The sequence below is a fragment of the Mesoplodon densirostris genome, chromosome 16 (genome assembly GCF_025265405.1).
Source record: "Mesoplodon densirostris isolate mMesDen1 chromosome 16, mMesDen1 primary haplotype, whole genome shotgun sequence".
Classification (NCBI taxonomy): domain Eukaryota; kingdom Metazoa; phylum Chordata; class Mammalia; order Artiodactyla; family Ziphiidae; genus Mesoplodon; species Mesoplodon densirostris.
The window spans coordinates 36,919,601-37,057,244 of record NC_082676.1 but is presented as its reverse complement, the minus strand read 5'-3'; the positions used below and the strand labels follow the sequence as shown (position 1 = coordinate 37,057,244).

General features: G+C 54.8%; 6 protein-coding genes across 10 annotated transcripts in view; 5 read left to right on the top strand and 1 right to left on the bottom strand.

Annotated features, from left to right (window-relative positions):
• Nucleotides 1-9,136, bottom strand: part of SSC4D (scavenger receptor cysteine rich family member with 4 domains) — a 9,175-nt gene extending 39 nt beyond the window's left edge. The window contains exons 1-10 of the mRNA XM_060078089.1: nt 8,971-9,136; nt 7,504-7,539; nt 6,927-7,232; nt 5,887-5,964; nt 4,788-5,102; nt 3,640-3,717; nt 2,993-3,067; nt 2,567-2,878; nt 1,609-1,677; nt 1-979 (exon numbers count right to left, since the gene is read on the bottom strand). The exon at nt 1-979 is cut by the window's left edge and continues 39 nt beyond it. Coding sequence (XP_059934072.1) covers nt 663-979; nt 1,609-1,677; nt 2,567-2,878; nt 2,993-3,067; nt 3,640-3,717; nt 4,788-5,102; nt 5,887-5,964; nt 6,927-7,232; nt 7,504-7,539; nt 8,971-9,136 — 1,752 coding nt within the window. The 3' untranslated portion in view covers nt 1-662. The remainder of the gene's footprint in view (nt 980-1,608; nt 1,678-2,566; nt 2,879-2,992; nt 3,068-3,639; nt 3,718-4,787; nt 5,103-5,886; nt 5,965-6,926; nt 7,233-7,503; nt 7,540-8,970) is intronic.
• A 16,036-nt stretch (nt 9,137-25,172) lies between these two features.
• Nucleotides 25,173-32,188, top strand: ZP3 (zona pellucida glycoprotein 3). The gene is made up of 8 exons (XM_060078371.1): nt 25,173-25,481; nt 27,385-27,503; nt 28,208-28,311; nt 28,389-28,566; nt 28,662-28,779; nt 31,282-31,373; nt 31,507-31,634; nt 31,971-32,188. The coding sequence occupies exons 1-8, from the start codon at nt 25,173-25,175 to the stop codon at nt 32,186-32,188; spliced, it is 1,266 nt and encodes a 421-aa protein (XP_059934354.1).
• A 10,312-nt stretch (nt 32,189-42,500) lies between these two features.
• On the top strand, nt 42,501-76,900 carry DTX2 (deltex E3 ubiquitin ligase 2). 4 transcript variants are annotated; one of them, XM_060078375.1, is made up of 11 exons: nt 42,501-42,635; nt 43,931-43,986; nt 55,406-55,762; nt 57,646-58,282; nt 64,636-64,736; nt 69,643-69,783; nt 72,175-72,248; nt 73,382-73,540; nt 74,229-74,390; nt 75,622-75,711; nt 76,362-76,900. In XM_060078375.1, the coding sequence occupies exons 3-11, from the start codon at nt 55,495-55,497 to the stop codon at nt 76,587-76,589; spliced, it is 1,860 nt and encodes a 619-aa protein (XP_059934358.1). In that variant the 5' UTR covers nt 42,501-42,635; nt 43,931-43,986; nt 55,406-55,494; the 3' UTR covers nt 76,590-76,900. The 4 variants fall into 4 exon arrangements, with proteins under 4 accessions (XP_059934358.1, XP_059934357.1, XP_059934356.1 ...); XM_060078374.1 differs by having other exon boundaries at nt 43,900-43,986; XM_060078373.1 differs by lacking the exon at nt 43,931-43,986.
• Nucleotides 76,901-80,007: 3,107 nt separating this feature from the next.
• UPK3B (uroplakin 3B) lies at nt 80,008-83,737 on the top strand. Its single transcript, XM_060078377.1, has 6 exons — nt 80,008-80,089; nt 80,240-80,389; nt 80,660-80,897; nt 82,126-82,205; nt 82,995-83,124; nt 83,578-83,737. The coding sequence occupies exons 1-6, from the start codon at nt 80,008-80,010 to the stop codon at nt 83,735-83,737; spliced, it is 840 nt and encodes a 279-aa protein (XP_059934360.1).
• A 13,214-nt stretch (nt 83,738-96,951) lies between these two features.
• LOC132476937 (uroplakin-3b-like protein 1) lies at nt 96,952-101,881 on the top strand. The gene is given in 7 exon segments (XM_060079199.1): nt 96,952-97,028; nt 97,729-97,853; nt 99,346-99,507; nt 99,677-99,896; nt 100,468-100,544; nt 100,836-100,956; nt 101,818-101,881. Coding segments are annotated over 7 exon segments (846 nt in total).
• A 17,204-nt stretch (nt 101,882-119,085) lies between these two features.
• Nucleotides 119,086-137,644, top strand: part of RASA4B (RAS p21 protein activator 4B) — a 24,239-nt gene continuing 5,680 nt past the window's right edge. For both annotated transcript variants that reach the window (XM_060120365.1, XM_060120364.1), the window contains exons 1-16: nt 119,086-119,150; nt 125,604-125,660; nt 126,953-127,066; nt 127,562-127,623; nt 128,998-129,127; nt 131,021-131,102; nt 131,688-131,819; nt 132,041-132,132; nt 133,436-133,553; nt 133,805-133,955; nt 134,272-134,336; nt 134,653-134,765; nt 135,014-135,206; nt 135,435-135,572; nt 136,164-136,308; nt 136,508-136,677. In XM_060120365.1, coding sequence (XP_059976348.1) covers nt 119,086-119,150; nt 125,604-125,660; nt 126,953-127,066; nt 127,562-127,623; nt 128,998-129,127; nt 131,021-131,102; nt 131,688-131,819; nt 132,041-132,132; nt 133,436-133,553; nt 133,805-133,955; nt 134,272-134,336; nt 134,653-134,765; nt 135,014-135,206; nt 135,435-135,572; nt 136,164-136,308; nt 136,508-136,677 — 1,827 coding nt within the window. The remainder of the gene's footprint in view (nt 119,151-125,603; nt 125,661-126,952; nt 127,067-127,561; nt 127,624-128,997; nt 129,128-131,020; nt 131,103-131,687; nt 131,820-132,040; nt 132,133-133,435; nt 133,554-133,804; nt 133,956-134,271; nt 134,337-134,652; nt 134,766-135,013; nt 135,207-135,434; nt 135,573-136,163; nt 136,309-136,507; nt 136,678-137,644) is intronic.

The following is a 137,644-nucleotide window of genomic DNA, read 5'->3' as shown; positions in this document are numbered from 1 at the left end:
ACAGGCCCCCAGGGTTCTTTGCTTCTGCAAAGTGGAGGCTCTGTGGTGGGAGCAGCATAAGTCGAATTGCTGGTTCCAGCTGCAGGGAGGGGCCACTGTCCCCGCTTTGGCCCCTCCAGTCCCCTTGTCCAGCCAAGCACCATCTGAGTCCAGGCCCTCACAGAGCAGGCCAGGGCAACGACCCAGGTTCTTCTGCAGCCCCAGGCCAGTCTAAGGTAAGAGATGTAGGCCTCTCCTGCCTTCCCCTCTTCTTGAGGATCCCAAGATGGGTGGGGGGAAAGGAGATACCCCATTTACAGAGAGCACCTGAACCTCCTGGACCAGGGTTAAGGAAGGCTGGGTTAAGGGTATTGTAACAGGAGTCCCATCAAAGAGGAAAGTTAGGAGTTCTTCCCTTCCCACCATTTTCTGTTTTAGCTGAGCAGAAAGTAGGAGTTTTCATTGAACTGGGCCCACAGTAGGTGATGACGGGTGGGGTCACACACTAAGTTGATGGGATAGAGCCAGGCTCCCTCAGGCAGGACTACACCACCTGAGCAGGCTCTCTCCCAGGCAAGGGGAGGGAAGGGCAGAGTGAACTGCAGTTGTCACAGGAGGAGGACTTCCTGAAGGAAGAGGCCACAGTAGGCTCCCAGAAGAGGTGGTCTGCAGAGTGGGCTGGGTCACGATGGCTGGCACAGGACACTGGCATCCTCACTGTGGTCACAGTTGTGGGCATCCCAGCGGATGTGAGAGCAGAGCAGCAGGGCACTCTCGTCCCCACGGCACTTGACATTGTCCAGGAGGATAGGGCCTCGGCCTGGGCCAAAGTGGGCCTCACCAGGGGCTGCCAGGGCCTGGCCACAGCCCAGCTGGTGACACAGGACGCCGGCTGCCCGCATGTCCCAAGCATCATCGCAAACGGTGCCCCACTGCTGCCCTAGGAAGAGCTCTACACGGCCCTCGCATCGGTGGGCTCCGTTGGCCAGACGTAAGTGCCCTGTGGGGAGACAAGGTCTGGGGCTGGAAGGGGCTGGCCCAGGCCAGGCCACTCCCAAGCTAGGCCAGGTAAGGGGTAGTTAGAGGAGGCAAAGGGTGGTGGTTTGGGACACAGCACTGCCCTGGGAACCACTGGACGAAGGCAGATAAATGAGATTAAAATAAGATGGGCATCAGTCCAGACTGCAACTCAAGATCAGAAGAACGTGTACAAGCCTTTGTGGGGCGTTCTTTGCATGCTGGGAGCTTCATGTCTGCTCTCTCCTTAGTTCTCTGTTCACAGTCCCAATACCTCAGACGCAGGGCTGCTCTCTATCATCATCATCTCCCCTCCTCCCTGGACTCCCCAGACTAAAGTCTGAATTCTTTCATTGCTCTCCTGAGGACAGGAGCCCATCTCTTTATTTTGGTCCCAACTCTAGAAATCTCTAGATGACTCTAGCTTAAAACCCACCTCCCTCTTTCTGGACATCATGCCTCTATTAATGAGGCCTGAGACTCTCGCAAAAGGACAAAGGCTCCAGGACCTGGTGCAAATCTGCTGTGTAACCCGGGCTGTGACCTCCTTCCAAATCTGGTCCTTCGTATCCTGATGCCTCCACTTCACTCTTAGGGATGGTGGACACCTACCGTCCCTGGGCCGAGGAGTGGGCACCTGGGTGGTCTCAGCACCATCCTGCTGGACTAGCTCCTCTGGGCCTGGCTCAGCAAGGACAAAGAAACAGGCGGCTGTCACATTGGGGAATAAGTCCCTTGAGGCCAGGTCACCTCTTACCCTCCAAGGGAGGACTGATTTAGGGTCAGAAAGGACTTCATAGGTCCCCGCTCCTTGGTACAGAAACGTGGGTTGTGCTTCTTTCACCCTGGGGCCCAAAGCAGAACCCTTTGTGGCCAAGGCTACCAGGACACCAAACAAGGGCGAAAATACCAATTCCCAAAGCAATCAATAAAGAGACGCATTTTTAAATGTGTCAGACTCTGCAAACACCCCTTTTCCATTGACTCCCACCAAGGGTCAAACGCTTGCTTCCCGAAAGCTGATCAACTCTCCCTGCTAACTAGAGTTTTTCGGGTCCTTGATGCAGCAGAACAAAACCTCCCCAGCCACGTCTCTCCACACTTTACCACTGGACTTCGGCCTCTCAGCTCGGGCCCCGCCCCTCACTGCCGCAGAGGGCGCTCCCTTCCCGGCCCCGCTCATGCCGCGCAGCCGCAGAGCGCGCCGATGGTGGGCTCCGCCTCTGTCTGCGGAGCGTGAGTCCTCTCCCGGGGCGCTCACGCCGCAGTGCCTCGGCGAGCTCTGACGCTCGGCGAGCTCTGACGCTCGGCCCCGCCCATTTCCCAACAGCCCCCGCCCCTCCCGCGCCGCAGAGCGTGCCTGCGCGAGGCCCCGCCCACTCCCCAGAGCCTGCCTCATCCCGCCCGCGCCGCAGTACGCGCCTGCGCCGGCCCCGCCCATCTCACAGCAGGCCCCGCCCGTGTCGCAGTGAGTGCCTGCGCGCGGCCCCGCCCGCCCCGCCGCAATTCCTCAGGTGGCGCTCTTCCCCGCCCGTGCCGCCGTGCATACGTGGTCCTGCAGCGGCCTCACCTGAGCAGAGCGCGCCCGCATCCTCGTGGTGGCCGCAGTTGTGCTGGCCCCAGCCCAGGTGGAAGCAGTCGCTCAGGCGGGCCTCCGTGCCGGCGCAACCCACGTTGTCCAGCAGCACGGGGCCGCGGCCGTAGCCGAAGTGGCCGAGGCCCGTGGCACCCAGCGCCGGCCCGCAGCCCGCCTCGCGGCAGGCCACGCGCGCGTCCGCGAAGTCCCAGTCATCGTCGCACACGGTGCCCCAGCCCCCGGCGTATAGCACCTCCACGCGGCCGCGGCACGGGCTCGGGCCGCCCACCAGCCGCAGCCGCCCGCCTGCGGGGCGCACAGGCCCGCGGCCAGAGGGACTGGGCTGGGGCCAACGGCTCCCGGGCAGAGCCCCGGCCCCACCCTCTTCCACCCACAACGGAACCCCGGCCTGCCACTTACTTTTCTTCCCCGCCGCCCAGGCCGCTGTGGTGAACAGTGCCGGCTCCCTGGAAGGCAGGGCACCAACTCCTGTAGCTGCAGAGACAGGGTATCTAGAGCATTTGAAGGGGACAAAGAGGGCTTCTGGCCTGCAGCAGGGCACAGGGCGCGTCTACTGAGATGCCCCAACTCTTACCACACCTGCACCCCACTCAGCCTCAATCCTAGAGTCACCATGTTGTATGCTGTGGTGGGGTCCTCAGGAAGCTTGAAGGGAATAAACCAAATCCTACTTCCAGGCATTATCCTAATTTCAACCCAATGATAGGTCCAGCCCTAATTGCAAATGTACTTCTACCATTCATTCAAGTTATATCTCACTTCTCACAAGGCCTCTCAATTTCCAACCTCAGCCCCAACCCAAGTTTTATTTCAAGAGCTTTGAAGAAGTGCCTCCTCCCACCCTGCTGAACTTTTCAGAGCTCTGGATTTCACCCTTGCTCCATCTCCTCATCTGTTCTCTCACCCACCTCTTCACCATCTGGCCAAAAGCCTTGGCCTGCTAGCCCGGGCCCCGCCCCCTGGGTCCAGAACAGTATTCCCAATTCCCAGCCCTGCCCACCTACCATTGCCCCTACCATTCCAGCCTGGTGGGCTGGGCTCCTTACCCTCTGGCTCTGTGTGCCAGGCCCAGTCCGCTCTTGTGCCCAACTGTGGCAGTGCTGTGAGAGTCAGGTGCCCCAGGACTAGAGTAGGAGTCAGAGAAGGGAGTAGGGTCAGAGGCCAAGGTTCTGGTTCCTGGTCAGCCTTGGGCTCTCGGAGAGGATGGCAGGGTCTCTCTGGAGAAGACAACAGATTTTACTTTCAGAGCTGGGGGCTCAGTCCCAACTGGGGTCCAAGGAAGTCTGCCCCACTTTGCCAGTTCTTGTAATTTATTTGTGCTGCCTAGGTGTACACTTCATGGTTTATACAGGCTTTCACAGATGTGCTTTCATTTCTCTCCAGTGTTCCCAGAAGCCCAATGTGTGTCCAAGATGGGGAGATAAAGAAGGCCTTGCCCAACAGGGAGGGCCATGCACAGCCCTGAGGGGCTTCCAGAACAAAACTCACTATCCCCACTTACAGATAAAATAATAAGACTAGAAAGGGCAAGGGGCATACCCAAGATCATGCAGCAAGGTTAGCTGAGGCTTTGCCAGGGCTCACTCTGACTCATTGGGCCTCAGCTTTCCCATCTGTAAATTGGGGATTATGCCTCCTGGTTTGCTGTAAGGCATGGGCAAGCACTTTATATCTGGTAGAATGGAGTCCATTTGTGAAATGCCATTAACAGCCCTATTATTCCTAGTTCAGAAAACCTCTCAGTATGGGAGAGGGACCAGGTGAGAAGAACTACTATTATAAGAGAATCAGGATTACAGATGGCTAGGGAATTCTGGGGACATACCTGGGTTTCAATGAGAGAATTCTGGAGTATCTCTGGAGCGATCCTAGAGGACTATTACTTTACTCTGAAGTATTCCATAAAGAGTACTTAGAAAGTGGTGGAGTACATTTTTGGAGTACTGTTAGACAATTCTGGAGTATTGGTGAGGTAATACTGCAGTATTACATACCTGTGGAGTCTACTAGGATTTTCGGAGGCACTTCTAGAGTAGTACTGAGAAATTAAAACTAATTCGGGGGCCTTCTTGAAAGAGCTCAGGTTAACACCAAGACAGTCAACATCCCGCTCCCCTCCCAGGCCCCACTCCACCTCCTCCTGCTTCAGGACCCGGCCCCGCCCCGCCCCCGGCCCCGCCCCCGAAGTCCGTACCTGCGCAGAGTGCGCCGGCGTCCTCGTGGTGGCCGCAGTTGTGCACCCCCCAGCCTAGGCTCAGGCAGGCTGCCAGACGGGGCTCGCCTCCTTCACAGTGCACGTTGTCCAGCAGGATGTGCCCCGTGCCGTAGCCGAAGAAGGCGTTGGTGGTGGCTGCCAGGGCAGCCCCGCAGCCTAGCTGGCGGCAGACCACGGTGGCGTCCGGCAGCCCCCACTCATCGTCACACACGGTGCCCCACAGGCCACCGTGCAGGATCTCCACTCGGCCCTGACACGGGCCCGCGCCCCCCACCAGGCGCACGCTGCCCTCACCTGGTAATGGGGGTGGGGGGACAAGGAGCATCTCCCACATGGCTTTGCTGCCCATCCCAACCCAAAGTTCTTCCTTATTGCCCCAGGCCCTCCGCACACCCACAGTGCATGGTGTCCCAGGACCTAAAACCTAGGAGGAGCTGCTCACCCACTTACCCCCAAGGCACTGCTTCCTCAGAGTCTAGATTGGGGGTGCTTTGTGGGATCTGAGGACAGAACCCTATGACTGTGTCATTTCCTGCCTAAAAGCAACTCTCCCTGCCCTTGTCCATCCATGCTCTGCTAACCATCTAGGATGTGCTGATTCCTCATTTATAACACTACTGCAATGAAAGCCTTCTCATCTTTCCAGGTATAGCATCAACAAGTCTTCCTCCAGGAAACCCTCCCTGATTTCTGATGAATGGGATCCTCTTTCTCCTTCAGATTTTCTTGCCTTTTTATCTGTCTTTCTTTAAGGGAACTTTTCATTTTGTTGTTCTACATCATTATCAGCATTTCTGTGATTATCAGACTCTCCCATTAGATTAAGCTTCAGCCCCCACCTCCCTTATTTTCTCCAACCTTGTGCTGACTATTCTTATCATCCCACTAGAATGAATCTTCTTTCCCTGTCCAGATGGTGAGTGGCCTGAGGGGGTGCAGGGGCAGGGCGGGATGAAGGAATGACCAAACTCACCAATCAGTAATCCCTCACTTCCCACTGCCTAGGTAGGGATTGGGATATTCCTTCCTGGATCCCTCTCCTAAGACCCAGGTCGTCCCCCACATTGCCTTTACTTACCTTTTCCATTCTGGGGAGTTGTAGGGGGTGCCCTACTGGTTAACACTTTCCTTGTTGGGGTCTGTGTGGGCAAGAATTCTAGGAAAGAAGCAGGGTGGAAGGGAGGAGAATATGGAGTTTTCTGTTCTCCATCCTCACAAACTCAGGTATGTGAGGGGCAGGGCATGGACCCCTAAGGTACCTGCCCTCAGGGCCTCTGGCCACACAAAGGGTCAAAACTAGGAAATCTGGGGTATGAGAGGAGAAAGGGCCACCTAAGTCCTGAAAGCAGTAGCTTTAGAGGATTTCGTTTAGTTCTCAGTTCTTTTAGTTCTTAAAGCAGTATCACATCACTTGAGAACTTGTTAGAAATGCAAATTCTCGGGCTCCACCCCAGACCTGCAGGATCAGAAACTCTGGCATGGGGCCACTATCTGTGTTTTGTTTTTGTTTTTGTTTTTGTTTTTTTGCGGTAAGCGGGCCTCTCACTGTTGTGGCCTCTCCCATTGCGGAGCACAGGCTCCGGACGCACAGGCTCAGCGGCCAAGGCTCATGGGCCTAGCCGCTCTGCAGCATGTGGGATCTTCCCGAACCGGGACACGATACCGTGTCCCCTGCATCGGCAGGCAGACTCTCAACCACTGCGCCACCAGGGAAGCCCCACCATCTGTGTTTTAATGAGCCCTCCAGCTGATTTTCTTGAAAACCAGAACTACTGCTCTCAAGGTCAAAGCCTCTCAGAGATTTGTTGCAGCTCTACACCAAGCGGGCCTTACAGCCAGTGTTGACCCCAATTGTCTGGTTTTAAAAATGGGAAGGGGGCTCTGCTGGGATAATCAAGGCCCTCCATGGAAGCAGTAATGCTGGTTTTCAGCAGAGGTCACACAATGAGCCAGAGCACTGCTGGGGCCCAGGCTCTGACAGCCAGGCTGGGGCGCTTCCCCAGCACCATGCACTGCAGCTGCTTGCTTGGTCTTCTTCTTTGGAACATTCTTACTACTGGGAAGCCCTGCTGCCTGCCAGCCTGTCTGCCCTTCCGGATCAGAGACTGTCCTACTCACCGTCACACAGGACAGCCACGTCCTCGTAGTGAAAGCAGTTGTGGACGCCCCAGCCTCGGCTGCCACACTCGCTCAGCGCAGCTTCCTGCCCAAGGCACTCCACGTTGTCCAGCAGGATGGGGCCGCGGCCCTGGCCGAAGGTGAGGGGCCGCGGCACGGGCAGAGCCAGGCCGCAGCCCAGCTGACGACACACCACATTGGCGTCCACCACGTCCCAGTCGTCGTCGCAGACGCTGCCCCAGGAGCCGCCATGCAGGACCTCCAGGCGTCCCCGGCAGCGGCTCGGGCCCCCCACCAGCCTCAGCTCTGTGGAGAGGGTTAAGCTGGCACGGGGAGATCAGTGGGCCCAACCTCGAGGGTGCCTCCGCCTTGCCCTGAAGCTGTGGGGGCCTTGGGATCAGGCCCTCCTCGGACTTATTTCTCCCTTTCTGTAAAATGGGGAGACTAGAGCAATCCCTTTGGGGGCCTCTAGTATAATGGAGGGCTGGTTAGTCATTATTCCCTGGGTCTTCTGTCTGAGCATCTGAGTACCTCGGGAGCAGGGGGGAGGGCAGGGGGGAGGGGCAGGGGCACCTACCTGGAAAGGGCAGTGAGGTGGGCTGTAGGGCGCTGGCTGGAACAGAGTGAGGAAGAGCATTGGCCCCCCTCAGCCCCCTCCCTTGGCTGCTTGGCCCTGGGAACAGAGCCTCCCCTCCTCTCCCCATGGTCCTCACCATCATCCCCCTCCTCTTCACTACCCCTGCTTTTCCAAAGCCCCTGACTGCCCCAGTTGGTTTCCTTGCTTCATCCCTCGCCCATTGGTCCATGGGCCGCCCCAGAGAGATCCGCCTGAGACACAGATCAGCTCAGCTTATCCCACTCCACTGCTGAATTCCTCAAAGACCCCCCTTTTCCTGCAGGAGTCCCAGAACCTAAGATTTCTCTACACAGTCTTCTAGGATCTTCTGATCAGCTTCTCCTTACTTCTTCATCTCCCATCCGTCTTGTCTCCAGGTCTTTAACCCTGTAGACGCCTCTGCTAGCCCTGCTCATTACAGCCCTGCAGATCGAGTCCCCTCCTATGGGAAGCCTTCCTGGAGCTCTCAGCTAGAAGTGCTCTCCTTTTCCTCTCAATACCTGGGCACCATATACATACCCTTTTCCAGGCCTTCTGCCCAGTGATGCAGCCATGTCTGTCTCATCTTGGTCTCCCCCAGAGCCCCCTGCCCAGAGCCTGTTACTCCCCAGGTGCTCAGTAGCTCTGCCTTAAGTGTGTAAATTACCTTTGGGATTCATTCTGATTTCCCCCAAAGATTTACCTGTATAAGTCCTTCTGCTTCGGCTCTCACGTATGTATATGTCAGGCACTGTGCTCATTGCTTTATGTGGCCTGACTCACTTACTCATTAGGACAACTTATGAGGCAGCTTGGATTTTGCAGAAGGGGAAACTTCAGGTTTAGTGAAGTTAGGTAACTTGCTCAAGGCCATTCCGCAAATAAAAGGTAGAGCTGGAATTCTAACCCGGACAGCCACACTCTTCTTTATCATACAATCTGAGCACGTGGACTGAGAGGGAAACTGGCCTAGCATGGGAAATTGAACACCCATAACAGCCCCTCATTTGTGCACAGAGTTCTCAGACACATCCACATACCTTAGTTCAGAGAAAGAATCCTGAGGCATGTACTAGTGTACCCATTTTACAGATGAAGCAACTAAGAGTCAGTTTTTTCTTTCCTAAGTTAGGATAGTCCCTGGGCTGTTTGATTGCATCTGTTCCACCAGTTGGCTTTCCAACAGCCATTGGTGAGCCCATGCCCTTTCCCTCCTTGCCTGTTTCCAATATCCTAACTGCCCATACTCTGTGTACATTGAGCCCTCACCTTTAGCACTGAGCCTTCCACTCCCTCAACTCAGACCTTAGCTTTCATCAAACCTGGGCAAATGTCAGAGCTGGAGGGAATGTTGGAAACCACCTCCTTTGCAGGCCACCTCCCACCGTAATTTTACAACTGGGAAAACTCAGAGCCAGAAAGGGGAAATGGGGGAAGGGGAGCACTCACCCAGTGGCAAGAGGAGGAGGAAGGACAGGACAGGGTTGAGGGGGGAAGGGGCAACGTTCCTGTCTCCGGGCCTCCATCCCCTGCTCTTCTCATCAGGCTGGGGACCAACTTGCATCTCCGTGTCCTTATGCATCCAGCCAGTGGATGGCCTTTCCAAGGGTCCCATTAAGGGGTGGTGGAGAATTCACAGCTTGAACTTCTGGAATTAAAGGTTCCCCTTCACTTCTTCCAGCTGGAAGGGCCCAGGTAGAGCTTCAGTGAGGGGTGGGGGCGTGGCATTTCCACTTGGGTTTCGTATTCTGAGTGGAGGCAGCAGCTGGAGGATGAGGACAGAAACACAGATGGAAACTCCTCATGAGGGGTTAGGTCTGGCTGGAGCAGAGGGTGTATGAAAGCAAGGGGTGGGAGGGTTGTCTGATCCCAAACTGAGACAGGTCTGCCTGGCTGTGCCAAAGGCTCAGAGCTTTTCTTCCAGGGCAGCACATCCCAAAGCAGGGTGTTTGTGCCACTGGGGGCAACCCACATCATTCTGGGGGGAGATAGATGACATTTACTGTTTCATTTTCATTTATTTTTTCTTTTACACTGCCTTCTATTTATGGCAAAGGATTCTGGCTTTTCATTTATCTGGAACAACATAAAGTTTCCCTTTAAAGTTAATTTAATTTATTTAATTTTATTTTTTTGGCTGCACCGTAGCTTGCGGGATCTTAGTTCCCCGACCACGGATTGAACCCAGACCTGTGGCAGTGAAAGCGCTGAGTCCTAACCACTGGACCGCGAGGGAATTCCCTAAAGTTAATTGAAATTAGAAAAAAAAAAAAAAGTTAATTTAAAGAAAAAACATCAGGGACTTTCCTGGTGGTCCGTTGGGTAAGACCCTGCGCTCCCAATGCAGGGGACCCGGGTTCGATCCCTGGTCAAGGAACTAGATCCCGCATGCATGCCACAATGAAGATCCTGCGTGCCGCAACTAAGACACCGCACAGCTAAAATAAATTAAAATTTTTAAAAAATCAAGGAAATATGGTTCCCACGAGTCACAAATATGCAAAAATGGTATAGGACTGGGAGAGTAAATGCCATTTGGGATTTTTTTTTTAATTTTGGATTGAGGTTTACAAACCAAAAAGTGCATAAATCATAAGTGCAGAGCTCAGTAAACGTTCACACCATGTAACCAGCATCCCAGTGTGTGGACTATGATTGGATGGTTGGCGGCTAGTTTAGAAGATGGTTCTGTTTGGGATATACTGAGACCCAGGTTCCCGGGGGGACATGGGTACCCCTCTCAGTAGGAACACCCCCCCCCATCTTTCCCTGGCTTTGCTTCCATCCTGGCATACAAACAGTCTGCTTGGGAAGAGGATGAAAACCTATCTGGATGTGGACACAGGGTTTTCAATACTCCATTCATGGGGCCCAGTACAGCCCCCAGTGGAATAATCAGCTTTTGTCCTCTTGGGGACAGCTGGGAGATGGGAGTCGAGAGCTGTGAGGAGGGGGGAAGCATGGTCCAATCTTTGCTGAGGGGAATCCACTGTGACCTGGGCCTTCCCCTGCCTCCCAGGCCTTGGGGCCAGCCACCTCTCAGGCTGTTGGAACACTGGCCCCCCAGGTCAGGGAAGCCCCTGCTCTGTGAGTATGGGGACACACAGCTCCCAGGGAACCTGGGTGGGAATCCTGAAGTCCCCCCGCTCTATCCCCTGCCACCATGGCCCAGGAGTGAGGGAGGAGGACCCCTGATCCTGACCGCCACTGATCTCAAGTCCTGGCTGACCCTAGAGCTCTCAGTGGGCCTTGTGGAGCCTGCCTTATCTCTAGCTCCTAGCTTGGTCCCCAAAACTGTTCCTGCCTTACACCCTGGGAACCTTGGTCAAAATGAGGCTTAACCATTCCCTGCCCTCGTGGATTGTGGCTCCCTCCCTACCCTGTAGCTGTGCACCTATTGCCCTGAACTGTTTCTTCACTGTTCAGGGCAGGCAGCATACACAGTGGTTACAAGCATCCACTCCACCATCTACTTACTAACTGTGTGAGCTCATCTTGCCACGCCTCGCTGTCCTCATCTTTAAAATGGGGCTAGTAATACACTTACCTCTTACAGTTCTTGCTAGGATACATGAGCTAAAGTTTGTAAAAAGTTTAGCCCAAATCCTGGCCCACCGTAAGTGTGGTAGCTGTTATTATGATTACTGTCTCCCCGTTTAGACTGGGGACCCTCGAGAGCAGGGACCAGGGCTTACCCAACGGTAGCACCTGGCACAGGGTGGGTACTAAGGAGACTGGATGAAGGTTAGGGCTGCAGAATCACAGCACTGAAGCAGTCAGAAGGGGCCCCGGAGATCATTAAGGACAACTCCACATCTGTCCAGTGGAAAACTAGTCACACACACTCACACTCACACACACCAGCAAAAGGGAAGAATTCATACCTGGGGGAAGGTTCTAGGCTCTTTCTGTCCCTTCTTCTATAGTCAGTCCGAGGTCAAATCACTTTTTCTGCCTCCAGAAGTTTAGGACTGGGAAGGATCCCCCAGATGCAAATCAACACAGACCTTTCTTCTTTTCTTTCCAAAGCTGTGAGGTGAGCAGAGGCAAAGTCTCTTGTCCATGGAGCTGGCTGGTGGTCCCAGCCTGTCCCCACCCGACCTTAGGGTCAGAGGGAGGCAAAGGGAGAGTGAAGGTGGCTTGCAGTGTCTGGAGCAGCCCCCAGAAGGGGCACCGGGCAGAGGAGGAGCTCTGGGGTTGGGGGGCAGGCGTGGACTCTCAGGGCCAGGCAGCCCCTCCTCCCCCTTCCCCCACCCCAGGGTTCAGGTTTCAGAAAGGCCTGGATAGGCCTCCACCCCTTGGCACACTTAAAAATATAAACAGATTCCTGCCCCTACCACTTTTGCCCCAGAGATTCCGATCCAGCAGTTGAGGGATGGGATTCCCCCCAAAAGTGTGTTTTTGAAAATCTACTGAGGCTCAAACAAGTTTGGGGATCAGGGGTCTAACCCAAGCTGCTTATCGTGCAGATGGGAAAACTGAGGCCAAGAGAGGAAAATGGAGACACAGCCTGTACAACCTCGAAGGACTTAGTTCCCTGACTCTGGAGCCTGATTTTGCTTCCTACTTCTCAGAAAAAGAAAATTCTCTGATGGGAGGTCTACCATCACCTCGCTCCCAAACCTACACCCCCTCACATGTCCGCACTCAGCCCTCCTCTCCTCCCCGGGCCTGAGGAACTGCTCCCCCGCAGTCCAGACCCCATCTCCTTCTGCCTTCTCGGGGACCTCCCTCTCTCCACGTGTGGGTCTTCTCTCTCCCGTGTTCAGCTGCTCTTTCCCAACTGGATTCTTCCCATGGGGCTTCTAAGCAAACTGGTTTCTGTCATTTAAAGCAAACAACAGAAAACCCTTTCAACCTATGTCAGTTGGGTCTTCAGGGTAGAAATGGCCCAGCCCTAGTATCCCCACCATGCTTTTTTTTTTTTTTTTTGGCCGCGCTGCACGGCATGTGGGATCTTAGTTTCGTAACCAGGGATCGAACCCACACCCGCTGCAGTGGAAGTGGGGAGTCTTTACTGCTGGGCCATCAGGGAAGTCCCTCCCTACCATGCTTTGTCACTGGCTGGGGATGCCCTGGAATAGTGTGCCCTTGGCTCAAAGGCTGCAGTAGATCCCGAAGCTGCTACAAATGGAGGCTGTCAGCTGACTACATTCCTCACAACTCATCAGCTCCTTTCTCGAAGGGAGATCTGAGCAGACCATCTGCATGGCTGCCACTGGCCTCCACGCCCCACTCCGGCTGCTGCCCTACCCCTCTCCTCCCTATCACAGCCAAACTTCCCCAAAGAGCTGTCTGCTCACCCACTTTTATTTCCTTTCCTCTCACTCACTACTCAAATGGATCCAATCTGCTTTTGGTCCTTAGCATGTCACTGAGACAACCCTTCCTCAGGTCAATGGTGACCTGCACATCATGAGATTCAAGGGACAATTTTTTCATTCCTTGTTTTAGTTATAATATGAGCTCTGAAACTGTATTCATCAGTTTTTGCTGGGATAGAGTGCATAACAAACAACCCCCCAATTGCAATGGCTTACAACAAACATTTACTTTTCTCCCATGGTTCTGCATGTTGGCTCTGAAGGCTCTATTTCAGGCTGTGGGTTGGGTTCAGGTCGGCACTGTGTGTGCCTCATTCCAGGACCCAAGCTAAAGGAGCAGTGGTTACCTGGGGCATGCTCCTCCTGGAGATGACGGCAGAAACCCCAAAGACCAAGCAAGCACATTTAAAGCTTGTGCTGGGTCATGACACACATCCCATCTGCTCATGCATGTTCCATTGTCTACAGCAAGTCATATGGCCAAGCCTGTTATCTATCAATGAGGCAGGGGAAGTATGCCTCTCCCAAGAATGGCGAGGAGGAGAGAGTGAACATATGCTGAACAGTAGTATAACCTACCAGAAAATAACAGAGGCTTAAACAATATCCAAATTTATTTTTATCTCTCACCTATAAGTGCTGGCAGGAGATCTAGAGCTCACGATTGTGAAGGATCCAGATTCCTTCTTTCTTCTTCCTCTGCCACCCTCAACAGGGCTTCCTTCTCATGGTCCAAGATGGCTTCTCCATCCTCTGCCATCATGATTTTATTTCAGCCAATGTATCAGTCAGCTTGGCTGCTGTAACAAAATACCACAGACTGTGTGGCTCAAGCAATAGAAATTTATTTTCTCACAGTTCTGGAGGCTGGAAAGTCCAAGATCAAGATTCTGGCAAGGTTTGGTTCCTAGTGAGAGCCCTCTTTCTGGCTTGCAGACAGCTGCCTTCTCACTGTGTCCTCACATGGATCTCAGAGAGCTCTCTGGTATCTCTTCTTATAAGGACACTAATCCTATCAGATCAGGGCCCCACTCTTATGACCTCATTTAATCTTAACTCCTAAAGGCGCTATTTTCATATATTCTCACATTGGGGGTTAGGGCTCTAACATGAATTTTGGAGGGACACATTCAGTCCATAACAGCCAATGAAAAGAGAAAGAAAAGACACACGGAAGGCATGTTCCTTCCCTTAAGGGGCACAACCACATCCCTTCTGCTCTGTTATGGCTGGAACATCTTCTCATGGCCATAGCCCAGCTAAGAATTCTATTACTATGTAAGAAGGGACAGAAGGTACCAGGGAACAATTACAGTTTCTGCCATAGGCCTTGTGTTACTTGATATCTCAGAAATGTTGGGTTGGACTTCCCTGGTGGCACAGTGGTTAAGAATCCGCCTGCCAATGCAGGGGACATGGGTTCGAGCCCTGGTCTGGGAAGATCCCACATGCCGTGGAGCAACTAAGCCCGTGCACCACAACTGCTGAGCCTGCGCTCTAGAGCCCACGAGCCACAACTCCTGAGCCCACATGCCACAGTCACTGGGTGCACACATCACAACTACTGAAGCCCGCTTGCCTAGAGCCCGTGCTCTGCAGCAAGAGAAGCCACCGCAATGAGAAGCCTGTGCACCACAACAAAGAGTAGCCCCCGCTCGCTGCAACTAGAGAAAACCCGCGCGCAGCACTGAAGACCCAACGCAACCAAAAATAAAAAATAAATAAATTTTTTTTAAAAAAAGAAGGAAATGTTGGGGTTTTTTAAAATTGAAGTATAGTTGATTTACAATGTTGTGTTAGTTTCAGGTGTACAGAAAAGTGATTCAGATATATATATGAATATATATATATATATTTTTTTCAGATTCTTTTCCCATATAGGTTATTACAAAACATTGAGTAGAGTTCCCTCAAAAGTGTTTGATACTCTATCAGTTACAGTGTTTTGGGCTGCAAGTAATGGAAAACGCAAATCAAAATCACTCATAAAGAGGAGTTTTTAATCTCACTTAATAAGAAGTCCAGGGACTTCCCTTGTGGTCCAGTGGCTAGGACTCCACTTTCCCAATGCAGCGGGCCTGGGTTCGATCCCTGGTCAGGGAACTATATCCCACATGTGGCAACTAAGAGTTCGCATGCCACAACTGAAATATCCTGCACACTGCAGTGAAGATCCTGCGTGCCACAACTGAGACCCAGTGCAGCCAGATAAATAAATATTAAAAAAAAAAAAGTCCAGAGGTAAGGCCATTTCAGGATTGGTTAATTCAGTGGAGTGACATCATCAGGGACCCAGGTCTACTCTGCTATCTTCAGCAAGTTGGCTCCTTCTTTTGGCTGGTTTCCCTCATGACTCAACATGGTGGCCTCAATTCTGAGTAGCTCATGCATATGACAATGTTCAGAGCCAGAAAAGAGGAAACACCCCCACCTTGTGTCCTATTTTAAAGGCTAAGAAGACTTTCCCAGAAAACCCAGAAGAGAAATCCCCTCAAGTCTCAGTGGCCAGATCCAGTGACTTGCCCATTGCAAAGCATGACTGGCAAGTGGACCGGAGTCCTAGGCTCAGTCCTAGTCTTTTTCTCCATCCATTCTACCTCTCTAGGAGACTTTGAACAAGCTCTGGGTATACAATTTGTTGGTTTTGAGTATATTCACAGAGTTATACATCCATCATCATTACCTAATTCCAGAACATATTCACCATCCCCAACAAAACCTGTACCCATTAGCAGTCAATTCCTTTTCCCCCTCCCTCCAGCCCTTGGCAACCACTAATCTACTTTCTGTCCCTATGGATTTGCCCATTCTGGACATTTCCTATAAGTGGAATCCTACAATATGTGGCCTTTTGTGTCCTGCTCCTTTCACTTAGGATAGTTTTCAGAGTTCATCCATATTGTAGCATGTATCTGTACTTTATTCCTTTTTATAGCTCAGTAATATTCCACTGTATGGATATACCACCTATATGAATAGATATTGATATATTCCTATCTAGAATATATAAAGAACTCTCAAAACTCAACATTAAAAAAACCAAACACTCCAACTGGACAATGGGCAAGCCACGAAGAGACATTTCACCAGAGAGGATATACGGATGGCAATGAGCCAGTGAAAAAATGTTCAACATCACTAGCCATTAGGGAGATGAAACTTAAGCCCAGGATAAGCTATTGCCACACAACTATCAGAATGGCTAAAATAAAAATAGTGACAGCGCCAAATGCTAACAAGGATGTGGAGAAACTGGATCCCTCATACATTTCTGGTGGGAATATAAAATGATCCAGCCACTCTGGAAAATAGTTTAACAGTTTCTTTAAAAACTAAACAGGTGGACTTCCCTGGTGGCACCATGGCTTAGAATCCGCCTGCCAAGGCAGGGGACACGGGTTTGGGCCCTGGTCCAGGAAGATCCCACGTGCCATGGAACCACTAAGCCCGTGCGCCACGACTACTGAGCCCTTGTGTCCCAACTACTGAAGCCCTCACGCCTAGAGCCCGCAGACCACAACGAAGAGTAGCCCCCACTGGCCGCAACTAGAGAAAGCCCACATGGAGCAATGAAGACCCAATGCAGCCAAAACAAACAAACAGACAAACAAACAAAACTAAACAGGGAATTCCCTGGAGGTTCAGGGGTTAGGACTCCACACTTTCACTGCTGAGGGCGTGGGTTCAATCCCTGTTCTGGGAACTAAGATGCTGCAAGCCGTGTGGTGCGGCAAAAAAGCAAAAAAAAAGACAACAAACAAACACACAAAAAAACCCTAAACATACACTTACCATACAACCCAGCAATTATATTCCTGGGCATTTATTCCAGAGAAATGAAAACCTATGTCTGCACAAAAACCTACACAAGAATGTTCACAGCAGCTTTATTTGTAATAGCCTGAAATTGGAGACAATCAGAACGTCCTACATTAGGTAAAGGGTTAAACAAACCATAGTACAGTCACTCCATGGAAACTTCTCAGCAATAAAAAGGAACAAACTACTGATATATGCAAGAACTTCAGTGAATTTCAAGGGCATTATGCTGTGTGAAAAAAAAAGCTGATCTCAAAAGGTCACACACGCTATGATTCCATTTATATAATATCCTTGAAATGACAAAATTATAGAGGTGGAAAACAGATTAGTGATGCCTAGAGTTTAGGGACTGTGTAGGGGAGAGGAGTGGGTGTGAAGGAATAGCTCGAGAGAGATCTTTGTGATGACAGAATAGTTCTGTATCTTGATGGCCATGATGGTAACAGACATCTACACATATGATAAAATGACAGAACTATACACACACATCATATAAATGTCACATTCATGGCTTTGATATTGTACTACAGTTATGTTAGATGTAATCATCAGGGGAAACTGAGCTAAGGGTACACGGGACCTCCTTATACATTTCTTTGCAACTTCCTGTGAATCTATAATTAGTATTTCAAAATAAAACATTTTTTAAAAAGTCTTAGCTGACTTACAAAAGCAAAACAGACTAACATTGCAAAATAAAAGCAAAAAAATTTTAGTATTTCTTGAAATCATCAGCTTGGGGTATGAAAATGGATTCTGACAAGTGGTTTTCCCTGGTGTGAGAAACTGCAGGTGCCCAGGGGTTGATTCACTGTTTTATCTTCTCAAAGATCCTTTGGAAGCAGCCAGGCTTAGCTGGATAGTAGGAAAATCTGGTGTGCAGTGTGTGAGTGTAATCCCACTGGGTCCCCACATTCTGGAATGTCTTTCCCGAGTGGAGTAGCTTTTCTGCTCTTCAGCCCACTAGGAGGATGGTGACACCCAAAAGTTTTGAGGACTCCGTTTAGGTTAGTTATGAAAAGATATCCTAATGCACTTTTTTTTTTTTTTTTTGGTTGTGCTGTGCAGCTTGTGGGATCTTAGTTTCTTGACCAGAGATTGAACCCAGGCCCTCTGCAGTGAAAGCAGAGTCTTAACCACTGGACTGTCAGGGAATTCCCCTAATGCATTTCTAACAGTCCCCCCTATTCGCAGGAAGTCTGTCACACTAAATCTGACCAGTGCCCACATCACTATTCTTTCTTGGTGTGTGTGTTTTGTTTTGGGGTTTTTTTTCTTTCTTCTTTCTTTTCTTTTTTAAAAGTTTTTTTTTTGGAGTATAGTTGATTTACAATGTTGTATTCATTTCAGGTGTACAGAAAAGTGAATCAGTTACACATATACATGTATCCACTCTTTTTTTAGATTCTTTTCCCATTTAGGCCATTACACAGTATTGAGTAGAGTTCCCTGTGCTATACAGTAGGCCTTTATTAGTTATCTATATATTAGTTTATATATGGTAATGTATACATCCCACTCTCCCAATCCCAATCTCCCAGTTTATCCCTTCCCCCTCTTACCCCCTGGTAACCATAAATTTGTTTTCTACATCTGTGACTCTACTTCTGTTTTGTAAATAGGTTCATTTATACCCTTTTTTTAGATTCCACATATAAAAGTAATATCATATGATATTTGTCTCTCTCAGTCTGATTTACTTCACTCAGTATGTCAATCTCTAGGTCCATCCATGTTGCTGCAAATGGCATTATTTCGTTCTTTTTATGGCTGAGTAATATTCCATTATATATGTACCACATCTTCTTTATCCATTCCTCTGCTGATGGACATTTAGGTTGCTTTTGGTGTGTTTATCTAGGCAAGATGGCTGAAGTGGGAATCCATTGCAACCCATTGTTGGGAAAAGAAAGTCTCATTGTGAGATACATTTGCACCATGACAAAATGCAATTCCCACAGAACATGCAAAAGTGAAATTAGAGCATAGAAGAGAAGTGCCCAATATTTCCCCCTGGAGTCACTGAAACTTCATTCTTTGATCTTCCTGTAGACAATGGCAGGGAGCATGTTTGGGGAAGCACAGGTGTTGAGGGAGAGTTTGGTATGACCAGAACTGGGGACCATTATGTTTGTCCAGCACTTTCTTTCAGAAGCAGCCTAAGGCCTAAGGGCTGCCAAGGCAGAAGCCTCCCAAGGGATGTGCCTTGTATTGGGAAACCAATGGCCCAGAGGAAACTTCTGGCAGAAGCTGCCACATTCTGAGAATCACGCAGACCCTCTTGGACAAAAACTGCATTCTTTTTTTAATGAAATATTTTAAATTATTTTATTTTGACTTCCCTGGTGGTCCAGTAGCGTGTTCCCAATGCAGGGGGCCCGGTTTCGATTCCTGGTCAGGGAACTAGATCCCACATGATGCAACTAGAGATCCCACATGCTGTAACTAAGACCTGGCACAGCCAAATACATAAATAAATATTTTAGGGCTTCCCTGGTGGCGCAGTGCTTGAGAGTCCGCCTGCCGATGCAGGGGATATGGGTTCGTGCCCCGGTCCGGGAAGATCCCACATGCCGTGGAGCGGCTGGGCCCGTGAGCCATGGCCACTGAGCCTGCGCGTCCAGAGCCTGTGCTCCACAACGGGAGAGGCCACAAAAGTGAGAGGCCCACGTACCGCAAAGATGTCCTCTGCTTCTTATGAGAAAAAGCAGGCTGCAGAACAGTGTAGAATATGACCCTCATTTTAAGCACATTTTTAAAATAACCGTTTTCTTTTGGAATAACTTTAGTTTACAGAAAAATTGCCCAAATAGTACACAGAGTTCCTATAAATTCTTCACCTAGTTTTCCCCTAAGATTAACAAGAATCTTATACAACCACAATACATTTGTCAAAACTGAGAAATTAACATTGATACCTTAATATTAACCAGACTCCAGACTTTATTTGGATACTACCAGTTTTCCCACTAATGTCTTTTTTTCTGTTCCAGAATCCAATCCAGGATACCACATTGCATTTAGTAAGTGTATTTTTAAGTGATTTTATATGCAAATAAAAATTGTCTGGAAGGATTCACCACAAACTGTTAACAATAGAGGGAGTGGATTCCATTTTCCCTTTAGATACTTTTTTTTTTTTTGGCTGTGCCACACAGCTTGTGGGGCCTTAGTTCCCTGACCAGGGATTGAGCCTGGGCCCTGGCAGTGAGAGCGCAGAGTCCTAACCACTGGACTGCCAGGGAATTCCCGACAATTTACTTTTTAAGGTAATTTTTTTTTTTTTTTTTTTTTTTTTTTTTGCGGTACGCGGGCTTCTCACTGTTGTGGCCTCTCCCGTTGCGGAGCACAGGCTCAGCGGCCATGGCTCACAGGCCCAGCCGCTCCGCAGCATGTGGGATCTTCCCAGACCGGGGCACGAACCCGTGTCCCCTGCATCGGCAGGCAGACTCTCAACCACTGCGCCACCAGGGAAGCCCCTAAGGTAATTTTTAACACTCTGTAAGTAAAAGCCAGAAACATTGTACAAAATATTCGTTTTCCTTAGTTGTAATCAAAGTCATGGACTAAGTCAAGAGGGCTGTAAATTTTGTATACCAATTTGACATTTAATAATGAAATAGTGAAAAGTTTCCCAGAACTGCTTTCCTTTTATACCCCTAAATCTCTTTTCATCTCTTTCACTGCACAAAAAACGTGCCAAATCTCACCCCATCGTGGTCCCTCCAGCTAAAGTCTGGCCACAGAATTAATGTCATAGCTGTAGTGTCAGTGGCTTGTTTGTGGGTGCGTCTGGCACATTCCATCTGTCCCACAATTTTGGTTTCTTATTCTTAATCATACACCAGCTATTTTGTCTTCCCAGGGTGATAAGAAGAAAGTCCTATTTTTAAAGCACCTATTGAATATCTGATATGAATAGCTGGGGGAGAAGCATGTAAATCCTAACACTTGTTTGTATTAGAGTTATTTGGATGGGTATATCTCGCTGCCAACACACCCAACTGGTATTATTAACTTTTCTATAAAGCATCAGAGAGGCAGTTAGGGTTAGAGACAAAAGACCAGGAGCTAGAGTCTGATAGATCTGGGACTGAACTTTGTTTGGGTGTTCACTGGTACATCGTGACCTTGGGTACAACTTCTCTGAGTCCTAGTTTGCACATCTGTAAAATGTGGTCAGTGACACTTCCCTAGGTGGGTATAAGGATTAGGGTACTCAACCTAGTCCCTGTGTATTGTGAGTAAATGATGAATGGTAATTATTATTATTGTAGCTATTTTATCATTATTTATGAAAGTGCCCTAAAAAGTCACCTTTCTTTTACGATTTGTGCTTTTTTGTTGGGGGAGGGCATGGGGGTCATATTTAGCAAATACCCTTCACCTCACTCTGCCCTGGGAGGTTGTATTTCCTTCTAAAAGTTTTAAAGTTTTGTTCTTTCACATTCAGCTCTTTAATCTCTCTAGAATTCATTTTTATGTATGAAGTAGAAATCCAGGTTTTTTTCCCATATGGATAATACTTGTCACAGCTTCTCTTACTGAGTTGTCCATCTGTTCCTTCTGTCATGTATCATATTTCCACTTATGCAAGTGGCTGTTTTGGGGCTCTCTCGTCTATTCCACTGTATTTTTTTCTTGTCCTACCAGCACCCTGCTTTCACTACCATGGCTCTATAATATGTCTTAGTATCTGTTAGGGTGTGTCTCTCACATTGTTCTTTTTCTTCAAAAGTCTTGGTTTCCTTGGCCCTTAGCCCTTCCACATAAATTTTAGAATCATTTTGTCAAGTTCCACACACACACACACACACACTCACACACACACTCACACTCACACACACACACACAACCTGTTGAGATTTTGATAGAACTTATAAATTAATTTTGGGAGAATTGATATCTTTGAGGTTGCATTTCCCATCCATGAATATGGAATCTGTCTCTGTTTAGGTATTCTCTGATGACTTTCAGTAAAGTTTCATAAATTATTTCTCAAAGATCTTACACATCTTTTTGTTTTCTACCTAGTAACCTCATACTTTGTTTCAGCCATTGCTTTTGGAAACTGGTTAACAGCCTTCTTCTGAAAATGAATCCCTTTGTCCTCTCTTTCACTTGAATCTGACCTAGAAAGGGTTTATTTTTAACCTTTTATTTTGAAATCCTCTTTATCCTTTACCCAGATATAGAAAATATGAACATTTTGCTACATATGATTTTTCTATCTCTGTATGTATGTAATACGTATATACAAGTAATTTTGTGTATATGTACATATATACCCATACACATATACACACATATGTATACACATACATGTGTGTTACACACACACACATATTTACACATACATAACTTTTTTCTAAACCCTGGGTATCATATCCTCACATCAGGAGGCACGTGATGTCCTTTTATCCCACCAAAAAAATAATAATGTTTATTCAACTAATAGTTAGCTTTGACAATGTGGCTAAAGTGCTATTTGCCAGATTTATCCACTGTAAAGTAGCCACTTATTCCTTTGTAATTTTTTTTTTTGTGGTACGCGAGCCTCTCACTGTTGTGGCCTCTCCTGTTGTGGAGCACAGGCTCCGGACGCACAGGCTCAGCGGCCACGGCTCACGGGTCCAGCCGCTCCGTGGTATGTGGGATCCTCCCAGACCGGGGCATGAACCCCGTGTCCCCTGCATTGGCAGGCAGACTCTCAACCACTGCACCACCAGGGAAGCCCTGTAATTTTTAAAAAAATTTATTTACTTTATTTATTTATTTATTTTTGGCTGCGTTGGGTCTTTGTTGCTGCGTGTGGGCTTTCTCTAGTTGCGGCGAGCAGGGGCTACTCCTTGTTGCGGTGCACAGGCTTCTTGTTGTGGAGCATGGGCTGCAGGCATGCAGGCTTCAGTAGTTGTGGCACGCGGGTTCAGTAGTTGTGGCACGCGGACTCTAGAGTGAAGCTCAGCGGTTGTGGCGCATGGGCTTAGTTGCTTCGCGGCATGTGGGATCTTCCCGGACCAGGGCTCGAACCCGTGTCCCCTGCATTGGCAGGCAGATTCCCACACACTGCACCACCAGGGAAGCCTTTATTCCTTTGTAATTAATAAAGAATCCTTAAGGAGAAACTTCGAGACTATGTATTCTAACTTCCCTCAACTAGTTTTGTTTTGTTTTTATTGTTTTTATTGTGGTAAAATATCCATAACATAAAATTGACCATTTTAACCATTTTAAGTGTACAGTTCAATAGCATTCAGTATAGTTGTGTAACCATCACCACCATACATCTCCAGAGCTTCACCCCAGCTTTATCAATATATAATTGATATAAAACATTGTATAAGTTTAAGGTGTACAGCATGTTGATATGACTTTATACTGCAGACGGATTATAGGGTTAGCTAACATCTTCATCACAGCATCAGCTAATTCTTTTGGTTTATCATGGGATATATATATATATATTTAAAATTTTAATAGGTGATAGCGAACGTTTTAGAAGAGTTAACTTTGGCTGCGCCGTGTGGCTTGCAGGATTTTAGTTCCCCAACCAGGGATTGAACTCGAGGCCTTCAGCAGTAAAAAGGTGGAGTCCTAACCACTAGGCCACCAGGGAATTCCCTATCATAGGATATTGAATATAGTTCCCTGTGCTACACAGTAGGCCCTTGTTGTTTACCCTTTTTTTTTTTTTTGGTTGCGCTGTGCGCCTTGCGGGATCTTAGTCCTGATGGGTATATAATAGTTTGCATCTGCTAATCCCAAACTCCCAATCCATCCTTCCCCTACCCACTATCAGCTGACCTTTAACAGGCTCTAATGCTTCTTGTCCGAATCTATTAGTACTGTGATGATTGCAAATGGTTATTTTCTGAATCTATCTTCCTTCCACGATCATTTGCTGGCATTGTATTGTAAGGAAGTTTCCCTTTTATGGGACAAGTTTTCTCATTTGTGGGTTTTTATGTATGTGTTTAGCATCAGCATGGACACTCACAAATTCTTATTTTATTCAATGTGTAGTCCTTTCTGTCCTCATTCATTCTGATGTACAGTTGTTCCCAATTTGGCCAGTCCCCCCCACCCCATTAATTTAACTCCTGTGTTCTTTTAACACGTTCTCATCATTTTGAGAGCTTTTTAAAATTTTTATTTATTTATTTATTTTTGGCTGTGTTGGGTCTTCATTGCTGCACACGGGCTTTCTCTGGTTGCGGCAGGCGGGGGCTACCCTTCGCTGTGGTGCGAGGGCTTCTCATTGAGGTGACTTCTCTTGTTGCGGAGCACGGGCTCTAGGCATGCGGGCTTCAGTAGTTGTGGCGCACAGGCTCAGTAGCTGTGGCTCGTTGCGGGGGGCCTAGTTGCTCCGCGGCATGTGGGATCTTCCCAGACCAGGAATCGAATCCATGTCCCCTGAGTTGGCAGGCAGATCCTTAACCACTTTGTGGGCATTTTCTGGCATGACAAGATGTTCCAGATTCACCCTGTCTTTCCTGGCCCTAGCCCTGGAATCAGCCATTTCTCCCAGGAGAGCTGGGTCCTGCTTTTAAAGAGGAATAGTATTTAGAAACCACTATCGGGGCTTTCAAGAATTTTAAGGAAAATGCTCTGAGCTGGTGGCCCTGCTTTGGTGCATTCTGGCCACCAGGGGGAAGCACTTCTCAGAAAAATGTAAAAGACCCAGAATCCGGTCTGGGCTGGGTTCCTGGGGGCTAGACTGGCCATGCTCCCTGATGGAGGTGTCTCTAGTCCTCCTTCTGGACAAGGGGAACACACATGCTCACCACCACCCCGTGTGCGTCCAGACTCTCCCCCATCCTCACCCAGATTCCCACCAGCAGTACATGTCTCACCTCCGCCCCCCTCCAATTTCTGTCCTGTTTTTCCTGAAGCCCTCTAAGGGGGGTTAACTCCAAGGCAGAGAGGGAGAGGGGCTGACGGATGTGAGGCTTCAGGAAGGCTCATCCCCAGCCCACCACAAACAACCCACGGCTGTGGGTAACAAGTTCGGAGGGGCCCCTTCCCCTCTCCAGCTGGCTGTCCTTCAGGGGCCTCAGGCCACAGCTGGCTCCCTCCCTCTGGGCCTGCTGGGCAGGAAACCTAGGTGGGAGGGTTTCTGCTGCGGTAGGCCACCCAGGCGAACCTGGAGCCTGACCTCTCACCTGCTTCTCTCTGCTGGCTTCCTCCCTCCTCCCCCCTCCCCCCACCCGTGTGGATCAGGTCAGAGGAAGTTGTGCGGGCAGTTTCTCTCCTGCAGTGGAAGCGTGGGGTCCTAACCAGTGGACAGCCAGGGAAGTCCCAGAGTCTGCATTTCTAACAAACTCCCAGGTGATGCCGATGCTGCAGGACCAGCAGCCACTTTGAGCAGCAGAGGCCTAGCCCACTGGATTGGCTGGGGAAGGGAGGTAACTGGGAGCTCAGGTGTGAGTAACCATCATCCGGGCTATAAGATAGCGGGGTGGTGCCTGCCTAGGAGTTACCAGTGGGAGCGACTTCGTAGGCACCATGGGGCTGAGCTATAGGCTGTTTGTCTGCTTTCTGCTCTGGGGGAGTCTGGAGTTGTGCAACCCCCAGCCCATCTGGCATGATGAATCCCAACATCTCATGCCATCGAAGCTACCTGCCGTGATGGTGGAGTGTCAGGAGGACCATATGGTGGTTACTGTCAGCAAAGACCTCTTTGGCACCGGGAAGCTCATCAGGCCTGCAGACCTTACCCTGGGCCCTGACAGCTGTGAGCCGCTGTTCTCTATGGACACGGATACCGTGGTCAGGTTTGAGGTTGGGCTGCACGCCTGTGGCAACAGTGTGCAGGTGAGGCTTGGGCCCCCTCGGCAGCCCTGGCCTCAGTGGGATGACATGGGAGGGGGCCGGTGATGGGGAGTGTGGATGCCGAGCCGGTGTCAGGCGGGGCTGGGGTGAATTCCTTTCATTTGTTGGGTAGGGTGGGTGGAGCAGTTGAGGCCTGAAGCTGGGCCTCAGTGGTATGGGGATGCGGGAGAGTTCCTGCCTCTAGTTGCCTAAGCTGAGGAGGTGGGGTGCAGTCCAGAGATGGCAGTGCACTTTGGGCCAGACTGGGCACCCCCTCTCCGATTCCTGAGGATTTTTGAACCCCTGGAGGGCATCCAGGAGAGATGCAGCCAATGTAGGGGAGGAGGGTGTGATAGGATCCCCTGTGGGTAGCCCAGCACTTGTGAGGGGCCCTAGAAATTTGTATGGAAGAGATGAACTTTGACACCTCTGAAATCTCAGAAGTCATCACAGAAGAAAAAAACACCAGAATTTTGGCATCCCTCATCCATGTTTAATGGCTTTGAAGCCTTGAACTAAAAGTGATGTTGAGGGAGGGGGCAAAGGGCATCCTGTTCATCTGTGTTGAAGAGGCTCAAAGTGGGTCCCATAGGAGCGGTATCAAGTAGGGGGCGTGTACAGGAAGAGAGCTGAGTAATATTCGGGCCAGATGCCTCCCAAGGAGAGGGGGGAGGGGCAGAGCCTCAGACTAGAGGAGGGGCCTTTCAGCAAGGCAGGGCCAGACCGGGCCCAGCTGGTGCACGATTCCCTGGACCGACTTCTGCTCCCGCTCAGAGAGCCTGTCCTCCCCTCTGTCATGCCCCCCTGCCCACCTGGCCTTGGAGCACCATCAGCCCCCGGAGTCCTTCTCTGGGGCTCTGGTCTCAGTGTGGTGCCCAGGGCTATCCTTGAAGCCTTCTGGGCCTTGTTTCCCTGGGGAGAGCGTGGGGAGGCCGGAGCTGTAGGAGTTAAGGAATGATCCTAATTTAGTAACTCCCAGCCTTGGGGCATTAGAATCACCTGGGGAGTAGTTAAAACTCCTGATTCCCACAGCCCACCTTAAATCGGAATGGAGGTGGGGACAGACATCAGTAGCTTTAAGATCCCCAGCTGACTCCACCGTGGAGCACAGCCTGATGACACCTCTCCCCAGGACAGTGTTGCCCAGTCTCGCCAGATGAGAATCCTGCGGGGCCGGGGCGGCTTCCTGGGAACGCCACCTGTGCCGGTTCTTGGGGCCCACACTTGGTTTAGTGATGCTCTGCTGTCCTGAAATTCTTTCCTTTTGAACAGGGAGCCCCACGTTTTCACTTTGCACTGGGCCCCATGTATATGCAGCCGCTCCACCTGGGGCCCTCGCTGATAGACAGTTAGGATTCTCCCCTGAAGTTTGAGCGGGCGGAAGGCAGGGCCAGGCAGCCGTTCACTGGGGGGCTGGGGGTGGGGGGCGGGTACTGCAAATTGCCCCAGCAGCACCACCTGCTTGTGCTCTTCTGGCCTCAGGCAACCACTAAAAACCAGCTTCCCCTTCTGTGAAATGGGCTTGAGAATAAGTCAGAAGAGGGAGGGCGAGTTAGGTAGTAACTGCTGTAGCAGTGAGTTAAAATTCCTGGAAGTTTCTCGCCTCTTCCTGGAGGCTTTCTTGGCCTCTCCTGGAAAAGGAAGTGTGTGTGTGTGTTAGGGTGGGGTGAGGGCAGCAGTCTGAGAAGGGAGCACACACCCGATGTCTCTGGTCATGTCACCATTTTGGGGTGAAAAGAGGTGCGAAGGGGGTGCCTGTCCAGGCTCTCCCACGGGTCAGCGGCAGAGCAGGCTTTGAGCCCAGGGCCTGTGTTCTCTCCACCTCCAGCAGCCGGCCCTCCTGCCCCTGGCTGGGCACATCAGGGCAGGTGATGCTGGGAGAGTTAACCCCTCCCCTTTCCCTCAGGTGACCGACGACGCCCTGGTGTACAGCACCTTTCTGTTCCATAACCCCCGCCCTGTGGGAAACCTGTCCATCCTGAGGACTAACCGCGCGGAGGTCCCCATCGAGTGCCGCTACCCCAGGTCCGTGTGGGATGGGCCTGTTGCTGCCCCTGGCGCAGAGGTCCCTCCGCAAGCACGTCAGCCTCCTGGCAGGCCTCTAGCTGTGAGGAGGGCGAGGTGCTCGGGCTGTGGTCGCTGCCCCCAGTCCTGGTGGGAATGGAGGGCCTGCTCCCTCTGCTCTGAGCCTCTGAAATGGGTCTGGGCCACAGCTGCCTCTTGGTGGAAGCTGCGAGGCTGCCCGGCCACTGGCCCCTCAGAGTTCAGAAGTGGTCTTTCAATAGCGCAGGGGTGGGTTCCAGGCTCTGACTTTGGCCATCACAACCTGCTCTCTCCCTCTGGCTTTCCCGCAGTGGCTGAGCGAGGGTGGGGAGGTCCCAGCGTGAAGCATGTGCCTGTGAACTGGGGCATTGAGGTGGGAGGACAGGGCGACTGGTTTATAACTACAACACCTGGCCCTGTGCTGGGCCGAGTGCAAAGACCTTGAACCCTGCCCTCCCATCTGGGAGGGGAGAGGGTGTTGATACCACGAGGAAACAAGGGATGAGGCATGTGTGCAAGGGCTTCCCAGAACGAGATCCTGGAGAGGGGGGCCTCGGACAGTGGGCAGACACATCTGGGCAGAGCCGTACACACCCCAGAGGAGGGCAGTGTGTCACTAGTAGGGGCTGCAGCCCAGGGACCTGGAGCCCCGGGTCAGGTGTGGACAGCTGCTGTTCTCTTCCCAGGCAGGGCAACGTGAGCAGCTGGGCCATCCTGCCCACCTGGGTGCCCTTCAGGACCACGATGTTCTCGGAGGAGAAGATGGTTTTCTCTCTGCGCCTGATGGAGGGTGAGCAAGGAGAGCTGGGAGGGGGGCAGCCAGCAGGGGGCGCTCTGGCAGACCCTCACCCTGGCCTTTCCTTGCAGAGAACTGGAGCGCCGAGAAGACGACGCCCACCTTCCAGCTGGGAGACAGAGCCCACCTCCAGGCCCAAGTCCACACTGGCAGCCATGTGCCTCTGCGAGTGTTCGTGGACCACTGTGTGGCCACGCTGACACCGGACTGGAACACCTCCCCTTATCACACCATCGTGGACTTCCACGGGTAAGGCTGGGCTACCTCTCTAGGGAACACTTGTGCAACACGACCTGTGTCACCCTCCTCAATCTTTAACTGTGTTTCACTTGTTCTCTTTAAAGTTGTCTCGTGGACGGTCTCACCGATGCCTCCTCTGCTTTCAAAGCACCCAGACCCAGACCAGAGACCCTCCAGTTTACAGTGGATGTGTTCCACTTTGCTAATGACTCCAGAAACACGGTAATGGCTTAAGAGCCTGGAATAAGGCTGAACTCACAGGGTCAGGCTGACCAGGCTTACTAGCCGGTGTGGTCACTCACTAGCTGTCCCCTTAAGCAGTGATTTGATAGTTCTGCCCTATCCTAGTAAGTTGTCAAGTAGATAAAGCCATGGGCTCTAGTGAGATCTTTGGGAAGGCACAGGCCCTAAGAGACCGGTAGGAAATCCGTGAAGGATGGAGAAATTCAGGGATCCTGGAAACAGAACAAACTAGGAGAATAGGAACGCAGGAGACCTAGCTGACAGCTCACATCGGATGAGCACCAACAATGCAGCGTCTGATGACCAAGTCACTGACCTGGTCCCCACCAAGGTCAGCAGGGCCAGAACCCAGGTGGGTTGAGTAAAGGACTTAATAAGAGCAGGTGTCAGCCTTCCTGGAGGCTTTCTAGAAGGGCAAAGGAAGCAGGTTAGAACTTTTCATGCTAGGTAGCCTCTCGAACTTGATCATAGGCTAGACCTGTGACTTTTTGAAACCTGAGTGCATCAGTATCACCTGGAGAGCTTGTTGAAAGAGACCACTGGGCCCCCCACCCAGGGTTTGGTTCAGAAGGTTTGGAGTGGAGCCTGAAATCTGCATTCCTAATAAGTTTCCAGGTTCTGGTGATGCTGCTGCTCTGGGGTCCACCCTTTGAGAACCACTAAGCTAGGAAGCTCAACTTGACACTAAGGGTGGCAGAGGGGGGAGGGAGCTAAAATGTGGATCACTCCTGATGGCTGGGCAGGAAGCACAGTTAGGACTGGCCTCTAGCCAGAAAGTGCTGGTAGAATCTTACAAACGAAAATCAAGAAGTTTTTAAACAAGTTTCCTGAGATAGGATTGGGAGGATGTGAAATTTGGAATAGCTGGTCAGGAAGGATTAGTGACTAAAGCAAGGATTTTCAGCCGTGGCTCTGTACTAACCACCTAAGGATCATCAAAATACTGATACATCCCATCTGTTTTCATTTAACTGAGGTGGGGCCTGGCATCAACTTTACCAGTTTCTTAAAATCTTCAAAAGTAAAGCCAAAAGAATTTCACAGCAAACAGCTATGTACCTACCATCTAGGTTCTACCGTTAGTATCTCCCCATACCTAGCCACTAGTCTCTTTATTTAGAAATGCATCAGAAGCCATTTCAGCTCCCTGGCGCGTCTAACACGCAGCTAGGTTTACAAACCGCCACACCGGAGGCTCGCGTGGCTGGCGTGGAGGGTCGAGCGGGGTGAATGTTTAGGCTTTGCCGATGCTACCTCACCTCACCCGGAAGTTCTGTTCGGAGAACAGAAGTCATCTGCCACGGATGGTAGACAGACAGAAGGAAGGGCACAAGTGAAGCTACTGGGAGATGTCCTGGAGCTTTCTGATGGCAGGTCCTGGGGCGAATGGGGCTGGGGATAAAAGAAAACAGACTCGGGAAGGGTGACAGTGCCCAGATCGGTGACCCTGGGGGTCCTAGGGTAGAAGATCCTGGTTGGGGTAGGAAGTCGACCTCACAGGTGGTCCAGGGGTGAGGAAGGAGGGGATGAGGCTTCACACAGGTGGTGGCCATCAGCATGGGTGACTCTTGAGCCGGCATCTGCCTCTCCAGGGATGGGGTGGGGGTGACTAAGACCAGAGGACCATCCTGATCAATGGAAGGCAGTCTTGAGCTCTCGGAGGGCTCTCCCTCAAAGGTGGGCGGGTGGCTTGGCTGATAGCAGCTATGGCACAAGGGAGAAAGCTAACGAGGAACCACCCTGGGATCTGAGGCCCCAGTTAGCATCAGCAATATGTTCTGGGAAGAAGCTGAGGGTCAAAGCAGTTCCTTCCTGTAATAGGAACACTAAGGGACCCGGAAACCCTTCTTTGGTAAGGGGGCTGGGGTGTGTGTGCAGATAGAAGGTAGGCAGCCAGAAGTGCAACCTGGCTGGTTCAAGTTTCCGAAACGGTTACCCTGCAGGCACGCTTGGCCACTAGGTGGTGGCCAAGGTCTGTGGTTCTGCAGAAGGCTTTAGGAAAGGTGGTGGCACCTTGGTTTCTTTGCAGGACTTGGGGTGTGTGTGCATGTGTGTGTTGAGACCCTGAAGTAAGAAGGGGGACCTCTGACTGTGGGGACTTCTTCCAAAAGGATGCAGGCTGACCTGAGCTCTGGTTTTGTCAAAATTCCCCCCACTCCAGCTGGTCGGGTGGGATTTTGGCCCCTTTGGATTTGATTTCCTGTCTCTGAGGTTCTGACTTAATGGGTCCCGGGGCTTAGGCATGCTGAGTGATTGGAAAAGTATGGGAAAGACCAGAGGAATAAAGGTGATGGTTCCGATTTAGAATCCAATTTGTAACTTGCTCTGAAGTTTGAGGCGAGTTAACCTCTGAGCCTGCACTATCCCATCTCTAAAGTGGGCTTCCCCTCCCCCTCAAGGGTTAATGGTTATAGAAGAGCTGGCTTACTAGTCACTGCACTGCCTAGAACTCTACCTCGTAACAGCTGCTCTTATTTCCAGATATATATCACCTGCCACCTGAAGGTCACTCCGGTTGACCAAGTCCCGGACCAAATAAGCAAGGCCTGTTCCTTCAGCAAGTCCTCCAATAGGTGAGGAGACCAGATTGGACATAACCAGGGTAGCAAACTGGCCACGCTCCTGTTGATTCCCCCAAGGTACTACTATCAGCAAACCGCTTCCTGCAGACTGCATAGCCGTCTGACCCTTGTCTTTCCCTCTCAGATGGTCCCCGCTAGAAGGCCCTGTTGATATCTGTCGATGCTGTAACAAGGGGCACTGTGGCGTATCAGGCCGTTCCAGGGGGCTGCGCCACCTGGAGGGACAGTCTGTTCCCCGCAGTCGCAGGCATGGTAGGTCTCCAGAGGGCCCCAGGTCTATTGCCCTCCCCTCGGTCTAGGGCACCGGATGTCACTCTAGGGTGACACTTGTTCCCCATTTAAGGCTGCTTACCCCTAGGGGGATGCCATTTTGGGGCTAAGTGGGAGAGGCCCCAAGCCCTCACCCTGCTGTCGGCTGGGGCCATTCTGCAGTCATCTTGGAGTCATAACACATAATCAAGGGTGTGGGAGAATAATGCAGCTGTTAGAACTAAACCTACTGGTCTAGAACCCACTGAGCAACCCCAAACCCCTAACCTGACTCCTGTTGTAGGGACTAGGGTGACCCTTGAATGTCTTGTCTTTCAGTGACAGAAGAAGCAGATGTCACAGTGGGGCCACTGATCTTCCTGGGGAAGACTAGAGACCACGGTGTGGAAGGGTCCACCTCCTCTCCCCACTCGGTGATGCTGGGCTTAGGCCTGGCCACTGTGGTGTCCCTGACTCTGGCCACCATCGTCCTGGGTTTCACGGGGAGGCGTCGGGCTGCTTCCCACCCTGTGTGCCCTGTGTCTGCTTCCCAATAAAAGAAGAAAGTGACCTCTGGGGTGTGGCACAGTAACTAGATGGGGGTGAATTGGGAGGGGCTGTGTAGGGGCGGAGGGTGGACTGTAACAGCGTCGTGGGTTCAAGCAGTGAAATCGAAGTACCACTGTATCTTTAGCAAGTCTGTATATCAGAGAGGGTAGGGCTTCCTCAGACCAGGGCTTGTCTTCCCAGGGCAAGTATAATCCCACATCTCCAAGGAGGCCAAGATTGAGAGGTGTTGGGGGCTAAAGTAGGGTGGGCCCTGCCAGCCCCGCTTCTAGGGGGGCAGAGGGTCCTGGCTCTGGGCCCTGTGGATCTGATGCCAGGGCTGGGGGCAGGGAGGAAAGGACTTCTAGTCGCCTTCCCTAATGGCAGCAGGCACGAAGCCACATGTCCACGTGCTAGAAGCCCAAAGGCCAGAGGTGATGGTCTAGGGCAGTGGTCACCTGTGACCTGAAGTTGCTGTAGGGGAGCCCTTCTGGCGGGTGAATGTCATGGCCAAGTCACCAGCTGTGGGTGCTTCAGGGCTTCCTGTGACCGAGGGCAGCTGCCTCTCGGCCTCCCCCACTTTCATCCCCCAGAAGCTGCCGTGCTCCCCCAGGCCCTGGCCACAGCCTCTGGGAGTGCTCAGCAAGGGAATGGTGCCCCGGTGGTGCCCAGGAAGCTTGTGGCCCCTCTCCAGGGGAGGTGGCCGTGCTCCCGCTGTTGAGGGCTGTGACGTCCCCACCATTGGCTGGCCCTTAGCTCCCCAACCTCACCACCAGCTGCGACTCATTCTCACTGGGTGAAGATCTCCTTCACCGTGGAATCCCAGCTTTGCTAGTCACCTGCTGTGAGCCTGGGCATCCTTGGGGGCAAAACGGGGCTGGAACCTGTTGGGCAGGGCTGTTAGGTATAAACTGATTAGAGTCAAATGGCACTTAAATACATTCAGAGCAAGATCTGTGAGATTCTGGGCCTCAGAAGTACAGGAAGGCCTAGCATGGTTTTGTGAACACCATTGGGCATTACCTGGGGATTTGCGGGAAAGGCAGAGTTTGGGACCCCATCCCAGACCTAAGAGTCTGCATCTCAACAAAATCCCCAACTGATTAAGGTGTGTGAAGTACTCTGGGCCAGCAGAGTTCCATCAAGAAGGAATCCTGTCCCCCACTCCCATCAGGTGTGCTGTACGGGAGTCAAAGACTCGGGGGGTAGAAGGGGTGGGCTTCCTGGAGGTGGTGATCCTGGAGCAAATCCTCAAAGAACGAGCGGGTCCTAGCTGGGCAAAATGGGGGAGGTGGGTGTGGAGGGAGGAGAGGATGGTGAGAACCTGTGGCTGTAGGAATGGAGGGCCTGGATGTCCAGTAAGGGGGAGAGTGGAGAGGCTGGCCACATAGGGCTGATAACATGAAAAAGAGCCACTGAAGGGCTGAGTGCCATGGATGGGCCGTCCCTGTCAGGGAGATCGACCGAGCAGCAGAGTAAAACCTGGAGGCTGACAGAAAGCCAGCCTGGCTCCCTGCCACGGCCGGGCTGGCAGTTCACTTCATCTGTAAGATGAGACTGTGTGAAGACTGAGTAACAGAGCACTTGGTGGAATCCTGGGTCACACAGCAGGACTCCTGGGCCAGATGGCCTGTCTCACATCCCACCCAGCTCCACCCCTGCCCGAGCCCGTTTCCTCCTGCTAAGAATCATTCTGTCTCAGATGGGGGAGTTCTCGACTTCAGGATTATGGTGAGGATTCACGTGACACTTGGAATGCAGCGTGTGTTCAAAGCTGGTCTCCAAGCAAAGGCTACTCCCAGGACCCCCTGGGAGACGGTCCTCGCTGCGACCACCCACCTGTTACTTGCCCTCATGGGCCTGGGTGTTGCAACATCTTGGGAACTCATTTCTCATTCAACTTCTGCCATCCTCAGAGGAAGTGGCCGCGTCTGGTGTGGGGAGGAAGTGTGCCGAGAACGTAACCTCAAGTGTCAGCCCCAGCTAGTTCCAGGAGGTGGGTGCCCTCAGCTCGGGTGGAGAGGCCACCTCCAGCAGTAATGTCAGAGGACCCTGCCTTCCTGCCTCAAGGTGGAACTTCCGTGGGAAAGGGAGGAAGATGGCAGGCCCATTGCTCAGGCCGCCTCTTTCCCAGGCATTTGGGGAAAGTCCCTATTATATCCTGGGAAACTCTCGGTGAATCAACACTTTGAGTGTTTAAAACTGCACCCAGAGTCACATAGCACATCCTGTGGGCTCCAAGTGCACCTGTTCGCTCTCTTGGGAGACCCCACACTCCACCCTCCTGGACCAGGTTGCAGCTCCAGCCTATGGGTGTGCCCCCATGATAAAAAGTTTAAAAAATAAGACAACTTAATCTTAAAATTTTGCCTTCCTAATAGCCAGGGGTAAAAAGGGAGATATGAGGTATGTTAAAGAACAATGAAAAAAAAATCATGATCCCACAAATATAAAATTAAAACATGTCAGAGATCTTGTTTGAACTCATTCATTGAGGGAAACTGCAAGATGGAAAAAACTGGTTCAGAGGAGAATCCAAAAAACAGATTTACAAAGGTGATCAGGAATGCAGACATGAATTTGCTGATAGAGGCAAAAATGGCTTTCACAGACAGAAATCAATTGCATCTCTATGGGTAAGAGTTATCTGCATTACTATTGGTTTTGTAAAATACCTTAGTCAAAGACTAGGAAAGGCACAGATTCTTACAGAATCAGATACCTAGGTGTTCTCTAACACCCTTCCAGATTAACTTTTTGCCCATTTCAAGGTCTTTTACAATTTTTCCTGACAGGTGTGAGACTTATCAGGTATTTTTATCAATGGATTCTGAGCAGCTCCTAGGGGCTAATGGAAGTTTCCAGGAGGAGGTTGGATATCACCAGAAAGATAACACTGTGTCTCCCAAGGGACCACCTGCCCTCAGCCTTCAGGTTAGGACACCTTGCTTGTCCACACACCACAACTGATCCCTTCTCTTGAGCAACTCAAGATTCCAAATGAGTGTTAAAAATAAAGTTCAACTGAGTAAATTTAAAGATCTGATTGGCTTCATTCCACGATTCATGAGTTCGGCAGCATTCCATCTAGCAAATAGAAAGGGGCTCCAAAGAGCTGTACAAAGTGAAAGGCTTTTATAGGCAGAAGGTGGCGGGAAAAGGAAGTTTCTAGCAAAGAGTGGATTGTTTCAGGCAAAGTCACCTTCCTATGGGGGAGAGAAAGGGTCTATGGGGCGAATTACTTCACTAGTGCTGGCCAGGTAATTCCAGATTGACTGGTTAAAGGTCACTTTCCTGGGAGAGGCTGAAACTGCAATTAGGTAATAAGTCTTGGTTTGCTGACATGCGGCTTAGCACAACTGACTCCATTTTGGGCCTGATCTCCGGTGGCCTCGGACTTGCAGCGGCTTGAAGCAGGGTTTCAGTTCCTGGCCAGTGATTGAGGTCGGGTCATGGCAGTGAGAGCACCAAATCCTAGCCACTAGACCAGTGGTCAGTGACAAGGCCCTGGCCCGTCAGCTGTGTAGAAATGAATTTCCACATAAAGACAGAAAGTAGTGAAGCAAGTAAAGTGTTTATTAGGAGAAAAAAGTGTACACGTGGATAGACACACGGGTGAGGTCAGAGAGAGAGTCACACACTCGTGGCAGTTTGAATCACTCTTATGGGGCATTTCTTCCAGATTTCCTTTGACCAATCATGTTGCTTTACCTGGTTCTGAGTCCATATTTGGTATATCTCAGGGTCCTCCCCTGTGTGCGTGCGTATCTCTTAGCCAAGATGGATTCCAGCGAAAAGGTCTATGGGTAGTTGACATCACTTATTATGAGGTGGTGCCCCCTCCCTTTTTGACCTCCAAGGAGCCTTTCTGTGCATGTGTAGTCAGGGAGGTCTCCTTGACTTCAAGAATCAGGAATATGTCGTCTATTATCTCTTATCTGGTTAGGGCCCAGCCTCCTCCATCATCCTGCTTTTATGGAGTTTCTGTCCACAGGGGAGAAACTGTTCAGCTTGGGGCCCATCTATCTCCCGCCTCAGGCTTGTTGTCTTTTTTTTTTTTTTTTCTAACAGCAGAGTGCTAGAGCATTAATTTACAATAAGAACAATAACTGTGGGGTGGAGGCTAGAGGTCAAGTGGGATTGCTTAGATTTAAAACAAACTTCTCCAATGAACTAACTGTGAGTTCACATCAGTTATTTCAGACTGGCAGCAAGGGAACTAGCAAGAAGGACAAACCAGTTCATCAAATTTTCCTCCCAGAGACTGGGAATTATATAAGATGGTGCCTTCAGGTGAGACTGCTTCCCTCCTCAGGGCTGCAAAGCCACTGCGCTTTTGTTGGCTGTGTAGATCACACCTGGGTCCTGAGCGAGGCCATCGCCCAGAGATGCCAGGTGCTGTCAATTAATCAGAAATAATGAGCAAGGCAGCTGTGGCTTCTAATCAGACGAGCCCTCCAGAGTGTCAGATGGAGGCCCATTAGCTGAGGCACCAAGCAGCAAGATTCTGCCCTTCCAAGCAAAACATCAGAAAGTGCTCGAGCCCCTCAGCGGTGTCGCTTGGCTCTAATGTCTCGCCTTTTCCCAGGTTTAAGTTGATCTTTTCTTGCTCCAGGGTGAGGCAGGGGCTGGTTCCAAGTTTGGAACCTTTGGAAGCAGTAAACCCTGACACCTGGAGTGGAGTTGAAGAACTTTGTTTTTTAATCTAAGTTCCTTTGGCCACCACCACTCCGCCTTCTATGGCCACTTCTTTCCTGGGCCACATCATTCATTCTCAGTTGCTTGGGAGCCCTCAAGGCCTGTGGGTGGCACACATGCTAGCCTGTGAGACCTTAAAAAAAAAAAAAAAGTCTTCCTGGGACTTTCTTGGTGGCACAGTGGCTAGGACTCTGTGCTCCCAATACAGGGGGCCCGGGTTCAATCCCTGGTCAGGGAACTAGATCCCACATGCATGCCGCAACTAAGAGTTCACATGTCACAACTAAGGAACCTGCCTGCTGCAACTAAGACCCAGTGCAACCAAATAAATAAATATTTTTAAAAAAAGGGCTTCCCTGGTGGCGTAGTGGTTGAGAGTCCGCCTGCCGATGCAGGGGACATGGGTTGGTGCCCCGGTCCGGGAAGATCCCACATGCCGCGGAGTGGCTGGGCCCGTGAGCTATGGCCGCTGAGCCTGCGTATCTGGAGCCTGTGCTCCGCAACGGGAGAGGCCACAACAGTGAGAGGCCCGTGTACCGCAAAAAAAAAAAAAGTTCTCAGCACAAGAAAAATTTAAAAATAAAGTCTTCCCTGGGCTCCCCTGGTGGCGCAGTGGTTGAGAGTCCACCTGCCGATGCAGGGGACACGGGTTGGTGCCCCCATCCGGGAAGATCCCACATGCCGCGGAGCGGCTGGGCCCATGAGCCATGGCCGCTGAGCCGGCGCGTCTGGAGCCTGTGCTCCGCAACAGGAGAGGCCACAACAGTGAGAGGCCCGCATACTGCAAAAAAAAAAAAAAAAAAGTCTTCCCTTCTGGGCAGACGATTTAGGACAGAGCCTCTGCCTGGAATGTTTCAGCTCCCACAAGGCATACCTAACCTACTCTACTGTGTGTATGTGTTGGGGGGCATTCTCATATTTTTGTGATAGTAAAAATTAGCATGAATGCATACTAAATAAAATAAAAATCCTCAGCTCATCCCTTACCTTCTTGGAGCATCTTAGGTTTCCTCTCAGAAAATATCTATGCCTCCAAGCCTGTGTGTGCCTTTAAAACACACACATGTATCCCAGTACAGTTCACTGTAGCACTATTTACAATAGCCAGGACAGGGATGCAACCTAAATGTCCATTGATTGAGGAATGGATAAAGAAGATGTGGTACATATACACAATGGAATATTACTGAGCCGTAAAAAAGAATGAAATAATGCCATTTGCAGCAACATGGATGGACCTAGAGATTGTCATACTGAGTGAAGTAAGTCAGACAGAGAAAGACAATATCATACAATATCTCTTATATGTGGAATCTAAAAAAATGGTACAAATGGACTTATTTACAAAACACAGAGTCACAGATGTAGAAAACAAACTTATGGTTACCAAGGGGGAAGTGGGGGGAGGGATAAACCGGGAGATTGGGATTGGGAGAGTGGGATATATACACTACCATATATAAAATAGATAACTAATAAGGGACTACTGTATAGCACAGGGAACTCTACTCAATACTCGGTAATGATCTACATGGGAAAAGAATCTAAAAAAGTGGATATATGTATATATATAACTGATTCACTTTGCTGTACACCTGAAACTAACACAACATTGTAAATCAACTATAGTCGAATAAAAATTAAAATGCACACACACACACACACACACACGCACACACACACACAAAAGTGCCCATTCTACTCTAACCCTCTGCTCTGAAAGTTCCTCTTTTACTTAACAATAGATCTTGGCTACCAGTTCCATCAGCACCTGTGGGTCTTCCTCCTTCTTTCTACCTAGTGTTCCAGGGTTATTTAACCAGCCCCCGTTCTGCTATGTGTATTGGCTTAAAGTTCAGTTTGCAAGTGGCCAGTCCAGTTTCCCTCATTTCCAGCTTCCTGAGGGACATCCTGCTGCAGCCTCAGAACACAGCACACTCACTCTCTCCTGCCTAAAACTTCAAAGTCCCTGCCCCCCGTTCTCCCTCTCGCTGTTGTCCTATTTCGCTTCTTTTCACGACCGGAACTCTTTACTTTTCCCCAAATAAAAATAGTCTTTCTTTTCAGGTTATAAAAATGGAAACTATTCATTGGGACACAGTGAAATGCTACAGGAAAAGTACAAAGAAAGTGACTATCACCTGTTCCTCCCGACCTTTGAGTGTCACTGTGTTGGCTAGCGTCTTCCCAAGTGCACACAGCCACGGGCATCCTTACGTAAGTGGCATCATTCCACACGTGTGGATTTATCCTCTGCCAGCCCCTTCAATCTCCTCCTCCCATGTGTGGAACACAAAGATTGCTCTTGGAACAGCTGCCTATGCTTCCAGACTGCATTCCTAACCTCCATGGCCTCAGCTCCTGCCTCTCAGTGGAAGCCACTGTGCGGTCACTAATGGCCTTCCTGTCCCTAAGTCAGAAGTTTGGGACCTTTCTGGATGTCAGCTGGTTGACTGAAAAATGAGGGAGCCCAAGACTGGGAGGCAGGAGCCCTGGGTTCTGGGATGGGCTCCCCACCAGGGGACCAGCTGGTTGGCCCTCTCAGAGTGTCTGTCACCACTGAGCTCCCCCTTCGTGGAACCCTCCCCTTGGTTCTCTGCCATCATGCTCACCTGGTGTCCTCCAGTCCAGCCTGTTCCCCAGACACTTCTGCTTCTCATCTGTCCTTCAAAAGTCAGCATTCCTCAGCCCTGGACTGACCTTTGCGCCACTTCTGCAGTCTTCCCAGGTGATCTCAATTTCATCAGCTGTGACTCCAAAATTCCCATCTCTAGCCCAGATCTCTCCAGAGCCTCATACCTGGCTGTTTGACCCCTCCCCCTACCTCACACTCAATGCGTGAGGTTGACTGGCTGACCTCCCCACTTTTCTAGCATGCTCTACCTAATGGGAGGACACTCCCATGCACCCAGTTTTCCAGACCGTGTCCTACTTCCTGCCCCTGTGGAACTTCTCCGCCTCAGCCTTCCCCCTGGCCTCCCACACTGGTTCTCAAACTTGAGCCCCTGAGACTTCCCCAGAGCTCCAACAGTCTGGGTTTAGAGGTCCTCCCCCGTCTAGAGCCTAGGTTCCAGAACCTTCCCAGCCAGCCTCTCACCATGTTCTATCCATTTGAGTGTCTACGTGTGTGTGCAGTGGGGTTTTGGACAAACACTCCAGTGTTTCACTGAGGAAAAAGGAAACACTTAAGAAAATATCTTTTGGGTGTTGAAAGGCTTTTCTAACGCTTCAGACCATTTCATCTGCATCCCCACCTTTCCTGCAGTGAGGCCAGCCATATGGGGGTGCTCAAGTCTGGAGTCAGACACTACCTCGATATAAAGACCAGCTCTCAGGGCTTCCCTGGTGGTTCAGTGGTTAAGAATCCGCCTGCCAATGTGGGGAACACGGGTTTGAGCCCTGGTCCGGGAAGATCCCACATGCTGCAGAGCAATTAAGCCCGTGCACCACAACTACTGAGGCTGCGCTCTAGAGTCCATGGGCCACAACTACTGAGCCCTCGTGCCACAACTACTGAAGCCTGCACGCCTAGAGCCCATGCTCTGCAACAAGAGAAGCCACCGCAATGAGAAGCCTGAGCACCGCAATGAAGAATAGCCCCCGCTCGCCGCAACTAGAGAAAGCCCGTGTGCAGCAACGAAGACCCAATGCAGCCAAAAATAAATAAATAAATAAATTTATTTAAAAAAAAAAAACACCAGCTCTCAACTATGTGACCTTGGATACATTGCTTAAGCTCTGTGCCACAGTGTCCTCATCTTTTTATTTTTATTTTATTTATTTATTTTTTTTGGCTGTGCTGCATGGCATGTGGGATCTTAGTTCCCGGACCAGGGATCAAACCTGGGCCCCCTGCAGTGAAAGCTCAGAGTATTAACTACTGGACTTCCAGGGAAGTCCTCAGTGTCCTCATCTTTAAAATGGGAGTAATGAGGGAAGCACCTACTAGGTGATTTAGACATGTTGTTAATGATTATGGCTGAGAAAACTGAGGCTCTGAGAGAGGAAGGGAAGTGGTCCCATTCTAATCTGTAGCCACGGCAGGCATCTAGTATAAATCACAGGTAAAACGCTACCCTTCATTTCTCAATGGAGAGCTGGCTCTGGGCATAATTAGAAGAACCTGACTTTGATGCCTCCCCAGACTCAAAGCCTATGTCCTCTAAGTCAGCTCTGGGTGGTAAGGGGAGCTGACCCAGCTCTTGTACCCAGCCTAGGGTATAAGAAACTGGGCCTGCTGCAGTTGTTCCTTCTCTTCCTTCACTAGCTTTTGGTGGGTTACTCCCCTCTCTCCTCCTCTATAAAATGAAGTGTTTGAACTGAATGTTGGGGGAGGGCTCTTTCCCCATCTCCAGCAATCTGAATCTTCCTCATATCCCTGAAAAAGTATGAGTTTATGACATTAGATTATGTAAGGATATTCAACTAGAGTCCAAGATTCAGAGGACCCTGAATCCCCTGGAACTGTATGCAAAATGTATGTGTATACACATGTGTGAACACGTCTGAGCATTTTTCTGGGAATAGCTTTCTTTAGCTTTCTACAGGAGGTCTATGATCCCAAAAGATTAGTCACCAGTCTGGTTTAGGCCTCATCACCTTCGACCCGAATAACAACCTCCAGACTGGTCTTCCCACTCCTTTCTCTATCCTCCACCCGCCACAAGGGTATCCTTCTAAAATGCAATGCCTACCCTCATTCCCCTGCTTAATCTTCAGTTAACTCCAGTGGCCTAAATTTCTTGCATGACATATAGAGTCCATCATAATCTTACCCAGACATTTCCCCATATCCTGCCACACCCTAATCCATTTTCTCTGTCCTCACCCCATCCATGTACCCTCTCCCTTGGCCATACAGAACATTTCCCTGCTTCCTGAATGCGTCAGGCACTTTCACATCTCTCATCCTTTGCAAGGGATTCCCTGTATTCCATCTGGCAAACCCCTACACAAGCTTCAAAATCCAATTCAGATGTCGCCTCCTTTGTGATGTCTTCCTGACCTCCCCCCCAACCCCGCATTAGGCACCCCCTTCTATGCTCTCACTCCTTCATCACATTTATCCTACTAGATTGCAGGTGTGTGTTTTTTAAATTTAATTTTTATTATCTATCTATCTATCTATCTATCTATGGTTGCGTTGGGTCTTCGTTGCTGCACGCGGGCCTTCTCTAGTTGCGGTGAGCGGGGGCTACTCTTCATTGTGGTGCGCGGGCTTCTCATTGCGGTGGCTTCTCTTGCTGTGGAGCATGGGCTCTAGGCGTGCGGGCTTCAGTAGTTGTGGCACGCAGGCTCAGTAGCTGTGGCTCCCGGCCTCTGGAGCACAGGCTTAGTAGTTGTAGCGACGGCTTAGTTGCTCCGTGGCATGTGGGATCTTCCTGCACCGGGGCTCGTACCCGTGTCCCCTGCATTGGTAGGCGGATTCTTAACCACTGCGCCATCAGGGGAGTCCTGTAGTTGTGTGTTTAAGTGTCTGTCTCCCCAACTAGATACGAAGCTCTCTTGGGATACATACCCCCTAAACAGGTGCACGTCGAGTTCGGCCCCGCTACCTGCTGTTCCGCTGGAACTACGTTTCCCAGAAGGCCCAGCGTCCTGGGCATGCGCACTGGGACGCAAGGAAGCGACGCTGTTTCACTCTGGCTGCCTCTTCGTTAGACCTGGGAGGCAGAGCCGGAGCCGTTCCCAGGCCCAGCGGGGGCTGCAGCCTGAGCCCGGCGGTGTCTTCCGCCTGCCCCCTCGCCCTCCTCAGCCTCGGTGAGAGGGGCGGACAGGCCACCTGCTCGTTGCCAGGGCTGGGGTCCCGGGGACGCGGGGGAGACCGAGCCGATCTGGGACCGGAAGGGGGCGGGCGTGGGCGTGAGGGAACGTTGGGCCGGGCCGGAGAAGAGCCCCGGGGTGACGGGGGAGGGGGGGATTGTGGGGACCGGCCTTCGGGTAGATGTCCCGGAGGAGGGAGTTGGGGCAATCGAGAGACGCTGGGAGCTTAGGACCGGACCTGGTGGGAGGGTGAACGCCGGGGTGGAAGCCGAAGGGCTAGCAGGGGGAGGGGCGCAGACACAGAGTTTGGTCCGTCTGTGGGAGCGTACCCTTTCCCACAGGACTTGGAGGAGGCGGTGGTGATAATGTCACCGGCTGCCCTAGTTAGCGTTTGGGTTCCGCTGGGGTCTGCCTCCCGGTGGACGGCTCACTGGAGCCAGGGGCTGTACTTTAGGAGAGTTTGCCTCCTTAGTCTAACTCCTAACTCGCCTCATGTAGGGTCTGCCTTCCAGGAAGTGCCTATTTCCTGGGACCCTGGGTCACTTTCTTGGGGAGGGCATAATGTATATGCTGTGAAGAGGATTTAGGAGGCTTTTCCCGCCCCCTGAGACTACCCTTTCTCAGCCAGCTGCTGTCCCCCACACTGGTTCCTCTTCCCTAAGGGCCAGTAGCAGTGGAAATAGTTTGTGCAGAGACGCTTGGACCCTTAAGAAGCTCAAAATATTTCTGCATGCTATCCTAGCTCCTCTAGAGTTGTAGGAGGTGGTCTTTCGGGTAGCCAAAATCAGGCTTTACTTAAACCATCAGTATGACTATAACTAGGCTTCTTGTTCATTTGCCATTGGCCAAACTTTTTCCCTCTCTGGTGTGTTGATTTCCTGGATACCTACACTGCAGACTGGCTTACGAAGTCCTTTCAGGCCTTTCTGTGGAAGGGCTTAGTGTGTGTTTGTTTGTTTTGTGTTTTTTTGTTGTTGTTGTTGTTGTTTTTAGCCATCCCTTTGGTTATTGAGTGGGCAGAGGGAGACTACTGTACCTTCTGCTCTGCCCAGGCTGTTGGAAAATAAATCTGGTGGTTTCCAGTCCCCAGCCACAGCACACAGGCCGGACATCTGTGTATTCGTTTCCACTAACTGCTGTTTCTCAATTTAAAACCTGATCATCTTCTTCCTTGTTGGCAAAGGTGCCTTGGAATTTGTGTTGCTGAGTCAGCAAGCCTTTCAGATTTGCCCGGTTTTTGTTGTTTGCATTTTATATCAAGATGGGAACTCAAACAAGTCATTCCTCCTAAGGATCTGGTATCTCCATCAAGAAGGCACAGTTTGTGCCAGCTCTCCAGAGAGAAAAGGTGAGAGCCATGGGGACTTTACATTGCTGCCTTCCCAATCTGGTTTTCAGTAGAGAAAGTGGGCACTGGGGAGGGTGGAATTTGAGGTCCCCAGGATGAAAGTGAGCCCTGGGAGTTGATTGTTGATTTCCAACTGTCTCAGATAAATTCAGGTGGCTTCCTGCCAGCAGCTTCTCCTGTTTAACCAGTCTTAGAAGATGCTTTCCGCCTTCAGACGCGCTTTATGGGATGCAGGACACGAGCCACGGTTTCTGCATTTGAACTGGAAATTTTAGTTTCTTTTGTTACTTGAACCTTTACTGGGTGCCTCCTTTTTGTCAAGCCCCATGCTCAGTGCTGGGGGGTACAGTGACCAGGCGCAAAAGCTCTGTCTTCCAGGAGCTCATTGTCTGGTGGAAAAGATAAACAAACCATAGACAGTGACAAGGTGTTGTCAGGGTGATACATGTTGAGGAGTGGATAATCACAGGGCGGAGCCCAGCCCACCTTTGCCCAGGAGGGAAGGTCCAGAAGCCTCCAGAAGATGATAGCTATGGTTGTGAAGGAGTAGGACCCAGGAAGTAGGGGGCGGAGGCTGGCAGAGGAGTCAGTATACGCAAAGTCGTGAAGAAACCTGGCATGTCTGGGTCACTGTAAGCAGCTCAGTGTGGCTGAAGCGACAGCGTGTGGATGCGGGGCCGAGAAGCCTGGAAAGGTAGGCAGGGGGCTGAGCGGGGGCTTTTGTGGGTCATGCCAAGGCTCGGGAACAGAAGGATTTTAGTAGAATTCCAGGAAGGGCATTTTTTTTTTTTTTTTTTTTTGCCGTGCCGCGCGGCTTGTGGGATGTTAGTTCCCCGAACAGGGATTGAACCTGAGCTCCCTGCATTGGAAGCTTGGAGTCTTAACCACTGGACTACCAGGGAAGTCCTAGGATGGGCATTTTATGAGCCATGGCTAGAAATGAGCCAAATGAGCACCCTGGCTAGAAAGCGTGGAATGGATTAGATTATTCTCTTTGTGACTGTTTCTGTACACGACTGCCAGCTTCTGGCAGGGGGAGGTAGACAGGGGGGTTTGCCCTCTGGCTGCTCCGGGTCTTGTGAAAGAGAGAGAACTGTAGAGGACAGACAGAATGCCGTGGAAGTTGGTAAGAGGGGATTTTTCTTTCAAGTGGGCACATCCCAGCATCCTGGAGGTGTTTAAATGGGGCCTTGAAAGTGTGGGTCAGCTGAGGATGGGTGGCCAAGTGGGTGGGATTCCGGGTAAAGTCGAGGCACGGAGTTGGGGAAACTGGCGGTATATGGGGTAGCAGCGCATCACTTACGCTCTTTAGGAGGGTTGGGGAGGGGAAGGTGTAGATGGAAGAGGGCACTGAAGAGAGATGCGCTGGCAGCTCCTGTCGATAGGAAGGGACCAGACCGTGATGGGCGTTCAGCGTCAGCCCAGGGAATGTGAACATTATTTCTAGAGCTCTAGGGGAGGTGCGGAAGAGAGAGGATCAGAGCTGTATCGGGAAGCTCAACCTCGCACCTGTCTCTGGGGTGGACGAGGAGAGACAGGAGTTGGAGAAGCCAGTCGGCAGAGAGTGCTTGTCAAGGTGAGAGGCAGAAAGGTCCCAACCAGATGCTAGCAGTGGGGTCTGAGGAGGTGAGGAGAGGGCAAGCCAGGGCAGCCGCTGGGCTGTGGGGGTGAAGGCGGAGGAGGGCCAGCGCAGAGCCAGGGAATCCAGGAGGAGAGGGGCGTCAGCAAGGAAGGTGGGTTTGGCTTCAGCCCTGTTGAAGGTACCGAAGAGGCCGGCGGGAATGAGGCCACGGGTGAGGGAGGAGCGTCCCTCATTCATTGCACACATGCTTAGGAAGTTGTGTGCCTGGGCTTGTGCTTGGCACTTGGAGTACAGAGAATTAAACAGTCCCTTCTGTGTGTTTGTTTTAATTTTCACCTCAGGTAAACAGAGAACTAGATTAATACACACTGATCGCCGTTCACGCCCGGCTTGCTTTCACTTGTTTCCGAAGTTATTTTTAATGTGTCGTAAGTTCCTGCATTTCAGCCATCCACAACAAAAGCCAGGATCTTGAAACAAAATACACATCCAATCATTTGATCTTTCTTCCCATTCCCATCCCGAGATAACCATTATCCCCTCACTTTCATTTTTATGTAGTTTGATGGTACCTGTGTATTCCTAAGGCACTTTAAAAAATATCGCTACAGTTTGTCCATAGTATTGCATGTCATCTGGTTCATTTATCTTGAATATTGAATAATATTCCATGGTGTAGACAAATCACAGTTTATGCGTCTGATCTTCCGTTGATGGGTACCTGCTCGTTTCCAGTTTTGCTGTCATGTGTGGACTGCTCTGAACATTTCTGTACACGTTTCCTGTTGCACATATGCAAGAGGTTTTCTTGGGTATGAGCTGAGGGGTGGTATTTTGCTGGGTCATAGGGTGAATAAATGTCCAACTTTCGCAGTTATTACTAGACTTTTTCTGAAGTGGTTGTAGGAGTTTTCACTCCACCAGCAGCAGAATGTAGGCCTTCCCCTTGCTCCACGCTCTTGCCAACACTTGGTATAGGCTGACTTTTTTTTATTTCTGCCAGTGGAATGGGTATAAAATGGGATCTTTGGGATCTGATTTCTGTGTCCCTGAGCCCTGATGTCGAAAACATCTCTTCATAAGTTTATTGGCATGTGTGTTTCCTGTCAATTATATGTTCACTCTTTTGCAATTTTTCTGTGGGGTTCCAGGCGCTTTAAAAAGAAAATTGACTTGTAAGAGTTCTTTATATATCCTTGATATTAATCCTTCGTGCTTATTTTTTTTTTTTTTTTTTTCTTTTTGCGGTATGTGGGCCTCTCACTGTTGTGGCCTCTCCCGTTGCGGAGCACAGGCTCCGGATGCGCAGGCCCAGCGGCCATGGCTCACGGGCCCAGTCGCTCCGCGGCATATGGGATCCTCCCAGACCGGGGCACGAACCCGTATCCCCTGCATCGGCAGGCGGACTCTTAACCACTTGCGCCACCAGGGAGGCCCCCTTCGTGCTTATTGTGAATATCTTTTTCCAGCTTTTAACTTTCTGCTTTCTTTGAGGCATGTTTTGTTGAACAACCATTCTTAATTTTAACACAGTGAAATGTATCTCTTCATGTATAGTCAGCGTTCTGTGCCTCGTTTGAAAAATCTTTTCCTGACCATAATCCTTGCCTTTTAGGAGTGCATGCCCTAGTGGAGGGGACAAGTAGATAATTGCACTCAGATGTCACATGGACATTGGTGGTTAGAAGAGGCCACTTCTCTGTGCAGGGCAGGAGTGGATGTAGGAAAGATTTCACTGGGCAAAGAGTCTCAGGCTGGGAATTAAGAATTGAGTAAGTGGACAGGTGGGATGGGTACTCTTGGTGGGGGGTGAGGGGCATGAAACAGCCTGGCTGGTTCTGGGCTCTCACTGGAGTTGCTGATGGCTGGAGCAGAGGGCTTAAAGGACTCAGGCAGGACATCGGAAGAAAGATCTGGATGCTCCGCGTGCATGGGATTATTGAAGCCATGGGAGCAGATGAGGGGGTCACAGGGGAGGGTGGAGAGAAGAGAGGTAGGCCAGGGCCCAGTTGCCTGATGCAAGGAAAGTTGTGGCTCTGGGAAGCAGGTTGGGCTTCCCTGGGGGTGGCCCTCACCACATGCTGCCTGCCGTGCTGTTGGATGCTGTATTTCACCCTCAGGTGTTGGACAAAGACTGACATGTCTACAGAGGGCAAGCATGTCATAGGGGAGGCTGGCCAGAGGCATAAGCCACTCTCCCACTTTTCAATAGAGAAACGGGTTCAAAGAAGTATTTCTCAACTATAGGTCAGTGGGACCACAGTGAGGTCAGCAAACCGTGGCTCATGGGCCAAATCCAGCCCACAGCCTCTTTTTTTTTTTTTTTTTTTTTTGCGGTACGCAGGCCTCTGTTGTGGCCTCTCCTGTTGCGGAGCACGGCCCCAGATGCACAGGCTCAGCAGCCATGGCTCACGGGCCCAGCCGCTCCGCGGCATGTGGGATCTTCCCAGACCGGGGTACGCACCTGCATCCCCTGCATCGGCAGGTGGACTCTCAACCACTGCGCCACCAGGGAAGCCCCACAGCCTCTTTCCGTTAATAAAGTTTTACTGGGACACAACCACGCCGGTTAGTTTATGTGTGGCCTTTGGCTGTTTTCACACTACAGTGGTGGAGTTGTGTAGTTGCAACAGACACCCAGTGTCCTACAAAGCCTAAAATATGTACCTTCCGGCCCTTTATAGGAAAAATTTGCCGGCTCTGCCCTGGGGAGTTGTGGTAACTGTGGTAACCTTGAGAATAGTACCAGCCACCACAGTGGTGCAGCTCATCGTTGCTGGCTGCGTAATGAATCTGGGTCAGGCCTGCAAATGTTGCCAGGTTTTCTGGTTTTCAAGAGAAGCTGGAAATCTGGATTTTTTTTTTCTTAATGGTGGATATTCCAGTTTTTAAACATTGGCTCAATTTGTAAAAACTAAAAACTGTGTAGTAGGTCAAGCAGACATATCTGGCAGGCTGATTTGTCCACATCAGTTTATCCCTCTGCAAACTGATTTGGGTTTGCTTATACCTGTGGCTTCTCAGGCAAGCTGTTTATCTTTTGCCTCACTTTTCTCCTCTATAAAATGGAGATGATACCCTTTGCTCAGGAATGTGAGGATTAAATGAGAACACTTATAAGATACTTAGCACGGTGCCTGGTACATAGTAAGCTCTTGGTTGGTGGCCACTGCTGTGATTATGGCCACTGTGCCTGCCACTGCTTCCGCTGCTCCCCCATTCTGGCCCCAGGGTAGGCTCTGACGACCCGTGGGGTGGTCAGGTTGCTCCTGGCAAAGAAGGAGCAGCAAGTTCTTGGTGCTGGTGGAGGAGGTTGCCCACTGGGGAACTGTTGGTCGCTGGGGCCTGCCCCCTGGCCACTGTGTGGCTTTCTGAACCCCATTTGGAACGTTCTGCTCTGACCTGCCCCTGGAGGGCCCTAGTCAGGCACCAGCCAGGAGAGGAGTTGTCATTTCCCCTCTAGCAGCCCCACGTGCAAGGGACAAATCATGTGTAGTTCCTTCCATCTCTCAGAAGCCTAGTCAGGTCTTGGTGGCACCGGCTTAAGCCATCTCGTTTCTAGACAAAAGCCCTACCTTGCAGCGCTCCCCTGTTGTAAAAGTTTGGGCACCTGGATGGTGTGTTTTTTGCACTTTCTTGGAACTCAGGGGTGGGGCATGTGTCTCTTGGCAAGGAGGTGCCGTGGTACTTTGACAGGCCTGTTAGTGAAACTCCAATGGGACAGGAGCAGCCGTCTGAAGTAATGATGGTAAGTAACAGTGGTGGGGTTTGTTTCATATTTACGATCTTTTGAAGTGGTGGGCATTGTAGCGATTTCTTTCTGAAAACAAAAGTAATAGTTTCCCACTTTAGAAAATGTGAAAAGTTCAGATATATAAGGAAGTTGAACAAAAGGTCTCTAATAGTTTCTGCACTCAAAGGCAGTCGTTAGCATTTTGGTACGTTTCTACTGAGTTTTCTCTCTGCTTCTCTTTTACCGAGTTAAAATAGTGCTGTGGGGAATATCTTTATGTTGAAGTTTTTCTCTCATCTCCTTTGATAGATTTTTTTTTTTTTTTTTTTTTTCTGTACGCGGGCTTCTCACTGTTGTGGCCTCTCCCATTGCGGAGCACAGGCTCCAGACGCGCAGGCTCAGCGGCCATGGCTCACGGGCCCAGCCACTCCGCGGCATGTGGGATCTTCCCAGACCGGGGCACGAACCCGTGTCCCCTGCATCGGCAGGCGGACTCTCGACCACTGCGCCACCAGGGAAGCCCTTGATAGATTTTTTTAATGACTGTGTCAAAGCAGGTGAACATTTTTAAACCTCTTGATACATATTACCAAACTGTTTTCTGGAAAGGGTTTATCCATCCCAGAAGTATGACATCTCAGTGTACTCTCGCCAGCACTGAGTACTGAAATTATTTTTACTGCTTTGACAGGCAAAAAAAATAATAGGTCATTGTTTTAAATTTGTATTAAAAACAACATGTCTAGCAAAGTAGAACATTTCTTTGGTGTGTTTGTGTGCAGTATTCGACTTTCCCATCTCCGTGGGAAGGCTTTCTGACAGTGCCCGGGTGGCCGACTGCCCCATAACAAGTCTTTGAAGGTCATGCTCTGCTTACAGGTCATGCGCACCGTGTCAGCTGGTGGGGTGTGGAGTTGCAGGCCCATGCTTCTTGGAAAGCACCCTAAAGAGACGCAGCATGGAAATAGGGTTTGAAGTCCACGCGGTCTCACGGGTCTTCAATCCGTGCCCCTCACAACGCCTCTGTCCCCCACAACAGCTTCCTGGACCTCTCAGGAAGTAGGAATGGAGGGCAGCCCTTGTGTCATTAAGAGCACCCCACTCTTCTGCGTTTTACATATCGATGGGCAGCGTACGGTCACATTTGGAAAAGGGTTCTGCTGCTTATAAGAGACTGGAAAACCCATCCAACCGCCTGAGCAGTGGAGCCCAGGAAAGGGGAGGTGACTGTCCCAAGGTCACCGAGCATGGAGCCAAGGGTGAACTGCCCAGCTCAGGCTTGGGCCAGGCCACTCTGTATTTCGGTGGGCTTTGCGGGGAGGAAACGGGTCCCCACATGTTGGCAAATTGACAGTCGCCCAGTCTGGGCACCAGTTTAAAAACCACGCTCGGGGCCTTCTTCCTGGAGGCTGCAACTGTAAGGGGATCCATTTGTGTGGTTTCCCCTACCCGGAGGCCCATAATCAGGCAGGATGAGTTTCACTCAGATTCCTGCGTCAGCTCAGGTCTTGTTCTAAAGCTTTTGTAAATCCCCTAGGAACAGAAAGTCTCTTGGACACATGCAACTTTTCTCCTTTGTGTGAAACCCCTCTCTGGTAGGACAGCAACGTCCCTCTGTGCCTCGGAGCCGTGGGGCTGTGCACAGGCGTTTGTGGCTAAATCTGACAAGAGAATGCAAGAGAAGGCAGGATGGTTTTTCTCGTGGTCAAAGTTGTTGATCATTTTTTTTTCAAATTTATTTATTTTGGCTGTGTTGGGTCTTCATTGCTGATTGCTGCGCGCAGGCTTTCGCTAGTTGTGGTGAGCGGGGGCTACTCTTCGTTGTGGTGCGCGGGCTTCTCATTGCGGTGGCTTCTCTTGTTGCGGAGCACAGGCTCTAGGCGTGCGGGCTTCGGTAGTAGTGGCACGTGGGCTCAGTAGTTGTGGCTCGCGGGCTCTAGAGCGCAGGCTCAGTAGTCGTGGCGCACAGGCTCAGTTGCTCTGCGGCATGTGGGATCTTCCCGGGCCAGGGCTCGAACCCGTGTCCCCCGCCTTGGCAGGCGGATTCTTAACCACTGCGCCACCAGGGAAGCCCTTGATACATATTTTAAAGATAACTTTGGTCCGATCATAATAAGTAATATGATCATTGTAGAACATTTGCCAGTACAGAAAGATGTAAAGAATAAATATCCCATAACTCCATCACTCCTAGTTAAACGTCAGAGTTGTTCCTTCCCACCTTTTAAAAATTAGCTTATATTAGAACCTGGTGTCACAGACTGGCCGTCTGACCTTGAGTAAATTCTTAATTGCTTTTGGCCTCGGTTCTCACATCTGTAAAATGGGGATAATCTTTACCTTCAAGGGCAGTTGAGGGTTGAGAGAGCTGGATGGCAAGAGCACCGGACAGAGTGCGTGCCACATAGTAGGTGCTCAGTAAATGGCACACCCGCCCGCTTGAGAGCATATAGTGTATATGGTTACATATCCGGTATTTTTAACTTGTCAACAGCATTATCCTAGGTATGAAAGCCTTTTATTTTATTTTATTTTTTGCGGTACATGGGCCTCTCACTGTTGTGGCCTCTCCTGTTGTGGAGCACAGGCTCTGGACGCGCAGGCTCAGCGGCCCTGGCTCACGGACCCAGCCGCTCCGCAGCATATGGGATCTTCCCGGACCGGGGCACGAACCCGTGTCCCCTGCATCGGCAGGCAGACTCTCAACCACTGCACCACCAGGGAAGCCCCTGAAAGCCTTTTAAAAACATTTTTCAAGACTCGTATTCCATCATTGGGGTGTACCATAATTTATTTAAGAATTCCCTTATTCCATTATCATAAAGTGTTTAGGTTGCCCCCAGACTAAGGCTGTTTTCCCATGGACAATTAGAATAATAACAATTTTCATAATTAAGAACACCCTAAATAGCCCCATCATTATGAGCCGAAACAAATTAGGTTTTTGAACTGCAGCTTGGGGATGGCTGAGGCTGTAACAGAGAATGGGTGCATTGACACGGCCACTGCGTGTGCATGATTGCTGCGTTTGAGGGGAACATCAGTGGGCGTTCTGGGCATCACGCCAAATGTGCCTCAGGCCCCTGGAGCAGAAGGTGCTCCTCTCTTTCGGCGTGTGTGTTTTCGACCCTCTGGGATATTGGCCATTTGAAGAGCTGCAGCCCCAGCTTTGGGTCAGCTCCAGCTCTGCGCTCAGGGAGTTCCTGTTCTGGGGGGTGGTGAGAGGGGGACAGATACTGAAACCAATAAATGCAGTGTGTTTGGATAAATGGAGAATGCAGTGAGGACGCACAGGAGGATGGGGTCAGCACTTTCTGTTAAAGGTGTGGCTTAGAGCGGGGTGCTGTGGCTGAGTCTGGAAAGATGGGCATGTTTGCTGGGGGCTTAGGCGCAGAGAGGATGGAAGTCTGGACATGGGCACCAGCAGGATCAATGTCTGGGAGGTGGGAAATGGCTCCGAATGTTCTGGCACTTGCTAGAATTTGATGCAGGTGGACGAAAGGTGGAGGCCTTGGTATTAGTGGGGACAGTGGCCGGTCATCGAGGGGCCGTGTGCTGTGTCTTTCTCATCTTTGGGTCTCTAGTACCCTGACAGGGCCTGGACCGTCGTGTGCCTGCGGTCTGTAGGCCCAACACGTTCGTGAAGAGCTTAGCTGAAGTTCTGGAGTGTAGTTCTCAGGCTGTTTGGCAGAGTTCTCCGAGTTGGTTCATCTGGGGGTGTGTGGACATGCTGGAACATACCACGTGTGCTGGTACATGGGAAGCCCCTGCTGCCCGAGAGATGAGGGACGCCTGCCAGGAGGTGCCGGGGGAAAGTCTGGGCTCAGGAGTAATTGGCCCTGAAACCAGTCCTGTGATTTGTACCTGGATGTGGGTCCAGAGACCTCTAGTTGCAGGCGCTGAGCTAATAAGCTCGCCAGCCATCTCGAGGGCATCCCGGGTCTAATCCTCCAGGGCGGGATGTGTGCTCCTGTTGGAGCGGTTGGCAGCTCAGGGGCGGCCCTGGCCCCCCTATGCGTGCTCAGAGTTATTGCAGGCCTGACTCATCGCCTGTGTTCTCAGGTTGGGTAGCTCAGTGCCGCCCTGGGCCGCCACTCCTCACCCAGACTTGAGGGGTGGGAGGTGCTGGGTTGGAGGGGAGCAGGGAAAGGGAGGGAGGCCAAGATTTCCTGATATCGGCTGTGTGCCTGGCGCTGTCCTGGTGCTTTATACACACCTATCCATCTGAATCCCCTAGAAAAGCACTTAGAATAGAGGTTGATATGTCCACTTCCAAGCGAAATCGGGCTTGGAGGGCTTAGGTACCTTCACCAGGTGACACAGTGAATAGAGTGCAATGAGTACGCGGCGTGTGGACGCCAGAGCCCGCGCCTCTTCCCTGTCACATGCTGCTCCAGCTCTGCCTTCCTTGTGGGGCAGGTGGTCTCGGCCTTCTCACTGAAACCCTGCCGGAGTGCAATCTCAGGGACACCAGCGAAAGCCCAGGCAGGGTCCCAGCCTCATTAGTGGCCATGTAAGTGAGTCACCAAAACCACCGGGGCCTCGGTTTTCTCGTCTGCAAAACAGGGACAAAATTCGATGACTGTACTTAAGGGGATTGTGTGGGAGTCGGAGCAGATGATGTGACTGGGAACCCTGTTGGCACCAGGGCCCTATGTGGACGTAACAGCTGAGGGTGCTCACAGCTTGAGACGCAGGCTCCTCTCTCCCTTCCTCCCCTCCCCCCACCGCTTTCCCTTTTCTCCCTCCCCCCTCTCTAAGCAAGTGGGGTGCTGAGAGGCTAGAGAGGGCTTAAGCATCCATAGGATTTTAATGTTTATCTAGGGCAGAGCCCAAGGTAGAGCTCATGCTGAGCTTTCCTCGCTAAGAAAATGGGCATTAGAGCCAGTTGATCTGGGTTTGCACTCTGTGCTACCACTTACCAGTGTATGTGTGACCTTCAATAAGACCTTGACTTCTTTGTTTTCCTGTCCATAAAGTGGGAGAAATACCGCCTTGTCAGTCTGTTTGGCCCCGTTCCTCTCTCACCCTAGGAGCTTCCACAGACCCCCTTTCTTCTTCAAACAGCTGCAGGCACATAGAATCTTCACCTGCCTCCATTCAGTCGTGCTTCGAGCTAATCCGTGTATAACACATGCTACATGACACGGCCTGTGCTGGGGCTGGCGAGGTGGCTGTGGACAAGGCCGACTCGCTGGGTGTCTGCCTTCTGAGGGGGCAGAAAGACAGGGACCGCCATATGTGTATGTGGGCGTTCAGAGTTCTGGTCGGGGCCGTGGAGGGAGAAGTTCATGTGACGGATGGCCTGGGAAAACCCTGAGTGATGCAGCTGGGCGGGAGTGACTGGGAGAAGCGTGTCTTGGGAGATGGGTGTAAAGTCTTTGGATCTGACCGCCGGTCAGCAAGGCCCAGGCCCAGGGAGTGGGGTGCAGAGAGGCCAGAGAGGGAGGGCTTCAGCATCCATAGCGTTTTAATGTCTATCTAGGATCTGCCCTCTGTGGTTAATGGTGCAGGAAACCAGGGCAGCCTGGTGACCTGGACAGAGCTAGGACCCACCCATGCTTAGAGTCGCAGCTCTGGCTGTCCTTGAGCCCCTGGTCCTTTCTGAGACATGGTTTTTTTTCATCTGTAGCATAGCAGGTGTTAGTATGTGTCTCACAAACAAAACTGCTTTGGAAACCTGTGTGGCGTCCTCACAAAGCTATAAGGGGTCATGATGGCTTCAGTCCACAAAGGATTGGGGTGACTCATGAAAATACATATAGTATAAAAGGATACACTTAGTAGTTGGGCCAGAAGGAAATTATTGGTAAAAGGACAGAAGCAGGGCTGATGATTCGCACGCAGAATTCACCCACTGTGTCTTCCTGGACATTTGCAGAGGTAAGGAGGCTGCTTGATTGACTCCGAATTCTTCCTGGCTGCCTGAGCAAAGAGACAGGATTAGGTACTTGCCTTAGGTACAATTAGGTACGATGCCCTTAAGGTATTAGGGAAAAAAGTGACTGCGGAAGAGCATGATTCCCCCCCCCCCCCCCCGCACTGAGACTGACTCTGGCAGGACCACCGTGTGCGTCGGTAACTGCGTGTCTGTCTTGTTTCAGGTCTCCTGGAAGCGCTGGGCAATGAACCTGAGACTGCAGCCTAGAGTGGTCTGAAGCCGTTGGGGAGAACAGAGGGAGTCCTGGGGAAGATGGCCATGGCCCCAAGCCCTTCCCTGGCTCAGGTGTACACCAGCCCGGTGGCAGTGGCCGTGTGGGAATGGCAGGACGGGCTGGGCACCTGGCACCCCTACAGTGCCACTGTTTGCACCTACATCGAGCAGCAGTTTGTCCAGCAGAAGGGCCAGCGCTTCGGGCTGGGGAGCCTGGCCCACAGCATCCCCTTAGGCCAGGCTGACCCTTCACTGGCTCCTTATATCATCGACCTCCCCAGCTGGACGCAGTTCCGCCAGGACACTGGTAAGGCACTTCCTGCCTCGAGTATGTGTCCAAGTGCCTGTTTCGGGCTGGGTGTCGTGCTAGGTGTTGGGGGTCACAGAATTGACTCTCAGCGCTATCCTGCCCCTGAAATGCACATGGTCAGAAGGCGGGTGCTGGGAGTGATAGCAATGTGAGATGTTCCTTAGTGGTACAGGGTGCCTTGGGAACACAGTGCAGAGGCCGTTCCAGCCCCTTTCCCCCTTGTCTCGCAAACCAGAAACGCCTGCTTCCGCCCGTAGAGATTTGAGGGTCTCACTGGCAGCAGGCAGGCAAGCAAGCCGGCCGGCGTGGGGGTGGCACACCATGCTAGTTAAGAGGGCCTGGTGATGTGTTCCAGCTCCTGCGTGATAGCTGTGTCACATGGGCAAGTTACTTCACTCTCCTGTGCACTCATGTTTCTTTCGTGTGTGTGTGTGTGTCTTTTGCTCAGTATTACTGAGAATGGGGCCACCAACTTCCTCCCAGAGCTGTGCACTTTCCCTGTAAATCAGTGGTTTTCAGCTGGGGGCAACGTTTGGAGACATTTTTGATGGTCAGGACTGTGGGGTGGGGCGCTACCAGCATCTAGTGGGTAGAGGCCAGGGATGGTGCTAAACATCCTGCAATGTCCAGGACAGCCCCACAACAAAGAATTATTAGCCTAGAATGTCACTAGTGCCGAGCCTGAAGACTCTTGCTCTAATCCCTGTAGCAGCGTCCCCGAGGGTGTGAGGACTCAGGTTTCCAGGCAGTGGGTGCAGATAAAAGTCCCTGCCTTCATGATGTTTGCAGTCACTGAGAAAGGCAGCGCACAAGATAAATGATTCGTGAACTGTGTATGAGTTAGGTAGCAGTGAGTGTTTATCAGGGAATAGATGTGTAAAGCACAGGGAGAGGTTGTTTTGAAGTTTGAGCTTGGGTGGCCTGGTCACCAGGAAGGGCTGGGGACAGATCAGGAGGGAGAGGCAGGTCATGCAGGGCTTTTCCATCCCTTGAGGGACTTCGACTTTTCTTCTGAAAGGAGGAACCCTGGGAAGATTTGGGCAGAGGAATGACGTAATCTGATTTGGGGGTTAAGAGAATCCCACTGGCTGCTGAGGTTGGGAGACCAGGTAGAAGGTAATCGCAGTGATCACCTTTTGACAAGTACTGTTGGAAGCATGGCCCAAATTGACTTTTTTCTTTCTCTCCTGAATCGTCAGGTTTGGTTTATTAATATAAGCTAACCACAGGTGTTTCCTAATAGTTGCTACCTGGGAAGTCCAAGGGAATCTAAGTACATCCACGTAAGAGAACTGTGTAACAGTTAATAAAGAGTTTTACAAAGTTTTAGAGACATAAGAAATACTTATGGCATAATACATGAAAACAGGAAAAAATTTCAGTATGATTGTCAGCTATACCTAAACATACATGCCTAGGAGACTAGATGGGAAGGAATATGTTACAATATACGTCATGTGCTTTCCTCTTGGTGGTTGGATTATGGATGATTTAATTTTCTTCAGACATTTTGTTTTCAGTTTTTTAAGTCAGGCTACATAGGTTTCATCCTTAGGAATATTTTGAGCCACAGCTGGTCTTTGACCTAAGCGTCCAGCATCCCTCACTCCTGCTGAGAAGCACTGGTCCCTCTCTGCCACTTGATCCCTTTGATCCACAGTTTCTTTGCATAGAGAGAGCACTCTACCCTTCACCCCAAATTTGGAGAGAATAGTCAATGCCAGCCTTTAGGTCAGACAGCAGCATGACCATATATACACCGTGATCATGTTGTTTTATTTTGGTTGTAGGAAAAAAAGAATTTTTAAACTCCCTTTTTTTGGGAGGTGGTGAGTGGCTAGCAGATGAACTTTATATGTGCCACGCTCCTTTTAAAACAGGCACCATGCGGGCTGTGCGGAGGCACCTGTTTCCCCAGCACTCGGCCCCGGGCCGGGGCATCGTCTGGGAGTGGCTGAGTGACGACGGCTCCTGGACGGCGTATGAAGCCAGCGTCTGCGATTACCTGGAGCAGCAGGTGGCCAGGGGCGCCCAGCTCGTGGACTTGGCTGCCCTGGGGTACAACTACACCGTCAACTGCGCCACCCACACGCAGACCAACAAGACTTCCAGCTTCTGCCGGAGCGTGCGGCGCCAAGCAGGGCCCCCGTACCCAGTGACCACTGTCATCGCTCCGCCGGGCCACACGGGAGTGGCCTGCTCTTGCCATCAGTGCCTCGGCGGTGGCGCAGCCGGCCCCGTGTCAGGCCGCTACCGCCACTCCATGACCAACCTTCCCGCCTACGCAGTCCCCCAGCCACCCCACAGGACCGCCGTTGTTTTGGGGGCCCACCAGGCCTTTTCTCCATACAACAAGCCCTCGCTCTCTGGGGCCAGGTCTGCGCCCAGGCTGAGCACCGCCAACTTCTGGGCTGGGGCGCTGCCCTCCGTGGGGAACCAGCCCCTCTACCGCTCCAGCCTCTCCCATCTGGGACCTCAGCACCAGCCCCAAGGACTGTCCGCTGCCGGCGCAGCCAGGTATCTTGTGTTACGCGGACGGTCGTTTTGTCCACCCGCATGCCTTGTCAGCGGGCTTGGGTTTCTGCTCTTCTTCAGCTGGGAAGACTCCCCCCAAATGTCTGCAGACTTGGCACGTGCCTCCTCGGCTGTCCCTGCTACGTCATCCCCTTTGCATGTGTCACGTGGTGCCGAGGTGCCACGCTGTCCACAGCCTTGTGTCCCGGGGAGCCTACCTGACTTCTGGCACTTGAGTGCTGGTAGTTGCCACATGGGTTAAAACCAGTGATTCATTGACCCAGGAGAATCAGGCTCTCTGAGCAGTTAAAGATTTTTTTGGCTGTGCCTGTGTGCCACGTAGCTGGGGCTGGGTACCTGAGGACATTTCTCTGACTCCGTCTATGTGCCCGGCCCTGAAGTCACAGACATGGAAGGTTCAACCCTCTCCCTAAGCCCACGGTCTCATCCACAGAAGGCTGTGAGCCCAGTTTTGGTGCTTAAAAGTTGGTTGAGGAGAGAGCAAAGTGCTGAGCGTGTTGGGGGTGGCCGCAGGTGACATAGGGCAGCTGCTGTGCTGGTACAGTCCATGTCTCATAGGGCACCCTGAGAAAGATGATGAAATGGGCTCCGTCCAGACCAGGTGGCACTTTAAAGTGGGGAAACCCTTGAGTGGCCAGTGGTGGGTGCATCTGGGATGCTCAGAGACCTGTCACTGACCAGGGGCCTCATCACCGATTATTATTGAGGGTCTGGGGTCTGGAGAATATTTTGAGAACGCAGAGTGTTAGCGGGGATGGGGGCTGATTTCTGAGAGAGGGTGACCTGGTTGGGTGGTGACTGGATGTGTAGGCCTGTGGCTGCCCTGTTTCCCAGGGAGTCAGCCTCTTGGGGCCACGTCACCCAAGCCCGCCCACCGGCCCACCTGACCACAGGGAGGGCTGAAGCGCCCCAGTGTGGCTGAGACCTCCTTGGCAGCTTCTCAGGCCTCTAGTATTTCTTCTAGTTAGGTTTCAGAGGACCCTTCCAGCTTCGATAAGACAGTGACAGCTGTCACTCACCAAGCACATGTTATAGCCGGGCCCTGTTCAGCAGGCTATGTGGGTGATTTTGTGAATCCTCCCAATGGCCATGTGGTAGGGGGTATCCCCAGCTTACAGGGGAGAACATTGAGGCTGGCGAGGTTGGCAGCACAGCCAGGAAGTGGCAGAGCTGGGATCAAACCCAGGCCCCTTGTGGGGCATGTGGAGTTTTTTTTTTTTTGAAAAAAAATTTTTTTAATAATTTTTTTTTGTATTTTGGCCACGCCACGTGGCATGTGGGATGGTTCCCCGACCAGGGATCAAACCCGGGTCTCCACAGTGAAAGCGCTAAATCCTGACCACTAGGCCACCAGGGAACTCCCCACGTGAAGTTCTTGAAGCCATCTAAAAGGCAGAGTGAGAGGAAGGCAGAGGGCATCCTGAGGGGTGCGTGCAGAAGCCACCAGTACACAGAGGAGGGGATGGGCCCCCTGGGCCCGGGTGTCTTCCTGCGTGTCCTCCAGGAGTTGGGGCACGTGGATCTGAGATCTCTCTGGGAATTGGGAGCACAGGGAGGTATGGCCTGGGCCTTCTCTGTGGGCTTGCACAGAGACATAAGCAAGCTGGGCTCCGTGCCAGCCCAGTCCCTCCCAGTGCTCTGTGAGGCCCCTCCCAGTATGTGAGTCAGTCTGTTTTAGAGAAAAACATGTCACATTTGCCAGCCCAGAAGGGTTATCAGCAAGGCTGGAGCTGCTTTTACGACTAGGTCGGCTTTGCCTAGCCTTTTGGGGCTTATGTTCTTACAAATTAACTGCGGCAAGTTTCTAGATGGTTCTAGAGCTGGGATTCTGAGATTGAGCCAGGCGACTTCATGGGCTTTGTTGCTTTCTTCTGGTATGGGGTGCCCATCAGTCTCCTCTGATATTTCTCTGGGGTCTCCCCTCCCCAGCCTGAGGGCCCAGGAGGCTACTGAGGTGGGTCCTGCCTGTGCCATCCAGGCGAGTTACAGAATGGAAGGCTGCCGGCCAGACGGCCTTACCTTTGCTGCTGAGTCGTGCATGTTGCTGCTTACCCTGCTGCGCTGGAGCTGGGCCGGCAGGTGAAACAGCCTCAGGGGCCTGCCGCCTGAAGGGGGTGTTCCCTTGACCTCCTGCAGCTCTTCAGGAGCTGGGAGGGGTGACATTCACTCGCAGGGGCCGGTGTTTTCCTGTCTAATTTGTAGTGTGGTTCTCTGCAGTTAACCCTTCTCTAATGGCTGTTGTAGAGCCAGAGGGGGTTTAATAAATCCCTGACCTCTTAACCCAGCAGGGCTGGAAGGATTTGAAAACACCTGGCACCTTAGTCTTCTAGCGGCTGTGATATAGTTCTCAAAGCCAAGTGAATGCCAGCAGCGTCAGGTGAAGGTTACCGCGTGTGTGGAGGAGAAAGTGTTTACTGGTAGCTGCTGGGAAGGACATGTGAGTCAGTGAAATCAAAATTTGTGGAACCCATGTGGTTTTATTTTTTTCGTAACCCCCATAGTTTCAAATCACTTCTTGCTCAATCTGGGTAAAACCTTGGCTGACTGATTTGCCTGGTGCCCCAGGAGCCTTTCCGAGTAGGCAGTAATCCATCGAGAAGATACATGATTTGTCACTGAGCCGCTGGGTTTAAGTAAATTTTCTCGTAGCTGAAGTTTATCCCCTTAAGCACCAAAACTTCAGTGATGTTGGATGGAAAACTTTCCAAAATGTGTCACGCACCGATTGTTTAATAGAGGGTGTGCCGGCTGGTTTAGCATTCTGGTGACTCGGGGTGGTGATTAGGACCAGCCCTCTATTGCAGCTTTGGTGTGGCTAGGCCTTGGGGTGCTTTGTCCCTGCACTAACCCGGCCTAGGAAAATGGCTCTCAGTTTGCTTTCGTCAGCTCTGTTCTTGCTGCTGCTGTTCCCCCAGCCTCTGAAAGCACCCCACTCCCTCCCAGTATCGGCCAGGCTCTTCAGACTTGTGGGATTGGGGTCCTGGGTTCCAATGGGTCCTTGCCCCTGATTCGCTGTAGGCCCTCGGCTCCACTCTGTTCTCTTTTCTGCGTCTCCCTTTTCCTCTCTGAAGGTTACGGAATTGGGCGGGTCAGTTTCTGAAGTTTCCTTTTGTTCTGATAGGGCTGTGGTTTTCAGGATTTGGTGAGGGCCCTGCAGCTCTCCCGGAGCCGCCTGGCTCCGCTGAGACCTGGGAATCGTGGACATTTGGATCGTGCTGCAGATTGAGCCTCGCAGACACCCTGGGGGCCTTTGGGAATTACTTGCATCTTACAGAGAGAGAGAGTAAAGCTCAGAAAGGGGACTCGACGTGCACCAAGGCACCCAGCTTTTTTTTTTTTTTTTTTTTGTGCGGTACGCGGGCCTCTCACTGTTGTGGCCTCTCCCATTGCAGAGCACAGGCTCCGGACGTGCAGGCTCAGCGGCCATGGCTCACGGGCCCAGCCGCTCCGCAGCATGTGGGATCTTCCCGGACCGGGGCACGAACCCGTGTCCCCGGCATCGGCAGGCGGACTCTCAACCACTGTGCCACCAGGGAAGCCCAAGGCACCCAGCTTTTAAGTGCTGTGGGGGCTGGAAGGGGGTCGCCAGGCTCTACATCCTATGCTTCTTGTACTGCGCATGCTCAGAGGTTCCCCAGTGGGTGGCAGCCCGTGGGGAGCTGGAGGAAGGCTTTGTGTGCCTCACTGCCCAGCCTTCTAGCTCTGCCCCCTGTTTGGGACTGTCCAATCCTGTCTGTGGAGAAAACTAGAAATCTTCCTGTCTCGTGTTCCCAGCTCCACTTGGAAGCTCCTGGAGACGGTCCCAGACAGGCAAGGCAGGGAGAGCCTAGGAGGTAGAGCCGGGAGCCCAGCAGGCGGGAGGGGTGCATGAGGCAGGTGGGAGGGAACTCTCGGAAGGGCACTTCATGGGCATATGGTGCCCCCACATCGGGGAACATTCTGCCAGTCTGAGCCCTTTAGAGGACGGTGCAGGGAGATCAGCGACCTCTGAGGTTCTGTCCACCCCTGAGAGTCCCCATCTTGGGACCCACTGGATCCTTTTACTGCTCTGTTCCTTCTGATCACAGCAGAGAAATGTATGGGGGCGGAGTTGGGGAAAGTCACAGGGGAAGTGACAACATCGTGAGACCCCTAAGCAGATTGAACTTAGTCATGGTTCCTGGTCCCAGTTCCAGGGTGAGCTGCTCATGGGAAGCCTTTCTGCCTGTCTGCTTTCTGCTCTAGAACCGAGGCCTTCTCCCTCAGATACGTGCCTCTCACCAGCAAGGGAGGATCCCGCTTCTTGGACCCCTGCTGGGCCAGTGATGCCCAGCCCACTGAGTAGCCCAGTGCGGTGGCAGAGCCAGGCTTCGGCTTTCCAGCTTCCTGGTTATGGGCTCAAGCTTAGCGCTCCCTGTCGGGTTGGCTTGGGAGAGGAAGGATGCCTCCAAGGGCTGTATCTTCTCAGATTCTTTACTTCTAGAACCTGAGAATTGAAGAAACAGGCTCAGGAAGGGGGTGGGGTGTGGCTTCAAATTAAACGGAGTTTAGGGGGGCCAAAACCTTAGCCCTAGTGTCCTGCATGCCTAGCCCCCCCCACTCCCCCCGCATTATCAGAGCGTCCTGATACAGTTCCACTGTCCTCTTGGGGCTGAGGGTAGATAAGGGTGGCAGGAAGCATGGCCACACAGGTGGTTCTGTTTGGGGAGAATAGTCCAGAAATGAAAACCAGTACCAGCCAGTGTGAAATTTTCTGATTTGGATCAGAACCAGCAGCTCCCTATTGTGTCCACCAGTGGGACCCGTGACCCCAGGCCGGCAGTAGGGAAGGATCTGGGCAGCTTCCAGAAGCATTGGCCGTAACCAGGTGGTTGCTGGTTTGCCGACCATCGTAAGGGTGGCACAGCAGACTGGAGGTGTCCATCGTTTCCTGAGCACCTTCCCAGCTCCTGGATTCAGGCTGGGCCCAGTGGAACAGAAAGGAACATGCCCAGGGCCTGTCCTTGGGGAGCTCCAGTGGAGGGACTGCGTGCAAGGGTTTCAAAACCCTTCCCGCTGCGTCACCTTGAACATGGGCAGTGCTGGATTGGAGGACGCAGTCACCGGGAGGGGGAGGAGGTAGCAGGCATGGCGGGCCATCTACGCCAGCTGTCCCCAGGGCAGGGCTCCCTGAAACCATAATGGCGTGGATTTATTACTGTTTAAAAATATAACGGCTTAAAACCAAGTGAGAGACCTGGAATTAGTCACTGTGGGAGGCAAGACCTTCATTGAAAAAAAATTCCCTATATTTTGAACTAATTTGGGATTTACAGAAAAGTCACAGAAATGGTACAGAGTTTCCCCACCGCCCTTACTTGACTTCTCGCGTTAATGTCTTTCGTAAACATGGTGCGGTTCTCAGAACCAGAGAGAGGCTCACCACTGGTGCAGGACTGTTAGCTAAAGGCTTTTCCCGCTTTCATTGGTGTTTCCTCTGCTGTTGTCATTCTGTCCCACGATCCCACTTTGCGTCCAGTTGTCATTTCTCCTCCTCCTCCTCCACCTGTTCCTCCTCCTGTGGGTAAAACAGTTCCTCAGTCTTTCTTCATCTTCCATAACCTTGACCCTTTGGAAGAGTTACTTTTGTCGAATGGCCCTTAATTTGGGTTCGTCAGACGTTTTCTCATGATTGGCCTGAGGTTATGCCGTTTTGGCAGGGACCACAAAACGGGTGTTATTTCCTTCTCGGAGCGTCTTCTCTTGGGGTTCCTGATGTTGGTTGGTCCTGTTAGTGGTGGTATTGGTCTGGACCACTCAGAGTGGTTTCTGCTGGACTTCCGCTCTGCGGGGAACCACAGAGCCCTCCTGATGAAGCTGGTGAGTTCATAATTCTCTTAGGTTTGTCTTCAGAGTCTCTGATTGTCCAGGAGAACGTTTTTTGACAGCCAAAGCTTCATTCTCGATACCTTGTAAAAAGATGAGGCTCATCCCCAGAAGTGTTCTTCAGTGTTCCTTCCCCTCCCCAAGGCCCAACTTGGAGTTTGACTTTTGTCGCTTGATTTTCACAGGGGAAGTGATGGCGGGCCGGCCTTTGACTTAATATCAAGTATTCAGATTCTCTTTCTTGGTTAGTTTGGGTGTGAGAGGAGTGAACATCAGATCTCTTTGCTCCTCCTTCCAGATACTCTTCATCGGGATCTTTTCTTTAAAAAAAGAAAAAACCAGAAGCCCTCACTGCACAGAGGCAGCTGCGGGAAGTGAAACCACAAAGGGGCCTCAGCAGCACCCGTGTCTTCCTCACTCGGTGTTTCTCCGGCTCCTGTTTCTGCTAAGTCGGCTCCGCACATTAAGCTCTGCCCTCTCTTCTCCCCAAGTGCCTCCCTGCCCAGCGGTCCAGTGAGCAGCCCCAGGAGCGTCCCCGCCACGGTGCCTGTGCAGATGCCGAAGCCCAGCAGGGTCCAGCAAGCTCTCGCAGGTAGGCAGGCTGCTCCCTGGTCCAGGTTCCAGAACAGACTGTGTCTGGCAGGGCCAGGACTTGGGGGCAGGGGAGAATGCGTGGGGTAGGGGGAGGAGATTGTGGGGCAGGGGTCTTGTTACCCTGTGTGTTCTCATGGAAACCCAGAGAGGCTCCTTGGCGGGGCGGTGCCTTTTTTCAGTGATGGTGTATCCCCCAGCGGGTGAGCCTGGGTGCCTGTTCGTTTGTCTCGGTGTTGGGGTGGGTGGGTGGGGGGGGTCATGCCTGATGACGGTGGGTGCCCTGGTGTGGCCTTTCCCCACCTTTTACGTTTTCACAGCACCTTGAATTATGGTTCAGGAGTCACTTTTCTGTCCCGAAATGCTTTAGGCATTTCCCTAAAGGGGCCCCCTGGGGAACTCATAGAACTATTTTGGCTGGAGTTAACATTTTGAGTAAGTACTTTTGTGTCTCACTAGATCTTTTGTTAACCTTACACCTTTGAACTTTTTAAAAAAATTGATTAATTAATTAATTTATTTTGGCTGCATTGGGTCTTTGTTGCCACGCGCAGGCTTTCTCTAGATGTGGTGAGCGGGGGCTACTCTTCGTTGCGGTGTGCGGGCTTCTCACTGCGGTGGCTTCTCTTGTTGCGGAGCATGGGCTCTAGGTGTGCGGGCTTCAGTAGCTGTGGCACGTGGGCTCAGTAGTTGTGGCTCGCGGGCTCTAGAGCACAGGCTCAGTAGTTGTGGTGCACGGGCTTAGTTGCTCCACGGCATGTGGGATCTTCCCGGACCAGGGCTCGAACCCGTGTCTCCTGCATTGGCAGGCAGATTCTTAACCACTGTGCCACCCGGGAAGCCCCAAACTGTTTTTTAAATTCCTCTTGCGGGTATTAGGAAGCCACTGAAAGTTATTTTTTAACTTATGGGAAATGTAAAATCGTACATGAAGATACACTGAGGAGTCTGGTGAGCCTCCATCATTTAAAGATGGAGGCAGAGGAGTGAGCTAACCAGACTGTGTGTTGGGTGAGTCACTGTGGTAGCACAGGGGGGATTGGAGGGGACCAGGCCTAGAGGCAAGGAGACCCTGTGGACCTGGACTTCATGCCTCAGGTGGGCCAGCCACTGACTAGGGCCGTGGCAGTAGATGGAGGTAAGGGCTTCTGACTTGGTGGTTGGATTGGTTGTGAGAGGGGAGGAAAAGAATGAGGCCTGGTGTACAGCTGCCGACAGAGATAATAAATCATCATAATTAAGGAGGAAGGACGAGGGGTTTTGCATGTGTGGTAACTCATTTCATCCCAATAGCAACTCTATGGGGGAGGAACTTTGATTCCCATTTTATGTTTAAGGAAAGTGAGGCTCAGAGAACTCTGCAAACCTCCCAGGGCCAGCCAACCAGCGCTTGGCAGAGCTGGGATTCAGCCCCAGGCATTCTTGGCCTCAGAGTCTGGGCTCTTCGCTGTGAGGCGATGGGGCGATGGGTGGGGTGATGGCTGTGGCTGTCGACAGGCGGAGATGTTCCAGCGGCAGGGAGGTTTGGACGAGCAGTACAGAAGAGCAGCGTGGGGTGGAGTGGGGCGGCCCGTGCCCCCCTGGGAGTGAGCTTACGGAGACCCGGTTGGATGCCGGGAAGAAGAGCCCTTGAAGGACATGGAAGGACCAGTCAGAGAGGCGGTAAGGATGGGAGAGTGGGGCCGGGAAAGCCCCAGGAGGGGAGGCTTTCAATCTCTCAGCTGCTCAGCCATCAGCCCTTTGCTGGGGCAGAGAGAACGGTGAGCAAAAATGTGACGACTAGGAAATCCCTGCCCAGTTTAGGTCTTCTCGTGGCATCCGACGCCACAGGTGATTCAGGCCTGTGTGTGTGTGTGTGTGTGTGTGTGTGTGTGTGTGTGCGCGTGTGCGTGCGTGTGCGCATGCGTGTGGTGCTGGTCTTGTTGGAGAGAGGTTGTGGGGGAATGGGCCCAACCTGCACACGCCCAGCTCCGTTCAGCTCTGCGGTCACTGAGGCTTTAATACCAATGCCGTGATCACCTCTGCACACAGCTCAGAAGTGGTCTGGGTGCTGAGGAGCTCTCGAGGCTGGACCCTCTGCAGGCCACATCCTCTGTGTCCCCTGCCACCTGGGCTCTCACAGTGATCCTGGAGGCAGGCAGGTATTTTAATCTCCATTTACTTGTCAGGGAAACAGAGCCCAAAGTTTCAGGAACTGGGTCCCGGTGAGGACAGAGTAGATGAGCCGGTGGCCAGACGCCACCCCGCCTGAACACGTGGCTCTGGCTCGTACCTGAAGCTGGGGCCACTGTGTGGGCCACCAGGGAACCAGGGATCCTGCGCCCACCCCCAAGAAGCAGGGTCTGGAGAGACCTCTCAGCTGGGCTGCAGTTACGGATTCGATTATGGATTTGGGAACGCGCTTGCCGCATTGAGGTGAGCACCTGGGCACAGGGGTCTGCAGGTAGGTCTCCAGCCCGCGGATGTACTGCGGAAGGGCTGCACGCCCCTCTCGCTGGTGGAGGATCCGTGTCAGCCAGGCGCCTCAGGTGATGGCTTTGCTGCCTGCGGCCCGGCCAGGGCCTCTCCTTCAAGGGGGTGGGGAGGAGTGGGCCTCCGAGGCCGGGGCCAGGCTCCCACCCTGTGAGGGAGGAGGAGTGTCTGCATTTTACGCTACCAAGACCTGCCCAAGACCGGTCAGCCGGTGGGGAGTGGTACTGGCCTTGAGCCCAGATTGGTAAGGCCAGGGCCAGCAGAGGGTAGGCTTGGACCTGAGCCCTGGTCACTAGACGAAAGGCCAAGGCTGGACATCAGAAAGGGGGTGTCTGCACATCTGCCCATGTGCAGGACCTGCCAGGGGCTCCAGCAGATCTAGACGAGAGCAGGAAAAGCCGTGGCTATCCGAGCTGTTATGGCAATTTGGGGGGGCTGTCCCTGAGCCCTTGCTATTGGGGAAGATGTGATGGCCCCTCTTGGTCCTCCCCCTCCCCCCCACTGCCCAGTCCTGTCCACTGGATGCTGCTTTTGTGAAGTGTTAGCTCTGGGGTGATTTTCACACTTTTTCACAAGAAGGCAGACCTGCAGGGCATGCGCTGCTTGTCTGTGGGCGTCTAAGTTAAGACTTAGCTGTCTGTGGCTTGAATTCAGAGGAGCAGGTCCTGCATTGAAAAGGGCAGGAGTGTTGTTCACGCTGGCCTCTTGCGGGGCTGACATGGTGGCCTCAGGGATGTCTGCTCCCCAGCAGGCAGGGACCGGGCACCTCTTGGAGCAGAGTGAAGGAGACAGAGTAGGAGGGGGACGTGGCTGTTTCAGATGGGCAGTCAGGGAGGGGCTGCCGGTCAGGGAGGGGCAGCCAGTGCAGAGGGGTCTGCTTGATGGGCGGGAACTGGTGCATGTTGGGGCAAGTACAGAGCTCCAGGGTTCTCCTAAGGAATTGTTCTCTTTTTTTCCATCTATCTGCCCCCTGTGCCTGCTTGTCATTTGGCCCACCCGATGTTTAGTTCCAAGGGAACCCACACTTTGAGCCCAGGAACAACCTTGGGATGCTGGTGGCATCGAATTACCTGATGAGCGGGCACCCAGTGTCCAGCCTTGGTCTTCTGATGTGCACTCTGGTGTCTCCTGCGGAGTGACCACCACAGCACACCCTGTGCTGCCCAGGCTGCTGGCCTCTGCTTCTGTCCCTGACTGGGCACACTTGCCCCATTGAGAGCCTTTGTTCTCTGGTGGAGGCCACAGTGGGGCCCAGTGGATCCCGAGGCCATATCTCTCCTCACCGCTCTGGATCGCCTTGGAGTGGGCAACAGGTCCACCCGGCTTGTCCGCTGTGCCCAGACCCCTTGCCAGATTCTGAGCACCTAGAAAGCCCCCCTAAGGGAGGTGCCCGAGGGGAAGCTCAGAGCTCCCTTCCCTGGGGGAGGAGGTGCTTTTGAGCCTGACTAGGGATGGGGAGGATTGGGTAGAGGGTGCTGTGGACAGCAGGGTGGCTGAGAGTGTGGCAGGAACGGGTACTCCAGCAGGAGGACATGCTGTGTTCCAGGTCCTTGGGGAGCGCGGGTGAGGGTCTGGCTAGGATGCATGTGGAGCGCCAGGCTGAGGAGTGAGGCATCCCTCCTGCAGGCATCAGGAAGGAGGGACAAGACTGGACAGTCCACTCGGCGCAGCTGCCTGCTGCGGCTCCCTCCCGCTGTGGGCTGCCCCTGTGCTCCCACCCAGGGCAAAGGGGACCAGAGAAGGAAGCCACGGCTTGGGACCTTAACTGCTCCAGAGGAGCGGTCACAGGGGCCATGGGGACGCCTCGGTGGGGGAGCAGGCCTGGGGCAGCATTCCCTCTTGCCTGCCCCGGGGATGGCGCTGAAGGCACCTAGGCGGGCCAGGTGTGGCGTGCAAAACAGGCAGCGTCCCAGCGGGGGGGCAAGGTGAGCAGGAGCCGAGGGGGCGCGGCCGACGGGGCGCAGGGGGAGGACCGTGAGCTCCAGCCCATCTGCGTTTCCATAACTTGGCTGCGCCCTTCTGTGTCGCCCCTCTGCTCTCCTTCCTCATGCCTGGCACAGAGAGGTGCCCACCAGAACTGCTCAGGAGGCTTCCTGGGGCGGCGTTCTGCCCTCTGCCCTCCCGAAGCAATAGACTCGCCCCCTGCATGCTCCAGGCACGGGCTGATGGGTTGCTTGTACAGACCCCTTTGGAGCTTGGGGCCAGGGCTCCCACCAGCCAGGCATTTCACTGGTTCCCGACCCAGAGCTTAGCCCTGCCGGCCCGGGTAGGCCCTGGCAGCCTCGAGCTGCCGGAGTCTCCGGGGAGATCGGCAGGTCCTGATGGCCGTTGACAGTGCCAGCTGGACACAGCCGGGGTTTGTGGAGGTCACATGCTGAACGACTCCTTCTAACGTTTCTCCCCTCTCTGCATGTCTGATCTCGCACCCCGTGTAGGCATGACGAGTATTCTGATGTCAGCCATTGGACTCCCTGTGTGTCTTAGCCGCGCACCCCAGCCCGCCAGCCCTCCCGCCTCCTGTCTGGCCTCTAAAAGTCACAGCTCAGTTAAGAGATTGAGGAAAATGTCCATGAAAGGTAGTTCCTGCTCACAAATACTCTCTGGCCTCTGCTAAGCCTCCTCCGAGTCTTGCTGCCTCTGACTCTTCTGCACCGATCACTCTTCTCTGACCACCACGGCCCTCCGCCGCTTCCTTCGAAGGGCCAGCCCATGTGGGGCTACTTCAGAGGGGTCCCCCGATGACCACTGCCCTGGCCGTCACACGGCCAGGGAGGAAGGGGTTTCAGAACCGTTGGAAGGTGCTGTGAGTTTTGATAAAACTCAGGTGGAGGGGCCTGTGGGTAGTAAGTTCTAAACCTGCCATTTCTAAAGCCGATGGTGGCTCTGCTTCCATCGTTGGGCCAGAGAAGTGTGACCACTCCGGTGACCTTCAGGATGGTGTGAGAGGGAGCATGGCTCTGGCTCCGCCAGTCCTGGGTTTCCAGCGCTCACGGGCTTTGTGAGCTCACACAAGCGTCCTGTTCATGAGCGGAGCGCCTCCTACATGGCAGGTTGGTTGTGGGAGGAATAGGAAGGAAGTAGCTCGGGAAGCACCTGGCACGTAGTACTAGTACTAGTACGGTGGTTGCTCTGATCCTGTTCACTGCCTGTCTAACCCCCGCCCAACGGGGGAGGAGGGAGGCCAGGGATGGGCGGGGCTAACCCTGCCCAGCACCCCGCCCCCGCTCCCCCCCCCCCCGCCCCGCCAGCAGTTGCTCCCGCCCTGCTCCCCCTCTTACTCTACCTCAGAGGCCAGCAGCTTCCCGAGGCACTCGGGTTTGCCCCGGGACAACAAGGCTCTCAGCAGACGCTCTGGCCTTCCTGGGCTCGGATGTCCCTTTCGTGGGGTAGGCGGTCGCCTGGCTGGCCCCCTTTGAGAAAAGTGGCTCCTGGAGAGTTACCTCCAGTTCTGAAAGGCTGCCTGGGCACGGGCAGGCAGGAGAGGAAGGGATGCTGAGCCAGGCCTCACCGGAGGGATTCCAGGGTCCAGCTGGAGAGTGGCCTGTCCCTAGTCGGTGTGGCCTTCTAGACCAGGCTTTTCTAGAAGGCCTCCCCCCTCAATCAGAATAGAGTCCCAGCCAGCAGGATGGCCACCTGGTGCCGGTGGGGACTGTGCTTTTGCCTGGCTTTCTCCCCAGCGACCAGAGCCAGGGTCCTAGAAGTCTGTGTGTATGGGGGTGCATGTGCGTGTGTATGGGGTGCGTGGTCTTCCTTTGCCTCTAGCTGTTTTTCAGGTCATAGCAGCTGATGCCTTTACAGTGATCATGGCTTTGGTTGGTATTAGGTCCACTTTTTAGATGAGAGAACTGAGACTCAGAGGTGACCTGATTTGGTCCCAGCCCAAGAGCCAGAATCCAACCTGACATCACCAGGTCCCCTCATAACTGTCACCTGGCCTTCTCTGGTCTAGAGGGAGCTCAGGCTTGTAAGTCTTAGCAGCCACAGGCAGATGGCCGTGAGCTTGGGCTCACACCAGAGCCCCTCTGTTCTCAGGGTCTAGGACCAGGAGCTCCCCCTGACCTTGAGGCAGGATGACAAGCCCTGCCGGGATCACGTTCCCCTGGCTGCCCTGGTCTCCCTGGTCCCTCCCCTCTGCTCTGCTTTGCTGTCCCTCTATGATTATGCGGCTGCCTCTGCCTGGAGAACCCCTGCCATGCTGATTCTCTCTCTAGCTGGGGGCGTTTCTTCTCCTTGGGGTGGGGCCTCTTTGGTGCAGGGCCTCGCCTCCGGGCTTCCTGCACAGGTGCACACAGAGGAGTGGGAGGTTTCGGGAGGAGGGGGCGGGGACAGAACTGTGGGCAGCTTAGGAATCGAGGAGACACGTCACTGACACCCCACAGTCCAGGGAGAAGCCCAAGAAGACTGGTTTGCTGTGGCCGTGTGGCTGTCATCCGCAGTTGGTGTGCACACAGATGCCCCCATGGGGTAGGCACGCACTACACACTTGACTCAGAAAACAAACTTCTCTTACCGAGACTTTCTTACAAGAATGATGAAAGCTGAGTAAAATAACACGGCCAGAATGTGCTCCAGAGTATCTGTTTTAGAAGCTGCTGTTTGACTCTTCCGCATGTCCTCTGAAGCCTGGGACAGGTTTCCTGAGTGAAGGTGTGCAGGGCCGTGGCCAAGGCCCCGTCGTGGCTCCTGAGGGCTGTGGCCAGCTGCTGTCTCTGCCCCTCTTCTGTCTCCTCCAGGGCTCCTGGGGCTGGGCCCCCAGCGGGTGGGCCGGGAAGGGCTCAGCCGGCAGAGCTGTGGAGCGTTCTGCGCCTGGCCCAGGTCTCTCCTCTCCTGCACACTAACCTTCCTCTCTGAGCCGCCCTAACATCCCTCCCAGCAACTTGGACCGCTCCCTGTCGTCCTTTCTCTCTCGTTCCAGCGTCTCCAGTTCTTTCTCCTCCGGACACCACTTATGTTCTTCTCTCTTTTAGGAGGGCCTCGAAAGCCAGAGCCAGAGCAGGTGATAAAAAACTACACAGAGGAGCTGAAGACAGCCCTGGATGAGGTGCGTGTCACGGGAACCACGCTGCTTTTGGTTTTGTTTGGAAACGAGGGGTGGCTTAGACGAGCATGCCAGCCTGTCCCCTGCTGGAAGGTGCTTCCTGAGGAGCCTCTGGCCTCGTCCAGAGAGCCATCCTGCCCCCCTGGCTGTTGGGAGGGCCGGTCGGGGTTCCTGTGGTTAACCCAGCCTGCCAGACCCCCGTCACGGCTGCACCTGGACCTCTCTCTGCTCAGCCTCGCTTCGGGGCTACGGCACCACTTTTCTCCGATTTGAATGGAGAGTCCTGGAGAATCTGGAGGGGTGGGGTCAAGGTCACTCGTGCCAGCCCAGAGCCGAGGACTCTCTTGCCTCTTCCTCCTGCAAACTGAGTGCATAGGAAGCACCTGGTTGGTAAAGGTTTGGACAGAAACCTGAAAGTCATCCTCACGTCGGCCCCTCCCTCCAGCCTGCTCTGCCCTCCCCCTTCACAGCTGTCTGTCTGTCTGTCTCTGCCCTTGTGCTCACCCAGCACAGCTGGGCTGCTTTGCCCCCCCGCCACCCCCCTCCAAGCTGCCGTCTACACAGCCGACATGTGGCCATGATGACTTAGTACCCGCTGCTCACAGCCCCTCAGCCGGGCCCCCGACATGTAAGACGAAGCCCCAACCCTGAATGTGGCCGTCAGGGCCTCCCGGGATCTGGTCCTCCCCAGACCTCGCCTTGTCTCCTGCACCCCGGTCGCCCCTTGCCCTGCAGGTGCACCGCCCCTCCTGGTGGAAATGCTGGCTCCCGCTTCAGAACGGTCCCTCTACCCGAGTGCCCGTTCCTGTGCTTGTGCGTCTGACAAGTTCCCTTTCCCTTGTAAAGCCCGGCGCTGAGGGCCCCTCCCGTACTTACCTCTCTGCCTGGCTGTTCCAGCCGCCGTCTCCGCCTGTGCTTCAGTTGTTACACGGGCCCCAGTACTTGGTGCTGCCTGCCGTCCCCTCTGCTGTGGTGACGGTGAGCCCTCTGTGCTCCCAGCCTCCAGAACAAACGGCTGTCAGATTCAGTTAGTCTGGGGTCAGGCACTTCAGCAGATGAAGGCGGGTCCTACAGGACTCGCCCCCTGTGGCACAGGGGCCGTGGGTGAGCGTTCCCCGCGTTGGGTCTCCCTCCAGGACTGCATCATCTGTATGGAGAAGCTGTCCATGGCGTCCGGCTACAGCGACGCGACCGACAGCAAGACCTTCGGGCCGGTGGCTGTGGGCCGCTTGGCCAAGTGCAGCCACACCTTCCACCTGCTGTGCCTGCTGGCTATGTACTGCAACGGGAACAAGGTACCCATGGCCCGCCGGGGCCAGGGGTGGGGGTCGGGGTCTCCTTCCCGCAGCTCGTCCCTGTCATGTTGCACTTAAGCAGGTGACTGGGGCTGCTGTGTGAGGGGCCCAGGGCCCGCTCGGAGGCAGCCTTGAGATGTCTGCAGCCCTGGCCCTGCAGCAGGATGGGACTGGGGGGTGGCAGGTGACGCTTGGCTGCCCTGCCTTTGGTGTAGTTTAGCCGGAGTGGACAGGTCAGGGGGATGGAGAGAACGAAGGCCCGTGGTGGGCCTTGGGGCCTGGCCTTTGCACAGTGTCCCCGTGCCATCGTGTACCAGCCAAGGTGCCAGCTTATCAGTCCATTGTTCACGGGGTTTTCTTTTTCATCTTAAACATGACTCGGCTGTGCAAGCTTTTGCTCATAAACCTCATTTTCTTACCTGATGCCAGTCTCTGGGTACCTTGTCCCTTTAATGAAAATTGCATGAGTTTCTGGGGTAAAACTTATCTTTCCAAGGAAGCTTCTGGAATCAAGTTTCTTTGCGAGGAGGCTGCCTGGGAGTTGGGCAATGCGCCTGGGACCCACTGTGTGACTCGGGGCCAAACCCGTGTCCCTGTGGGCCTCTTTGCCACCTAGCCAGCGGGGTGGCTGGCCTGGGTGCCCTCTCAGGGGCCCCAGCTCAGTCCACGGCATTCTGCCTTGTCCCAGGATGGAAGCTTGCAGTGTCCTTCCTGCAAAACCATCTATGGGGAGAAAACTGGAACCCAGCCCCGGGGGAAGATGGAGGTGTTCACGTTCCAGGTGTCCCTCCCCGGCCACGAGGACTGTGGGACAATCCTCATAGTCTACAACATTCCCCATGGCATTCAGGTAAGGGGCTGCGGCACAAGAGGAGCCTCCTCGGCTCTTTCTGGAATCAGCCCTTCTCGGGTGCTGTCCTTTCTTTCCCGCCCCCTCCTAGCAGTCTGCACACCCCGGGTCACTGTGAAGGTGCCTAGGCTGCCAAGTCAGGCTACCAGCACCCAGGAGGCACTGGTGCTGGGGGCTAGAGCCAGCTCCTAGGGCTGTGGAAGCAAAGAGGTGGCCCTAGCCCTTTCCTGAGCCAGGGAGGGCTTCCTGGAGGCAGAGGCATCTTTGCTGGACTTGTACTGGGCGGAAGGCCAGCAAGTGTCTAAGCAGGAGGAGCGCTTTTATTGGGCCGCCGGCCGGCGAGCCCACAGGGGCAGAGCACAGGGTGGGGGGTGCTGGTTGGCTTTGCTGCCCTTGAGGGGCCCGCTCAGTGGCCTGATCCAGGCCTGCGTGGGGCGTGCGGGGACAGGAACCCAAGCTCATTGGGGACCCAGACGGGAGCCCTGGCCCCGGAGGTCTCTGCCTTGGACCGGGGGGGTGGGGGGGATCTCAGAGCCTGGGCAGGTTGGGAAGATATTGCGTAGTGGGGGCCAGGAGTCTGACGGGATGTCACTCGGTTTTGTCTAATTAGGTGCTTCCCCTGGTTTCCCTCCAGTTCTCTGTGGCTCAAAGTGAAATTTAGAAACACTCCAGACAGCAGTAGAGCCAAAGAGCTGGAGGGGACTTTGGAGTTATACATGGCGTGTCACCATGTGGCCGAGAGCAGAGCAAGGGCCGTGTGCGGTTCCAGCCGCCAGCCTCTGTCCAGCCTGCTGCCACTGTCTCGGGCCCCACTCCGGCCACTTCTAGAGCGAGAGTGGAGGGGCTGTGTGCCCGAGTGAGGGTGTCAGGCGGCGGGCCCTGCCATCCGGTCCAGAGAGCCCCATGCCCAGAGGACCGCCAGCGAAGCAGGCGCTTCCGTCCCAGCCTCTAAGGGGTCCGGGCTCTTCGGGGAAGTGGAGGGAGTTAGCCGGAGTGTCTGACGCCAGGCTGAGCAGCCCGGGTTCAGGGAGGGCAGTCGTGGGTGGGTGCCGTGTTCACGGTGGGTCTTCAGAGCGAGATGTGAGATGGCAGTTGATTTGGTTGGTCACTTGAGCGCAGCAGTAGCCCCACCTGGAAGGCGAAGGGGTGAGGCTGGGTGCCCGTGTCCGAGCACCTCTGCAGCCAGAGGGCCCCTCGGCTCCCACTCCCCGCGTCTGTGTGCCTCCTGCAGGGCCCGGAACACCCCAACCCTGGAAAGCCGTTCACCGCCAGAGGGTTTCCCCGCCAGTGCTACCTTCCGGACAACGCCCAGGGCCGCAAGGTGAAGACCCGGCTGACGCCCCTGGGAGTGGCCCCCCCTTACCCCGAGATGGCAGCTCTGGGCCCAGCTGTCTGTGTGCAGTGGGAGGCGGTGGGGTGGGGAGGGCCCAGCTCGGCGGCCACACCAGATCTGCCTCTGCTCACCTTCTTACTGCGACAGGCAGAGGGGGACAAGGCCTGGGGGCCGGCTGGGGTGTGGGCCACCCCTTCCCGGGGACCTGCCGTGCGTTAGGCGTCCCAGGTGCCCGGGGTCCAGGGAGAGATGAGCTGACCTCACAGGTCCTCCAGTGGGAGGACGGGATGGGGAGGCTCTGGGGCCGCTCTACCTGGGTGGGGGGTGGGGGGCGGCCTGCAGAGCCACCTCTGCACTGAGACCTGAGTTGGGACTTCCCGGCTCTCCGAAGGCTGGGGAAGAGCGTGCCAGGCAGAGAAGAGCCGGTGTGGTGGCTTTGGGGTGGGGACAGCTCCGAGGGTGTGAAGAGGCTTAGGGAGGTGAGGGGGTGTCAGGGTGGGTGTCTGCTCTCCAGGCCAGCCCCGGGAGCTGGGGTTTGTTCTAAGCGCTTGTTCACGGCCACCTTCTTCCCCCCTCCCTGCCATTCCCTCCCCTGCCCCTTCTTCCTGCCTCCCCACCATCCCCTCCCCCTTGGACAGGTCCTGGAGCTGCTGAAGGTGGCCTGGAAGAGGCGACTTATCTTCACAGTAGGGACATCCAGCACCACGGGGGAGACCGACACCGTGGTGTGGAACGAGATTCACCACAAGACAGAGATGGACCGCAACGTGACAGGCCATGGCTACCCCGACCCCAACTACCTGCAGAACGTGCTGGCCGAGCTGGCCGCCCAGGGGGTGACTGAGGACTCCCTGCAACAGCAGTGAGCTGGGGGCGCAGGCGTCCCCCACCTGGAGCCCAGGCTGCTCCTGCCTGCCTGTCCCCATCCCCCGGCCCCCCCAGGCCCGGGTCTGCGTGGGAACTGGGCGAGCCTGGGAGTCATACTTGTGAGGGCTTCGGATGCAGCTACCTCAGTGCGTGGGCCCCTCTGTCCTCGGTGGGCCGCGTTGGGCCCTCAGTGCTGGGGGCCCTGCAGGGGGTGAGGAGAGACTGCCTGCTGTGCCCCCAGCCAGGGGCAGGCCAGGGTCTGGGTCAGCTTCTCATACCTCAGATGTTCTGTTTGCAATAAATGCCCTATAGCCAAAGTCAGCGGGCCCTGGTGGGTTTGTCAGTGGAGGGGCTGCGTGTGTGTGTGTGTGTGTGTGTGTGTGTGTGTGTGTGTGTGTAAAATCTGATGTGTGAAGGCCAGCACACACATGTCCTGCTGCGTCAGAACAGAAAGCGGCCTTACAGGCTGCCCATCCAACCCCCTAAATGAAGAAACCAAGGCTGCAGTGAGGCCAGGAGCCGGACGCTGACCTGAGCTGCCCCCTGGGCCCCACCCCAGTTCTCCTTGCAGGACGCAGTCCAGCAGCTCTGCCAGGGCCCCTCCCGTCTCCTTCCCCAGGGTTCTGGCTTTCTAAGCAGTGCTCACATGGGGCAGGTGCTGCTGTCTTCATTCTACAGGTGAGGAAACTGAGGTTCAAGGGTACAGTGAAAGCGGTAGAGCCGGGACTGGAATCCCGGACAGGATCGATCTGACCCCATCCTCAAAGTTCTCATCCTTCCCAACCTTCTTAGAAGGAGGATCCAATACTCGCAGACTTGCTGTCTGCCTGGCGGGGGTGAGTGTGGCCTGGGGCTGAAGAGACACACACCGAGTAACGTAACATGGGGGAGGGGGTTTGCGGGAGGGGGTTTGCTTTCACAAGCCCTTCTCGTCTTAAGAAAACGACTGAAATTCTATGTTAGGACTCGCTGGTACAAAGATGAATATATGTTAGAGCATTTTCTTTCACCTAGAAGTTCCTTTTTTTTTTTCTTTCTGATTTTAAAAGAAATTAAAGCATTTTTGTGGACCCTTAGCAGTATCGTGGCCCCTGGGCACTGTGCCCACTGCCTCGTGGAGAAGATGGCTGGGGAGGGCAGGGAGGCCTCCATGGAGAAGCTGGATCCCAATCCTGTTTGGTCCCACAGTGAGACTCGCTCCACTGCTGACAGGGCACAGGAGTTGGGTGGCCACCCGCGTGCCGCCCCCATGCTCGGCTCCCACCATTACCGCACAGTGAGAGTCAGAATCGGAGAAAATGTTCGCAAATCTTATGCCTGATAGGGGTCTCGTATCCAAAAAATATCAAGAACTCTTACAACTCAACAATAAAAAGAGAGATCCCCAATTTTTTTAAAATGGGCAAAGGACTCGAATAGACTTTTCTCTGAAAAGGATACACAGATGGCTGACAAGCACATGGAAAATGCTCAACGTCATTAGGGAAACGCAAATCAAAACCACAAAGTGATACCACTTCATACCCATTAGGGTGGTTATTATAAAAAAAAAAGCAGGGAATAAATATTGGTGAGGATGTGGAGAAATTGGAACCCTCATCCACAGCCTGTGGGAATGTAAAATGTAGCCACTTTGGAAAACAGCTGGGCAGTGCCTGAAAAAGCAGTTACCATATGACTCCACAATTAAAACTACCAGGTAAATATCCAAGAACTGAAAACATGTCCACGGTAACACTCACAATAGCCAAAAAGTGGGAGCAACCCAAATGTCCATCAGCTGATGCACGAATAAACAAAATGTGATGTATCCATGCAATGGAATGCTATTCAGCCAGAAAAAAGAATGAACTATTAACATACAACATGGATGAGCCTTGAAAACATTATGCCAAGTGAAAGAAGCCAGACAGAAAAGGATGCACTGTGTGATTCACTTTATATGAAATATCCAGAAGAGGCAAATCCAGAGAGACAGAAAGTAACTTAGTGGTTGTCAGGGGGAGGGGGAATTGGGAGTGACTGTTTTAATGGGTACAGTGTTTCCTTTTGGGGTGGTGAAAAGGTTCTGGAGTCTGGTGATTTATGGCCAGTGAAATTTAAGAGGAAGTCTACAGGGGCTTCTAGGAAAGCTTATGTTTTTCTGATAAAAGAGATAGATTGGATAACACCTCCCTGCTCCTCCCTTCTTCCTACTTTGATTGAGGATATGATGGCTGGAGCCACAGCAGCCATCTTGCTACAATGAGGAAAAGGCCAAGAGAATCTCAGAGACATTGACCTTATCACCATTTGACCAAACCCATGCCAGCAGCTGTCCTCCTCCAGGATTCTTGTAAATAAAAATAAATCCCTCCTTGTTTAAGCAAAACACAAACAACCCCCCCAAAAAACAGCCCCCAGAAAACAAAAACCACTGAACTGTACATTTTAAAAGACATGGTATGTGAACTATATCTCAATTTTTAAAACACATATAGGGAATTCCCTGGCAGTCCAGTGGTTAGGACTCCACGCTTTCCCTGCCGAGGGCCTGGGTTCAGTCCCTGGTCGGTCAGGGAACTAAGATCCCACAGGCCATGTGGCACAACCAAAAAAAATAATTTAAATATTAAAAAATAAATAATTAAAAATTTAAAAATACATATATAGTGAGAACCCGTGGGAGTAATGTAAGTAGGGCAGGTGTCCCAAACCCCCAGGCCAAAGACCGGTACCTGTCTGTGGAAAAATTGTCTTCCATGAAACCAGTCCCTGGTGCCAAAAGGTTGGGGACTGCTGAAGTAGGGGACTTGCCAGCTGTCAAGGGCTCTACAATCCTTTCTCTGAGTCCATTGATTCCTTTGGACGAAGGAACTGGGGAGTGAGCGAGGATGTGGCCTTGTGGAGGAAGGGCAGGGTGCAGAGATGGCGCCAGGGCCAGGGGCGGTGATGGGGCTGGAGCCAGACAGGTTGGGGCTGCCCACTTCCTTCCCTGGGTGGGGATGGAAGGCCAGAGGGAGGCTCCTGGCACCTGGGGTGCAGGAATCTCTGGCATGTGGCCCTGAGCCCTGGTTTCCAGAGATCAGCCCTCCTCCCCAGGGCTGGGAGGCTGGGTGGGACCCAAATTCAGACATGGGCCTCTGGGGTGACCTGGCCTGCATCTTGGGGGTCCAATGACCTCTCTCGCTCAGCTCCAGCGGCCCTGCTCCTGCCCTCCTAACTGGCCCTGGCCTGCCAGCCCTGCCCAGCTCCCTCCCTGTGGTGGGCTGGGCTGGGAGGAGGAGTGAGGGTGCACTTATATTTTCAGGTCTTTCAAGCCCTCGGCCAGCGGGGCAGCCTGACTAACCAGCTCCTCCAGGCCAGGCCCGAGGTGTTGGGGGAGGGGGTGAGGCCGGAGCCCCAGGCTGTGGGTGTGTGGGTGCTCTGCAGGCCATCATGGGGCTCCCCTGGAGGCAGCTGCGCCCCTGGCTGCTGCACCTCGTGGTGCTGGTGTGGCCCCAGCCCTGCATGAGCCTGGGTGAGTGGGGGTCCCAGGATGGGTGCCCCTGGCCAGATCCAAGGGGCTGGGGCACCTGCCGGGACCCTGGGAGCCTGCCCCCTCCGATTGGGAGAGGCAGCCCCAGGGGCAGTGGGCCCTGGACCCTCACCCCTATCTCCACGGCCACAGAACTCATTCCCTACACACCGCGGATAACAACCTGGGACCTGGAAGGCAAGGTCACAGCCACCACGTTTTCCCTGGAGCAGCCGCGCTGTGTCCTGGAAGGGCATGCCACTGCTGCCAGCACCGTCTGGCTGGTGGTGGCCTTCAGCAACGGTATGTCCTGGTGCAGGTCTGGGGCTGAGGAGAGCTGCAGGGGGCCCTGGGAACCCCTCACAACTGGGTGTGGATTGGGAGTTTGGGCTTTATCCAGAGGGCGCTCTGAGAGGTGACAAAGTCTCATGTGAGGCATGGCAGGCCAGGGCTGGAGGCCTTGGACCCAGCCAGGGGCTATGGCGAGGTCCCGAGGTCCCGAGGTCCCTAGGTCCCATCGTCCCGTCTGCTCCTCCCCTCCGGCCCCAATCTGTCTGTCCCTCACTCCTGCAGCCTCCAGGGACCTCCAGAACCCCCAGACACTGGCTGAGATCCCAGCCTCCCCGAGGCTGCTGACGGATGGCCACTACATGACGCTGCCCCTGACCCTGGATCAGCTACCCTGTGAGGACCCAGTGGGTGGCAGGGGGGGCGTCCCGGTGCTTAGGGTGGGCAATGACGCCGGCTGCCTTGCTGACCTGCAGCAGCCACGCTACTGCAACGCCCCCCTCCCCGGCCCTGGACCTTACAGGTGGGTCACCCAACCTGGACCTTGGGAGAGGGCTGTGCTGGGAGAGGAGGGGTTTTGGGGACCAGGACTGCCCCCCCACCCCAGCCTCTCCCCAGGCCTCTGTCCTGGCCCGGCTCCTTCCCGGCTGCAGGTGGAGCAAGCCCCTCCCCTTCACAAACCTGGGTTTCTTCCTCTATGGGGTGCGACCAGCTGGGGGGGCAGACAGAATGTAGCCCTTCCAGGAGGCCCACGAGGAGGAGGTGGGCATCTCAGAGCCGGTGGGGTGGGGTGGGGGTTGGGGAGGAGTCTGCAGGCCCCATAAGGGGGAAGGGGAATGCTGCAGGGCCCACCGTCCCTCCCACAGGTAGATCTGGCGGGAAACTAAGGCTGGGGCTGAGGGTGGAGCCGGGGTGGGAGAGCAGGTGTCAGACGAGGGGGACAAGACCAGAGGTCCTCAGGGAGACCAAGTGCGGCTGGGGGAACTGGCAGGGGGCGCAGGCAAGGCGGGGCGGGGCGTAGGCTCCACCCACGCCTCCCTCGCCCTCTCACCCAGCCCGGCCAGGTCCCCTCCCCCTCCCCGTGGCCACTCCCTGGCGCGGCCTCCAGTTATACCTGCCGCCCGCATCCCTAGCGGCCCCCGGAGCTGTCCCGTCAGTGCCAACCTTCCTCCGTTCCTCGCGGCTCGGAAACCTTCCAGAGCTCCGCCCCCCACCCGCGGACAAAGATACAACCTGGGCTTCGCACGGATCCCGGTGCCCCCCGAGCTCAGCCTGCCCCCTCCCGTGATCCAGGGCTCCGAATGCGTCCTGATCACAGCCCTCCCTCCCTGGCCTTTGCCTGGGGTGCCCGCTCTTATAGAGGGGCCTTCCAAGGCCTCACAGACTCCTCACAGCCAGCAGTTCTCTAGGAGGCCAGGGCCCCCCAGCCCCATGCGCCCCGCTGAGCCACCCTGAGCCACCCTGCATGTGACACTTAGTAATCGGAGCCACCTAAACTAGATAGAGTGTCTGGAGAGCGACGGTTCAGATGGTTTGGGGCTGCTGGCAGAGGTCACTGTGGCCAGAGAGGTCTCCGGGGGTCCTTAGAGCAGGGCCAGGCTTTGGCCGGTGCTGATGGGCCCCACCCTCCCCTATACATAGAAAGGCCCACAGCCTGGCCAGCCAGCAACAGCTGCCTGGGGCCTGGCCAAGGTGGGTGCCTCACCCAGGGCAGTCGAGGCTCGGAGCCTCACCCTTCCTCCTCTCCCCAGGGTGAAGTTCCTCCTGATAGACTCCAAGGGCTCACCCCAGGCCCAGACGAGGTGGTCCGACCCCATCAATCTCTGCCAAGGTAGTGCTGGGGGAGGGGCGCTCCGGCTCCAGTCTGCCCCGTGTGGACTGGCCGCCCTCTCCACCATGGTCGTGCTCAGCCGGCCCCTCCCCCTGCTGCTGTGGGACTGGGGGCTCAGAGGCAGCCCCACCCCCACCCCCAACCCCATACAGAACCTCGTGCTGGAGGCTGGGGCACCAGGTCGACCCCATCAGCAGAGATACCGGCTCTGTCCACCCCGAAATGTTCGCCAACCCTCGGGTGCCCCGGGCCCCAGCCCCGTCATAGACAGAAGCAGTCGTCCCCTCCTTCAGGGAGCCAACCCTGTGCCCAGCACTGCCAGGTGGAGAAGGGCCAGGGCAAGAAGGAGGCTGGAGTCGGTCAGGGACGTGGGTCCCGGGATAAGGAAACTGCACGTGAAAGGCTGGAGTGTCCCACGTGTGGGCGCCCGGGAGATGGGCTGAGAGGCCGGGCTGGTGGTGTTGGTGGGTCTTGTCATGTGAGGGTCTTGAATGCCAGGCTCCAGGAGCAGGGCAGTCCTGAGCTCTGCTGCCACGCTTCCTGCCACAGGCGGGGCAGTGGGCAGGCACATTGCTGGGAACAGCCCAGAAGGTGAGGCCAAGGCAGAGGCTGGAGCGATGGCTGGTGGTCCAGGCTGGCAGAGCACAGATGCCCAGCTGAGAGGGACAGATGGATGGGCTCAGGAGGCTGGCTGGGGATGTAAGGCAGCCAGCCTTGGGTGTGAGCATGGTGGGGGAGGTGAGCGCCCTGGGGTCCAGGGGCAGCCTCTGAGAGCCACTGTATGTGCAGGGAAGTCCCCAGGCTCCATTGACACGTGGCCAGGCCGGCCAAGTGGTGACATGATTGTCATCACCTCCAGCCTCTCTTCTCTGGCTGGTCTCCTGCTCCTGGCCTTCCTGGCAGCCTCCAGCGTGCGCTTGTGAGTGGTGACACCCCCGAGGGCCCCTCTCTCACCCTGAACCCCTTCCCTCTCACTGGTCCCAGCACCTGGAAGCCCTCCATGAGCCCTGTGGTTCTGAGGTGGGCGGTGCCCCTTCCAGGGATGTGCAGGGAATTCCACCCCACTCCCGAATATCTCTCACCTGGGAGGTCGGGGAGGTGGTCCAGCAGGTTCAGAGAAGGGGTCACCTCGTCCTGCCTGGGCCCTTCTCCTCCCTGACCTTGTTTTCTCTCCAATGAGCCTTCTATCATTTCAGCGAACGGACACCCAGGTAGTCAGGGTGGCCACCTGGAGGAGGCACACCTCCAGCTGGTTCTACAAGGGAGGAAAGGGAGATCAGAGGCTGCAGGGGGAGGGCTCTGGGAGTGGGGAGCTCGGCAGCCCACTCCACCCAGCAGGGAGACCGCTGCGCCTCTTCCTCTCCCCATCCAGCTCCAGCCTGTGGTGGCCGGAGGAGGCCCCAGAGCAGCTGCGAACCGGCTCCTTCATAGGGACGCGCTACATGACCCACCACATCCCACCCAGCGAGGCTGCCACGCTGCCCGTGGGCTGCGAGCCTGGCCTGGAACCCCTCCCCAGCCTCAGCCCCTAGCCTGGCCCATACAGCTGGGGCTGGGGCCGTGGGGGACCTGCACCCACGTGCCCCTCCCCCATCGCACCTCCCCACCCTGCCTGAAATCCATCCCACCACTAGCAGCCCTGCCTTGGGCTTTCCCAGTTCCCCCGCTCCAGGCAGTGAAGTTGCACTCAGGGGAGGGCTGTGGTCAGGCTGGGCATCCAGCCTCCGCCGCCATCTGCCTCTGTTCCGCCTGCCTCGAGCAAGGCTGGAAGGTGACGTGGAGAGACCGCCCTGACAGGAGGCTTCCAGGCCCCAGGAGGAGGCCTGCAGGGGGCCTTGTCTGCCCTGTGCAGGGGGCTGGGCTGGGCCCATCCTGGGGTATATGAGGCCTCCCTCTGTCCCTCTGTCCCATCCACCAGCGGCTGGGGCTGCAGTGGAGCCTTTAGAGGTTCTTCCATTGTCCCTGGACGGGGGCCCTTTCTGAGGGTGGCACTCACCAGCTGTAAGGTCTGACAGTGTAGACACACGTTATGACTTTCCGGCCACCACTCCTAACCCCCTTGCACACGCAGATGGCTCACACACTTATCCACTCACTCTCACGCCACAAACATTTATTGAGCTCCTGCTGCATGCCCTGCACAGTGTCAGACACGGGCCTTCAGGCAGAGCCCGGTGCTGTTCTTGGGAGCTCACTCACTGCTCTGAGCCTCAGATGACCACGTGTCCTGATGTGACCTGTTACTATTGGGAGGCTATCACTCCCTCACATTGTCACATACCCTTGGGCTCACACTCCTCAGACGATCACCCCAATGGACTCTCTGAGGTCCGCGAGCCCCCATCACCCAGGAGGATACACTTAACTCAGCAGCGTCCGTCCCCCCGCCCGCCCGCAAGGCCGGTCGTTCCCACTGTGGTCACAAGGGGGCGCCAGTTCACCGCAGCCGCAGGGTCCCGCGCGTGCGCACTCCTATGAACTGTGGCGAGTCCCGCCGCGTGACCCGATGTCGTAGAGCTACCGCCAATCAGGGGAGTCTCTGGAGGTCAGGGCTCCAGGTCCCACCTCGGCCAAGCCAGAGGGATGAGCAGTCACGCTCTCGCTTGAGGATCTACGATGTGTCGTCCAATCCGCACAGCCGCCACCGTTTTCTGGACGAAAAAACTGAGGCTCAGTACCCTCCCCGCCGCGCACTGTCCACCGTCACCGCACCTCGTGTCCCTGGACCCAATCCCAGCCCCTCTAGTCTGACCGCGGCTCCCAGCAGGCAGGCCCCCTGAGGAGGGTGCCCAGCGGTGGCCAGCGGGGGGCCCCTGCTTTTTGGAAATGAATAAATGGCAGTCTGGCTTCTCCATCCTAGCAGTGCCTGTGCTGGTTCTGGAAGAGGAGAATTTACACGCAGGGCCCAGCCTGGCCTTGCTCTGTCCAGCCTGGCCCCGACGCCAGACCCGGGGCTGCCCTGAGCCTATGCCCTTGATTGCCAGCCTTAACTATACACTGAGGGTGCCCCATCTCCTGACGGGCCCAGGGCAACCCACCCACAGTGGGGGGCAGGGCCAGGAAGCCTCCTACTAACGCAGGTGGATTTAGCAGTGCTCCCTCCCAGGCAAACACTTTAGGGGGGTCTACTTTGAAAACCCATGCCCCCCTGGTCCCTTGTGGTCTCTCTCCCACCCTGCCTGCATCCCCACCAGCCACAAGACCCGCTCTAGGTGCAGACAGAAGCAGATTCAGCTGCAGTCAGGAGCTCAGGCCCTGGTGTCCTCGGTGACACCTGGCCATGGGAACCAGCCCCTTCTGGCAGCCACTTTTGAAATTCTGCTGCTGTAGAACCCAGGACCCCCTTAGATTCTTGGAATTGGAGGATGGTTAAAAGTGCCCTCCCCCGCACCAGCTACCCACAGACGAGCCAGTCTCACACTGTCCTTCCCAGGCCTGGCTCCAACACCAGACAGGGAGGCCCTTGAGGCCCAGGATGCCCAGCTTGGGGCCTGCCCAGGAGGGATATGGTGGGGAGGAAGAGGGGTCCACTGGTGTTTGCTGAGTAAAAAATGAACAAACCTGCCCAAAGCTGGAGGATCAGCCAGGAGCAGGAATTGCCCCAGGCTCTTTCTGTCCCAGGCTCCTTTTGTGGCTTGTTCTTAGTGCCAGAATCTGTGCGGGTCCCAGGAGCTGCGACATCCTGTGCATGCCTGGGGCTGCCCCTCACTTCTGAACAGCATCTTCGAACCCTCTGAGGAGCTGCTGTCACCCCATCGGGGCCACTGGGGCTTAACCGTGGAGACAGGTTCTGAACAGACATTGCAACATGGTGAATGAAGACTGGGCAGGGAGCCCAGGGGAGGCAACTGACCCCACCTGATGGTCAAGGGGTCTTCCTAGGGCTGAGATGAGTCTCAGGAGGCAAATGCAAGTCAGTCAAGTCAGAGGAAAGAAGGAGAGAGGAAGAGAGGGCGCGACTCAGGGAGATCAGGTGTAAATGGTCTTGCCCTGTGGTGGCACGGATGGTGCCTGGGACTGTGGTAGCAGGGGGCCAGGAGGCCAGTAAGAGGGAGGGTGACCTCCAGGCAGATGGAATCAGCCCTGACCCAGCTGGGGCAGATGAAGCAGGTTGGAAGGGAAGAGTTGGATTCTAGAAATATTTAGGAGGTGGCTGGAGGAATCAGGCACTTCTTAGACTTGGGAGATAAGCCAAAAGAAGAGGCTGTGCTTGGGGTTTTTTTGTTTTTAATTAATTAATTAATTAATTAATTAATTATTTTTGGCTGTGTTGGGTCTTCGTTGCTGTGCCTAGGCTTTCTCTAGTTGCGACAGGCGGGGGCTACTCTGCGTTGCGGTGCGCGGGCTTCTCATTGCGGTGTCTTCTCTTGCTGCAGAGCACGGGCTTTAGGTGCGCGGGCTTCAGTAGTTGTGGCACTCGGGCTCAGTAATTGTGGCGCGTGGGCTTAGTCCCTCCGTGGCATATGGGATCTTCCTGGACCAGGGCTCGAACCCGTGTCCCTGGTGTTGGCAGGCGAATTCTTAACCACTGTGCCACCAAGGAAGTCCCTGTGCTTGGGTTTCTGATGTGGGGACGGGTATGAATGCAAAATGGGGCCCTTTATGTTCTAAAAGTGATTCTATCACCCCATCTTTAGAGCTGATCCCCAGAAAAGGGGGTTCTGGGAACGTCATTTTAGGTCAGTGAATCCACAAATACACTAACAAATTGTTTGTTTGTTAATTAATTAATTTTATTTGTTTATTGTCTGCGGCATGTGGGATCATCCCAGACTAGGGCTCGAACCCGTGTCCCTGCGTTGGCAGGTGGATTCTTAACCACTGCGCCACCAGGGAAGTCCACAAATTGTTAATATTTTACAAAGATGGAAGCCAACCCTGGTCAGCGGGAGGCCACCCTGTGAGCCTGCCCAGCTGTGGGTGTGCTGCCCCACGGCTGTGCTGACAGGTGTGCCCGGGCGCCACAGAGTCCACACAGAGAAGGGGTGGCTGGCGGGACCGGTCATCGCCAACACAGGCACCATCACGCTGGACCCCAGGGAGCCGTGCCAGGCAGGGCCTCTGCCACAGAGAGGGTCATGAGTCAGACACCAGCCCGGCGAGGGTCAGCTCGTGACAGCCTTGAGCGGGGTGCATAGTGAGAACTACATGGTGGAGAATTTTTCATTAAATGATGTTTTGAATTTCCTCCAGGGCTGTATTTGGGGAAGTACCTCCAAATCCATTGGCCCGTAATATAATGGCTCAGTGGTTAAAAACAAGTTCATTGTTAAAAAGGAAAAAACAGCAATGGTTGTGGGGGCGATGACTCGCAAATGATTCATCAGGCCAGAAATCGAAGGAATCAGAATGACAGCAGGTGGAAACCAGGCAACCGGGCAGCAGCCCTCCCTCCCTCTCACCCTCTGGGTTCACTTTATTCCTCTGTATCTCTGAACCACCCGTTTCACTCCATCATCCCTGCAGTCCCCAGGCCAGCCACCCTGGTCTCTTGCCAGGGTGTCAGCAGCTGCCCCTTTGCTGGTCTCCCGGTACCAGCGTTCCTGATCCCCACCCCCATTCTCCTCCCAGCATCCAGAGGGACCAGATTATACACCTAATGGTGTCACACCCTTGCTCACAAGTCTCAGAGGGATTTCCTGCTGCAAGAACAGAATCCAGATTCATCACCTCAGTCCTGAGGCCCCATGATCCATCCCTTGCTGCCTGAATTCATGCCACACACACCCTCCGTTAGCCCCCGTGCCACAGGGCCTTTGCACTTGCTTTTCCCTCAATGTAGACCATTCCTCCACTTCACTCCCCTTCCTCTAGATCATTCCTCAGCTTCACTGTTGCTTCTTCAAGGAAGCCCTTACTGACTCTCTCAGCTCTCCTAGAGCCGTCTTTTCTTTCTCGGCACATTTTCTTTCCATTTTTTAATTAGACATTTAAAACGGTGAGCTTTTGCGTCTCCTCCACTAAACTGTAAACTCCAGGAGGGCAGGGATCACGTCTGCTTTGCTCACCAGGGTACTCCTACAGCTAGCACAGTGCCCGGCTCCCAGTAGCTGCTTAATAAATATATTTTGCCTGAATGCTTTATAAAAGGCGTCTTCACACTGACCTCAGTCGGCTGGCCAGGGCACCTGCTTCTTTGTCTGGTGCGGGTGCATGACCGATGGGTACCCTGGCTGCCCAGGAGCCTGGCACGTCCCACCCTCTGGCTGCTACAGTGGGAGGTGCAGACTCAGGCTCCGCCACAGGTGGGGTTCCTGGGTGGGGTGAGGGGGCCGAGTCCGTGCAGAGAAGAGACACCTTTTTGTGATTCTTACAAAGACATCATATGGCTAGCGCTGGCCGGGGGACATGGCAGCAAGAAAGCCATGTCCCCGACATAATACGGGTGTTGCAGGAGCTGGGCAGTCAGAATGGCAATCATCTCTCATGCCCAGGAAGGTGGCCAGTCCCCAGGCACTGGGGGGACATGAGGAGCACAGTTGCATTTCATGCTGGGAGCTTTTCAGAGCCTTGCTGGGATTTGTGATGAGCTGCCTTCTAGGAAGGGCCCCAGGGCCAGTGTCACAGCCTTAGGGGCTGTTCATTGCTGCCTCTTCAGGATGGCGACTCAAGAACCCTCTGCAGAGCTTGGCCTCTCCCTACTGTCCGCAGGAGGAAGCTAGAGGGCGTAGAGGGCACGTCCAGCTCCTGGCCAGCCCAGCCCAGGAAGCCGCCAGCCCAGTGGTAGAGGGCAGGGTGGGCACCACCTTCTTGGGAGGGGCCAGCATGAAAACAGGAGCAGAGGGACACAGCCACACCTCACTGCTCACTCTGTAGCCTGGCCGCCCCACCCTGTCCCCACGGAGGTGGGGAGGAGAGGGGGAAGAGAGGCGTCGGAGTGGAAGAGGGAGGGGGCAGCTGCTGGGCAGGACAACAGACCCAGGGACCCAGCCCAGAGACCCTCCAGGCCACACAGAGGGCTCCGATCCAGTCCCTGTCCTTAGAGAGTGTCCCACTCACGGAGGGGCCGGGGGGTGGGGGGAGGGGGAGGCACACACTGTTATAGACAGAACCGTGTTCCTCACAATTCCTGTGTCAAAGCCCTAACCCCCAGTGCCTCAGAAGGTGACTGTATTTGGAGAGAGGGTCTTTCAAGAGGGAACGAAGTGAAGAGGTCATTAAGTAAGTTCTTGAGGGTGGGATGTAATCCAGTCTGACTGGTGTCCTTATAAGAAGAGAGTGGGACACAGAGACACCAGGGATGCTGCAGGGGACAGACCATGTGAAGAGGCAGGCCGTGTGCCAGCCAAGGAGAGAGGCCCCAGAAGAAACCATCACTGCTGACGTGATCTTGGCCTTCCAGCCTTCAGAACTGTGAGCGAGTGTTGTTTAAGCAGCCTGGTCTGGGGCACTTTAGCTGGAGCGGGCTAATCCACCCACCCACCGTCACGGTGTTGTGGACGTGAGCGGTGACGGAGGCGGAGTGCACAGGGCAGGGGTCAGTGATGAGAGCTGACGGGCAGCAGGAACAGCGTGTGCAGAGGCTTGGAGGCAGGAAGGGCCATCACGCTGGCCCCCTTGACCCAGCTTTCCGGGCCTCCTCCTCCCCTCCCTGTGGAGAAGCCAGCGGCCACTGCAGCCGCGTCCTGGCCCTCCTCTCTTTTCGGCCTCCACCACTGGTCCCAGCCTGGACACCCCTGACTCCTAGGGACAGAGCCCGGGAGTGAGACAGGAGCCCAGGGCTACCCCCACCCTTTATGCCTCATCTGCTGGAGGAGCCTCGCAGGCAGCCCTGCCCACCTCCGCTGGCCTCAGTTTCCCCTCCCCTGTAAGATGAGTGATGCTCTCTAAGCAGTTTGGGCTCAGACACTGCAGTCCCCACCTCCCTGAAACCCCACTCCCTGTGGGTGACACAGGCTGGAGTAATCCACGGGAAGAATGTGTTGCCCTTGACAACCATTCTTCCTCCCCTGAGGGACAGAGAGGAATGTCCCATTAATCATCCTGGCCTCTCCCTCCCTGTCTTCAGCCCTCCACCCCCGCTCCCTGGTAGAAGTGGCCCAAAGTCTCCTTGAGTGTTTCATGGAAGCTCCGGGCTCAGCTTTGCCCTCCAATCCCTGTGCCTGGAGCCCTGTCTTTGTCTGAGCCCTGACTCCATGGGGCCAGGGCAATGGGAGAGCCCCCAGGGCAGGGGTGGGATGGGGCTTGGGGTAGGGGGATGGGCAGGAGGGGTGGGGGTGCTGAGTGTGGGCTCAGGTCATCAGACATCTCTGGGTGCCTCTTCTGCATAGGGTCCTCTGCAGGGCAGAGTTGGGGGCACAGACAAAACCAGGCACAGAAAGTACAGGGCAGGGAACAGGACCTGTGATGGGGAAAAAGGCAGTGGTGGGACCCAAGGGCAGCATCCGGCCCAGCCTGGGGAGGTGTGGAGGCACCACGGGGACTTCCTGGAGGAGGTGGCATCTGAGCTGGCGACTTCATTGAGGATGGAAGGGAGAAAGGTAGGCAATCAGGGAGGGGAGGAGGAGGCCTGGAAAACTGGGTCAAGGCATCACAGTAGGGCTCAGCTGGCTGGAATGAGGTGGGTGTGGAGCTGGGGGGTTGAGAGGGAGGAGGCGAGGCCTGGGGTAAGCGTGGAGGGCCCTGAACACCACCCGAGGAGCTGGTCCAAGGGAGGGGGAGCAGACTGGGTTTTGGGAAGGCCTTCAGTGGTCGGAGTGGAGTGAGTGGCAGGGAGAGGTGAGCCCTGGGCAGAGCAGGGAGGTTACCTGAGCTGGGCCTTGGGGGACAATGTCTCCATGAACGCCCCCTCACTGCTCCCTAGGTCAGGTGTGGGCACACTGGGGGTGCCTGGTAGGGCTTGGTTTCCACCCTCTGTCCCCCAGTAGTACACTGCAGGCAGCGTGCAGCCCTGGCTGGCCTCAGCCACTTGGGCTCCAGGGCAGAGGGCTTCCAAGCTTCAGAAAAACTAAAGCATGGTGGCTTCTTCTTGAGGGAGGCTTCTGTGCAGCCGGGGTTGGGGGCAGGGGGAATGAATTTAGAGAGGGTCCTCCTGCCACCACGCTTGTGTCTCCCCTGCACGACTGCAGCAGCTTCCTCACTGGGCGCTCCACAGCCCTTGCCCCCATCTATTGGGTTGAATAGTGTCCCCCCAAATTCATGTCTATCCGGAACCCATGAATGTACCTTTTTGGAAATAGAGTCTTTGCAGTTAAGGTGAGATCATCCTGGGTTAGGGTGAGCCCTAAACCCAATACAACCAGGGTCCCTCTAAGAAGAAGGAGATCTGGCCAGAGAGACAGACACACAGAGAGGAGAACAGTGTGTGAGGATGGAGGCAGAGACTGGAGTCATGCCAGGGGGCATCAAGGAAGGCCACGGCCATGAGAAACTAGAAGATGAAAGGGAGGGTTCTTCCCCCAGAGACTTCAGAGGGAGCGTGGCCCTGTGACACCTTGATTTCAGACTTCTGGCCTCCAGAACCATGAGAGAATAATGTTGTTCTAAGTTACCCAGTCTGTGGTCCCTTATTACAGCAGCCCCAGGAGACCAGGAGACAAGTACACCCCCTCCCCGCCTCCCCCACCTCAGTCTGTTCTCCCCACAGCAGCCCGAGGCCTCCTAGCCACACCCTTCCTCTGCGCTAACCCTGCCGAGACTCACATCTCTCTGAAGGTCAAAGCCAGAGTCTGGACAGCGACCTGCACGGCCCCACAGCATCTGTGCTGTCCCCGGAGCTTGAGGACCTCACCTCCTACCCCTTCCCTCTCTCCCTAGTTAATCCCCCAACCACATTGACCCCAGCAAACCTACCGCCATCAAGGTGCTCCCTCCTCAGGGCCTACGTGGATTGTTCCAAGGATGGGCACTGGTATTTGCACCTTTCCCTGTATGGATGCTGTACCTCCCATCAGGTGGCATCCCCTCCCCTCCCCTTGAACCTGGGCTGTCCTGAGGCTTGCTCTGGTCATAGGCTGTGACTGCAGTAATGCTGTCTGATGTTCAGGCCTTGCCCTTGAGAGGCCTGCCCGCTTCCGTTTTTTGCCTTCTTGGGATTCTTGCTGCCATGTAAAGAAACTTAGGGTGGACCACTGAATGATGAGTGGCCTCATGGAGAGGAAAAGGGTGGGGGCAGAGGAGGAGAGGAGGGGGAGGCCCAGCCAGCTCTCAGCTGCTCCAGCCACCCCAGACACGTGAGTGAAGCCAAGCTCCCAGCTGGGTGTAGCCGTATGAGCGACTCCATTGATACCGTATGGAGCAGAAGAACCACCCAGCAGAGCCCCGTCTCCACCTACAGGATTTTGAGAGACGCTGAAGTGGTTATTGCTTTCATCCTCAGAGCTTTGGGGACATTGTTACAGAGCGAGAGACAACTGTCCTGGGGCTTGTGCACCTGCTGCCGCCTCTGCCAGTAGAGCACTTTCTCAGGCTCTCCCATGGTTCTCCCTCTCCTGGTTCATTCAGGCTCTGTTCATATGTCACCTTGTCAGGGTTCTGTGCTCTCCCTGCCTAAAATAGCCCCCACCTTCCATAATTCTCACCTCCCAGCTTTTGCTTCCTTGAAGCCTGTATCACTACCAGACACTCCATTATACTTGAATGTGTTTATTTACTCTCTGTCCCTCCCAACCAGGATGTCAGATTGTTTTCTGTTCCCTGAGGTCCCCCAGAGCCTGGCACAGAGCAGGGGATCTATCATGGCCTGTTGGAGGAGTGCATAGATAAGTGTCCACCCTTTTCCCAGCCCTCGTTTCTCCTCTGGAGCTTCTGCCAGCAGCCCGTGCCCACAGTGGTCCTGGCACATAGCAGACCCTCAATAAACAGTGTGTCAGTTGCGCTGAATGCAACAACTAAAAAGGACTCAGAGTTCTGACCTTCGGCCACCCAGCATCCAGAGCAGGAAGGAATTGGTCCCAGGTTTGCATGGATCAAGGAAGAGCCACGGTGGCTGCCTCTTGGCCCTAAATTGTGAGATTTCACTCCAAGGAGGCACTCTACCAAAAGAGCTCTCTGGTTTATGATTCTGGGTTTACGATGCTTTAACTAAACAGGAGAGGTGGTGAGCTGCCTGTCATGAGGGGTGTACAAGCAGACCGGGAATGGGCTGGACCACTGTGCAGTAGAAAGATTCGGGGCAGGTTGGAGTCAGTGGAATGTAGGGTCTTTTCCCCTTGAAATTAGCACAGATGGGTGTCTGTTAGGGTCTGGTGAGTGGCCCCGAGGTCAAGCTGGTGGCAGGGGAAGGGACTAGGTCACCTGCACTCTCCCTCTCTGCCTGAAATCCCAGGCTGCAGATCTGGTGTCTCACTCTGCTGGGGAGGGGGAGCCCAGAGCTTTTCCCTGTGCACCTCCTCGGGGCAAGGTGTGATGGTTGCCATGGAGCTGGGGCCTTGTGTGGTAACACAGGGCTAGGTGGGCCTTTGGGAGCATTACCTGGCTGCCCTGTGTGTGTGTGGGGGGGTGTTGTTCAGAATCCCACCCTGTCCCATGAGTCACCCCAAAGGTACACAGCCTGGTAGGTCCTTGGGAATAGACTATTCCCCAGGGCTTGGGGAATAGTCACCACCACCCCCAGCCCTTCCTGGCCCCTCTGGGCATCCTGGTCCCACTCTCTTCACACGAGGCCACATGCAGCAGCCCTGGTTGAATGCAGGACCAGGAGGGACTCCTCAGGCCCTGTGGGTTTGGGAAGGAGCCCTCATACCTGGGCCTGGGGGGACAAACGGAGCCAGCTGGGGCCCCAAGTGGGCTGTGGGTATGGACACCCCTGGTACCCATGGGAACTTGTCCCAGATCAAGCTGAGAGGGGACACTGAGGGTTGCCTGCATCTGTGGTGTGTGATTGAAAATAGCATTAAAAAAAAAAAAGCATTTCAAATCAGTAGGGAAAAGACTGATTTTTCAGTATTTTAGGGTTTTTTCAGTATTGGGGTTTTTTTTGGAGGCTTCGTTAAGTAGGCATGATTGATTAACCCATTGGCCCTTGATGATTAATCTAACCTCCAGCCCCTCTTGCCTTCCCAGAGGTAGCGGGGATGCAGCTGTAAGTTGTAGCCCTCTAATCACTGGCTGGTTCCCCTGGCAACCAGCCGCCCCCTTCCTGTGGTTATCTAGGGGACTTCCAAAATCACCACATCAACATAAACTCAGGTGTGGTCGAAGGGGGCTTGTTATAAAAAACAAAAAACACGCATTTCACCTTTATCACTCTGGAGCTATTTCAGGGAACAAAGGATGCTCCTTTAGGAGCTGTGGGCTGCGTACCACAGACAAAGACTATAATATACATCAGAATAACCATAGGTAACTGATACAAGGGTGCATACCAAACTAAGGAGACTGGATGCCTGGGCAGGGGTGGGGGGCAGGAGTGGGATAGAGATGGACGCGAAGAGAAAAAATTAAAAAATAAAAGCAGGACCTTGTGCAGAGCAGTAATGAAGGGTGCCACAAAAACTGAGAAGGAAACGTAATCCTTTGCTCCTGCAAGGCCTCCCAATTAAACACAGATGAAAAGGGGAAAGAGAGAGAGTCCTGCCTGGGTATTAGAAGACCGAGGGTTGATTTCCAGCCCTGCCACTGACCGACCATGGGGCTGAGAAAGTTCCTCTCCCTGTGGGGGCCTGGTTTTCTCATCTGTGTAATGAGATTAATAATCGTGCCTGCCTTGCCCGCTTCTGGGGATCTGAGATGAGTCGATGGGCAAGAATGTACTTTCAGAAGGATGAAGCTCTTCCCATGTTATGATGTCTGTTTTCAACTGCCTTTCAAAAGACAAAAAGAGGGGAAAAAAGTAAGTCTATATACTTATCAATATACATTATATTACAAAATATATGTGTATTGTAAGTATATATTATATATACATATGTTTTGTAAGTATACTATATTTACATATAAGTATATGTATTATATATACATATATGTATATATTATATATACATATAAGTATATATTGTATAGAGAGAGTAACATTGTGTGTGTGTATATATATAGTAAATATATATATATATATGGGAGGGAGAGGCTTGAGAGCAAATATAGCAAAATGTTTACAATTGTTGAATCTGGGTGGAGGCTATATGTATGGGCATTCTTTGTACTATATATTTTCAACTTTCCTAGGTGTGACCATTTCTTTTTTTTAATTTATTTATTTTGGGCCGCGTTGGGTCTTCATTGCTGCGCGTGGGCTTTCTCTAGTTGAGGCAAGCAGGGGCTACTCTTCCTTTCAGTGCACCGGCTTCTCATTGCGGTGGCTTCTCTTGTTGCAGAACACGGGCTCTAGGCACATAGGCTTCAGTAGTTGTGGCACGCAGGCTCAGTAGTTGTGGCTCGTGGGCTCTGGAGTGCAGGCTCAGTAGTTGTGGCACACAGACATAGTTGCTCCACGGCATGTGGGATCTTCCCGGACCAGGGCTCGAACCATGTCCCCTGCATTGGCAGGCGGATTCTTAACCACTGCGCCACCAGGGAAGGCCAGGTGTGACCATTTCTGTAATAACAGGCTGGCGAGATAAAGAAGCCTTTCCAGGGCTGGGTCTGACCGGGATTTGCCGGCTGGGCCCCAGCTGGACCTGCTCTCTTCCACATCTGTGGTCCCGCTCTCTCAGAGGCCCACACATCTGCTTAAAGTTCTACCTGTGTGACCTCCGTGTCCCGTGACTAAACGTTGATCACAGGATGACCTGCATCTCAAGCCCATCCAGGTAACCGCCAGCACACTGAAGTGGCTGCTTTGTGGACAGCCCTGTGCCAGCCCCTGCGAGCTCACCCCCTCCTCCCTGCCACCCCGTGAGGAAGGAGGGGCGGTTCCTGCCTTGAGGAGCTTCCAGCGGGAGGAGGGCCAGGTGTGCACAGGGATGCACTTGATATAACAATACATTTTATTGCAATGATTATAAGATGGAGGCACATGCCAGGTGCTGGGAGGACATTAGGGGAGGCACCAAAGCCAACCAGGGGACAGTTTCTAGTGGTGCCAGACCCTGGGGTAGGTAGGACTGAAGGACAAGAGTTTGCTGGGTACTTACTGCAAGGCAGCGAGGGCCCTCCAGGAAGAGCCTGGCCTGCGCCACCTGAGAGGTGAGAAGCCTTAGAAGCGGGGTCCCAGCGGCCTTTGGTTTTATTGTGTTTTTTTGTTTGTTTGTTTTTAAATATTTATTTATTTATTTATTTTGTGGTTGCATTGGGCACACGGGATCTTTTTTGTTGCAATGTGCGGGCTCTTCGATGCGGTGCACGTGGGATCTTAGTTCCCCTGCATTGCAAGGCGGATTCTTAACCACTGGACCACCAGGGAAGTTCCTCAGTGGCCTTTTGGTTGAGGCTCTCCAGGCGCACACCCGAACTCCCCCGACCTTGTCTGCCTTCCCGAGTTTTTCGCTCTGCTTTTGGCCCCCAGTTCCTTTGGGGCTGAGTCAATCACTGGTGAAATACAGTAATGTTCAATCTTGAAAAGTCTGGAACTAGCTCGTCCGAGTAAAGAGTTGGTCACAAAAAACCTACTAGGTAATTACATAGTGTGGGTAGGAATATTTTCCTTTTGCGAAGTTCACTGCAATAAACAATTTGCACAGTTTAAGTATATTGAGAAAGGAAGATAATGCAGGTGGGCTGGTAATCAAATAGATTATATATTTGATTATATAGAGATATAAATTAAATGTGTTTTAATAACTAAAGAATATTTATAATTAATTGTTAAAAAAATTTTTAAGTGCTCCCCAAAGGAGTTTGAGTTTTAGGAGGGTGGCTCCAGTCAGGTATGGAGCTGAGCCGGCAGGGGTGGGGGCTGGTGCTTGGGGCAGGGGACCACCCTGAAGGTCTGCTGCTCCAGTCCAGGTGAGAGGTGGTCGGTACATGCTCTGCCTGCCGGCCCTGGGCCCCATCCGGGCACCTTCTGTCTCGAGGAGGGATTGCCCTGCTCTGGCAGTGGCCAGAGATGGAGGAAGGAGAGAGGGCAGGTCACCTGGGTAAGGAGAGGAGGGAGGGTGAGGTTGGGGAACCCCCTTCCGGGGCCAGGCGGTAGGGGGACAGCAGGGAGGGAGTGCCCCTAGGCTTGCCTTGGGGGTGATGCTCCAGTTCTGGGTCTGGCCCGGCTGGCTGGGTGATCTTGGACAAGCCCCTTTCTCCACTCTATGCCTCGTCTGAGAAATGAGGATAACTGCCTTCTGCAGAGGGGGGCCGTGGGGGGCCGTGGTCGCCAGGTTGGGGGACCGTTTGGATGAGGAGATTCCACAAGGCACGGCAGGGCTGTCCCTGGGGCTGCCTGGACCCCAGGGCTAGCTCCTCTTTCCGTGGCCCCTCCCTAGCCAGGCCCTCCTGGAGCTGGTGGGGGTGTGTGTGTGTGTGTGCAGTTTTCCTTTTCAGGCCCCTCCCTTGCAATGCCAAATCCTTGGGGCCAGCAGATTCAGCCCCTAAGCCTATCCAACCAGTTGTCTGGGAGAAAGGGGGCACATGGGAGGGGCAGCAGGAGGTGCCAGAAGCAGCCTCCCCCAGCCCAGCACGCACAACGGAGCCTCTGGGGCTCTGGATGCTGCAGACAGACCCTCGGACAGACAGACAGTTGGACTCTTGGCCTGGCTGTGAGGCTCAGCGGGGGACAGTCTTCTCTTCTGATGGCACTGTTGCTGCTGCTGACCTGCCTCCATCCGGGGATGAGTCTGGGTGAGAGAGGGTCGGGCAGGACAGGGGTGCCCACTATGCTTCAGGCTTCAGGAAGAGAGACCCCACCTCCCCCGGCCGCCTCCTGAGCCCCGAGTCTGGGGACTGGGTCCCAGGTGTGTCAGGGGAAACAGCCCACCAGAAGAGGTCACAAGACAGACACCTGTCCCCCTACCACCCGCCCCAAGATTGGGAGCAAGGAATGCGTCCTCCCTCTCTCTGGGCTTCTCATCTCTGTGCCTCCTGAGCCCCATTCTCACCAAATGGCTCCCTCCTTCCCCTCCTTCCCCTCCTCCACGGCCCCAAGGAGAGGTTTAAAGAAGTCTTCAAGGGTAACACTTACCCCAAAAGAAGCTCTCCAAGGGGGTCTACAGGCATTGTTCACTGTCAGGCTCTCAAACTGGAGAGACCTAGAGATGCAGCCCCCATGCCCCCATCTCTGCTGCTCCATGTCTTTCCTCTCTTTTAAGCAAATATTAAGTACCTGCTGTATGCCGTGTTCCCTGGGCCTCAGCATTAGAGCCAGGAGCTCTGAGAGAGGAGGGTTCTAGCCCTGAACCCTTGGGGTTGAGCTGAATTAAATGGAAATAAATTGCATTGAACTGAACTGAAAGAGGGAGAGGGTTCTGGAGACTTCCATAAAGCCCACCTCATCTTTCTTCTGCTCTCCAGTATCTGGGGCTGAGGGACACCTCAGGGGGCCTGGAGAGGAGTTAGGGGTTCTGAGCCCTCCAGGCAGAGCAGCAAGACTAGACAGGGCTGTGAGGGGCTGTGAGTGGCTGAGAGGGGGACACGTTCTCTAAGGGGAGGGAGCCTTGGGGTGGGGTGGGCGGTGCAGAGCGCTGGGTGGGGAGGAGAGGCCACCCTAGAATCTGAGCCAGGACACTTCCTCGAGGCCCACCACCGGGCCTAGGGTCTTCCCGTGTCACCCCCCACCCACCCCCCGACACCAAGCCATTCATTCCTCTCATCAAGCAAACCAACCTGGACTGTGTGCATGGAGCTGGGGGGGGACTTGAGAGCTGGGTAAACTGAGGCCTGCAGAGTGTCAGAGCTCAAGGTCACTGGGCTCTGTCAAGAGCCCAGCCTAGGGTTTGGGCTTGGGCTCAGGCTCCCCCAAATCTGAGTGTCACCCCAGCAAGACTTAAGATGCCTCCCCCAGAAGAACTGTGCATGCAGCTGGGGAAGGGTCTCCTGTGCCTCCACCTGTCCTCCTTCCCCAGGCCCTGCCCATCACTGAGACCCCGGTGATGCAGGGGGGCAAGGCCTCCCCCGACCTCCGACGGTGCGCACCCCTAATAGGCTCCCAAGGCAGGGGCCAGGGGCTGGACACGGAAGTGCCAAGGAGCAATCCTGGTTAACGCCTGACCAGAGCTCCCAGGAAAAGCCCTAACTCCTCCCACTGACGGGGGCTTCCAGGGCCATGAGCCTGTCCCCCCCAGACGAGGCACTGGGGACTTGGTCATGCTGTTGAGCCTCTTCTCTCTGCCCGCACCGGCCCCAGAGCGCATCAGCTATGCGCCCCAGCTCTCAAGCGCCACCCTGGCAGGGAGACTTACCCAGTCCACCTTCACACTGGAGCAGCCGCGGGGCCAGTTCAGTCACCTTAACATCGCCGACTTTGATGCCATCTGGCTGGTGTTGGCCCACAGCAATGGTGGGTGCTGCCGGGGCAGGCCTCACTTTCCCCTCTGTGAAATGGGCAGGCGGGCCTGAAGGGAGCAGGGGTAGGTGCTGCCGGGGATGTGGCCAGAGGCTGTCTGGCCTGGCGGGATGGGGTAGAGCCCATGCATCCCCCACCTTCTGACCCTCGGTGCCACCCTCAGCCACCCAGAGCTTCACTGCCTCACAGAGGGTGGAGGACACCCCAGTCCCTGCCAACTTGCCCCAGAGGGGCTACTATGTCATGCTGAGGGCCAACTGAGCACTCTACCCAGGCGGCCAGCCCGGCAACGAGCTCCGGGTCCTCCGTGTCGCCAACGATACCCGCTGCTCCCCGATGACAAGGGGCTGCCACCACCCCCTCCCGGGCCCGGGCCCCTACCGGTGAGCGGCCAGCCCCGCGCTGGGGTGGGAGGGCTCCTGCCTGTGTCCAGACCTGAGCCTGGGTGGCTCCCAGCTGAGTGCCTGGGTTCCTGGCTCCAGTTCTGCCATTAGGAGGAGGGGGCTGGGGCCCGGGAGTCCGTGGTGAATTCTTCCGTCTTCTTGAGCAGAGGGCCCCCAACTTGAGCCCCCGCCCCCATGGGCCATGTGGACCATGTGGGTGGAGTCTCCCCATCCAGGCAGAGTGGTGGGCCCTGGCCCCACCTCTCCTCATTCAGGCCTTGATTCACTGATGTTCTGTGCTGAGGCATCTAGTCTGCTCCACACACATTTCCCAAGAGAGGACCCTAAGGGTCCCAGAGAAGGCAAGGGATGCACCCAAGGCCACACAGCTGAGACATCCCAGTCACAGCTGTGATGGAGCCCCTTCCGGTGGACTCTAAGACTGTGCTTTTAGCTCTAGGCTGTTCCCCCCAGGCCCTGGGAGTCAGGGGGACAGACTGACAGGCACCAGGGTTGGATGGTTTCAGGTCCTGGGGACCCCCTCATCCGCAATGCTGGGTCTCCTGTTCAGAGTGAAATTTCTGGTGGTGAGAGACAGGGGACCCATGGCTGAGACAGAGTGGTCCAGTGAGACCCGCCTGCAGCAAGGTATGGGGCCAGGTGTGCAGGTCAAACTCTAGGGCTGGGGGCCCAGGGACCTGGGGGCTCCTGAGGACTGGGTGGGGTGGGGAGGAATGGGCCAGCCCCCAGTCAGTCAGAGCCACCATTACCATCCTGCTGTCTGCAGGTGCCCCTCCCCAGGCCGCCTGCATGCCCCGCCCACCTTGGGCTGCTGTGAGGGGTGGTTGGTCTGGAGCCTGTTCCAGGTCCCCCTTCTCAGGTCAGATCTCTTTCCTCCCTTCTCACCCCACCTGCCTGTGGGCCCCCTCACACCCTCAGCTGAGGCACTCCAGGCTGCCCCAGGGCCCCAGTGCGCGGGCACCGTGGTCATCGTTGCCATCCTGTCTGTCCTGCTGGCCATCCTCCTCACCGCCCGCCTCACCCTGCTCATCTACACCTGGTAAGTGGACAGGGTCGGGACTGCCCTGGGAAGGGTGGAGTCCCTCTCCTGGGCCACCTCTATCCCTTCCCCACGCCCCGGCCCAGGCCCCCAGCCCAGGCCCCCAGCCCAGCTTGTTCTGCTGGAAGGGTTTTCCCTTAAGGCGGAACAGGGCTAACAATTATTGATCAAGGGATCCCCAAGGTTCTAGAACCTCTAGGTGGGGGTGGGGTGTGCATTAACCCCTCCCTCTCTTGTCCCTCTGCCTGACACCTGATGAGGGGTTGGGGTTGTGGGTGGGGCCACATTTTCTGAGTGCTCACCATCTGCCCCCTGGTGGCAAGAGCTGGAATTGCGAGTGGGAGCGCAGAGCAGATGCTCCAGGTGGAAGACATCCAGGTGGCGGTGAATTGCTTTTAATCTAAGTGCTGAGCTTTGACTTGAGCGCTCAAGGCTTCATCTGGGGCCTGGTGGGGAGGGGGTGTCCACCAGGCTTCCTGGAGGAAAGGGACATCTGGTCTCCGACGAGGATTTGGAGAGGAGGGGGAGGGAAGCAGGCGGGGAGGGTCTGGGGGCAGAAGAGTTGCCAGGAAGGCCTGGGCCTTGATTCCCAGCTGAGGAAATGGGCTGTATGCTGAAGGCCAGAGAGAGCCAGTGGCCAGATGTGATCAGGGGAAACAGGCAGATGGTGTTTTAGGGGCATCCTGGGTGTGGGGAGTGGGGGAGGGGAGCGTTGCGGTGGGGTGATGACAAAGGGCAGGGAGACAGAGATGGATTTGTGAGGTTTAGAGGACTAGCGCCCCAACCTCTAGGCAGTAGCCATCGGATGTCCATGAGGCCCTATATTCTTCATTCTCTCCATCTCTCCCCCCCCCCACCCAGCTACGACACCTGTGGGAGCACGTCCATCTCTGGCCCAGGGGAGCTGGCGTGCATGAGAAGATAGAACACCCACCACATATCAGCCCTTCAGCCGAGGGGGGCTCCTGAGAGGCTCCAGGGAGCCCCCATCTGCCCCTCTGCCTTGCCCCCGGTCCAGGCTGCAGAGCATGGGCTGGGGGCTCGCCCTGCTGCTTCAGAGCCCTGGGAGAGAGTGTTTCCAAATAAGGAAGGGGGGGAGGCTGTCCTTAGTCCAAAGCTTGGGCCTGTCCCTGTCAGAAATAAATGCCCCCATTATTGGGGACAGCCCCCTGAATGGCTGTGTCATTGTACACCTGGGCAGTCTCCCTGCATCCCTGTCCCCAGCTCCTCTTGGGAGGATACAGTAACCGGGGGTGAAGCCCAGGGTCCTAGGCCAGCTGAGCCATTGGGGCAGGGCAAGCCTCTCTTCTGGCCTCAATGGCCCTGTCTGTAAAGTGAGGATGATTCCAGTGGTCCCACTGGGCCCGATGAGGCTAAACCAAGGAGGTGATCATGTTCACCCGCCCTACGTGTCTGGCACTTGCTGCCATCCCCCCCCCCGCCCCCCACCTCCTCTTCTTCTGTTTTTAAATATTTATTTATTTATTTATTTGGCTGCACCAGGTCTCAGTTGCGGCACACGGGATCTTCGTTGCCGCGTGCGGGCTTAGTTGCTGCATGCGGGATCTAGTTCCCGCATGCGGGATCTAGTTCCCTGACCCAGGATCCAACCGGGGCTCCCTGCATTGGGAGCGCCAAGTCTTAACCACCGGACCACCAGGGAAGTTCCCCCGCCTCCCCCTTTGTGGTCTCCTTCCATCTGGCCTCTCCTCCTGGCTGGAGGACTTAGAGCTTCTAGGCTTCACCCCGACCTCTGTGCTCACTCCGGGGTGGGGGGCGTGGAAGTGCGTGAGAAGCTGCAGCTCCTGGAGATGCCTGGGCTCAGACTCGGGCCCCAAACCTAATGCAGGGCACCAAGCACCTGTCATCATCCACTCCACTCCAGGCCAGGCCCTCCTGGGGCCAAGATGACCCAGCAAGGTTCTGTCCTCAGGTCACCCACCGCTGTGTGGGAGAGGAGGGGAAACCAGCCAGCACAAGGGATGGAGGGAGTGCAGAGGTTTGAGGGCCGGAGGAGGCTTCCTGAGCAGGCAGTGGCCTTGGAGGAGGGGCCGCACTGTGACAGGTGGACCCGGGAAGGGGACCCAGGCAGGAGCAGCGGCTTGTACAAAGGCCTGGAAACCACAGTGACTGCTGGGTGGGCAGGTTGGGGACAGCTGGAGGGTGGGGTGAGGGACTGCAGGGAGACCAAGGGATGCCCCTTGCTACGTGAAGGGCCTCACCCCCTGGGGCATGGGGCAGGGAAGGAAGGCTCTGGCTGCATGCCCAGGTGCCTGTGTCTGGGTGGTGCAAATGGCCCTAATGGGTTTATTAAGCTGGTGCACACACATCTGTCTCTTGCTGTGGAGGAAATGGTCACATGACCAGCCCGGGAGGGGCAGGGAGGGGAGGGGGGCACACAGAATTCCAGCCTCTGCCCAGCTAAGCCTTGATCTCTCCACAGCCTTTCCAGAGCAGCCATGAGCCCTGACCCTGGGGCTGGGTGACCTTGGACAGATCACTTACCCTCTCTGGGCCTGTTTTCCCCTTAATGTAAAAGCGAAGGTTGAACTGGGTAACTCTAAGGCCCTGCACTCCACCAGCACCCAGTATGGGTCGGACACTGGCAGGAAACAGATGGCACACTGTCTAATGGGGCAATTGAAAGTATTTACAAAGGTGTGGGCAGCACACCTGGTCCCTGGGGACCCAGGGCACCGATGGGGCCATAAGCACTCCTGTCCCTGAAGGGCTGGTGGCGTTTCCAGAGCCAGTGAGCAGGAACCATGGGCAAGGGTCTGCCTGGCAGGAGCAGGGGGCTGTAGGTAGAGGGAGCCGGGGGACTAAATACCCCGGCCTTTCTCCTCTGGCCTTCTGATCACGTGCTGACCACACCTAACCAGAAGCAAGAGGGTGGGGGGTCTGGACGGTGTGGTCCATGTGCCAGCTGGACCTGGGTCCAGAGCAGGACAGAGAGGGGCCAAGAATGGCCTTACAGGGTACTATGATCTGTTTTTTACTCACAGCACTTCTGACACCAAATGGGGTTTTTCTGTTTGTTTTTTATTTTTATTTTGGCCATGCCAAAATAAAATCTATTCAACTTGGTTACAAATAGCTTATTCCCATGACCCCCTCCTCAGATTCCATAATTTACTAGAACGGCTCACAAAACTCGGGAAAACAGTTCACTTACTATTACTAGATTATTATAAAGGCTACAACTCAGGAACAGCCAACCAGAAGAGATGCACAGGGTGAGGTATGGGGGGAGGGGCGCTGAGCTTCCACGCCCTCTCTGGGTGCACCACCTCCCAGCACCTCTGTGTGTTCATCCACCCGGAAGTTCTCCAAACCCCATTGTCTAGGGTCTTTATGGAGGTTCCATGACCTAGGCACAATTGATTAAATCATTGGCCATTGATGATTGAACCAACCCCAGTGCCCTCCCTGGAGGTTGCTTAGGAGGAGTGGGGGGATAGGGCTGAAAGTTCCAGCCCTTTAGTCATATGGTTGGTTCCATCCTAAAGCTCTCTAGGGGGAATTCCCTGGTGGTCCAGTGGTTAGGACGCCACACTTTCACTGCCAAGGGCTCGGGTTCGATCCCTAGTCAGGGAACTAAGATCCTGCAAGCTGCGTGGGGCAGCCAAAAAATTAAAAAAAAAAAAAGCTATCCAGGGGCCCACCCAGAGTCACCTTATTAGCATAAACTCAGGCATGGTTGAAAGGGGCTCCCCTTATGGATAACAGAAGATGCTCCTCTCACACCAGCACTCAGAAAATTCCAAGGGTTTTAAGAGCTCTGTGCCAGAAAACGGGACAAAGACCAAACGTGTATTACTTATTATATCACAACCTCACAGAGGGGGCACAGGCCGCCTTTGTGCTGATCCTGTGGAATCAGATCTTTCCCTACATTTGTGGGCTCCAGACTAGAGAAAGGGGCCACAGAGTCCTGTCCCAGGCGGGGGGCTGCCTGAGGCCAGGGCTGGGCGTGCAGAGGGGGCTCTGCAGGAGCTGACCCCTGAGTCGTGGAGGACAGCAATCCTGGCTGCCTCTGACCAGATATCCCAGAGGGCCTTCAGGCCACCACGTTACCCCACAGCCAAACCTAGAGCTGCCTCTGGCCCCAAAACCCCTCCTGGTTCCCTGGCCCTCCAGCCCCTGAGCTGAGTGCTGGAGATGACCCCAATCAACCTCTGTCCCAGACCACAGGCCCCCACGGGGGACATGCACCACTTTCTGTGACAGGCACAGCCTGGCCACAAAGTTTAAGCCAGCTCCCTGGGACATGCCCAGTGCTGAGCTCAGAGCCCAGCCCGGGGCTGGTGGGATGCCCCACCCTCAACCAACCCAGGCTCCCCGTGGAACCTCAGCTGTGCCTGGCCTTGATTCCCTGGGCTCTTCTGGGGCCTGGGAGTCCAGGACTGGCTGGAACGGAAGGCCCGAGCCAGGGTGGCTGGCCCCATAGAGCTGCTGATGGCGATCCCTATGGAGCAGAGAGGGTGCCTCGGCTCCGGAGCCGTGTCATGGGACCTGCTCTCAGGGAGAGCTGTGCGGGGCAGTGCCCCGGAGCTGCCAGGGCCCTAGGAGGGTCCATATCCGGGCCCCAGCCCTGGCATCCTGTCTGACCCTCCTCAATTTTCTCATCCATGAAAAGGATGGAAGAGATGAGTGGTAGGGTCCTCAGGTCACTCAGTCCCTCCGTGTTCATTCATTCACTCATTCATTCATTCCCACACTCAGGGGACAGTCACTGACTTCAGTGCTGGCCCTCAAGGACTGCATCAGTGAGAGGTAGACTTGCACAGAGATAACAAGGGGGCCGTCATAGGATGGAGAACGCTGACACTGCTACCGGGGGCCGGGCCTGGTGGGGTGACACACCACAGCGTGTGGCACATCAACCCACTCAGCCCTCCAGCTCTCAGGCGCACAAGCCTGAGGAAAACAGACTCAGGGACGATGGCCTTGAGCCATGAAGTGGCACCACATGTCACCTGATAAATGGACAAATAGATCAGGGCAGAGGACCTGCTGTATCCCGCTGCCTTTCTGCCCGTTTTTCTGGCGCTCTCTCTCTCTCTCTCTGTATCCTCCCCTCTTATGTTTCTCTGCCTCTGACTACAATCTTTTGTCTCTGTTTTTAACTCTGACAAGCCATGGGAACTCTCTCACTCCCTGGGGGGAAGCCGTCTGAGCTGAGAGGTGGACACAACCGTTTCGCAATAAACACAAGATAAAATCAGAAAACTGGCTCCTGTTCCAGGTTTGGGCTCAGTAGGGGAAAAGGGCAAAAATGAAGCAGAAGGACGAGGGAGAAAGACTGTGTGTCAGGGATGGGGACCGTTCACAGCCCATCACCCCAACCGGCAGGTACAGAGGGGTCACCCCGGGCCCCTCCCCCAATGCCCTTTGCAGCCTCCAGGCTCCCCATCTCCATGCCGTGGCTCCTCTCCAAACACCCGGTTGTCCCCTGAGGCAGGAGCCCAGGTGGCCCCAGGGGACTGTTCTGCCCCCCCTTCCCCACAAGTGTGTGTTTGCACCCCCTCTTTGGCATGGATCTGGGGCTCTCCTGGGAATGCTGGCTCACACAGAAGAGTCTGAAGACCTAGGCGGTGCTGGCAGCCAGGCAGGCAGGAGGGGCTATGAGGCCCGGGAGAGGAAGGAATCAGCTCATCTGGAGTCTGGGGAGTGGGCTGCTTCTGGGTCCGAGCCCATCAGCCTAAGCTCCCTGGGGAACATTTCCACCTGGGACACAAAGATGCAAGGGTGTGACCTGAGAGAAGGGTCTCTCCAGGGTCCTAGCCACCCTGTTGGGAGGCCCCTCCCAGGAGGACAGTCCAGGCAGAGGGCGTGGCCTCCTCCACCCTCCCAGGACCCATCGGTTAACCCCAGGCCTAGGGGCAGGCTGCTCGCTGGTGGCCCTGGGGACTTTCAAGGTTGCTGGGAACGTGGTGTTGCGGGAGCCGTGTGGCTTGCTAGGCGGGTTTGAGCTGCCCAGAGTCAGGCCCGAGGTTCCGGTGTCATCCTGATGACTCAGGGTTCACAAACGCTCTTCCTTTTGCCCTCCTGCTGCTGTTCCCACCTCCCGGACCCTTCACCTGGAGCCCAAATCCTCCTGGATCCTTCAAGCCCAGCTCAAATGTCGCCTTCTCCTTGTGACCACCTGTGACTTCTTCCACAACAGGTTTTTTTCCCCTCTGAATCTCAAGGACTCCAAGAATATCTCCTGGCTGCCCATGAGGCTGCCTCTCCATCCATCCCTCATGGGATGAAGGGACTGAGAGAGACAGATGGGGGGAGCAGCGAGAACAGAGACCGGGATACTCAGACCCCCCCTTCCTCAATCCCTGCACCCCACCCAGTCACTCCAGCCCAAGAGAGCGAAGGCCACGCACAGAGGACACAGTGACTCAGGAGGGGCTGATCCTTGTCCAGCACCTACTGGGCACCAGGAACGGGTCTGAACAATTCACGTACATGAACCCCCAAATCCTTGGGGCAATCCCATGGTTAGCCTCATTTTACAGATGAAGAAATGGGGGTTGTGGTAGGTGCCACCAGGGTAGAAAACACAGGATGGGAATCCAGCTGGGGTGGAGCGGGAGGGGTCTCAGAACTCCGCTGGAGGGGAGCAGAGGGGGCTGCAGGGCCCCTGGGGGGAAGGCAGGGGTGGTCAGCTCCCCAACCCTGCCTCTGGTCTGGGCAGCAGCCAGGGTGGTCCCCCGTCCTTCTCCCCACCCCACCCCCAGCTTCCTCAGTGGGAGGATAAGGCCGGGCATTTCCACTTCTTTCTGGAAGGTTCCGGAGGTTAATGAGGGTAAAGCACGCACCACCACTCAGGGGGATGAAGTTCTGGGAAGAGAGGAACCTGGATCTGGGCTGAGGGCCAAGGGCAGGGTGGGAGACAGCACCTCTTCTCACGGAGCCTGACCGCCCGCTGTCCCAGGGCCACAGCTAGTCCCTTCTGCCCAGCCACCAGGCCCCTGAGGAGTCTCTGAGAATGTCAGAGACATTGACCGGAGGCCTTCTCTGCCTCGACAGGGCAGGAGACCCCTTCTCTTCCCACCGTGGACCTACTCCGGCCTGGGCTGTTTGGGAAGTGGACTCCTGGGGCCCGGGGAAAGTGACCGATATGGCTGTGGTTGTCCGCAGCTGGGCTGCTTTACATCTAAGGCGCAGTTGGCGGGGTGAAGGGAAGAGCAGGTTCTCAATGCCACCTGGACCCTGGAGGGACGCCAAGCCCACAGCAAAGCCCCAAGGAGTTAAAAGCTGCAGGCAGACTGGACCTCGAGCCTATACCTCCAGGCTCAGTCCCCAAGGTGGGGACATTTATCTCAGGCTGTTCTCTCCCATCCCACCTTTCTCTGCATCCCCGGCTGCCTGTCATCCTGCCTGGGCTGCATGCTGGGCACCAGGGACAGGAAGAGCTTGACCACAGCCCCCTGTCCTATGGGAACAAGGTGGCCAAAACAGAGGGACAGACCCCAAGTAGGCAGTCCCGAAGTGCCATGGGAAGCATTCCAGCCTGCAGGAAGAAAGTTCTGTGCCCTCTTAGGGGAGAGGGCTCTCTCCTGGCTGACCAAGCCAGTGGCCCCATCCGCTGTGAAAGGGGCCCCTGGGCCCACAGGGCTGGCAGGAGTGAGGTCAGGACAGCTGTCCAGCTCTCCCAAATAAGACCAAAGGATCTAGAGTTTGTGCTATTGGGCGGTGCAACACAGTGGGTCCACTGCGGAGAGAGTGGGGACAGGTGTGACATGCCCACAGAGGGACAGCAAGAACTTACCTGCTTAGGACTCAGTGTTCTCATGTCCCCCTAGGACCCAGCAGTTCTGCTCATGGTATTTCCTCTATAAAGAGAAACTTGCGCTCTCGTCCAGCAGAAGTCATATCCAAGAATGCTCATGGCAGCCATATTCATAACAGGCCCAAAGTGGACACAGTACAGAGGTCCGTCTGTAGGCGAAGGGCATTGTGGGAGCTCCATCCACACTGTGGAATGCTATTCAGCAATGATGAAGTGTGGAGAGTTGACCCAGGCAACCACCTGGGTGACTGTCCTGGACTTTATTACACTGAGTGAAGCCTGACGCAGAGGAATCTGCACTGTGTGATCCCATCCGTAGGGAGATCAGAACCAGGCAAGACTAACCAGGGGTGATCAAGCTGGGGTAGAGGTTGTCCCTGGACTGGGGCACGAGAAAGTCTGCTGGAGGCTGCAAATGTTCTAGATCTCCATCTGGGTGATGGTTACCCAGGTGTATACCTGTGTAAAAATCCATCAAGCTGTTCACTTAAGATGTGTCCTTTTGGGCTTCCCTGGTGGCACAGTGGTTAAGAATCCGCCTGCCAATGCAGGGGACACAGGTTCAAGCCCTGGTCCAGGAAGATCCCACATGCCGTGGAGCAACTAAGCCTGTGTGCCACAACTACTGAGGCTGCACTCTAGAGCCCGTGCACCACAACTACTGAAGCCCACATGCCTAGAGCCCATGCTCCGCAACAAGAGAAGCCACTGCAGTGAGAAGCCCGTGCACCGCAACAAAGAGTAGCCCCCACTTGCCACAACTGGAGAAAGCCCTTGCGCGCAGCAACGAAGACCCAGTGCAGCCAAAAAAATATTTTTTTTAAATGTGCGTTTTACTGTAAGAAAAGGAGTCCATGTTTATTCAGCAAGTATCTGTCACTGTGTGCCACTGTGGCCACAGCAGGGGACAGAGGCCTCTGCCCCTGGGGAGCTTGGGGGGTGGGGAGCTGTCTGCTGCCTTGGGAGGCCTGGTCCTTCTGTACTGAGCACACCGTCAGCCTGGCTGTCCCTCACTCAGGCACAGGCCAGAGAGACACGGGTGGAGACCAGCAGGGGACAGAGGGGACAGTCACACAGAAGGTCCCAGGGATGCTAGGAGGGACAATGGAGGTCCTGTTGAGGGCGGGTAGGGCAGGGGGACCCCGGTGAGCTGAGGGCTAAAGGGCGCCCAGAGGCCAGGGTCCCAAGTGCCCAGGTAATAGGAAAGGACCTTGGATTCTATTACAAGTTAATCACTAAAGAGATATTGCCTATATGCTTATATTGTACATAATGGCCCATCTCTGGGAACCCTGCCTCCTAGGTAATGAGTGTTAAGCTAAAATACCTTTGATTAGCTCACGGGAAACATCCTGACCAGGCCAACCTGTGGATGACTGCAGGAAGGAAGAAATTAACACATCCCCTCCGGAGTCTGGCCAGAACCAGGACTTCACCTCCTTCCCTTTTAGTATAAAAGAAGCCTGATGGGCTTCCCTGGTGGTGCAGTGGTTGGGAGTCCACCTGCCGATGCAGGGTACGTGGGTTCGTGCCCCAGTGCGGGAAGATCCCACATGCCGTGGAGCGGCTGGGCCCGTGAGCCATGGCCGCTGAGTCTGTGCGTCCGGAGCCTGTGCTCCGCAACGGGAGAGGCCACAACAGTGAGAGGCCCGCGTACCGCAAAAAAAAAAAAAGAAGCCTGATTTCTAACTTGGGGAAGATGGTTCTTTGAGACTCGAGTCTACCATCTTCTCAGTCTGCTGGCTTTTGGAATAAAGTCGCTATTCCTTGCCCCAGCAACTCATCTCTTGATTTAGTGGCCTGCCCTGCAGTGAGCAGTACGAGCTCGGACTCGGTAACACCCACCGAGCACCAAAGCTGTGAAAGTGGAGAAGCTGACCTGGTGGCATGGAGAGCCCTTTGAGCAGGGGTGAAGGGTGTGCTGGAGCCCTCCAGGAGCTGCCTCCCCATCCCGTCCCACCCCCCCTCCGCCAGCCATCTCCCCCGCCCGCCCCCGCCACCCCACCGCCTCACCATGGCTCCAAGGCTCCTGGTGTCTGTCAGCCCAGCCAGGGCCTGTCCAGAGCTGGAGCAGGGAGGTGGTGGCGCCAGAAGCCAGACAAGTTTACTTACGTTCTGGCTCCTGCTGTGCTGGCCCCATGCGGAGTCCCCTGTCCTGCCCATAGTCATGCTTCTCGCCTGGGAGCTGGCTGAGGCTCAGCCAGGGTTCTGGAGTTCAGGGTCTCCTCAGAATCATGCCGTGCCCCCCAGCCCTGGGCCATCTCTGCTCACGGGGTGCCCTGAGAGCTGTGCCTGGCCCCTTTGCCCCCACCTCCCAGCCCCAGCCCTGCTCCTTCAAGTCCAGCCTGGTGCCACCTCTTCCAAGAAGTCCACTCAGAACATGTCTACCCTCCATGGAAAGGGGGTGCCCTTGGTTGCTCCGAGAGGCTGGGGCAGAGATCTGGGCCCAAGACTCTGGATTCCGAACCCTCATCTTTCAAAACCCAAGACTCTTGGTTTTCCACTTGCCTTGCCTCATTTTTCCGCTTTGGGAAGGGGCAGTTTTCACCCACAGGGGCTGAGGCTGAGGGGCATAAGTGAGGCTGGGGAGGCCTCAGAGAAAGGAGACCTCTGAGCTCCTCCTGGCAGCCCTGCTCAGCCACTGTTGGGAACCCCATGCCCACAGGGCACCTCAGGGACACTGGTCAGCAGCCGTGTGCCTGCCCTGCCCACCGAGGCTTCAGCCCAAGACCACTCTGGGCCACCTTGGGTTGCCCCAAGGGACCTGCAGTCTCTCCCCGGCCCCGCACAAGGGGTCCCTGGGGAGAACTGGCAGGGAGCAACATTCCACTTCGCTCTGCCCCCAGTGCAGTCAGGGTCTAGAACTTTCCCTCTGTCTCTGTATTTTCTCTTTCTGACTTCCTGTCTGTTTCTCTGCTTCTGTTTTTCTCCACTTGTTTCTCTGTCTTTTTCTCTGTCCTCCCAGGGAGATTGGAGGCCATGCTAGGAGTGGGTGACTTTGCCAAAATGCCTTTGCAGCAACTTGTCTACAAAGCAGACATAACACCAGCCCTTTGTCCCGGAGTTGTGGTGAGGATCAAGGACGATGAGGCACGGCCCGCACATAGTAGGGGCTCGGTCTGTGGCTTCCCTGTCCACAAAAGGAGGATGATGGGAATGGCCCCTGGCTCCTGTGAGGACTAGTGAGAGGATGTTCCTGAAGTTCTCAGCACAGAAAAGTGCCTCTGCTGACATCAGCGAGCTCTACTCATAGCCATGCTATGAGGTGCCCCACTACCATTGCCCCACTTTACAGATTAGGCAAATGAGGCTCAGAAAGGCTGAGTTACTTGCCCACAGTCACACAGCAGGTCTTATTGTAGTAGTGTAGCCAGGATTTGAACTCCGTGGTCTGGCTCCAGGGCCCACGTGCTTTACTGTGGGCCTTGGTTTTAAACTTGTATTTAATACTCTCTGACTAAATGGGGCAGGCGGGGGTGTCGAGATTGGCCTGGCAGGGGGAAGCTGGGAACAGAACCTGACCGGCCTGTGAATGACTCTCAGCCCGCCCCCTCCAGGCATCTCACAACTGGCCGGTCCAGACCTCTTGGCACACCGCTGTCACTCCCTCGGCCTGGAGCCTGCCAGGCAGGGCTCCCTGTGGCCCCGGGCTCAGTCTAGAGCTCTGCACTCAGCCTCTGTGGGTCCATAGCTGGGCCCCTCTGACCCCTGTGTGTGTGGGTGCCCTTGCCCCCCCTCAGCACCTGCACCCAGCTCCCTCCCCCCGCCCTGCTCCTCTCTGTGATCCACTTTCTCTGGCTTCCTCTCTAACTCACAGCAATGCCTGCGCTGCCCTATTCTCCTGGGTCCTGTCTCCTCCCAGAAGTCCTCTCTTGGGTCCCGGCCGAGACTTGGCATTGGGGAGGGGGGAGGACAGAAGGGCGGCATGAGGAGGCCTTTCCTCTGGGCAGGGACAGCTTCCCCGGGAGACCCTGAGGGCAAGGGGCCTCCAGCTCATTACAATCCTTGAAGTCTGGGGAAGGGGAAGGGCACCGGCTCCAAAATACAAAAAAAAAAAAAACCCCACAAATTTTAAAATAGTAAATGTTTACTTAAATTTCTTCTAAATGTCAGTTTCATCCATTGTTAAATTTAGCATTTTAGGACATGTCACTGTGCTTGGAAACAATTTGTAGGTCACATTACATTCTCTCACTTTGGAAGAATCCCCAAGATTCCTAAGAATGCACGATGTTTGTGGAGAAATCAAGGCCAGCAGCAAATCAGATGAGCTCCTGGAATCCAAAGAGCTTCCAAAGCTAAACTATACAATTATTTTCAAATATTTTTACAGCCACAGAAATGCATATAAAGTTGGGGCATATGTGCATTTTTTTTTATTGTGGTGAAAAAGAAAACAAAAAACATGTAACATAAAATGTATCACCTTAACCATTTTGAGGGGCACAGCTCAGTACTGTGCGTACGTTCATATTGCTGTGCAAACAGTCTTCCGAAGTTTATCATCTTGCAAAACAGAAACTCTATACCCATTAAACGACAACCCCCCATTATCTCTCCCTGAGGCTCGAACCCTGGCAACCACGGTTCTACTTTCTATTTCTGAGTCTGACTGCACTAGACATCACATATCAGTAAAATTTATAGCATTTGTCTTTTATGACTGGTTTATTTCACTTAGCATAATGTCCCCAAGGTTCATCCCTGTTGTAGCAGGTGTCCGGATTTCTTCCTTTTTTTTTTTTTTTTTTTTGCGGTACACGGGCCTCTCACTGCTGTGGCCTCTCCTGCCGCGGAGCACAGGCTCCGGACGCGCAGGCTCAGCGGCCATGGCTCATGGGCCCAGCCACTCCACGGCATGTGGGATCTTCCCGGACCAGGGCACGAACCCACGTCCCCTGCATCAGCAGGCGGACTCTCAACCACTGCGCCACCAGGGAAGCCCTGGATTTCTTCCTTTTTAAAGGCTGAATCATATTCTGATGTATGTGTATAGACCACATTATCTTTATCCATTTATCCATCAGTGGACACGTAGATGGCTTCTACCTCTTGACTACTGTGAAAAAAAGCTGCAATGAACAAGGGTGTGAAAACCCCTGTTTTCATTTCTTTTGGAAATATACCCAGAAGTAGGATTGCTGAATTATATGATAATCCTATTTTTAATCTTTTGAGGAACATGGTATGGGTGCCTTTTTTAAAATTTATTTTCCAGTTTTACTGAGATATCATCGACACTCAACATTTGTTGTAGGTTAATGATTTGATATAGGTATGGACTGGGAAATGACCACCACAATAGCTTCCATCTGTCACCACATATAGTTGCAAGTTTTTTCTTGTGAGGAGAACTTTTAAGATCTACTCTCTTTGCAACTTTCAAACATACAACACAGCATAGTCACTGAACATCACCTCCCCAGGACTTATTTATCTTATAACTGGAAGTTCATACCTTTGGACCACCCCTCATTTCCCCACACACACACCCCACTGGGTGCATTTTTAAATGTTTATTGGGGTGTGGAGTGGAGCCCTGGCTGATGCAGCTCCAAAAATAGTCCTGTGTGATGGGCAAGGCATGCAGTACACAAGCTCAGGAGATCCAGAAATAAAATTTTAATTTCCTATCATCACTCAATGTAATCTTGATCAGACCCTCACTTCTCATCTCAGCCAATTCGGATCCGACCCCCTCCCTGGGGTAGCACCCAGGGGGCTCACCTTTGTCTAAGCCTCTTTCTGCATCCCTGGCAGAGGCTGGAGGGGCAGCTGGTCCTCCCAGCCCTTCCAAGTCTCCTCTGATGCTCAAAAACCCAGACTCTGCAATTCAAACACTTTTTTCTTTCTGCACTACTGATTTGCCGTGAATTTCATAGACATGCTTCGAAACTCAAGAGCTGCCTCCTGTCCTGTGCCAGGAGCACTAAGACTTTCACGAGGCTTAGGCACTTTTGCTAGCGTGGGTCAAGATCTTAAAACTTATATTTTACGACCACTTTGGTATAGAGATGGATGCAATCCAGGCTGGATTCATTGTTACAGATTCATTCCTATTCATTCTTCCTTCTGATTCTAAAAGAAATTGAAACATTTTGTAGGTCCCTAAAAATATGTGGCCAGGGATACTCGATTCAAATGACATGGGTTAGGGGCACAGGAAGTTCAGGGTGGGAAGGAGACCCACATGCTAACATCTCAAAATGTCAACCCACTGAATTTGCAGCACCCAAGTCCATCCACGTCACTCTTCTTCTCCAAACCCTGCCCAGGAGAACATGCGAGCTCCCTCCCAGCAGTCAAGACCCTTCGTTGGCTGGTTCTCATCTGCCCTTGCAGGCTCAGGTACCATAGGCCTCTGACACCTCCCTCTTGGATGTTTCCAGAACACTCCAGCCTTCATCACTCCCCACACCTTTGCTCAGGCTGCCCCCTCCACTGGGAGCATCCCCTTCCCAGCTGGACCACATCATGCACACCTGTGCATCCTTTGAAAGCCAACTCAGATGTTACTTCCTCTTTGAATTTCCTGGGCCCCCTCCCTCTTCTGTATTCCTCATTCATTTCTCTGCTGTAGCACTTACCTGCGCTTTGATGTCCATCTCTTTCCTTTGACTGTGAACCCCGTGAGGGCAGTTGGTTTTCCCATGGATCCCCAGCACCCAGCACCAGTCCTTGAATGCTGACTACATAAGCAGATGACTGACCGACTGAATGAATGAATGAGGGAAATAGGAAATGACAGCAGTGGTCCACTTAGGAAAGGGATCCCCTCTGTAGCCCCCCCATAGATGGAGGGTCTGGACTGATGGTGGAGCCAGGCTGAGCTCCCCTCCCCGTCCCACCCTCTGACTCACTCCCTCCCCAGAGACTGGTTTCTGGGAAAGTGCTGGAAGCTCGGCTGCCTCCCTGGCTGAATCCTCTGTGTAGACCCCATTCTGCCCCAAGAGTCCCTGTGCTCAGAGGCTGTGCTGTGAGGACACTGGGCCAGGGACCGGGTAGTGCAGAGGAAAGGGCCTCGCGTGTCAGTGGGGATGGGGTCAGGGTGGGCAGCAGCCTGAGGCCCTCCCAGCAGCCCCCACGGAGCCTCCTCCCTTTCTGCTGAAGTGGGGTGATGCAGGATGCCGGGCACCACGGGAACCACCAGGAAAAAAGGGATGACAGCACCTTCTCACAGGTTGTCATGAGAACCAAATGAGAAAACCGTGGGTGCCCAGAGTCCAGGTGGCATCTAGTGGGTGCTAAAGGGATGTCATCTGGGGTGCAGCATGGAGAAGTTCAAGACCCTGTCACCCTTTGGGATGCCCAGCACCTGAACCCCCTTCCTCTGTCCAGGGCCTTCCTCCCTTCCCCCACCCCATCTTCGGAGGCAGGCCCTTCCCAGCACAGATGCTGACAATGCTGCTCCAGCTTTCCCAGCTTCGTGGGGATGCAGGGGGTGCGGCTGGTAACAGTTGTGTTGGCAGCACCTGGCGTCCAGAGTTGGCATGAGATGAGGGGTCTGGCCAGGGCGTCAGTGGGGGTGTCCGCACCAAGCCGCTTCTGGCGTGTGATTTGGGGCGTCGTCCCTGGCTGGGTGTGGCCTTTGGGCCTGGTTCTCTGGCTCTCCCAGAGAATCCATGACACACTCAATAGCCTCTAATGAACCCCTTTCTATTTAAATTAGTCCGAACTGGTTTCTGTTGTTTCAAAACAGAAATCTGGAAGTGTGGCCCCCCAAAGCTAAGGGGATTGTGAGTAGCATCATTAAAGATCTAGTGCCCAGGGCTTCCCTGGTGGCGCAGTGGTTGAGAGTCCGCCTGCCAATGCAGGGGACACGGGTTCGTGCCCCGGTCCGGGAAGATCCCACATGCCGCGGAGCGGCTGGGCCTGTGAGCCATGGCCACTGAGCCTGCGCGTCCGGAGCCTGTGCTCTGCAACGGGAGAGGCCACAACAGTGAGAGGCCCGTGTACAGCAAAAAAAAAAAAAAAAAAAAAAAAGATCTAGTGCCCAGAGAAGGGTGGGTTTGATCTGTTCATGTCTGCTCTGTGAAGCAAGAGCACAGAAGGGAGGCCCAGCTCCACTCTGGAAGCTATACTCCAGAGGGGCTTGTGACAAACTGGAGGTTTCTGGGGGGACAATGACCAGGTCAGCGTGGGTCTAGAATTCATAGTGGGGGAAGGGAGCCTGGCTTGGAGCTGAGTAGGCTGAAGGCTCTGGGGAGAACAGCCCACGGTGGTGGGGAGTGAGCCCCAAATTTACCAAGAAGCCAACAAACTTCTTCTCACTCCCCAGGGGGCCTCGCCCAAACCCAGGGACGGGGGCACATGCCTGAAGGATGAACAGGCAGAGGGGGCAAATCTCAGTAGCTGAGGATGACTGATAAGGGCCTTGATAAACCACCTGAAAAAATAGCCCTAAGTACACTGAGAAACCATTATTTTCCTACTGATCACTTAGCCAAAGGTCACAGATTGATAATTAGCGTGCTAGCGAGGACACAGGGGAGCTGGAACTCTCCTGTATGTTGATGGCTGTGTACACTGAAACCACCATTGCAGCAGGAAATTTGGCACATCCTACGGAAGTCCCGCCCACACGTGTCTTCTGACCTAGGGATTCCATTTCTAGGAATTTATCTTTGGTTACATTTGCTCATGTGCAAAATGACGTGTGAGCCATGCTATTGTTCGGTGAAAGCAAATGATGGCGGCAACCTGCTCATCCACTCACAGGGGACATCAAAGAGATGATGGATGGCACCTCCACACAACAGAAAACTGGGTAAGCAGCAAAGAGAACAAGTGTGTTTTTTGTGTACAGATATGCACGTCTCTCCAAGATAAAGTAAGTGAAACTCTCCGTGTAACCACTAAGCTACTATTTGTGTATGAAAGAAGAAAAAAAAAACCCACATGTCTGCTGATGCACTGTAGGCAGAGACTGTGTCCAGAAGGGATCAGGAATAGTGGCTGCCTCAGGGGAGTGGAAGTGGCTGGGAGAGAAGAGAGAGTGACTTTTCACTGAAGGCATTGTAAACCTTCAATACCTTCTGAATTTGGAAAAGCATGCATGTAGTGTATAAATAACAAAATAGGAAAAGAAAACAAAATGTGACAGGAAATAGAACCTGCTAGGCACCCCGACATGAAGTGTGTCCTGGGTGTTTTGGGCAGGTGTCACTGCTCCCTCTTTGCAGGTGATGAAATGGAACCAGCTCAGAGAGGTTCAGGGAGCCACCCAGAGTCACCCAGCAAGAGAGTAGTGGGGCTGGGGCTAAGTCTGCAGTCATGCTTGGGGCAATACCTTCACTGGGAGCCAGCTGCCCAGGGCCAGTTGTTGCTGTGCCAGCCCCGGACTGTGACCTCTAGATCTGGGAAGGGGGACAATTCTAGAAACTCAGCTCTAGACACCGAGTCTGGGAGAAAGATCGTGCGCCCTGTGGAAAGGCCCTCAGTCACAGAGTTCTGGGGAAGCCAGGCCTAGCCCTGCCAGGGGACAGCTGTGTGACCTCCAGCAAGGAATTTCCCCTCTGTGAACCTGAGCGCCTCATCCAGGTTCCCACTGAGGGGATGTAAAAGCCGTAAATGAGGTGACGACTGAGAAAGCTCCCTCCTCGCAAGCAGGTTCACCCAAATAATCCAGGTCTTTCAGACTGGCCCCCGCACCTCTGGATCCCCCAAATCTCTGAGCTGTCCTGCTTCACCTCCTTCTGGGTCCACGCAACTCTAACACAAACACTCCTATTGTTTACTAAGTTCATCCGATTATTCATCCATTCAGTTTACACCTTTGCAGGGACTCCAAGCTTCAGCCTCGGGTGGCCAGGGCTATCCTCCTCTCACGACCCCACCCGCGCATCCCCGCACTTGCTCACGCCTCCCAGATCACACTCGGGCCCACAGCCCTTGAGCGCCTGGGTACAGGCACTCGGACCACGCCCGCCGCCCACAAGGACCGGTGGCGCAAGTCACCGGGGGCCCTACGGCTCCACTAGACTAGACGGGCGCCCATCGCCCCTCAGCTCCAGCCTGCGTTCCCTAACCCCTCAGCGCGGGCCCCTCCCCTAAACCGCCCCAGGTGCCCAATGAGCGCCGCGGCCCGGGCCGGCCCCGCCCACCCTGGGGAGCCCCGGCGTCCGATTGGTCCGCCCGGGCGCTGTGTCCTCCCTCCTCATATAGGGCGGTGGCGGGGTGAATGAAGTAGGAGCGATTCCTCCGCCCCCGCGCTTACCTACCAGGCCCAGCGGGGCCCGCCCCCCCCGCGCCCAGTCCAGCGCCCGCCCGACCGCCAGCCGCTGCATTGGACCCTGGCGTCCGGCTCCCCTGGTGCCAGGACTCCGCGTCGCGGACCCACGATGGCCAAGCGCAGCTCGCTGTTCATCCGCATCGTGGAGGGGAAGAACCTGCCCGCCAAGGACATGTGAGCACGGCCGGAGGAGGGAACCCCAACTTTCCGGGGAGGGGCGCCGCCCCTTATGCCTGCCTGACCTTTCTGGGGTCCACACGGCCCGCTCACAAGTAGAGCAGTAGTGAGGGTGTGGCGAGTGTGGCTGCAGTGGGAGACTGGCAGGGAAATGGGGACAGTGAGATTTGCTGCGAGCACCGGACAGGGAGTGACAGGGAGGGGCCGGGGTCTGGGGAGGGGCGGGGATCTGTAAGGGGCCTTAGTGAATAGGGAGGGAGAGAACGGCCGCTCAAGAGGGGAAGGGGCTTTGATGGGACAGGAGCTGGGCGTGGGGGAGACATCGAAAAGGAGTTGTCTCCATGCACTGCCGGCGGGGGGCGGGGGGAGCGGGGTGTGGCTGGAGGGTGTGGGGTGCCCCCCTAGAAACGAGGGGTCTTCCTCAGTAGTTCTGGAACCCTTAGTACCTGGGAGTGCACGGGAAACACCATGGGGCCCAGGGGCTGTCCTGGGGCTTCCTGCTGTGCATTTGGGAAGGGAGGGGCTGGCCTGAAGAGTGGACCTTAGGTCAGGAGGCTGGGACCGGTGCAGGATGGGGTGGCTGGGTAGCAGCTGCTCTTGTACCCTCGGCTTTACCTGAGCCATTGCCTTTAATCCTCACAACCACCCAGCAAGGTCGTTCTCACCATTCCATTTTACAGATGTGGAAACCGAGGCTCAGAGACGTGAAATGCTGGCTCCAAGTGGCGGAGCAAGGTCTTGAGTCTAGGGCTCCTAACAAGCACTGACACCTAGGACCTTCCCTGGCCCCTGGCCAGATTTGAGGAGGTTTCCGAAGCCCCCGTCCCACCCTCCTCAATAGGTGCCAGAGCTGAGCAGTCCGATCCTATCACTGGCTCCCTTGCATGAGCCTTAGGCAGCTCACTGTCCCCAAAGCCTCAGTTTCCCTGCTGTAAACTGGAGGTGGGAATCCCTCTCAGATAAGAGCAGTGGAGAGTACAAAGCTTGAGGGGCCTGGCTGCCTAGAGGAGGGGGCGGGGGCGGGGGTGCCCGGAGGCAGCATAGGGTCCAAAGTCTGGCAGCCTCCCCACCCCCGGGCTCCTCAGAGGGCTCCCGGATGCAGAGAGGTGGTGGACTGGGGAGTGGGGTGCAGGAGGACGGGGCAAGGGCATCTCCCTCTCGCGCACAGTGGCCCCTGTGAGTTTCCCAGCACCTTCAGCGCCATGAGCAGTTCCAGTTCAAGGCCCCCTGGGCCTGAGGAGGCCAGGCTCAGCAGTTGCCATGGCAATGGGTGAGGGAGGGTGCTGGGCGGGCTGTCTCAAGGTGGGTTTCGCTGCGTGGGGGGGGTGTTGGGGCGGGAGCTGGGAATGTGGTCTCTCAGGTGGGAAGGCAGATGAGCTCTGAGAAGGGTCTCGGCCTCCAGGCCCAGCCTCTAAGCGCCCCCCACGCGGGCACTGGTATCTAGGTCAGCTTGGCCTCCTCTGGCTGGTGGTGCCTGGGAGGAGCAGCCCCTCCATCTGTTGCCTCCCTCCCCATCCCTGCAGCGCTGGCCCTAGTGCCTGACTCTAGGCTTTCACCAGCCTAGGGGTGAAACTGTGGACTCTGCCTACCTGGGAGCCATAGTGCCCCGTTCCAGCCCTGCCTCTGCACAGCTGAGGGACCCCACCAGGTGCCTCCATCCCCAGGGGAGGGGCCACCAAGTTCTGAGGGTTCTGCCTCCAGAATCTCTTTCCTTGCCCTGCCCTCCTGCCTCCCCACCTCCCCCTACCTCCTTTCCTCTGCCTTCCGCATGGAGGCTGGTATGCGCAGGTCTGACCCGTCAACCATCTCTTAAATCCAGCTGTGAACCTCCGCCACCTCAGCCCCTCACATCTGGGCTACTGGCCTTCACAGCCCTGCTTTTGCACATGTGTGAGTCTTCTGCCTTCAAGGACTCCCCTTCAGGGTTCACCAGAAAACTCCTATTCACCCTTTAGGACCTCTTCCAAACTCCTACTCCTCTTCAGGACTTTCCCTGGTGCCCTTGGGCAGTGTTCCTTGCCCCTTTCCCATGCCTTCCGGCACTTCGGGTCAGCTGGAGTTAAGACGAAGCCCTTGGTGGCAATTGCTTCTTCGTGGGCTGCCTGCACCACGTGACTCTAAGGGCAGGAACCATGACTCATTCGTCTTGGCATGCCAGGTCCCTTAAGGGACACCTGGTCCACAGTAGGGGAGATTCAGGTGTGTCCAGGACCTTCCCATTTAATCCTCTTATTAACCCTAGGTATGCTCCATTTGTAGATGGGGAAACCGAGGCTCAGGATGGGGAAGTCCTTTTCCAAGGCCACATAGCCAGTAGGGGGAGAAGTCAGGATTCAAACCCAGTCTGCTGCTGACAGGCCAACCTAGCTGGACCCAGGTTGCAAGCTTGCCGGTGGGGGGCTTCAGTGGGGACCGAGACTCGCAAATGCCACGCAGAGCCTTTGTCTCAGGCATGGCAAGGGTTTGGAGATCACAGGAGACCCTCCCCAAGTGCTGGAGGCACGGGGGGTGGTGAGCCTGCCCCACTGGACCTCATCAGCCCCAGCTTGTCTCCCGAGCAGCATCCCTTCCAGCTGGGACTTGCATGCTTCTGAGGACGGGGAGTTCACTTTCATCCATGGTGACCCATCTTGACTGAGACAGTTCTGGGGAAGGGCATCATCACACAGTGACCACCTGCCTCCCGGCCACTTCCACTCATGGGTTTTTAGTCCGCTTAAGGGCACAGAGCACAGCTGTGCACCCTATCACCAACAGCTTCCAGAGCCCACCTGTTTCTGTCATGCTTCCTCCCATCCTTGGGTGCCTGGGTCAGCCATACAGGAGCTGAGTCTTATGGTGACCAGTGACCCCCTGGCTCCCACGCCCCGTGGCCCTGGGGACGGGCCCGGGACTATTTCGGGGCTTACCCTGATCCTCCCCATTCCACAGCCTGGAAACTGCCAAGGCCCTAAATATAGAGGCCCCACAAGGAGCCAGGCTGGGCCAGCAGCGGCAGTGAGTGGCTTGGAGAAAGAGAAGTGGGAGAGGGGCCTAGCCCAAGGGCCTCATCAGGGCAGAAGGCCCAAGTCCCAGCAGCTGACCAGGGGCCACAGTTGGGCTCAGGTCCTTAAATCTGGCCTCAGCCCACTCTTGACGCTGCCCCCTTCCACCCCTCTGATCCAGCCACCCAGCTCATGGCTGCCCTGCATACTAGGTCTGTTCCTGCCCGCAGGCCTTTGCCCACCCCAGTGACCCCGCCTGCAACAGGAGCCCCAAACCTCACTGTTCAGTAGGGATTCATTCGTAGAGCTGAGCAGTGGGCAATGCTGGGCTTACAGGGAAAAGCAAGAGATTCCTCACCCCTGGGGCTGCCAGGAGGCCCCAGACCAGGAGGCAGAGGAGGCCTTGTGGTGGGGGGCAGCCACTGAGGTCTCAGCCCACCCTGACCTCTCCCTCCTTGCTCCAAGTTACCCATGCAGCTCCTGGGCCCGGCCACCCAGCCCAGCTCCCACGGCCCTGATTGCTTGAGGCCCGGAGTCCCCTGGCTTTGAGGCGGTGGGATGCAAGCTGGGATGTTCCCAAGGGACTCTCTGGAGGACAGGGCTCTTGAATGATGGAGGACAGGGTTACAGATGGAAGGAGGAGGAATCTAGGGCAGTGCTAACCTTTACTAAACACCTCCCACGGGCTGGGCCTCACATGATGCCAGGGACCCAGGGAACCTACCCTGTGAGCTGGCATTACAGGTCCCACTCTACGGGGAGGGGGGGACCAAGTCTTAGGAGACATTTCCCATCAGTGTCAGGAGAACCTTTGGAGATGTTTGATTCCAGTAGCTTCCTCTGCCGGAAGATCCCTTTTTTTTTTTTGAGTTTGACTACTTTATTTTATTTTATTTTATTTTTTACATCTTTATTGGAGTATAATTGCTTTACAATGGTGTGTTAGTTTCTGCTTTATAACAAAGTGAATCAGTTATACATATACATATGTTCCCATATTTCTTGCGTCTCCCACCCTCCCACCTTCCCTATCCCACCCCTCCAGGCGGTCACAAAGCACCAAGCTGATCTCCCTGTGCTATGCGGCTGCTTCCCACTAGCTATCTACCTTACGTTTGGTAGTGTATATATGTCCATGCCTCTCTCTCGCTTTGTCACAGCTTACCCTTCCCCCTCCCCATATCCTCAAGTCCATTCGATGATAGACACTTAGGTTGTTTCCATCTCTGGACTACTGTAAATAGAGCTGCAATGAACATTTTGGTACATGACTCTTTTTGAATTATGGTTTTCTCAGGGTATATGCCCAGTAGTGGGATTGCTGGGTCATATGGTAGTTCTATTTGTAGTTTTTTAAGGAACCTCCATACCGTTCTCCATAGTGGCTGTACCAATGCACATTCCCACCAGCAGTGCAAGAGTGTTCCCTTTTCTCCACACCCTCTCCAGCATTTATTGTTTCTAGATTTCTTGATGATGGCCATTCTGACTGGCGTGAGATGATATCTCGTTGTAGTTTTTTTTTTTTTTTTTTTTTTCTTAATTATTATTTTTTTTTATTTTACAAATTTAATCAGTTATACATATACATATGTTCCCATATCCCCTCCCCCCTGCGTCTCCCTCCCACCCCCCCCACCCCACCCCCCCAGGCGGTCACAAAGAACCGAGCTGATCTCCCCGCGCTATGCGGGCGCCCCCCACCAGCCATCTACCCCACGCCTGGTAGTGTACATATGTCCATGCTGCTCCCCCACTCCGTCACAGCTTACCCCTCCCCCTCCCCATATCCTCAAGTCCATGCTCTAGTAGGTCTGTGTCTTTATTCCTGTCTTACCCCTATGTTCTTGATGACATTTTTTTCTTAAATTCCATATATATGTGTCAGCATACAGTATTTGTCTTTCTTTTTCTGACTTACTTCACTCTGTATGACAGACTCTAGGTCCATCCACCTCATTACAAATAGCTCAATTTCATTTCTTTTTATGGCTGAGTAATATTCCATTGTATATATGTGCCACATCTTCTTTATCCATTCATCCGATGATGGACACTTAGGTTGTTTCCATCTCCGGGCTATTGTAAATAGGGCTGCTATGAACATTTTGGTACATGACTCTTTTTGAATTATGGTTTTCTCAGGGTATATGCCCAGTAGTGGGATTGCTGGGTCATATGGTAGTTCTATTTGTAGTTTTTTAAGGAACCTCCATACCGTTCTCCATAGTGGCTGTACCAATGCACATTCCCACCAGCAGTGCAAGAGTGTTCCCTTTTCTCCACACCCTCTCCAGCATTTATTGTTTCTAGATTTTTTGATGATGGCCATTCTGACTGGCGTGAGATGATATCTCGTTGTAGTTTTGATTTGCATTTCTCTAATGATTAATGATGTTGAGCATTCTTTCATGTGTTTGTTGGCAGTCTGTATATCTTCTTTGGAGAAATGTCTATTTAGGTCTTCTGCCCATTTTTGGATTGGGTTGGGTTTTTTTTGTTATTGAGCTGCATGAGCTGCTTATAAACTTTGAGAAGGGAAGCTGGGCTTGGAATTCCCCAACCTCCAACATGCAAATACACTTCCTTTTTATGGACGCCAGGCCTGAAGGGCACTTCTGAAGACAGGCCACCCCCGCTTCTTGCCCAGTAGTGGCCCTGGGCCTGGCTGGGGCTGCCCTCAACCCCAGGAATCAATTCCCCACCAACAGAGACAGGAGGAACCAAGCTGTCCTGGGTTGCCTGGCCCATTCGTTCTTTTCCAGATGGCTGGGAGCTTGAGGCTGATGGTTTTATTCGTTCATTCATTCATTCATCCAACAAACACTCACGGGACCCCGTCTTGTGCCAAGCCCTGTCAACACAGAAGTGGTCCCCACTCTCAGGTAGCTCATAGACAGGTAGGGGAGGCAGCTGATGACAGTACATCACTAGCAGTGCTGGGACGGGGCTGGCGGTGGGATGGCAGGGGAGCCCTTACTCCGGGCCTCTGGGACAGGAGAGGGCTCTTAGTGAAGGGGACTGAGGAGGGGTCTTGGGAGGAGTGGGAAGGCGGTCCAGGCGGGAGGCACAGGAGGAACCAAGTCTGAGCGGAGAGAGTGAGGGGCTGACTTGGTTGAGGGTAGGCTTTTGTGACTATTGTTTCTGTTTTCCCTGGCTGGGCCAGGGCGGGGGTGGGGGGCTGTGGGAGCCGGCAGGAAGGTGAAGCACCCTTTCCCGAGCTGGAGAAGCAGCGGGCAGGGGAGCCTTGGTGCACGATCCTGCCTTTGCCTCACCAGCTCCCTCCCAGACGGAGGGTGGAGGTATACTTTCCTGCCTGAGGAATCTTTGGGTCCCAGCCCAGGACCTGGTGCCTCAGCCTTGACCGTCTTTTTCCTGAGGTCACTGGGAGCCCCTGGAGGAGGAAGGAGGGGTGCCCACGGCCGGCCGCCCCATCAGTCAGCCCCTCCACGCCCGTCTCTTGCAGCACGGGCAGCAGCGACCCCTACTGCATCGTGAAGGTGGACAACGAGCCCATCATAAGGTACTGCCCTCGCCCCGCCCCCACCTGAGGATGAGTGAGATGGGCTGCCCCCGGCCCGTTCCAACTCACACATCTGGTGTGTGTGTGTGTGTGTGCGCGTGTGTGTTGTGTGTGAGATTTGCGTGGAGATTTACGTGGCGAGGGCTTGGAGCATCTGATTCCCTGGAGCCCATCAGGCCCTAACAGCCTGCTAGGAGGTAAGAAAGACCCACTAGTCTTGCTAATTACTGACCTTAACGCCCATGGAGGGATTATCTCCCGTGGGCTGGGTGCTCAGCCAAGGGCCTCTCACCGACTCTGTTGCTCTTTACAACCCGCAGAAGGGACAGATGATGATGACTAGTTACAACAGCTGTCATTTAGGGAATGTGGTCTCTGCCAGGCCCTGTGAGAAACCTTTTCCAGCCCGTTTAATACTTCCAGTGAGCTCCGTACAATAGCGTCACATCCTGTTTACAGAAGAACTAACTTGCCCAGAAGGGCCACTTCCCTTGGGCATCCCTTTCTCCATGGACTCCATGATTCTGGCAGGGTCTTTGCTGTTTGGTCCCCTCTCTCACCCAGGCCTTTGCCTCAAAGTTCACGGCCAAAGCCGCTCAGCTCTTCTGCCCATCTGGGTGTCCACTGCTGATTGATAGCCAAGGCTGCCAGACTCACAGTTCTTCTCACTGCAAACGCCTTTTTCCAGATTCTCTCCTGAGCACGGACACCATGAGGGGGGAGACATGCGTGCTCTGATTGTCTCAATGACAGACAGAGAAACCAAGGCCCCAGGGTTCAAGTGGCCTGTCCAAGAACTGGTTGGGATGAAGGTGATCCCCTGAGCCTTCATCTGGGTCCTTGGGGAGTTTCAGCTTCCCCACATCCACATACCCTGCTGAGCCCTATGTGTTGAAGGTTCTGTCCTGGGGGGGTCGGCCAGAACTGGGTGAGGCTTTGCCCATACAGGACCTCTGTGGGTCAGGACCCAGACCTTGGCTCTCAGGGCCCCCAGGAGGACTCTCTGTCTCCAGAGTCAACTTGGCCATCCCCCTGCCAAATGTTTCCCCAAATGGAAAATGACCTGATAGACGCAGCCTGTGCCCCACCCAGGGCAGAGAGGAAGGTCAGGAGGGAATGATTGGTGATGGATGGTGGGTCCGGGACAGGGAGAATCATCACCTAGCAGAGCAGTTTTTCCCAGGAATGGAGGCAGATGTGGGGAAAGGTGGGCTCAAGCCACACAGCCCCGCCTTGTCCCAGCCCGGGGCCTGTGGGCGGCCCAGGCAAGTGCTGAGGGTCCTGTCTTGCAGGACAGCCACTGTGTGGAAGACCTTGTGCCCCTTCTGGGGCGAGGAGTATCAGGTACACCTGCTGCCCACCTTCCACTCGGTGGCTTTCTACGTCATGGACGAGGATGCCCTCAGGTGGGTGGAACCCCAGTCCTCAACTGGGGCCCAGACCCCACCACTTGTCCCTCTCTGGCCCATTTCACTGCTGGCACTGCTAGTCACGGCATCCTCTTTACAGCCTGGAGGGAGGGGTAGCCCGGGGGGATCTGGAAGGTGCAGGGTTTGGATGTGCGGTGTCTGTGTATGTGTGTGTGGATTCATTGTGCTCTCACCACATCACGCGTGCGCACATGCACTGGGCTGTGTGTGCACTGGGCTGCAAGCTAGGAAACAGGCCCCGGAGAGAAGAGCTTGGCATGTTTGTGGGCATGCGTGTCAGTCCACGTGCGGAAACATAGCCCATGCCCATGAGAGGGCCTACAGAAGGGTCATGGGTCCGGCTCCGTGGGCCCCGGTAAGTGACTGGTGTGTTAGTTTCCCTGCTCCCGACAGGGGCCCCCGGCCTGCGTGGGGGGGTCCTGGGCTCCGCACCGAGCCCCGCCCAGCTCTGTCTCCCTCTCCACCCTCCAGCCGGGACGACGTCATCGGGAAGGTCTGCCTTACCAGGGACACCCTGGCTACTCACCCTAAGGGTAAGATCCCGGTGGGGGAGCCCACTCCTGCTTCTCCTCCCCTGGCCTCCCTCCCCTGGCCCCCGACTTGTCTGCCCAGTCCCCGGCCCATCCTCCACTCTGAGACCCTTCTTCTGGGCTCCTTCGGGCCCCCATGCTCAGGAAAAGCCATTTCTACCCTCCCCAGAAGGGCCGGTGGCCCTCTCCAACTCCTGCACCCCGGCCTCTGTGCCCCATTCTGCCCCCGCCCTCAGTTGGGACCACATCCCCCCCAGGGCAAAGAGGGGCTGCTAGTGGTGGGACCTGAGGCCTCTGCAGGCAGAGGAAGGGGCCTCTTTATGATGTGTGGCCAAGGTGTGGGAACCCCTCCTCCCAATCTGGCTGGCTCTGTACCCCACGGGGTCCCCTCAGCCTGGGTCCTAGTGTCCTAAGTCTGAGGGGTTGGCCTGGAGCGGGGCTAGGCTGGAAAGCGCCTTGGAGGATTCTGGGGGTGCTGACGTTGTTTGGGCGGGTCAGCCCTGCCCCAGCCTCACCGTGTGACCTGGGGCTGCCTCCTCTGGACTGAGTCCCCACCTGCCAATGAAGGTTCAGACCAGGAGCTCTGAGGTGCTTCAGGCTCTGCTGGCCGGAGCCCCTGTGACTCTCAGGGGGCCTTCCCGGCACACACCTGCTCCGGTCTGTGAGGCTGGAGCAGGCCTGGGGGCAGGGGCGTCTGCTGACTCACGGAGCCTCTTGGCCCCTGCCAGGCCTGAGGCCTGTCCTGCCTGTGGCCCCAATGATGCCATTCCCTTGTCGCACACCTGTCTGGGCTTAGGCCTTCCTCCCAGCACCCCTGGGTGAGAGCCACCCTCCCCCTGTTTTTTTTTTTTTTTTTTTTTTTTTTTTTTTTTGCGGTATGCGGGCCTCTCACTGTTGTGGCCTCCCCCGTTGCGGAGCACAGGCTCCGGACGCGCAGGCTCAGCGGCCATGGCTCACGGGCCATGGCTCACGGGCCCAGCCGCTCCGCGGCATATGGGATCCTCCCAGACCGGGGCACGAACCCGTATCCCCTGCATCGGCAGGCGGACTCTCAACCACTTGCGCCACCAGGGAGGCCCCTCCTCCCCCTGTTTTGAGATGAGGAAACTGAGGCAGAGAGGCCGGTCCCAGGATGGGTCAGGGTCAGGGCCACCAAACGCAGCGTGGCCCAAGAGTGAGGACTTGGACTTTGACCCAGGCTCTTTTAACCACTGTTGTTCGGCTTCTGAACCTCAGTTTCCCCATCTGTCACTGGGGACAGCGGCCCTGCCTCGCGTGGAGCTTGAGAGGCTTCCGAGGGGACTGTGCAGGGGCCCGTGGTGCCTGGAGGGGCTGAGAGAGAAGGGCCAGGGCCCTGGCTGAGCCGCGGCCCCTCAGGTTTCAGTGGATGGGCCCATCTGACGGAGGTCGACCCTGATGAGGAGGTACAGGGCGAGATCCACCTGCGGCTGGAAGTGGTGCCGGGGACCCAGGCCTGCCGGCTGCGCTGCTCTGTGCTGGAGGCCAGGTGAGCCCTGGGAGACTAGGCAGTGGGCCTCACAAAACTAGAGAAATCCACTGTGGATGCTGGGCCTCCTCTCCCCCCGAGTCCACCTCCTGACCCCGTGCCTCCTCCCTGGGCACATGGGGGCGGCTTCTCTGACCTGAAGACATTTCCCAGGTGACCCCGCTCAGGAGGCTGTGTCTCTTAGGGGAAGGGATGATGTTCTAATGCCGGAAATTCAGGCATCCTAGAACAGTGGGGGTGATGGGGGACAGGAGACCCTGAACCCTGATCATAGAGCCCCATTGCCAAGACTGGGCTTCCCCTGGCTTTAACTTCAATGTGAACTTGGCCCGACTTGTGAGGTGGGCGGGGGTCCTCGGTGGGGTGGGGGGGTGGAAGGAGTTGCTGAAAACCTCCAGATGGGAGGGGCGGGGTTCTCTCCAGGAGCAACAGTGACTTGGATGGGAAGATGGGCCTGTCACCTGAGACAGGGAATCCCCCACCCCTAGCAGGGTATTTTTAGCTGCAGGCCCCACTCCCACCTGGGCCTGAGTGTGAGTCACACACACTCCATGAGAAGCCAGACCTTCCTGTCTGGCTCCAACTCAACTCCGCCAGCTGCTTGCCTGGCTCTGGGGTGGGAGCAGGCAGTGGCCCCCAGCCTCTGCCTGCGTCCCTTGGAGGCACACTCTGGCGGGCCGGTACCTGTGGAGGAGCCGCGGGGTGGCTGGCCACTCTGGGAGGAAGACCTCCCTCCTGAACATGAGGCCTGTGGCTCCCCTGGCTTTATTTTCTGTCCTGGGGCCGGTACGTGGAAGAGGCACGGCCAGCTGGGAAAGGCTTGGCCTTGGGCAGAATCACAGTCATGTCCCTCACGCTCTGTCATCCTCGCGGGCCATCCACGCCTCTGCTCACCCACTTCCTCCTTCCTCAGCCTCGCCCGGGCCGGACTCTCTGTAACCCGCATACTCACACGCTCACGCACACTCGCACACACGCACACATGTGCACACACGCTGCCTAGACTGTTGGGGACACGATGGCTGGGCCAGCCCGGCCTCCTCTTAGCAAGTGCCTGGGTGGGAGTGGGGGGCAGTGGTCGGTCAGCCCTCTGTCTGGCGTGTGAGGGGACTCGTCCCCCAGGCTCCTTGGCTCCAATCCCTGTAAGGAGCTGCCTTTGTGGCAGAAACAGGCAAAACATTTCCTCCTCATCTTTTTGGGCAGATTCTCAAGGCCAAACTCTGGAATTTTATTGGACAGTTCTGAGGAGGAAAGAAAAGCAGTCACGAGAGGCATAAAATGGAAAAGACGGAAAAGAACAGAAAATAATATTTCCAGGGAAGGGAACAGGGCTGGGCTTTGTGGTTCTTCCAGAGGGTTCTAAGCTGGGGGCACCGCGGCCAGCCTTGGGCTTCGTAAAGGACCATCTGTGGAGAGAGGGCAGGATGGTGGTCGGGGCTGCTCACCAAGGCCTCCCTCAAGTAGGGGGGATATTGCGGGGACAGGCCTTCTAGAAGCCCATCACCTCAATTCAAGGGATTATCTTCTCCATTTTACTGATGCGGAAACCGAGGCTCAGGGAGGTGGCCCTTGCCCTGGAAAGGGGGAGGGGGAGGGGGGCGCCCCTGGCCCGGGCTGTCCCACGGCTGAACTTGCCTTGCCTGCCCCGCCCACCAGAGGAGGTGCAGCGGCCGACCTGCAGTGGCCGAGTCAGAAGGAGCCTTGGAGGACGCCCCCACCCCAGGGGTCCATGGAGTGACCGTGGTGGGAATGGCTGGAAAGCTGACAGCCACCCAGCTGGCCAGGCCCAGGATGAGCCCAGGCCTTTCCAGCCCGGCGTGGGGTTACCTCACAGTGGTGGGGTGTTAGCCCAGGGGACGCTTGGTGACAAGTGGATGCTGTCCTCCCTCGCAGGGACCTAGCCCCCAAGGACCGGAATGGTGCATCTGACCCCTTTGTCCGAGTGCGCTACAACGGCCGGACGCAGGAGACCTCGGTGAGGAGGCTGGGGGACCGGGAAGGGGCAAGGGGTTTTTCACCATCACCTGGGAGGTCAGGTTGGGCCTGCAGTCTTACAGAGGAGGCTCAGAAAAGTGGGGCCACCTCTCCGAGAGTGCACAGTGGGTCTGAGCCCTTCTGGTGCCAGCTCCTGTGGCCTCAGCTGCCTTTCCCTCCTGGCCCAGATGGGCCGAGACAGCCCACCTGCGGTTAATCTGCAAAGTCCAACAGCTGCCCATGCGACTTTTCTCACCTCTGGGGAACAGCCAGGGTGGTGAGCTCAGTCCTAGCGGGGAGGGTGTTGAGACCTGGGTTCTCAGTGCAACCTGCTACCATTTTGCTGTGTGGCCTTGGACAAGTGCCTTACCCACTCTGGACCTCAATTTCCCCACTTGAGAACCAAGTAGGGGTTTGGACAGGAAGTTTTTACCTCTGCTATTTCGGGGCCTCTGCCTGGACCGAGGAGAGGAAGCTGCCTCAGGGCCCCCGCGGGGAAGGTGCGGTGTGTGGGGGGTCTGTCATTGGCTGGGCCTGGGGAGCCGCATGGCGTCAGCCCCGCCCCCACTGACCCCTTTCTGGGCAGATCGTGAAGAAGTCATGCTACCCACGCTGGAACGAGACGTTTGAATTCGAGCTGGAAGAGGGGGCGGCGGAGGCGCTGTGCGTGGAGGCCTGGGACTGGGACCTTGTCAGCCGCAATGACTTCTTGGGCAAAGTGAGCACCCTGCCCCTTCAGGCCACACCCGCCCGGCCTCCCTCCCGGCCATCCTGTCCGGCCATCCCCAGGAGGCCCGGGACTCCCCAGAGCCGCCACTGGTGCTCAGGGACCCTCGGAAGGTACCCCCTCTTAAAAGAACAGTAGTTGGCAAGGAAGAGACCTGAGGATCCCAGCCCCAGGATGCCCCCCGACCCATAACGCCTCTGACCCACCCCCAGGTGGTGTTCAATGTCCAGAGACTCCGGGCGGCCCAGCAGGAGGAGGGCTGGTTCCGGCTGCAGCCCGACCAGTCCAAGAGTCGGCGGGAAGAGTGAGTGCCTGTGGCTCGGTGGCAGGGTTGGCAGGGCTGGTGGGCTCTGGGCCCTGGGAGGCAGAGTGTTGGCGCCAGCAGGGAGACAGGTGTGCTGGTCAGGGGTGGGTGATGCCGCCCCAGGTTTCTTGTGGCCCTCGCCCACCAGGCCAGCATCCTTCTCCATCTGGCCGGATCCCACCTCTTCCCGCTTTCTCACGGTCCTGGACTCGGCCCTGTCCTCAGAGCTCCAAGGCAATACACGTCTCCTGTGTTCTGTCTTCTGGCAGATTCTAGAACAAGCCTTCAGATACTTTCCCTTTAAGGGTTTCTCTGCAGACCTTAGACCAGTGTTCAAGTCCCCAAGGCTCTGAGTCAGTGTCCCTGAGCCATAGCTCCTCCCAATTTTCCAGGAAAAGGATTACCAGATAAAATACAAGATATTCAGTAAAACTGAATTTCAGATAAACTTTGAATAATTTTTTAGTGTATGTCCATCCAATATCTGAGACAAACTTATATTAAAAATACTCAATTTATCTGAGTGTCTTGTATTTTTATTTTGGTAAATCTGGCAGCCCTATCAAGGAAGCCCTCTGGCCTCTTTGCCCACTACTTGGCGGACCAGCAGTGTCCCCCACCTCGGATGCTTCAGCCCTGTCTCTCCACAGGAGGCCCCAGACCCCGCCATCCCCACCCTCAACAGGGCAGGGGCTGGGCACACGCCTGTGTCCAGCTCCAAGGCATTTCCACAGAACCAGCCACGGCGGACTTGATGGCTTCTAGAAGCCACGTGTCACTTAGCCGTGCTGTGCTGCGGGCAGCAGGGGGCCGTAGAGACTGTCAAGCCTTGGTCATCGGCCTCCCCTAGAAGGGTCAGAGCAAGGGAGCTTGGAAGTTAGGTCTAACGTGGCAAGGTGCTTACCCTGTTCGAGCCTCAGTTTCCCCTGGCAGGTTGTTTTGAAGCTTGGGGATTTGATTTGCTTCCAGTGTAAAATATATACATGCGGGAGCTATTCTCTGGGAGTTGACAGGCTCAAGGCTGGGGAGTCCACATGGGTGAAGCCTGGAGTCCACAGGAGTATAGAGGTGGCGGGGAGCCAGGCCTTGAAGACGGATAGAGTTCCTCTGAGGATGGAGGCAGGAAAAGCTTTCCAAACAGAGAGAACAGCCCGGGCAAAAAATGGGAGAGGAGGCAGTGCAGGGAACCAAGGTGGAGGGCACGTGTGGAGAGACCGCAGGAAAAACGGAGGCAGTGGGGAAGGGGGCACGGCCCCGGGCAGCCTGGGTCCCTGGTGGAGAGGTCACAGGCTGCCCATTCCAGGGGCAACCTGGGCTCCTTGCAGCTGGAGGTGCGGCTGCGGGACGAGATGGTGCTGCCCTCCGGCTGCTACCAGCCCCTGGTGCAGCTGCTCTGCCGTGAGGTGAAGCTGGGCACCCAGGTGAGGGGGCCCCTGGGGGAAGGTGGGAGGGTCCAGGGACAGTAGGTGTGTCCTCCCTGTCCTTCTAAACCCACTCTGAAGAGCAGAGACCTGAGCTGTCAGGATGGTAAGGAATCAGCCAGTGCCCAGGGCCCCTCCGTCCCTTGGGAAAGTGCCCCCCCTTCCCCATGGTCCTCTGTGGTCCTCAGAGTGAAGGGTTTGGCTTTCCCTGTGCGTCCTGCAGCCCCACCTCTCCTTGCTGCCTCCCGCAGAGCCCAGGGCAGCTGATCCTACTCATCGAGGAGACGACAAGCACGGAATGCCGCCAGGACGTGGCCACCACCCTGCTCAAGCTCTTCCTGGGGCAGGGACTGGCCAAAGACTTCCTGGACCTGCTTTTTCAGCTGGAGCTGGGTCGCACCAGTGAGGCTTGGGAGGGAGTGGCCCGTCTGAGGGCATGGTGGGGGACGAGAGCCCAGGACTCCAGGGATGCTGGGAGGAGAGAAACCTCAAAGTCCTCCTGTAGGAGGCTGATGGGTCCGATTAAGGAGGGAGAAGGGTCAGATTAGGAGGCAAAGGAAAGAGCAAAAGGCAGAGGTGGGGTGCTGGGTTGGGAGGTGGCCAGGAGGCTCGTTACTGAGCAACCAGCACAGAGCCCCCAGCCCCAAGGTCCTCCATCCTCCTCCCCAAAGCCTTGTCCCTCTGCCAACCCCCTACCCATGGGAACCTCTGCTCGTAGGTGAGGCCAACACCCTGTTTCGGAGCAATTCTCTGGCCTCCAAGTCCATGGAGTCTTTTCTGAAGGTGAGTTTGCATAGTATATTGTCTTTGTTTTATAGATGAGACTGAGGTTCAGAGAGGCTAAGAGACAGAGTTGAAACTTAAACTTGACTCTTCTGTCTCCCGTCCAGGGCCCTTTAAGGATAAGAATTTCATTCACTCATTCATTCATTCATTCATTCATTCATGTAGCTGCAGTTTGTTGAGCCGCCTTCCCCTGTGTGCCTGGCTCTATACTGGGTGGATAGATGCCCCAGGTGGCTGGGAGGCCAGCTGCGAGGAAGATGGCGGGCAGCAGGAGGTGGGAGACGGGACCAATGCGGCTCGCGGTTGCCCCCAGGTGGCTGGAATGCGGTATCTGCACGGCGTCCTGGGCCCCATCATTGACAGGGTGTTTGAGGAGAAGAAGTACGTGGAGCTGGACCCCAGCAAGGTGGAGGTCAAGGATGTAGGGTAAGGCCAGGGGTAATCCCTGAAGGCGCGGTGGGCGGGCGGGGGGGTCAGGCCCTTTCTTGAAGTGTGTGTTTAGTGCTCTTTCTGCCTGGTCTACCTTTCGTCTGCACTGCCCACCTGGGCGTGGTCTCTGTGTCCCTGTCTTGGCTGATGTCTTTCTACGCCTGTGTCTCCGGGTACCCCTGTCCGAGTCATGAGTGCAAGCGCTGACCTCGACCTCTCTGCGGGTCTGCCCCGGGCTCACTCAGGTGCTCCGGGCTGCACCGCCCGCAGACCGAAGCTGAGGTGCTGGAGCAGAGCGCGCAGACGCTGCGCGCCCACTTGGGGGCGCTGTTGAGCTCGCTCAGTCGCTCGGTTCGCGCATGCCCCGCCGTGGTCCGCGCCACCTTCCGCCAGCTCTTCCGGCGCGTGCGCGAGCGCTTCCCCAGCGCCCAGGACGAGGTGCGCCCGCTGCCGGTGGGGCTGGGCGGAGGGGAGAAAGTGGGGGGAAAAGAAGTGGTGGAGCCCCAAGATGTGGTAGGAAGGGCCTGATGGTTAGAAGCCGAGGGCGGGGCCGGGGCCGGGGGTGGGAAGGTGATGCGGAGAGGTGGAGACAGCGCCAAAGGGAAAGGGGCTGTCAGAGCCCAGGCCTAGGGGAGTCCAGCCCCCAACGCTTGCTCACCCCTCCAGAACGTGCCCTTCATCGCCGTCACCAGCTTCCTGTGCCTGCGCTTCATCTCTCCTGCCATCATGGCGCCCAAGCTCTTCCACCTGCGGGAGCGGCACGCGGACGCCCGCACCAGCCGCACCCTGCTTCTGTTGGCCAAGGTCCGGGGCTGTGGACGCTGGCGGGAGGTGCCCAGCTGGCCACTGAATAGGGGTCCTTGCCTGGACTGTCGTGTGTTCCCCACTGGCTCCAGAAAAGCCTTGTGGCAGGCCACCGGTACCCTCATGTGGCACTGCACTTCACAGTTTACAGAGCTTTCTCATGGTCACCCAGTCTCATGGATAAGGGAACAGGTCCACAGGAGGAGGTCGCCCAAGGCCTCACAGCCTGTCAGGGGTGAATTGGAGTCTTCTAAGCCCCAGATCTACTCACTCCCAGGCTGCACTTACGTGTTTGGCACGAGGTTGGGGCCAGGGTACCCAGTGGAACAGAATCTGTTGTTAAATCTGCAGAGGAAGGTCACTAGGTTGGGCCCAAGTGGTCTCAACTGTAAGTCCCCGAAAGGTCTCAAGCTGTGATCCGTTTACCCCTGACCCCCAGTGGGGATAGAGGAGGCCCGTGAGTAGAGCCTGTGCCATCTCAACCTCCATGTTTACAGTGGGAGTAGTACAGACTGGGTGGGGGTGGGGGGAACGGCAGTGGCCCGGCCTCTGACCCAGCAGAGCCTGGCCTTTCTTGCTGTCAACCCCCAGGCGGTCCAGAACGTGGGCAACATGGACACACCAGCTTCCAGGGCTAAGGAGGCTTGGATGGAACCGCTGCAGCCCACGGTGCGCCAGGGTGTGGCCCAGCTGAAGGACTTCATCACCAAATTGGTAGACATCCAGGAGAAAGATGGTGAGCGCTTCCCGGTGCGGCCCCGCCCTCACCTGCCGATCACGTTTGCCCCGCCCCATGGCCTCGCCCCCTTCAGTGCCTCTCGCAGCTCCACCCACAACCTGCTGTTGAAGTTTGCTCCGCCCCTGGCCCCGCCCTCAGTCCGCCCCTCCTTCCCCTCCAGGGGGCTCACTTGTCGCCTTCCCTCCCTGGCCTACAGAGCTGGACCTACATCGGGCCCTGAGCTTGCAGGCGCCGCTGGTGAAGGAGGGGCCCCTCTTCATACACAGGACCAAGGGCAAGGGCCCCCTCATGTCCTCCTCCTTTAAGAAGCTCCACTTCTCCCTCACCACGGAGGCCCTCAGCTTTGCCAAGACACCCAGCTCCAAGGTGGGTAAGGAAGAATGAGGGCAAGTAGGGCTCTGAGGGGTTATAACACCCTGGAGGGGTCAGAGAAGAAAGCCAGGCAGATGCAGGCTCCTGGTGTCAGCCACAAGGTCACTTAAGACCCATGAGAAAGAAGGTCCTCTGTTCAGGGGGTCCTGGTGTGGGCAGCGGCTGCAGTGTCTAGCCCTGGCTTCTAGGTCAGGTGCATGAGGAAGATGGGGCACTGGGAGCTCAGGGAAGCAGAGAGGGGCTGAGAGGCGTCCTGGGTTCCTGCCCTGTGCACCTAGGGGAAGTGTGTCAGCCTCTCTTAGCCCTGGTGTCTTGGCCTGTAAATTGGAGATAATGGTCCCTACTTACCAGGTTGTTGAGGATTAGATGAGATGAGCTCTCTAAGGGTCCAGAGCCTGGCACAGAGCAGGATCTAGACCAATGGTATTACTGAAAACACTATATCCCCTGGGCTGGCCTCTCCTGATCACTTTGCTCCCAAAAAGGGCTGAGCACATATTTCCTGAATGGACCCGTTGACCCCCTAGCAGGGCCAACCTAACCCCCAGTCAGCCAGGATCTGGGGGATGGTCTCCAGGGATGCCCAACCAGCCCTGTGCAGTTTGGGGTGGGGGCAGAGGGAGTGAAGGAGCTCAGGTGACCCCTCAACCCAGGCCTCCCACTTTCCAGCTTCTTTCACTCTGGGCAGCTGCCCGGCCCTCGGGTTCCCTGGGCAAAGCCTGGCTATCCACCCTGCTCTGGGCCCCTTTCCGCTCCTTGGCACGGAGCTGTGCCATCCTCTGGGCATCCCCGTGTATCTCCCTGTGCAGCACCGCCCGCACCACTGCCTCCTTTCTGCCTCTTCTCCAGCAGACACCCCAGTACGTGCAGCACATCCTCCTCTGGGCTGTCCCTTCTATCCTTTGGGAAGCCCCACCCAGAGACGGCTCAGACATGGGTCCTCAGGGCTCCCCTCCAGGTT

Excerpts from the sequence above, each read along its gene's own strand:
- DTX2 (XM_060078373.1), top strand. The coding sequence starts at position 55,495 with ATGGCCATGGCCCCAAGCCCTTCCCTGGCTCAGGTGTACACCAGCCCG. Across the intron at positions 72,249-73,381 it reads TGAAGACAGCCCTGGATGAG|GACTGCATCATCTGTATGGA; the intron begins GTGCGTGTCACG and ends GTCTCCCTCCAG. Across the intron at positions 73,541-74,228 it reads TGTACTGCAACGGGAACAAG|GATGGAAGCTTGCAGTGTCC; the intron begins GTACCCATGGCC and ends GCCTTGTCCCAG.
- ZP3 (XM_060078371.1), top strand. The coding sequence starts at position 25,173 with ATGGGGCTGAGCTATAGGCTGTTTGTCTGCTTTCTGCTCTGGGGGAGT. Across the intron at positions 28,312-28,388 it reads CTCTCTGCGCCTGATGGAGG|AGAACTGGAGCGCCGAGAAG; the intron begins GTGAGCAAGGAG and ends CTTTCCTTGCAG. Across the intron at positions 31,374-31,506 it reads TTCAGCAAGTCCTCCAATAG|ATGGTCCCCGCTAGAAGGCC; the intron begins GTGAGGAGACCA and ends TTTCCCTCTCAG.
- UPK3B (XM_060078377.1), top strand. The coding sequence starts at position 80,008 with ATGGGGCTCCCCTGGAGGCAGCTGCGCCCCTGGCTGCTGCACCTCGTG. Across the intron at positions 80,090-80,239 it reads CCAGCCCTGCATGAGCCTGG|AACTCATTCCCTACACACCG; the intron begins GTGAGTGGGGGT and ends CCACGGCCACAG. Across the intron at positions 83,125-83,577 it reads GCAGCCTCCAGCGTGCGCTT|CTCCAGCCTGTGGTGGCCGG; the intron begins GTGAGTGGTGAC and ends CTCCCCATCCAG.